Source organism: Eubalaena glacialis, chromosome X (assembly GCF_028564815.1).
Source record: "Eubalaena glacialis isolate mEubGla1 chromosome X, mEubGla1.1.hap2.+ XY, whole genome shotgun sequence".
Classification (NCBI taxonomy): domain Eukaryota; kingdom Metazoa; phylum Chordata; class Mammalia; order Artiodactyla; family Balaenidae; genus Eubalaena; species Eubalaena glacialis.
Genome location: NC_083736.1, coordinates 138239916 through 138384094, shown reverse-complemented (window position 1 = coordinate 138384094; position 144179 = coordinate 138239916). Strand labels below are relative to the sequence as shown.

Sequence of the window (144179 nt, the reverse complement as noted above, 5' to 3'; positions counted from 1 at the left end):
AAAATCCTCCCAAAATATTAGCAAATTAAATCCAAGACTGTATAGAAAGAATTATACACCACAATCAAGTGAAATTTATTCCATATATGGAAGACTGGTTTGACATTCAGAAATCAATGATATTGGGCTTCCCTGGTGGCGCAGTGGTTGAGAATCTGCCTGCTAATGCAGGGGACACGGGTTCAAGCCCTGGTCTGGGAAGATCCCACATGCCACGGAGCTACTAGGCCCGTGAGCCACAACTACTGAGCCTGCGTGTCTGGAGCCTGTGCTCCGCAACAAGAGAGGCCACAATAGTGAGAGGCCCACGCACCGTGATGAAGAGTGGCCCCCGCTTGCCACAACTAGAGAAAGCCCTCGCACAGAAACTAAGACCCAACACAGCCAAAAATAAATAAATTAATTAATTAATTTTAAAAAAAAAGAAAAACTCATAGCTAACATCTTAAAAAAAAACAATGATATTCATCATCAATAGGCTAAAGAAGAAAAATCATATGATTATATCAGTAAATTCAGAAAAAGCATTTGACAAAGTCCAGCACCCATTCATGATAAGAACTTTCAGCAAACTAGGAATAAAGGGGAATTTTCTCAACTTTATAAAGAACATCTTCAAAATCCTACAGCTCACATCACACTTAATGATGAGGAATTACATGCTTTACTCCCAAGATAGGGAACAAGATAAAGATGTTCCCTCTCATTACTCCTATTCAACATTGTAGTGGAAGTCATAGCTAATACAATAAGACAAGAAAGGGAGATAAAAGGTATACATATTGGGAAGAAATAAAACTGCCTTTGTTTGTACATGATGATGTGCCTTCCTATGTAGAAAAATTGATCCCCCCCCCAAAAAAAACCCACCTCCTGAAACTAATAAGTGATTATACCAAGGCTTCAGGATACAAGGTTAATAATATACAAAAGTCAACTGCTTTCTTATATGCCAGAAATGAACAATTGGAATTTGAAATTTAAAACACTACATCATCTACATTAGCATAAAAACAGAAATACTTAGGCATAAACCTTACACAATATGTACAATATCTATATAAGGACACAGAAAGACAAATACTGTATGATCTCACTTATATGTGGAATCGAAAAAAGTCAAATTCTTAGAAGCAGGCAGTAGAATGGTTGTTGCCACAGGCTGGGGGTGGGAGAAATGGGTAGATGTTGGTCAAAAGATACAAAGTTTCAGTTATGCAGGATGAATAAGTTCTAGACATCTAATGTACATTATTGTGCCTATAGTTAATAATACTGTATTGTATACTTGAAATTTGCTAAAAGAGTAGATCTTAAGTGTTCTTATCACATACACAAAAGAGGTAACTAGATGAGGTGATGAATATGATAATTGGCTTGATTATGGTAATCATTTCACAATGTATACATATATCAAAACCTCACACTGTATGTCTTAAATATATATAATTTTTATTTGTCAATTATACTTCAATAAAGCTGGGGGAAAAAGAAAAATACAAAATTCTGATGAAAGAAATTAAAAAGATCTAAATAAATGAAGAGATAGTCCACATTTATGGATAAGAAGACAATATTAGTAAGATGTCAATTCTTCCCACGTTGATTTATAGCTTCAATACAACCCTAGTCAAAAATCCCAGCAAGTTATTTTGTGGATTCTGACAAACTGATTCTAAAGTTTACACAGAACTTACACCTTTCACAAAAATTAACCCCAAATGGATCATAGTCCTAAATAAAAATGCAAAACTATATAAATTCTAGATGATAACATAGGAGAAAATCTTGGTGACCTTGGGGTTGATGATAACTTTTTAGATACAACACCAAAAGCATGATCCATGAAAGAAAAAAAATGTCAGACATCATTAAAATTAAAAACTTCTGCTCTGTGAAAGATACTGTTAAGAGAATAAAAAGACAAGCCACAGACTGGGAGAAAATATTTGCAAAACACATCATATGTTATAAAGGACTTGTACTCAAAATATATAAAGCAATCTTAAAACTCAACAATAAAGAAAAACTCAATTACAAAATAAGCAAAGGATCTGAACAGACCCCTTACCAAAGAAAATATACAGATGGCAAATAAGCATATGAAAAGATGCTCAACATCATATGTCCTTAGGGAATTGCAAATTAAAATGTCAATGAGATATCATTACATGCCTATTAGAATGACTGAAATCCAAAATTCTGACAATTCCAAAAGCAACAGGAACTCTCATTCATTGCTGCTGGGAATGCAAAATTGTACCACTACTTTGAGAGACAGTTTGGTGATTTCTTACAAAACTAAACATACTCTCACCATATGATCCAGCAGTTGCATCCTTGATATTTACCCAAATGAGTTGAAAACTTATATCCACATAAAAACCTTCACAAGAATGTTTATAGCAGCTTTATTCATAATTGCCAAAAATTGGAAGTAAACAAGATGTCTTTCAATAGGGGAATGGATAAATAAACCGTGGTACATCCAGACAATGGAGCAATGAAAGAAGTCAGTCTGAAAAAAGCTTCATACTGTATGATTTCAGCTATAAGACATTCTTGAAAAGGCGAAACTATGGCGATAGTAAAAAGATCAGTGGTTGCCAGGGGTTCAGGGGGAGAGCAGAGGGATGAATTGGGGATCACAGGGGCTTTCTTTAGGGCAGTGAAACTATTCTGTATGATACTGTAATGGTGGATACATGATATTATGCATTTGTCAAAATCCATAGAAGTATATAGCACAAAGAGTGAACATTAATGTAAACTATGGACTTTATTAATAATAATGTATCAGAATTTGTTCATCAATTATAACAAATGTACCACACTAATACAAAATATTAATAATAGGAGAAACTGTGTGTGTGTGTGTATTTGTGTGAAGCGGAAAATAAGAACCTTCTGTACTTTCTGTGCAGTTTCTCTGTAAATCTAAAACTGCTCTAAAAACTGAAGTCTAATAAAATATTTAAAAATTAAACTAAATTCATAAAATACTGCAAAAGCCCTATTTAGACATAAAGTCAAAATGTAAAAGTCAACTCAAAAGGCTTTAAAAAGAACACAATAAAGCAAAAAGAATAAAATATAAATATAAAAAGTAAAATAAATTACAAAACAGAAAAATAGTTGTTTTATAAATAATTCCAAGAAGGTGTTCTTAGAAAAAAGGCAATTAAATAGACAAACCTCAGGCAAATGTAATCAATAAAAAACAATTATTGATTGGAAGGGAGGACAATATAGTAGATGCAGAGGGGAAATTACAATATATAAAGTATGAATTTTTGAAAATCTCAAAGGGACAATATTTTGTAAAAATATAAATTACCTAAATTAAGTAAAGAAATACAAAAAGTGTAAAGACCAATAACCAAGAAAGGAAAAGGGGGCTCTGAACCCTACAAACTATGGATTCGTTTTAGAAAATATCAAAGGAGCAGTTAATTCAAAGTCTATGAAGACTATCCCAGAACACAGGAAAATATTGAAAGATATTTCATTCATTTTATGAAGCTAGCAAAACCCTGACATGAAACATTAAGAAATATACCACAAATAAAGCTACTGTAGATCAATTTTACTTATGAATCTATGTGTTAAAATTTTAAAAAAATAAAATACCAGCAAGTTAAATTGAACAGTATATTAAAAATAATAATATACTATAATCAAATAGATTTTATCAAAGGGGTGCAAGTACAGTTATGTTAGAAATATACTAACATGTAAAACGAGAAAAAAACCCCATAAAATTTGAATATAATAAGCACCATTAAAAACCTGACTAAGCAAATAACTTACTCAAAATTGGAAATAGGAATGGTAGGAGGGTGACTTGAGCACACAATCTGACTCCTCTTACCCTACCCCCCACTATTCATTCATTAACATGATCAATGGAACACTAAAGCTAGAAACTGGGAGAAAGTGACATTCATGTACCAGAAAATTTTTTAGTTTGTCAGATAAACTTAAGGTAAAACTAATATACTTGTGAGGTCTCATGTATAAAAGAACAGTTTCCTTTATAATTCTACCGATATAACAAAGTCTATATGGAAGAGCTTACTTCCAACTTCCTCTACTATATTGTCCTCCCTTCCAATCAATAATTGTTTTTTATTGATTACATTTGCCTGAGGTTTGTCTATTTAATTGCCTTTTTTCTAAGAACACCTTCTTGGAATTATTTATAAAACAACTATTTTTCTGTTTTGTAATTTATTTTACTTTTTATATTTATATTTTATTCTTTTTGCTTTATTGTGTTCTTTTTAAAGCCTTTTGAGTTGACTTTTACATTTTGACTTTATGTCTAAATAGGGCTTTTGCAGTATTTTATGAAACTGAAGCATGGGAGCACTTCTTCCTTTACCTCCCAATGAGAGCTTGGCTCCTAGCTATCACCTAACAATCACAGCAAACACTGGAAAGAAATTTTAAAGCACAGATCTCTGTGACTTCCATCAACTCTAACTCCACTTGACCATCTTCCAACCATTTCATCTTACTCCAGGCTTCTGGATCTCTGAACTGACAATATAAAATTCCTGTAACTCTAAAGATGTCCTCTGTTCCTCATTTGTGTTTAAAAGATTCTAAAGATTCTAAATTCATTTAACATATGAATAAACCTGTCTTATATCCCAATTCTATGCAAGAATAAGCCTACCTTAGTAAGGCGGAGAAAACAGAAATATAGGGACATATGAAAAGTTTTGACAGTTGAAAAGAAGGGGATCTTGTAAATAAACATATTTCTATGAAATAGATCACTGCAAAAAATAAAATAGAACATTTTAGAACAGGTTTTAAATAATATTATCAATGATATTCAAGAAAACATTACACCTATGGAACTAAATTAGAGAAGCCTGTTAATAGAGTGATCAGGAGAGAGGATATAATAGGAATGTACCAAAATGAAAACATTATGAAAGAAATATTAGAAGCCATTCCCGACTTGAATGAAACAAGACTTGCTGAAAATCTAAGGCACTCATTGATAACCAGGAGGAAAAAAACTACCCTAAGGGTAAAAAACATACCTGCTATTAGAAGAGGATCAAGGTAGAAAACTTCCTAGGTAATCTGCTTTAAGATAGTCAGAGACACTCCCTCTTGTGAGAGCACCGGAATCACAGCTAACTGCTGAAAAATCATTGAAAGGAAGACCCTGGAACTCACCAAAAAAGATACCCTACATCCAAAGACAAAGGAGAAGCCACAATGAGATGGTAGGAGGGGCGCAATCACAGTAAAATCAAATCCCATAACTGCTGGGTGGGTGACTCACAAAGTGGAGAACACTTACACCACAGAAGTCCACCCACTGGAGTGAAGGTTCTGAGCCCAACGTCAGGCTTCCCAACCTGGGGGTCCAGCAATGGGAGGAGGAATTCCGAGAGAATCAGACTTTGAAGGCTAGCAGGATTTGATTGCAGGACTTCAACAGGACTGGGGGAAACAGAGACTCCACTCTTGGAGGGCACACACAAAGCAGTGTGCGCATCAGGACCCAGGGGAAGGAGCAGTGACCCCATAGGAGACTGAACCAGACCTACCTGCTAGTGTTGGAGGGTCTCCTGCAGAGGCAAGGGGCGGCTGTGTCTCACCATGAGGACAAGGACACTGGCAGCAGAAGTTCTGGGAAGTACTCCTTGGCATGAGCCCTCCCAGAGTCCGCCATTAGCCCCACCAAAGAGCCCAGATAGGCTCCAGTGTTGGGTCACCTCAGGCCAAACAACCAACAGGGAGGGAACCCAGCCCCACCCATCAGCAGACAAGCAGATTAAAGTTGTACTGAGCTCTGCCCACCACAGCAACACCCAGCTCTACCCACCAGAAGTCCCTCCCATCAGGAAGCTTGCACAAGCCTCTTAGATAGCTTCATCCACTAGAGGGCAGACAGCAGAAGCAAGAAGAACTACAATCCTGCAGCCTGTGGAACAAAAACCACATTCACAGAAAGAGAGACAAGATGAAAAGGCAGAGGGCTATGTATCAGATGAAGGAACAAGATAAAACCCCAGAAAAACAACTCAATGAAGTGGAGATAGGCAACCTTCCAGGAAAAGAATTCAGAATAATGATAGTGAAGACGATCCAGGGCCTCGGAAGAACAATGGAGGCACAGACCGAGAAGATGCAAGAAATGTTTAACAAAAACCTAGAAGAATTAAAGAACAAACAAACAGAGATGAACAATACAATAACTGAAATGAAAAATACACTAGAAGGAATCAATAGCAGAATAACTGAGGCAGAAGAACGGATAAGTGACCTGGAAGACAGAATGGTGGAATTCACTGCTGCAGAACAGAAGAAAGAAGAAAGAATGAAAAGAAATGGAAACAGCTTAAGAGACCTCTGGGACAACATTAAACGCAACAACATTCACATTATAGGGGTCCCAGAAGGAGAAGAGAGAGAGAAAGGACCCAAGAAAATATTTGAAGAGATTATAGTCAAAAACTTCCCTAACATGGGAAAGGAAATAGCCACCCAAGTCCAGGAAGTGCAGCGAGTCCCATACAGGATAAACCTAAGGAGAAACAAGCCAAGACACATAGTAATCAAATTGGCAAAAATTAAAGACAAAGAAAAATTATTGAAAGCAGCAAGGGAAAAACGACAAATAACATACAAGGGAAAGCCCATAAGGTTAACAGCTGATTTCTCACCAGAAACTCTACAAGCCAGAAGGGAGTGGCATGACATATTTAAAGTGATGAAAAGGAAGAACCTACAACCAAGATTACTCTACCCAGCAAGGATCTCATTCAGATTTGATGGAGAAATCAAAAGCTTTACAGACAAGCAAAAGCTAACAGAATTCAGCACCACCAAACCAGCTCTACAACAAATGCTAAAGGAACTTCTCTAAGTGGGAAACACAAGAGAAGAAAAGGACCTACAAAAACAAACCCAAAACAATTAAGAAAATGGTCATAGGAACATACATATCGATAATTACCTTAAACGTGAATGGATTAAATGCTCCAACCAAAAGACACAGGCTCACTGAATGGATACAAACACAAGACCCATACATATGCTGTCTACAAGAGACCCACTTCAGACCTAGGGACACATACAGACTGAAAGTGAGGGGATGGAAAAAGATATTCCATGCAAATGGAAATCAAAAGAAAGCTGGAGTAGCAATACTCATATCGGATAGAATAGACTTTAAAATAAAGAATGTTACAAGAGACAAGGAAGGACACTACATAATGATCAAGGGATCAATCCAAGAAGAAGATATAACAATTATAAATATATATGCACCCAACATAGGAGCACCTCAATACATAAGGCAACTGCTAACAGCTATAAAAGAGGAAATCGACAGTAACACAATAATAGTGGGGGACTTTAACACCTCACTTACACCAATGGACAGGTCTTCCAAACAGAAAATTAATAAGGAAACACAAGCTTTAAATGACACAATAGACCAGATAGATTTAATTGATATTTATAGGACATTCCATCCAAAAACTGCAGATTACACTTTCTTCTCAAGTGCTCATGGAACATTCTCCACGATAGATCACATCGTGGGTCATAAATCAAGCCTCAGTAAATTTAAGAAAATTGAAATCATATCAAGCATCTTTTCTGACCACAACGCTATGAGATTAGAAATCAATTACAGGGAAGAAAACGTAAAAAACAAAAACACATGGAGGCTAAACAATATGTTACTAAATAACCAAGAGACCACTGAAGAAATCAAAGAAATCAAAAAATACCTAGAGACAAATGACAATGAAAATACGACGATCCAAAACCTATGGGATGCAGCAAAAGCAGTTCTAAGAGGGAAGTTTATAGCTATACAAGCCTACCTAAAGAAACAAGAAAAATCTCAAATAAACAATCTAACGTTACACCTAAAGGAACTAGAGAAAGAAGAACAAACAAAACCCAAAGTTAGCAGAAGGAAAGAAATCATAAAGATCAGAGCAGAAATAAATGAAATAGAAACAAAGAAAACAATAGCAAAGATCAATAAAACTAAAAGCTGGTTCTTTGAGAAGATAAACAAAATTGATAAACCATTAGCCAGACTCATCAAGAAAAAGAGGGAGAGGACTCAAATCAATAAAATTAGAAATGAAAAAGGAGAAGTTACAACAGACACCGCAGAAATACGAAGCATCCTAAGAGACTACTACAAGCAACTCTATGCCAATAAAATGGACAACCTGTAAGAAATGGACAAATTCGTAAAAAGGTATAACCTTCCAAAACTGAGCCAGGAAGAAATAGAAAATATGAACAGACCAATCACAAGTAATGAAATTGAAACTGTGATTAAAGATCTTCCAACAAACAAAAGTCCAGGACCAGGTGGCTTCACAGGTGAATTCCATCAAATATTTAGAGAAGAGCTAACACCCATCCTTCTCAAGCTCTTCCAAAAAATTGTAGAGGAAGGAACACTCCCAAACTCATTCTATGAGGCCACCATCATCCTGATACCAAAATGAGACGAAGATACTACAAAAAAAGAAAATTACAGACCAATATCACTGATGAATACAGATGCAAAAATACTCAACAAAATACTAGCCAACAGACTCCAACAACACATTAAAAGGATCATACACCGTGATCAAGTGGGATTTATCCCAGGGATGCAAGAATTCTTCAATATATGCAAATCAATCAATGTGATACACCATATTAACAAATTGAAGAATAAAAATCATATGATCATCTCAATAGATGTGGGGAAAGCTTTTGACAAAATTCAACACCCATTTATGATAAAATCTCTCCAGAAAGTGGTTATAGAGGGAACCTATCTCAACATAATAAAGGCCATATACGAAAAACTCACAGCAAACATCATTCTCAATGGTGAAAAACTGAAAGTATTTCCTCTAAGATCAGGAACAAGACAAGGATGTCCACTCAAGCCACTATTATTCAACATAGTTTTGGAAGTCTTAGCCATGGTAATCAGAGGAGAAAAAGAAATAAAAGGAATACAAATTGGAAAACAAGAAATAAAACTGTCACTGTTTGCAGATGACATGATACTATACATAGAGAATCCTAAAGATGCCACCAGAAAACTATTAGAGCTAATCAGTGAATTTGGTAAAGTTGCAGGATACAAATTAATGCACAGAAATCTCTTGCATTCCTATATACTAATGATGAAAAATCTGAAAGAGAAATAAGGAAACACTCCCATTTACCACTGCAACAAAAAGAATAAAATACCTAGGAATAAACCTACCTAGGGAGACAAAAGACCTGTATGCAGAAAACTATAAGACACTGATGAAAGAAATTAAAGATGATACAAACAGATGGAGAGATATAGAATGTTCTTGGATTGGAAGAATCAATATTGTGAAAATGACTATACTACCCAAAGCAATCTACAGATTCAATGCAATCCCTATCAAATTACCAATGACATTTTTTACAGAACTAGAAGAAAAATTCTTAAAATTTGTATGGAGACACAAAAGACCCCGAATAGCCAAAGCAGTCTTGAGGGAAAAAAACGGAGCTGGAGGAATCAGACTCCCTGACCTCAGACTATACTACAAAGCTACAGTAATCAAGATAATATGGTACTGGCACAAAAACAGAAATATAGATCAATGGAACCGAATAGAAAGCCCAGAGATAAACCCATGCACCTATGGTCAACTAATCTATGACAAAGGAGGCAAGGATATACAATGGAGAAAAGACAGTCTCTTCAATAAGTGGTGCTGGGAAACCTGGACAGCTACATGTAAAAGAATGAAAGTAGAACACTCCCTAACACCATACACAAAAATAATCTCAAAATGGATTAGAGACTTAAATGTAAGGCCAGACACTATAAAACTCTTAGAGGAAAACATAGGAAGAACACTCTTTGACATAAATCACAGCAAGATCTTTTTTGATCCACCTCTTAGAGTAATGGAAATAAAAACAAAAATAAACAAATGGGAACTAATGAAACTTAAAAGCTTTTCCAAAGCAAAGGAAACTACAAACAAGACAAAAAGACAATCCTCAGAATGGGAGAAAATATTTGCAAACGAATCAACGGACAAAGGATTAATCTCCAAAATATATAAACAGCTCATGCAGCTCAATATTAAAACAACAAACAACCCAATCCAAAAATGGGCAGAAGACCTAAACAGACATTTGTCCAAAGAAGACATACAGATAGCCAGGAAGCACATGAAAAGCTGCTCAACATCACTAATTATTAGAGAAATGCAAATCAAAACTACAATGAGGTATCACCTCACACCAGTTAGAATGGGCATCATCAGAAAATCTACAAACAAACGCTGGAGAGGGTGTGGAGAAAAGGGAACCCTCTTGCACTTTTGGTGGGAATGTAAATTGATACAGCCACTATGGAGAACAGTACAGAGGTTCCTCAAAAAAATAAAAATAGAATTACCCTATGACCTACCAATCCCATTACTGGGCATATACCCAGAGATAACCATAATTCCAAAAGACACATGCACCCCAATGTTCATTGCAGCAGTATTTACAATAGCCACGTCATGGAAGCAACCTAAATGCCCCTCGACAGACGAATGGATAACGAAGTTGTGGTACATATATACAATGGAATATTACTCAGCCATAAAAAGGAACAAAATTGGGTCATTTGTAGAGATGTGAATGGATCTAGAGACTGTCATACAGAGTAAAGTAAGTCAGAAAGAGAAAAACAAATATCGTATATTAACGCATATATGTGGAACCTAGAAAAATGGTACAGATGAACCGGTTTGCAGGGCAGAAATTGAGACACAGATGTAGAGAACAAACGTATGGACACCAAGGGGGGAAAGTGGCAGGGGGGTGGTGGTGTGATGAATTGGGAGATTGGGATTGACATATGTACACTAATATGCTTAAAATGGATAACTAATAAGAACCTGCTGTATAAAAAAATTAATAAAATAAAATTCAAAAATTAAAAAAAAAGATAGAGACAAAGGCAGAAAAAGGAAGTTTGAAAGCCTCACCAAACTAGATTAAAAGAAGATAGTGGAGACTTCAGATAATCAAAATAATTTCAGGTTTTTTTCAAATGTAAAAAGGAAGCCTGGCTGAAAGAATGTAAAAACAAGAGAAAATCTAAGAGGAAGATACATTCCTGTGCTTAATGATTATATGTAATCACATTAAGGTTACCAAATATTAATAACACATCCCACAGAGTTCATTGTGCATAATTTTTCAGAATGATACTGACTCATTGAAGGAACCAAATTCCAGATATAATGCATAAGAGTTCCATCCCTGTGTCTCCATCTATGGGAAAACATTCAGGGCAACTAAGTCAGGGACTAGGGGAGATGCACAGGTGGTTGGTCTGCAAAGAGTTAGCTACTGCATTCGTGGATAAAAAGTGACCCTGAACACTCACTTAATGGCAAGCACTTTAAGCTAAGGGAATGTAACTTTCAACAGTGTAGCAGTTTTCTTTACAAAGAAATTAATGGAAATACATTTCATGTTCCTGGGTCAGAGGACTAAATATTCCTAAGATGGCAATACTCCCCAAATTGATTTACAGATTTAACAAAATCCCCAACAAAACCCCAGCTGGACTTTTTTGCAGAAATTGATGAGCAATTCCTAAAATTCATATGGAAATGCAATAGCACAGAATAGCCAAAACAATCTTGAAAAGGAAAAACAAAATAGGAGTATCCAATCTTTCTGATTTCAAAACTTACTACAAAACTACAGTAATCAGGACAGTGTAGTGTTGGCATAAGGACAGACATATAGATCAATGGAATAGAATTGAGTGCCTAGAAATAAACTCTTACCTTTATGGTCAATGGCTTTCTACAAAAGTGTCAAGACAATTTAATTGGGGGGGGGGAAGAATAGTCTTTTCAACAAATGGTGCTGAGATAAGATGTCCACATGCAAATTAATGAATTTGTACCCCTACTTCACACCATACAAGAAAATCAATTCAAAATAGATAATAGACCTTGGTGTAAGAGCTCAGGCTATAAAAATCTTAGAAGAAAATATAGGAGTAACCTTTACTATCTTGGATCTGGCAATGGTTTCTTAGATGCATGACCAAAAACACGTGACAAAAGAAAAAATAGATAATTTGGAGTTAACGAAAATTAAAAATTTTTGTGCTGTCAGTGACACCATCAAGTAAGTGAAAAGACAACCCTAAGAATGAGAGAAAATTTTTGAAAATCCTGTACCTGACAAGGGACTTTTATCTATAATATAAAAAGAACTTTTACAACTGAATAATATAAAGACAAACATCCCAATTGAAAAACGGGAAAGGGATCTGAATAGATATTTCTCCAAAAGAATACAAGTGGATAATAAGCACACTAAAAGATGTTCGACATCATTATTCCTTAGGGAAATACAAAACAAAAGTACAGTTAGATACCATTTCATACCAACTAGAATGGCTATAATAAATACAGAAATACAGGCATTAATGAGAGTTGTCAAGGATATGGAGAAATTTCAACCCTTATACATTGCTGGTGGGATTGTAAAATGATGAAGCTCCTTTGGAAAACAGTTTAACTCTATATTAAACATAGAGTTAACATATTAACCAACAATTCTACTTCTAGGTATATGCTAAAGAGAAATAAAAACATATGTCTACACAAAAACTTGTACAAGAATGGCCATAGCAGAATTTTTCATAGTAGCCAAAAAGTGGAATCAACACAAAAGTATATTAACTAATATATAAATAAATAAGACATTGTGTATGCATACAATAGAATATTAGTTTGCAATAAAAGGTGAAGTACTGATACATGCAACATCATTGATGAACCCTGAAAACATTAGGCTGAGTTAAATAATCCATCCTCAAAAGAACACATATTGTATAATTCCATTTATATGAAATATCCTAAATAAGCAAATCTATAGACAGAGATTAGATTAGTAGTTGTCTAGGACTAGGACACAATGATGGAAAGGAAGGGGGGTGACTTCTAATGGGTACTGGGTTTCCTTTTAGGGTGTTGAAAATGTTTTATTTATTTTTCTTTTTATTGAAGTATAGTTGATTTAAAATATTGTGTTAGGTATACAGCAAAGTGATCTTATTACATATATTTTTTTCAGATTATTTTCCATTATAGGTTATTATAAGATATTGAATATTGTTCCCTGAGCTATACAGTAAGTCCTTGTTGCTTATCTATTTTATGCATAGTAAGATGTTACAGAAAAACCCGAACTAAGTTTTTGGCCAACCCAATAGTTTGTTAATCCCATACCCCTAATTTATCCCTCCTCACTCCCTTTCCCCTTTGGTAACTATAAGCTAGTTTCCTGTGTCTCTGAGTCTGTTTCTGTTTTGTACATAGATTCATTTGTATTATCTTTTAGATTCCAGATATGTGATATCATATAATATTTGTCTTACTCTGTCTTACTTCACTTAGTATGGTAATCTCTAAATCCATCCATCTTGCTGCAAATGACAATATTTCATTATTTTTTTATTTTTTGTGGCTGGGTAATAATATTCAATCTTATATATATATACACGCACATATATATACCACTTCTTCTTTATCCATTCATCTCTTGATGGACACTTAGGTTGCTTCCATATGTTGGCTATTCTAAATAGTGCTGCTATGAACATTGGGGTGCATGTATGTTTTCTTTTTTATTCTTTTTTTAAATTTAATTTTTATTGGAGTACAGTTCATTTACAATGTTGTATTAGTTTCAGGTGCACAGCAAAGTGAATCTGTTATATATATATATATCCACTCTTTTTTAGATTCTTTTCCCATATAGGCCATTACAGAGTATTGAGTAGAGTTCCCTGTGCTATACAGTAGGTCCTTATTAGTTATCTATTTTATATACAGTAGTGTGTATATGTCAGTTCCAATCTTCCAATTTATCCCTCCCCCTCTTACCCCCTCGTAATCATAAGTTTATTTTCTACTTCTGTAACTCTATTTCTGTTTTGTAGATAAGTTCATTTGTACCCTTTTTTTTAGATTCCACATATAAGCAATATCATATGCTATTTGTCTTTCTCATCTGACTTATTTCACTCAGTATGACAATCTCTAGGTCCATCCATGTTGCTGCAAATGGCATTATTTCATTTTATTGATGGCTGAGTAATAGGTGCATGTATCTTTTTGAATTAGAGTTTTTGTCTTTTCTGGATATATGCCTAGGAGTGGGATTGCTGGATCATATGGTAGCTCTATTTTTAGTTTGTTAAGGAAACTCCATACTGTTCTCCATAGTGGCTGCACCAATTTACATTCCCACCAACAGTGTAGGAGGATTCCCTTTTCGCCACACTCTCTCCAGCATTTATTATTTGTAGACTTTTTGATGATAGCCATTCTGACTGGTGTGAGGTGGTACATCATTGCAGTTTTGATTTGCATTTCTCTAATAAGTAGCAATGATGAGCATCTTTTCATGTTCCTGTTGGCCATCTGTATGTCTTCTTTGGAGAAATGTCTATTTGTCTTCTGTCCATTTTTTTTGATTGGGTTGTTTGTTTTTTTGATATTGAGTTGTATGAGCTGTACATTTTGGAAATTAACCCATTGTCAGTTGTATCATTGGTAAATATTTTCTCCCATTCAGTACAGTGTCTTTTCATTTTGCTTATGGTTTCCTTTGTTGTGCAAAGCTTTTAAGTTTGATTAGGGCCCATGTTTTATTTTTGCTTTTATTTCTTTTTCCTTTGGATACTGATCTGAGAAAATATTGCTACGATTTATGTCTGAAAATGTTTTGCCTATGTTCTCTTCCAGGAGTTTTATTGTTTCCTGTCTTATATATTTAGGTCTTTAAACCATTTTAAGTTTATTTTTGTGTGTGGTGTGAGGGAGTGTTCTAACTTCATTGATTTATGTGAGGCTGTCCAGCTTTCCCAACACCATTTGCTAAAGAGATTGTCTATTCTCCACTGTATATTCTCACCTACTTTGTCATAGATTAATTGACCGTACATGTGTGGGTTTATTTCTGGGCTCTTTATTCTGTTCCATTGATCCATATGTCTGTTTTTGTGCCAATAGCACACTGTTTTGATTACTGTAGGTTTGTAGTATTGTCTGAAATCTGGCAGGGTTATGCCTCCTGCTTTGTTCTTTTTCCTCAGGATTGCTTTGGCAATTCTGGGTCTTTTGTGGTTCCATATAAATTTTAGAATTATTTGTTCTAGTTCTGTGAAAAATGTCATGGGTAATTTGATAGGGATCACATTAAATCTGTAGATTGCTTTGGGTAGTATGCCCATTTTAACAATATTAATTCTTCCAATCCAAGAGTATGGGATATCTTTCCATTTCTTTGCATCATCTTTAATTTCCTTTATCAATGTTTTATAGTTTTCAGCATATAGGTCTTTCACCTCCTTGGTTAGCTTTATTCCTATGTATTTTGTTGAAAATGTTTTAAAATTAGATTGTGGTGATGGTTGCACAACTCTTGTATATACATTAAAATACATTGAATTGTATGCTCTACATGGGTGAATTTATGATATGAATTATATATCAATAAACCAGTTTTTAAAGTTAGCTAGGTATTACTCACAGAGGAAATTTCAACATATTCCAAAATACAGACTATATTTTTGGATAAAGGCAATAAAATTAGTACATAACAACAAAAGTGGAAACAACAACAATAAAACCTAAACCAAAGAAGAAAATGTAGAGAATCTAAAATGCAGTCTACAGTATCAAAATATATGTGCTACAGATAAAACTGAGCTCAGAGAAAAAATTAAATACTTTGTAATAAAGAGTCTGACTCCATTTTTTAATGTTTGGCTGATGTCAGATTTAAGCCTCACCCTTCCCACTTGTTCTTCTGCCCCACATCTAGACATGCTTATGAGAAAGCCTGGATGCTTTCTCCTTTGGTGCAGGTCAGAGATTCAAACCACACAATGCCCTACCCATGCACAGGAATCCTCACACTGGCTCCACTCCCTAAGCACCATAAACATCCAACCCAGTCTCTTTTCCTTGCTCTCTCAAGCCATCTTTGGACAAGTTTCAGAGGCTTGCCCTGGTTTTCCTAGAAAGCCTTGTATGTAAGGAATAAAACTTTTCATACCCTCTTGGTGTGTGTGTGTGGCATCATCAGTCTTGACATCCAAACCAATTTTGGATAGAGATGTATCTTGCTTCTCAATATGGCCACAACATACTTTCATTACTTAACATGGAAAACTTAAATTAACTAATAGTTAATTCAAAACCTTACAAATGAGATCACACATATGAAAAAAAAAATCTGTGGAAAGCATAAGAAAGGAGTTATAAGGATAAAAGAACAAATTAATGAATTAAGATTAATTAAATAAATCCAATAGTTTGTTACTTTTTAAAAAACAAAAACAATTGACAACCAATAAAAATCTTCACAAGAGGATCTCCAAATGACCAAGGAACATAAAATAGTGCTCAACTTCATTAATCAATAGGAAATGCAAATTGAAACCACTACGTGATACCATTACACATCCACAAGAATGGATAAAATGAAAATGACAGACAATACCATAGTTCAGCAAGGATATAGAACAAACTCTCATCATTGTTGGTGGGACTGTCAAATGGTAAACTACTTTGGAAAACTCAAGTATATATTATAGTTGAGCATATACATATCCTATGACCTAGCTATTCCAATCATAAGTGTATAGCCAACAGAAATGCATAACATGTTCACTAGAAGACATGTATATTCATAGCAGCACTGCCTATAATAGTCCCAATTTGAAAAAACCTAATGCCCACCAAAATGGATAAATACACTGCGGTATATTCACACAACGGGATACTATATAACAGCTATACAACTGCCTGAAACAATATGGATGAATACAAAAGAGATAATATTAATCAAAATAAGTCAGACATTAGATATTGTATAGTATATAATATCATTTATATAAAATTCAGAAACAGGAAAAACTAATCTATGCTGTTATAGAATCAGAGTAGTAATCGCTCTGGGAGTGGGGGCAGTGACTGGAAGGGACCTAAGGGAAGTTGCTGGGGAAGTGGTCATGTTCTGTTTCTTGATCTGAGTGCTGCTTACATAAATGAACAGTTTTGAAACATTGATTTAGCTAAATGTTTATGATATCAGAAAATTTTAAAAGGAAGGGAATGATAAGCATAAAATTTAGAATAATGGTTACTTCAGGTAAAGGGAGGCAAGATGGAGGGAGTACATAAATTATTGAAAATGCTTTAGTTTTTAGCTTGGGCAATGGCTCCATGGGAAGTCATTACATTATTCTAAAAAATAAATGTGCAGAGAACATAAATATGTATAACAATAAAACTGTCGAGTTATTTTAAAGATACAGTGAGTATAATACAAAAAGATATGTTTTGGGTAGGAATTATTTAGCAACACATGCATTATAATTTTTGGAAATTTCTTTTTATTTCTCTCTAATTTATTTTTAAATTCATGTACTATAAAGTTCATGCTTTGTGGTGTACTGTTCTATGGATTCTGACAAAAGCACAGTCAGCACTACCCTTAAATAAGATATGGAACAGCTCTATCACCCCCAAAATTTCCTTCTTCTGACCATTTATAGTCAACTTTGACCATTGGTAGCTAATTCAGGTTGGCTTCTTTGCCTTTTCAATATTCCTTCATCCCTTCTCCTTTTCTGAGCACTTTCTTATGTTTTGGCCTTACAAGATGCTCCAGTCTCATCTCACATTTCCCCTTTTCCAGCTAGGCAATCACCCAGTTCTTCAAGAAGCCCTTGTTCCTTTTATTGGAGAATGGTATTTAGAAACCAAGATCTGAATGCTAGGTGTGATCATTACTACTGGATGTTATCCATGTTGTTGCATGAATCAGTGGTTTGTTCCTTTTTATTGCTGAGTAGTTTTCCATTTTGTGGATGTACCATAGTTAGTCAATTCACTTGTTGAAGGACAGCTAAGTTATTTCCATTTTTGGTAATTATAAGTAAAACTAGTATAAATCTTCACATACAGGCTTTTGGGTGAATATAAATTTTCATTTCTCTTCAGTAAATATCTAGGGCTGGGATTACTGGGTCACCTTGTAGGCGTATGTTTAACATTATGAGAAACTGCCAGATTATTTTTCAAGGTGGCTGTACCAATTTGCATCTTTAGTAGCAATGTGTGAGCATTCCACCTCCTCTGCATCTTCATCAGAATTTGGTATTGCCAGGTTTTAAAATTTTTAGTTGTACTAGATGTGCTATGGTAGCTCATTGTGGTTTTAATTTGTATTTTCCAAATGATTAATGACATGTTTCTTTTCATATGCTAATTTGACATCTGTATATTGTCTTTGGTGAAGTGTCTGTTCAGTTATTTTAATCATTTTTAATTGGGTTGTTTGTTTTCTCACTGCTGAATTTTGAGAATTCTTTGTATATTCTGAATAGAAGTCCTTTGTCAGAAGTGTAATTTGCAAATATTTTCTGAATAGAAGTCCTTTGTCAGAAGTGTAACTTGCAAATATTTTCTCCTAGTCTGTAGCTTGGCCTTTCATTCTCTTAACAGTGTCCTTTGCAGTGCAAATGGTTGTTAAACAATAATGAAATCCATTAATTTATGTCTTCTTTGATTTCTTTTAGCAGTATTTTGTAGTTGTCAGCATACAGACACTGAATATAATTTATTAGACCTATACTTAAGTGTTTCATTTTTGTGCTATTGTAAGTGGTATTTTTAAAAATTTGAAACACATTGCATTGCTTGTCTATAGAAATATAATTGAATTTTGTATGCTGATTTTGTATCTTACAAACTTGCTAAACTCATATATTAGATCTAGGATATTTTTTGTAGATTCTTTGTAGGTTTTCTTCATAAAACAATTATGTCACCTGCAAGTATAGGTAGTTTTTTTTCTCTTTCAATCTCTATGCCTTTTATTTCTTGTTATCCTTTATTGCATTGACTTGGACTTCCAGTACTTTGTTGAAGAGGTGTTATGAGAGAAGATTTCCTTGCTTTGTTCTGCATCCTTCAAAGAAACTATTCAGCTTCTCACCGTTAAGTATGATGTTAGCTGTCAATTTTTTGTAGATTCCCCTTTACCATGTTAAGAAAGTTTCTTTCTAGCCCTAGTTTTCTGGGAGTTTAAAAAAAATCATGTATAGATGCTTTTTTGTCAAATGCTTTCTCTGTGTCTAAATGACCATAGTTTTTTTCTTATTTAGTCTCTTAATATGGTGAATCATGTTGATTGATTTTCAAATGTTGAAACAGCCTTTTATTACTAGAATAAACCATTCCCACTTTAATCATGATGTATTTTGCATTTTATATACTGCTAGATTTAATTTGCTAATATATTGTTGCATATTTTTGCATCTATGTTCATGAGAAATACTAGTTTCTCTTTCCTGTAATTTCTTTGATTTGGTATTAGAGTAATGCTTGCCTCATAAAATGAGTTTGGAAGTGTTCCTTCTTCTATATTCTTGAAGAGAATATTATTTCTTCCTTAAGTGTTTGGGAAAATGCATCAGTGAAACCATCTGGGCCTGAAGTGTTCTTTTTTGGCACATTTTAACTATGAATTAAAATTTTAAAATAGATATAGGATTGTTAAGGTTATCTATTTCTTCTTGGGTGTTTCTGTAGTTTGTGTCTTTCAAGAAATTTGTTCATTTTATCTAAGTTGTTTTATTTCTGAGCATAAGGTTTTTCATAGTATTCCTTTACCTTCTTAATGTCTGTGTGGCCTTTAATGATATTGGTAGTTTTATTGCTTTTTTCTTCTGGTCAGTCTGGCAGGAGGCTTATCAATTTTGTTGATCTTTTAAAAAGCAACTTTCGTTTCATTGATATTCTCTATTAATTTTCTTTTTTCAGTTTAATTGACCTCTGCTCTTATCTTTATGATTTCCTTCCCTATGCTTGCTTTGGGTTTATTTTGAACCTCTTAGCTGGAAGTTTAGATTATTTATATGAGACTTTTCTTCTTTTCTAATTTAAGAATTTAACAATATAAAGTTCCCTCTAAACACTGATTTAGCTGCATCCCACATATTTTCATCTGTTGTATTTTATCTTTATTCAGTTCAAAATATTTTTTTAAATTTATTTTTGGCTGTGCCACACAGCTGCCTTGGGATCTTAGTTCCCCAAGCAGGGATCAAACCCAGGCCCACAGCAGTGAAAGTGCCAAGTCCTAACCACTGGACCGCCAGGGAATTCCCCAGTTCAAAAATATTTTAAGTTATTGGTTCAGATTTCTTTGATCTATGGGTAACTTTGATGTATATTGTTAAATTTCCAAATATTTGGCAATTTTTCAGATATATTTCTGTTATTGATTTCTAGTTTAATTCCATTGTGATCTGAGAACATACTTTATATGATTGATACTCAAATTTGTTGAGGCTTGTTTTATGATCCAAAGTATGTTCTATAATGGTGAATCTTTCATGCACACTTGAAAAGAAATTATATTCTGCTTTTGTTAGGTGGAGTATTTGTAAATACAAACTAAGTCTTATTTGATAGTATTGTTCAGGTATTCTATATCGTTACTAATTTTCTGTTTATTTGTTCAACCAGCTGCAGAGAGAGAAGTTTTGAGGTCTCCAACTATATGCTATGGATACAGCAGAGAGCAAGACAAAAAAAGTCTCTGGTCTCTTAGACCTTACCTTATAATATGGGAACTATCCAACAAATTAGTAAACACATTCTAAAGCATTCTTTTTGACTTCTCTTGTTACCACATGCTCCTGGTTTTCCTTCTACATCTCTGGTTATTCTTTGCAGTCTCTTTTGCAATCTTTACTTTTTTCTGCCTGTCCCTCAAATGTTAGTGGTCCTCAAGGACCTAAGTCTTCTCCTAGTTAAAAAGAAATTATTGTCTAAGTAATATATGAACACATTCTCATTGTAACAACTATAAATATTACAGATAAAGTTAGTGTCCTCCTTCTCCCACTTCCCTGCAGTCCTTTAATCTTCTTATTCTCTAGTTCAGTGGTTCTCAAATCTTAGTGAACATCACAATCACCTGGAGGGCTTGTTAAAACACTGGTTTCTGAGCTCCATCACAATAGTTTCTGACTCATTAGGTCTGGGATGAGACCCAAGAACTTGCACTTCTAACATGTTCCTAGGCTATGCTGCTGCTGCTCCAGAGACAAGAGTTTTAGAGCCACTGCTTAATATATACTTCAGGATATTTCATCTCATAAATGGTTTCAATTACAATCTATAAGCCTCTGTTCTGAAGAACAAACAATAATTAAAACTTATGGGTAAGGATTCAGCAAGGGAAGAGAGACTAACTGGACCAACAAAAAGTACAGAGGGAAGGCAAGGCTTTCTAAGCACCCTAATGGAAGTTATTGAGTTCTCTGGGTATAGTATACATTTGTTAATTCTTTCTCCCATCGTCCATCACCTCTTCATCTGGTAGAACCACCGTGATTTTACTTTGGGAAGATCATCACTGATGATCAGCAATGTGCTTTGTTTATGTGTGGTGTGCTTTGGGTAAAGCTGACTCTATGTCTGGTTCCAAGAGCATACATGTAACACAGGCCTGGCCAATCACTCTCCTAGGCCACAATATATGATTTGGATATGGGCAGATGATTCAAGTAAAACATTTTGATACAATCAGAGATAATACCAGGAATCTTGTTCAAGCAATAAAGAGGTGTTCTCTATTCTGTTGGACTTAAGTCATGAAGTTGTAAACCAGGAATTATTGGTAACCATCTCGCCATAATGAGGGAAGAAACTATATGAAAATGCATGTAATACTGAGGAAAGCACAACTGAGAAATGGAGAGAGTTCATGCCTTGATGATATTATGAGGTCCTGGATTAGGTCATATTATCTAAAGCTAGACCTATCCCTGGACTATTCTGTTACATGAGCCAATAAACTACCCTTTTGATAAAGTCAATTTAGATTGAGTTTCTCACCAACTGCAAATGTAAGTCCTAACTGAAATACCAGTCAGTCTTATGGGTACAAAGAATTATTTCTGTTAGTATAGAGGTATCCTGAGGCCTGCAGCAGGTCAGCCTGGCCTACACTGAGAAGTGAAAGGCAAGTGGGTCAGAAACTCAGAGCCTAAGCCAGGCTGAACTTGGAACACTCCCTGATCAATTTATAAATGTTGTTCAATTGTAAATATATAATGGAAAAATACCATAACTTGAAGAACCCCAAACAGTACCATGATTTTCATTTTGGTATATCCTGGCCTCAACTCAATGCAACACAAAACTCAGAAGTGAACACTGTAGTACAAAAAAGGACTCAGAAGAAGCCTGGTTTAAGGAACAGGAAACATAAAACCTAAAGGTCAGGGGTGGGGAATCTTTCATTTTTTCCTCCTTTTATTCCATTCTCTTGTGCCCTAACCTCCAGGCAATCCTATGGCAGTGATATTGGCTGGCAATGGAGGCATGCGGGAGCCAAAACTCAGAGAGGGGAACATTTCCCTCCATTGGATGGAGTCGTCGCTCCAAGAGAGTAGGAACGTATCCCATTGCGTTTTTTCCTTTCTTTGTCTTCTTTCTGCTTGACTTTGGACATGGTACAATCACAGAAGTGGGCAGTTTTGGGTGGAAGAATAAAAAGAAGAGACTTGGGAGCTAAAAAATACTTTGGAGATAATTGAGAGAGAGGAACTTGGAAGAGTAATCCCCATAAAATTGTTTATGAACTCCGGAGCAACCCTGACCTGCTCATGAATGTATTTGATACTAATTAATACACCAAAGACTTTGAGAAGTGAGCTAACAGGTAGATCTTCACTCAGGTCTCAGGATGACCACTGGGTGGCGCATATGCTGGACAGATGCAATTAGTACTGCAAAAACAAAAATTGAACTGACTTTGGAACCCACAGCCCACTGAAGACTAAAACAAAAATATCAGCATTTTCCTAGGATGTAAACAAAACTGAGAATCTTATAATGTAATATTCAATATGCCCAGGATACAAACCAAAAAATATTTGGCATACAAATAAGCAGGAAAATCTCAACTTGCATGGGAAAAGACAATCAATAGATAGCAACAATGAGATGACAGAGATGTTGGAGTCATTTGATGAGGGCTTTAAAGCAGCTATTATAAAAAATCTCTGATGGACAATTGTGAACATTATTTAAACAAATATTAAAATAGAAAGCATCAGTAAAGAAATAAAAGATATAAAGAAGAACCAAATAGACATTTTAGAACTGAAACAATCAGTGAAAAAAAATTCATCTGATGGACTCAATGGTAGAATAGAGATAACAGAGGAAAGAACCAGTGAACTTAAAGATAGACCACTAGATATCATCCAATATGAACAGAGAGAAAAAAGATTGAAAAAAAAAGTGAACAGAGTCTTGGGAACCTGTGGGACAATAACAAAAATTCTAAAATTCATATCACTGGAATCCAAGAAGGAGAGGAGAAAGAGTGCTGAATTGAAAAAATATTTGAAGAAATAATGACTGAAAATATCCCAAGTTTGGGGAAAAACATAAATCTACAGATTCAAGAAGATGAGCCAACCCCATACAGGATATACACAAAGGAATCCATGCCCAGATACATCATAATCAAATGCTGAAAACTAAAGAGAAAGAAAAGGTCTTGAAAGCAGCCATAGACAAAAATATATTAGCAATAGGGGAAAAACAGATTTCACATCAAAAGCCACAGGATCCAAAAGGAAGTACACAATATTTTCCAAGTGCTGAAAGAAAAGAACTGTCAGCCTGGAATTGTAAATCCAGTGAAAATATCTTTACTAATGAAGGTGAAATAAATACATTCTCAGATGAATAAAAACTAAGAAAATTTGAAACCAGAAACCTGCTCTAAAAGAATTGCTAAAAAGTTCTTCAAACAGAAATGAAATGATACCAGAAGGAAAGTTACATCATCAGGAATAAAAAAAAGTCAACAGAAATGGTAAATATCTGGGTAAATATAGTAGACTTTTCTCCTCTTGAGTTCTTTATAACATGTTTGATGGTTGAAAGCAAAAAACATAATGATCTCTGATAGGGTTTTCAATGTAGGTAGATGTAATATATAAGACAACTATAGCATAACTATGTGGAAGGTAAAGGTATCTATATGGTGGTAAGGTGTCTACATTTAAGTTGAATTAGTAAGATACTGATCTGAAATAGATTTATTGATTCTAAATAGACTGTGAAAAGTATACATTTGGTAATCCCCAGAGCAACCACTAAAAATAATGTATAAAGAGAAATACTCAAAAGTACTATAAATGATTTATAATGGAATACTAGAAAATGTTCAAAAATAAACAAAAGAAACACAAAACAGTAGACTTGAATCCAAACATATCAATAATTACACTAAATGTAAATGAGCTAAACACACCAATTAAGAGACAGAGATGATCAGATTGGATAAAGGAAAACATGACCGAAATATATTCTGTACATAAGTATTAAACAACCTAAATGTTCTTCAATGGGTGAATGGATAAATTGTGATACATTCCATACAGTGAAATATTACTTAGTATAAAATAACAACTATTGATACACGCAAAAACTTGACTGATTCTCAAAGGCATTATACTAAGTGAAAGAAGTCAAAGATTACATACCAATTCCCATTATATGGCATTCTATAAAAGACAAAACTATAGGGAAGGATAACAGATAAATGGTTTCCAGGGGTTAGGGGTAGGGAGGAGGCTATGACTATAAAGATATAGTACAAACAAGATTTTTAGGATAATGGAACTATACTATATTCTAATTATAGTTACATGAATCTACGCATGTGTAAAACTTTACACCAAAAGGACAAAAAGTCGATTTTAGTGTATGATAATTTAAGAAATAAAACTTTAAAAGACAACCAATCACAATATGTGGACCTTATTTGGATCCTGATTTTTTTAAAATCTACATAAAATGTTTTTTACATTTATGAGACATTTGGAAATTTGAACACTCACTGTATATTTGATGAAATTAAGTAAACTGATTATTTTTAAATGTGGTTATGGTTTTTAAGTCTTTTGTAAATACATACATATCTTTTATACATATAAGTAAATTATGAAATTTTTACTGATAAAGTTGAAAAAAAAGTACTTAGGTGATGTGTCACCAGTAACGAGGTGTCGAGTCCCCTCCCCATCTCAGAACCCAGCGGAAAGCCTGCAGGGAACAACTCGGGAGTCATCCCCAGTGTTCAGCAGAAGCCCCCCTGCCCCTCAACGTGGGCCCCAGTGAACAAAGAATTCTAATTAGCGGGGATTGGCATTCCCAGCCGAAGCAACTGGGTGGTAGGGGGAAGGCTGTGCCGGATGCCAGGAGGCAGACCGAGGGCAGCTATAGGTGCCCTGCCAGAAAGAGACAGCAAACCCAGGCCACCGCCACCCCCACCCCGAGCCTCAGGCTGCAGGCCCAGGCGGCCGTGCCGGGGACCTCGTAGCGGGGCGAGGGAGAGTCCCACACTCACTGGCGAAGAGTTGCTGGATGCGAGGAAAGCCACCGCCAGGCCCACCAGGGAGGATGCTGGCTATGAGCCAGGTGAGGCCCACGGTGATGACCAGGGCCACGATGCGGAGGGGACCTAGAGGCATGACAGACACGGGCAAGGCCTCCTCAGGTGCCAGCGAGCTCCCGAACGGCCCCAGGGCCTCTCATGATCGGATCTCCCCAGGCACTTGGGAAGAAGTGACGGGAGAACAGGAAGGTGGGAGCTCCTGGCGGGTGAAGGAGGAAGCTGAGCTCCAACTCCAAGGCTCAGCTTGGCTCTCCCTGGCGGTGTGGAGGGGCCTCCTAACCTCCTGCTTCTGAGGCTACCAATGTCTTTGAGTCCCTGCCATCCTGCCCCCCTTTCTCCTGTGACGGTGACGGAGGCGGTTCCTACTCCTTTGCAAGGCCAGGCAGATCCTCCCTTCCCCTGCTGTGAGCTGGGCGCCGAGCTCTCCGCCCTGCTCGGCTTTCTTAGCGTAGCGGTCACTTTGTCTCCCTCTTTCCCCTCTATTTTCAACACCTCCCGTCCTCAGAAAACGCGGGAGGAGAGGCCTCCTTCAGAATCACATCCGCAGCCAGCGGCGGGGATCTGCGCCCTCCCTTCCTCTCCCTGCCGGCTCCTCCAAAGTCCTGTGCGCCGGCTCCTTCCATAGGCTTCCCTCCCCGTCTCGCAACCTGCCCCACTCTGCCCTTGCCTCCATTACCCCCGCAGGACGGCTTGTGGCCAAGGCCGCCTGGGGCCTTCTTGGTGCCAGCGCCCCGGGTTACCTATTGGCCCTAACGTCCCTTGACCCTCAGGTGGCCGCGCAGGCTGAAGCCCTCCCGCGGAATCCCCTCTCGGCTGGCTTCTGGGGCAGCACCCTTGAACCCCACCTGGATGCTCCTCATCCTTCTTGCTTAGATCGTCCTCCTTGACCCTCCCCTGAAAAGCTGGACTTTCCCCAGCTCCTGTCCCAGGCTGCCTTCTCACCTCCCTCTATGTATTCTTCCTGGATCATCTCATCCATTCCCATTGCCAAAATTACTATCTATATGCCAATGACTCAATCTATATCTCTAGCTCAGTCCTCCCTCCTGAGCCATATCTATATATCCAACTGCTACTTTACTATCTCTATTTGGATATTTCACAGATGTCTCAAACTAAATATTAAAATAGAACTCATCATGTCTCTTCTGCCAAAAATAAGCAAACTCCATTATTCCAGTATTTTGTATTTCAGCAAATAATCCTTCCATCCATGCAGTCAAGCAAGTCAAAATGACATTGGGGAATCCCCTATATCCTATATCCAATCTAGTACTAAGTTCTGTGGTATTTTAGTTCCCAAAAGGACCTCACATTTGAGTACTTTTCCCCATCTCCACAATTTACCGTTTCTACTCTAACTCAAGTCACTAACTCAAGTTTCTCACATGGTGATTTTAGTAGTCTCTAGACTGGTCCCCTTGTTCTCTTTCTTAACCCCTTATATACTAGTCTCCCTACTAGAGCCAGAATAGTCACTCTATAAAATACAAATTTGACTTTCCCTCCCTCCCCTACCACAGACATACACACACCAGTACAGCTTAAAACCTTTCAGTGACTCCCCAATGCCCTTAAAATAAAGTCCAATCTTTAACATAATTTATGAACCCTGCAAGTTCTGTCCCATATCTACCATTTTGTTCTCACTGTTTGGTACTCTTCCTTGGTTTCCACTTTCTAGCCACACTGCTTTTCTTTTAATTATTCTATAGTTCTAGAGACTAATGACTCTGAGCCTCTTCATATGCTGTTCCCATTGCCTTGAATGTCTTCCTGCTCCCTTTCTTCACGTACCATTTGCTTACCTTACTTTTAACTATCTTTTAGCTTTCAGTGTAAACGTCCCATTCATAGGAAAATCTTTGCTGATTATTCAACTCAAATAAAGTCAGCTATATATGCTCTTACAGTTCTCTGTAATTTTTCTTTATAAATGCTATACAGGCTACTATTATGTGATTATTTAATGACTATCCCCCTTCATATTTGAAAGCTCTACTAAGATAGGGACCATATCTATTGTTTGCTCATAATTAAAACTTTATTGCCTTATATGTGCCTGACACAGAGTACGAGCTTATTTCATTCATTTGTGTAATGAATCTATCCTCTCTCAATATTGTTTAGAGTGTGAAAGAACTCAGTACACTATGATTTCAGTTGAAAACACAATTTATCAAAATTAAACTTTGCTAAGAAAATAAAGGAAAATAAAACACATAATAATAAGTGACTTTATAGTTTATAAATTTCAAATCCTTTAAATAATATCCAGCCTAGACTGACTTGGTTTGTCCAGTTTGAAAGGCATCACACTTTCCTATTTCTTTCCCTTGCTTCAACAAAGTATTAAAAAACACCATCCAAAAGGCACTCTTTTCAATTATTAAACAGTATAATTATTCCTCCTCTCCCACTTTTGGTCCCTTATTTTTGCTCTAAGGGAAAGGGCTGATTTGGAAGCTCTGGCAAAGAAACACAGACTGTTAATTTGCTAAGTATTTGCTAAGGGGTTTCTCCAGCCAGAAAAATAGGGGACATTAGAATTGGATACTTTATAGATTAACATAACAGAATCACAAGTAGACAGGCCAGCATCTTACTCAGCAAGGTTTTTCCTGTCCCTTCTGAAGGATACTGGAATCATTCTATTGCAGTTGTCAAAGGTTTTTTTTTTTCTCTCCTGAAATAAGATTTATAGAAACTTTCTCCTAACTACATTTTAGAAGGCTGGAGGTAGAATGATTTTCTCCTAAATTCAGAGCACATACAATAAAGGTAAAGAGAGATGAAATTTTGTTACACTAGGGGAAGTCCCCTTTGATAACAAGCTCATTCAGTCTAGAAGTAGTAGTCCATTAGAGTCTGTAGGAATCCTCACATTTCACTCCAGGTCATCTCATTCAATGTGACAGTGCTGAGATATCCCTGGAAATATCCCTGGCTTGTTCAAAAAGCTTACAAGCTTGCATGAAAGGTGCCACAAGTATAAGGTTTTTCAAAAGAACAAGATCTTGTGTGTTGTCTTTCTGGTGGGAGTTTTCCAAAGTTACTGGGTTGACTAGTAGAAAATAGTCATTCAGTTGGCATTTCAGTCTGTTAATGGAAGTAATAAAAAAGTATTCCATCAGGAGATCCACAAGTTATTGGCCAGGAAACTAAACATTTTTGCTCTGATAAGACACTTATTGGAATGACTCCCCAGATACACAATGGAGCATGATGAAGTCCACAGAGGTTGCACATGCCTTCTAAGTTTGTAGGAGTTCTACTTTCTGATTATAAGGGCTTTAGGGGATTACAATACAGCTCCCCCTTTCTTTCCTGAGTTTGAAACCAATTGAAAGATAGAGAAGTCATGCACACGGAAATCAAAACATTAGCTTTATTACTGATAAAGCGAATACTGGAGAATGCGGCTTCCTTAATATTGTACCAAAGAATTAGCTTTACCCATCCATTCACAGGCAATACTATACAACCATAGGTAACGTTATGTGAAAGCCTGTCCATGTAAAATGTAAGGAATGAAGAAGCAGATCAAAAAGCATGCTTCCTGTGGTCAGCTGGCAACCAAGGGAACAGAAGGAGGAAGAAGCTCAGTTACACATGCTCAATTCATACTCCCAAGTTCATCAGTCAGGTGAATCATCAGAACTAGTAGATGAAGGAATAGACAGATTCCAGGAGAGTATAGGGAAAAAAATCTTTCCTCATGGAAACCATAGGAAAAGTTGGTCTCCACCTCCCAGAACATCAGTTTTTCACCTGCAAAATGTAACGTTCTAAAAGTCTATGCCTACAGGTAGGATAATTATATATTTCCAAACTTTGCCTTGTATTTTTATTGATGGGTATTCATTTTCAACTTGATGCTACTAGTAACCTTATGATACCTTTGCAAATGACTCTTTCTAATTTGTTGGTGTTTCTCACTGTGAACATGTTGTGAAAGATACAACTATACAATTCTATGATTCAATTAACATCTGTAATCACTTATTTGAATTAGCTAAAGCACAAATGAACAAAATAAAAGGAAAACACAGGGGTCCAAGATGTCTGTAGGGACAATGGATAACATAAAAGCAGTGAGCATCCACGACTACAGATTATCCTTTGAGCACCTCTCACATATGCTGATTAATGTAGGGAAAATGCTTGGGCCATATGTTATGTTAACATGTGATTTTAAAAAGAGATCAGAATTAGTTCCCTTTGGAAAGGGAAATTTTAAGCCCAATATAGGTGATGAAACAAAGGAAAGTATGTAGTTCATGCAATAGGTCAAAACTTCTGACCAGATGATTCATATTTATACTGTGAAAAGTTATGGATGAGATCCTTCTTGGTGATCTTTAAAGACTTATGGAGACCACCTAGAGGGGTGGGATAGGGAGGGTGGGAGGGAGGGAGATGCAAGAGGGAAGAGATATGGGAACATATGTATATGTATAACTGATTCACTTTGTTATAAAGCAGAAACTAACACACCATTGTAAAGCAATTATACTCCAATAAAGATGTTAAAAAAAAAAGACTTATGGAGAATGGAAGAACTCTAAAAGGTACTCAACATCACTAATCATCAGAGAAATGTAAATCTAAACTACAATTAGATCTCACCTCACACTTGTTAGGATAGATATTATCAAAAGATAACAAGTGCTTGGAGGATGTGGAAAAATTAGAACCCTTGTACACTGTTGATGGGAATGTAAAATGGTATAGCCACTATGGAAAACATATGGAGGGTCCTCAAAACTTAAAAATAAAACCACCATATGATCCAGCAATACAGCTGTGGGTATATATCCAAACGAATTGAAATCAGGACCTTGAAGATGTATCTGCACTCACATCTTCATTGCAGTATTATTCACAGTATCCAAGACATGGAAACAACCTAAATGTCCATTAGCAGATGAACAGACAGAGAAAATATAGTATATACATACATTGGAATATTATTCAGCTTTAAATAGAAGGAAATCCTGCCATATGTGACAACATGGATGTACCTGAAGGATATTATGCTAAGTGAAATAAGCCAGTCACAGAAGGAAAAATGCTGCATGATTCCACTTACATGAGGTATTTAAAATAGTCAAGCTCATAGAAGCAGAGAGTGGAATGGTGGTTGTCAGGGGCTGAAGGGAGGGGAAAATGAGGAGATGTTGTTCAATGGATATAAAGTTTCAGTTATACAAGATGAATAAGTTCTAGAGATCTACTGTACAACATAGTGCCTAGAGTTAACAGTACTGTATTGTACACTTCAAAATTTTGTTAAGAGTCTAGATCTCATGTTAAGTGTTCTTACCCCAATTTTTAAAAATGGGCAAAAGATATGAACAGACACCTCACCAAAGAAGATACACAGATGGCAAATGAGCATATGAAAAGATGCTCCTCATCACACATCATCAGGGAAATGCAAATTAAAACTACAGTAAGATACCACTACACACCTATTAGAATGATGAAAATCCAATGAAGATGAGGCACAACAGGAAATCTCATCCACTGCTGGTGGGAATGCAAAAAATGATGCAGCTACTTTGGAAGACAGTTTGTCAGGTTCTTACAAAATAAAAATACTCTTACCATATGATACAGCAATCATGCTCCTTGGTATTTCCCCAAAGGAGCTGAAAACTTAGGTCCACACAAAAACTGCACAAAAATGCTTATGGAAGCTTTATTCATAATTGCCAAAACTTGGAAGCAACCAAGATGACCTTGGTAAGCAAATGGAGAAATAAACTGTAGTCCATCCAGACAATGGAATAGTATTCACTGCTAACAAGAAATGATCTATCAAGCCACGAAAAGCCATGGAGGAACCTTGAATGCATATGACTAAGTGAAGGACGCCAACCTGAAAAGGCTGCAGACTGTATGATTCCAGCTATAAGACACTCTGGAAAAGACAAAACTATGGAGACAGTAAAAGGATCAGTGGTTGCCAGGGGTTTAGGAGGGGGAGGGAGGGATGAACATGCTGAGCACAGAGCATTCTTAGGGCAGTGAAACTACTCTGATGATGCTGTAATGGTGGATACATGACATCGTGCATGTGTCCAAACCCACAGGATGTACAACACAAGGGTGAACACTAATGTAAACTATGGACTTTAGTTCATAATAACATATCAATCTTGGCTCATCAATTGTAACAAATGTTCCACTCCGGTGAAGGGTGTTGATAATGGGGAGGCTATGTGGGGGGGCGGGCAGGGGCTATACAGGAAATCTCTGCATCTTCTGCTCAAGTTTGCTATGAAACTAAAAGAGCTCTTAAAAATATAAAGTCTATTAAAAATAGAGGCTGGAAAATATACTCCTTATTAATAAGAGGAAATTTCAGAACTTATAAAATGTGATCTCAATGTAAAGTTTAGTCAGGGCTTTAGAACTGATTACCAAAAGAAATTACTGATGAGAAGAAAAAAAAAGTGGTGATCACTAGGAACCAACATGTATTACCAACAGTTTTGATAGAATACTCAAATTTCCTACTGAAAATCCCATGCTGATTTTTGATAGAACAAAAGGCCCAAATTAAGTTACTATGAATACTCTATTTTGGTATATGGTACAGCTAGCAATATCTGTTGTGCCAAGGCAAGCAGCTTTCTTTTACCAAAGCATCATAATTTGCATAGTGTACACCCTTGGCCTAATGTTACATTAAGAAGCTCAATTAACAGAAAACAATATATAACAATATTGTCAGTAACTGGCATATACAGCTGGACAGCTACACTTTTCCCACATTGCCTAATTCATAGTCTTTTGTATGTCTTTTGTCTCACTCATAATGACCAAAGTTGTAGAAAATATTGCTGTTTGGGAACCACCATCTTTGCTGTGTGTCTCCTAATACCTTTTAAAATCTTGTCCCTCTCACCCTGGTGTGCCTCAACTGACTACTTTACTTGTTACTTTTGGAGTTACTGGCATAACTTTAAGCTATGTGCTAGTCATTCTCAATTACTCTGATACGTCTCCCCTCTCATTCCATGACACACACACCCCGCCTCATTTTCCTCTTCTCTTTCCATGCAGAAACATATTTCTTGTTTCCTTTGGAGCCTTTCTCCTCAAGCAAGCCAGAGACACATCCCCACAAAATCTTCCTGTGTACTTACTGGCAAGTGACAGCAAAGCTTGCAACTTACAATTTCATGCCTATTTACAGACATGGTGCACTTCTTTCTTACATTTACTAGGTTAGCATATAAGATGAATGCTGTATATGTGGTATATCTGGATTGAACAATGAAGGCATTTGACAAAGTTTCACATGATATACTTATGAAAAAAATAGAAAGGTAACAACACAATTAGATGAGCTCACAACTAATTGAACAATTACACCAAAACAGTTCTGCTTACTGGATTCATCATAAGATCCATGAGGATGGAAACTGTAGATGTTTTGTTCATCACGTAAAAGGTGCTCAAGAAATGTTAAGTAAAGGGATAAAAGGTATCAAATACAGGGAGAAATGTAGTCCTTGGCTTGTTCAAAATTTTTGCTGATGACCTGTATAGGGATGAAGAGAGCTGAAATGGGCCCAATATTTTTTTTAAAAAATGAAATGTGATAATGATCAATGCAAAAATCCTTCAAATACACAGGATGGATCAGATTTGACTTAAGAGCTTCATATGTGAAAAAAGACTTAGGGGATTTAGTTGACAGTACTTGGAAATCTTGGAACCTCCCAAGTGGTGTGTTGTTCTTGGCACATTGGTTCTCCACAAATAGACTATAGGCATGTAATAAGATACTAATTCCTTTAACTCTCAAGGTGATCAGAAATGGCTTTGGGTAGCTGGAACCTCCAGGCCAGTTGCTTCTAGCTGCAAGCAGCTTTGCCTGTTTGTCCCAGTGAGATATACAGATACTATCTTCTATTTGTATCATGATGTGAAAAAGATTAGGAACCACTGTACAAAATGAACTCCTTTCAACTATGATGACTGAATTGTCTAGGTTATTATTAGAGTTGAAATTAGTACAGCATTCTTTCTAAATTATAGCACCCATAATAGAGAGTAAAACAGCTATAGAATCTTGAAGCAAAATAAACATAACTACTGTGGAATTTGACTTAGAGAAAGATGATAAAGAAGACAAATGGGATAGGCTACTTTTCTAATGGTCTGGTACAAGGAGGAGAAATCCCATCCTTCATGCACGGATAGTAGAATTAACCAGAGGCAAATAGGGCTGACCTCTATTTAAGTGTATCTTGAATCAGTGCCTATCTCCAGAGGGTTAGTGTCTCTAAGTCCACAGTCTTCTGAAAAAGAGTATAGATACATTTTCACCAGCAAAAGACTAAATAGAAAAACTCCAAGCAGGAACTTCCCAAGTAAGGCAGATCTGGGTGAGATGCAATAGGAAGAGGGCTTGGAAAGGTGGGGGACAGTTTTAAGGCACTGGAGATTTGAGAGCCAGTAGTCAGGGAGGTTGGAAGGGCACCAAAGAAACCTTGGCTGATTTCACACTTTGGCAGCACTTCTGACAAACTTCGGCCAGAAACCTCTCCCACTGCAATGTCCCCTTTTGAGAATACCAGGCAGAATTTACTAAAACCAACAAATTCTTTTCACAGGAGCAATACCACCATCTTTTCAAATCTACTTCATATTTAGTGAGCAAAGAAGAAAACAGAGTTATATACATGTGGTAGTTTGAAAGCACATTATGCTCATAGCCATGTTTTGTGCTCATGACATGAGGTCCTTAAGGGCAGAAACTGTCTTGAACTTTCGTCTTTGCATTCTGGTATCTAACAGAGCACAGTATGGATAGATAGATAGATAGATGACTGTTAGATAGACAGACAGACAGATAGATAGATAGATAGATAGATAGATAGATAGATAGATAGATAGATCGATAGATAGATAGATAGATAGATAGATATTGATAGGCAGATGGATAGGAACACTATGGATATATGCTCAAAACAAATGTTTGAATGAAATTGTTGGATAATTGTTAAGACTTGGAATGACATCCATAAGAAAACGGAGAATGATTTGTCCTAGCCCTTGGCGTGCTCTTCCTGCTTCCTCACCAAGCTCAAATACCAACCCTCAAGATATCCCCATCCCCCTTCTCTTAATGTTCTCTCAGAACATTAAGAGAAGCAATAACCTTTCTGCAGAAGAAAACTGGCTCCTTGCCTCAGGGATCAGAATGACTCAGGGGAGAGCATGATTAACAAAAACGTTATCAGGCTAAAATATTACTGTTTAAATCATGAGCAGCCTAGAATAAAAACCATTTAAAATAAGTAACTGTCTTCCTCTTCCCAGCCCATCATTCCTCTATGTCTCCTAGTTCGACATTCCCAAGCCCCCAGCTTCCTCATTATCTCTAAAATAAAGTATCACACCCCAGCAGATTATCTCAGCACCTTCCAAAGCCTCAGAAGGTAGGAATACAGAGGTTCAGGAGATAGATGGAGGTAAATGGCATAGAGTGTGCCAAGTGTGTTATGTGAAAGGAAAAGTTTGCTATGAGTTCACTTCTGAGGATAAGGAAAGATCACGGACTAGTAATTGGTACAGCTTTCCTCAGGGAACTCTTGTTTGAGGATATCAGTGAATCTGACCCCTAAAGGGCTTTAAAAGGTCAGTATGGTAATATGGAAGGAACACTGCAAAAGAAAGGTTCCAGCTCTGATTCTGCCTTGTGTGACCTTGAACAAGTCCTTTTGCCAATCTGGGCCTAATTCGTGAAATAATACGTACTCTGCCTAACTCACAGGTCAAGTGCTTTCTACACTACACTATTGTACCTTCTTCACTAACTTGGTATGTATGAGAACTCAATTGACTGAGCATGCAAGCATAGGGTATCTACTTCTACACATTTGCATTCACACTGTGATGGAATTTACTGAGGAATGTCTAGGTATTGTCATCATAGATTTAGGTATTTTCTGTGGATTTTAATTTAGAAAAATTTTTGTAATGCTAAACATATTTAGCCATTAATTGAAACAGTACTGTGGTCTGTGTTGTGATTAGCAAATAATGTATCAGCATAGGGATTATAAATATGCTTCCAATTCATCTTTCTGGAGGGTGTGAGTTTAAGGTGAGTTTCTTAAGATACAGGTAACAATATGGGAGAATAATTTGACTTATACATATTCCACATCTTAAATAGTTCAATGTTTAGAATGTGGAGGGTGAGAGGTCCGGGGATAAATTTTAAAAGGCTTTGTGGAAGATGACTGAGGAATATAACAGTATAAGTGTTTAAAATGGGTAACATGATGTGAAGGACTAGAAGTATAAGGATAGAGGAAGGATGAGAAAAGAGGGCAAATTAGCTTAAAGGTAACTCTATAAAAGCCATTGATGATTATTTAGAGACACGTTAGAAATTATTCAGTGGGTACTTAAAGCCCAGAAAGAATCCCTTTATTATTTGTCTGATCTAGGTTGTTTATCTCCAAAAGCAAATCATTGGAATGGGGCCAGTGTTGCATTAGGGTTACTAATAGCTCACTGTCTATGATGGCCTACTTTTTGTATTTGAAAGACACTTAAAGAACAAATCCTCCATAAGTACCCCTGTGCCCTTGGACCTTTATAACATGGACAATCCTAAATCATGGAACATGGAAGAGGGCAAAAATAGAATATCCTAGAGCTGGTATATAAGATTGGCCTAAGCAAAAGAGAAAGAGGATCAGCAATAAAACAAAGAAGACACAGGGATAATATGGGCCCCAAAGAGAGGTAGTTACTCTGAAAGCCCCAGGATAGTGTTGACTTTCATGGTTTAAAGAAGAGACTGAAAACAAAGGACAGAGGAGAAATGTAATATAAGAATTGCCACAGGAACTTAAATTTTTTTATTAAGATATAACATACATGAAATACATAAAAAGCAATAATTTTAAGTGTACTACTAAATAAAATTACACATATGTATATATGCCTGTGTAACCCCTATAAAGATAAAGGTATAGAACACATCTAGCACTCAAGAAAGTTCCCTCTAGTCCTTTCTTTTTGTTTGTTTGTTTGTTTGTTTTATACTGCAGGTTCTTATTAGTCATCAATTTTATACACATCAGTGTACACATGTCAATCCCAATCCCCCAATTCAGCATACCACCATCCCCACCCCATCATGGTTTTCCCCCCTTGGTGTCCATACGTTTGTTCTCTACATCTGTGTCTCAACTTCTGCCCTGCAAACCGGTTCATCTGTACCATTTTTCTAGGTTCCACATACATGCGTTAATATACGATATTTGTTTTTCTCTTTCTGACTTACTTCACTCTGTATGACAGTCTCTAGATCCATCCACGTCTCAACAAATGACTCAATTTCATTCCTTTTTATGGCTGAGTAATATTCCATTGTATATATGTACCACATCTTCTTTATCCATTCGTCTGTCGATGGGCATTTAGGTTGCTTCCATGACCTGGCTATTGTAAATACTGCTGCAATGAACATTGGGGTGCATGTGTCTTTTGGAATTATGGTTATCTCTGGGTATATGCCCAGTAGTGGGATTGCTTGATCATATGGTAATTCTTAGTTTTTTAAGGAACCTCCATACTGTTCTCCATAGTGGCTGTATCAATTTACATTCCCACCAACAGTGCAAGAGGGTTGCCTTTTGTCCACACCCTCTCCAGCATTTGTTGTTTGTAGATTTTCTGATGATGCCCATTCTAACTGGTGTGAGGTGATACCTCATTGTAGTTTTGATTTGCATTTCTCTAATAATTAGTGATGTTGAGCAGCTTTTCATGTGCTTCTTTGCCATCTGTATGTCTTCTTTGGAGAAATGTCTATTTAGGTCTTCTGCCCATTTTTGGATTGGGTCATTTGTTTCTTTAATATTGAGCTGCATGAGCTGTTTATATATTTTGGAGATTAATCCTTTGTCCCTTGAATCATTTGCAAATATTTTCTCCCATTCTGAGCATTGTCTTTTCGTCTTGTTTATAGTTTCCTTTGCTGTGCAAAAGCTTTTAAGTTTCACTAGGTCCCATTTGTTTATTTTTGTTTTTATTTCCATTACTCTAGGAAGTGGGTCAAAAAAGATCTTGCTGTGATTTATGTCAAAGAGTGTTCTTCCTATGTTTTCCTCTAAGAGTTTTATAGTGTCCGGTCTTACATTTAGGTCTCTAATCCATTTTGAGTTTATTTTTGTGTATGGTGTTACGGAGTGTTCTAATTTCATTCTTTTACATGTAGCTGTCCAGTTTCCCAGCACCACTTATTGAAGAGACTGTCTTTTCTCGATTGTATATCGAACCTGGGCCCCCTGCATTGGGAGCACAGATTCTTACCCACTGGACCACCACCAGGGAAGTCCCAGAAATTAAATTCTTAAATGTCTGTGAATGGTGTGAGGTATTGATCTAAATTTATCTGTTTCCATAAGGAGAGCCCATTATCCTAATGCCATTTATTGAAAAGTCAATCATTTCACCCGCTGACTTACTGTTCTCTATGTGTCATATAATAAGATTACATTTATACTTGGTTCTGTTTATAAGTTCATTATTTTTCTCCATCTATTATTTGTCTATTCATGTGTGCCTTAATACTACACTATTTTGATTATTATGGATTTGTAATAAATTTTGCTATCTAATAGTACAAGTTCTTTATGCTTATTCTTCAAAATTTTCATGATCATTCTTATCTATTTTTCTTCTACATGAATTATAATATAAATTTTAGTATCAGCATGTCAAGTTCTGTAAGAATAAAATCCTATTGATATCTTGATTATATTTTCATTTAATGTGTAGAATAATTTGAAAAAAATAACTATGTTTATGACAATGAATCTTCCCCTCATGAATGTAGTATAACTCTATATTCACTTAGGTCTTTTAAAAGATTTTTAATTAAAGTTTTATAATTTTCTTCCTAAAAGTATTACACCTTTTATAGGATTTATTTTAATATACCTTGTAATTTTTGTTGCTATTATAAATAGTACCTTCGGGAAGGGGGGTTCTCAATTTTGGCATATGAATACATGTGTGTATGTGAGTGTGTTTTATGCACATAAAATATTTCACTTTACTTTTCGGTGTATCTTTTGCTATTTAAAAAGGTTTCATTTTTGTTCTAATGATATCTTTATTCCAGTGGTTTTCAAGCTGTAGCATATATCAGAATCCCCTGGAGAGCTGTTACAACACAAATTGCTGGGTCCCAACTCCAGAGTTCTGATTCAGCAGGTCTGGGGTAGGACATGAGAATTTGCATTTCTAACAACTTTCTAAATGATATGGATCTACTGGTCCAGTACCACACTTGAAGAACCATTATTTTATACTAATATCTTCATATAATACTTTTATCTTACTTTTAAAGATACTGTCTATTGATTCCCTTAATGAACCATAATAAAATTTGCTAGTACTCTCTTTTTGCCTCTCCCCTCCTTCTGACCCAGCTTCTAATTTAAGCCTATATCTTCTTACTCCTAGTTAATATCTATGAAGTTGTCCTCCTTCTATACCCATTTTTGTTATTTGTATTATACATATATTTCAGAGTATATCATATTTGCCTCTATTTTGTCATTCCATCTTCATCACTTATTCTTAGCTTTACAGGTAAATATAATTACTGCTCACCATCAAATATATGCCAAACTACTCCTATGATTTCTTGGTATCTAAAGCTTTTTTTCTATTAAATCTCTTAGAAAGTATCATGGGAATAATATTTCCTGAGTTATTGCATGCTCATTATAGCTTGTATTTATATCTGAAAGTTAACTTAGTCGGATATAAAATCTTTGGCTCACACCTTCCCATTGTTCAGCCATCTCATTTATAAAGAGTAGTTTTCCAACATCACAACTTTTGCAGATTTCTCTGAGCAGGTTTCTTCTGGAGCCCTTTTTCTGAAATAACTCTCTATATATTATAATAAGAGTGGATTACAGATGAAAAATCTGCAAGATGCAGACTCTACCTGATGAGTAGTTCTTAGGGCATACCAAAGACAAAATGAGACAAAAATCAAGAACACTAGAGAAATTTGAAGCCTTTGACATCTACAGCTACTGCAAATATTAAACACAGTCCAACTTCTAGCAAGATTAAAACAAAATCTCACACCAAAGGCCTATTTATCTCAGTACTATTACCCAATATGTCATGCCTGGCTTTCAACATAAAAATATAAGGCATGCTAAAAGGCAAGAATAAACAGAGCCTGAAGATACAAAATAAGCATCAGAGCCAGACTCAGATACAACAAAGATTTTAGAATTAAAAAACATGATTAATATGGTAAGGGCTCTAATGGGGAAAGTAGACAGTATTCAAGAACAGATAGATGGGTAATGGAAGCAGAGAGACAGAAACTCTACGAAAGAATCAAAAGGAAATGCTAGCATCACAGGCACTGTAACAGAAATGAAGAATATCTTTGATGGGCTCATCAGTAGACTGGACATGGCCAAGGAGAGAATCAGTGAATGTAAAGATAGGTCAAGAAAACCTCCCAAACTGAAATTCAAGGAGAAAAAAGAATTAATGAAAACTCAGAATAAAACATATATGAACTATGGGGCAATTTCAAGAGGTGTAACATGCACTTAATTGGTTAACAGAAAGAAACAAAGAAGCTGATAAAATATTTGAGGTAATGATGCCTGAGAATTTAAAAAACTTATTGACAAACTTCAAACCACAGATCCAGGAAGCTCAGAGAACATCAAGAATATATCATATTCAAGAAGCCAGAGAAGGGGGAAAACACCTTACCTTTAGAAGAACAAGAAGAAGAATTACAGAGGACTTCTCATCAGTCACCATGAAAGCAAAAAGAAAGTGGAGTAAAATATTTAAAGTATTGAAAGAAAAAAACCCACCACCTAGAATTCTATATCTAATGAAATTATCCTTCAAAGGTAAAGAAGAAATAAAGACTTTCTCAGAAAAACAAAAACTGAGGAAATTCATCACCAACAGATATGCCCTGCAATTAATATTAAAAGAAGTTCTTCAGGAAGAAGGAAAATAATATCTGTCAGGAACTTGAATCTCCATTCAGAAGAGAAGATCACCAGAAAAAGAGTAAAGGTAAAATTAATTTTTAAAGTTTTATTATTCTTAATTGTTCTAAAAGATAATTATTTTAAAGTAATAAAAGTAGCAATGTGTTGAGTGATTATAGCATATAAAAAGGCTTAATGATTGAAAGAAAAATCATAGGGGATTAGAGGAAGGAATTGGGAATACTCTGTTACAAGATGTATGCACTACATGTGAAGCAGTTTAGTGTTATTTAGAGGTGAACTCAGATTAGTTAAAAAATGTATATCACAAACTCTAGGGCAATCACTAAAGAAAACTTAAAAAGAAGAATAATTGAAATGTTAAGAAAGAAGATAAAATGAAATCATATAAAATAAAACCAGAGAAGGCAGAAAAAGAGGGGGAAAAAAACAAAAAATAAATGTAACAAATAGTAAAGTTACCAAAAATGGTAGATATTAGTCTGAAAGTATCAATAGTCACTTTCAATATAAATGGCCTAAATACACCAATTAAAAGAAATAGATTGTCAGTATGAATTTTACAAAAAGATCCCAACTATATGTTGTTGACAAGAAACTGATTTAAAATATATACACTCAAATAGGTTAAAAGTTAAGAAATGGAAAAAGAAATTCCATGCCAATTCTAAATTTAAAAAATTGGAGTGGCTATATTAATTTCAGACAAAGTGGACCTGAGAATAAGGAAGAATATCAGGGATAAAGAAGGACATTATATAATGATAAGAGGTCAATTCTCCATGGAGATATAACAGTCCTAAACATGTATGCAATTAACCAATAAAGCATCAGAATATTTGAAGTGTAGACTTCAAGTTAAAAATTGTTTCAAGACAAAGAAGGGGAATGATATCAGCAAGATGGCAGAATAGGAAGCCCTGGATCCTCCATTCTTCCCACAGAAACACCAATTCAACACAATACACAGAACAATTCCCTTTGTGAGAAATCCAGAAACTAGTTGAGAGGCCCCTGTGTCCCTGGTGATGTGAAACCAGCCACAATAAAGTCAGTAGGAATATTTGCAACACCCTCTCAACATAAGCACTACTAACACCACAGTGCCATATGATTGAAGGAACACCCCCAACTCCCAGCTTATGCCTGGGGATGAAATGACTAGGCCATATAACCAATATTCTGATTTTTCTGGGGGCTGACTGAGGCATTGGCTCTGTCTCACCTGTCTTAGAGTGCTGATGGGACCCAGAATACTCTAGTCACCTGGGACCCATTAAGAACAAAAACTGTGGTTTGAACTAGCAAGCTAGCATAAACCATAGCCCTACTCCCTAGCTCAGTGCAAAGTGAAAAATCTCCAGCTCCCAGCTTCTCCCTGTGGAGAAAAGTAAAGGACTGGACCATATATCCAACATTTTGATTTTTTTCTGGGGGCTGCATAAGGCACTGGTTTCTGTCTTGCCTGTCTAAGAGTGCTAATGGAACCTGTCATAGTCAAGATGCTTGGGGGCCACTGAGAACAAGAACAGCATTTTGAAATAGCATAAAAGTTTGAAAGGTCCCCAGAATCTCTGGCCAGGCATTTCTCCGATGAACATATACAAATGGCCAACAGGTATATGAAATGATGCTCAGCATCACTAATAATTAGGGAAATACAAATCCTACTTTCAATAATGGATAGAACAAATAGACAGGAGATCATTAAGGAAATAGAGGACTTGAACAACACTATAAACCAACAAGACTTAGACAATATAGGACACTTCATACGGCAAGAGTAGAATATACACTCTTTTGATGTACACATGAACATTATCCACAATAGACCATAGGTAAAGCCACAAAATAAGTCTCAATAAATTTTAAAAGGTTGAAATCTTACAAAGTATCTCCTCTGACCACAATGAAATGAAACTAGAAATTAATAACAGGAGGAAAATTGGAAAACTCACAAATATGTCAACATTATACAACACATTCTTAAACAACCAATGGGTCAAAGATGAAATCAAAAAAGAAATTAGAAAATACTTTGTGATGAATGAAAACAAAAATACAACATACCAAAACCTATAGGATGCAGCAAAAGCAGTGCCCAGGGAAACTTAAAGCTTTAAATGCCTACATTAAAAAAGAATAAAAATCTCAAATTAATTATTTTCACCTTAATGAGCTAGAAAAAGAAGAGCAAACTACACCTAAAGTTAGCATTAAAGAAGACCTAAATAAATGGAAAAACGCCTGTGTTCATGGATTGGAATACTTAGTATTGTTAAAATAGCAACACTCCACAAATCACTCTACAGATTCAATGCAACCTCCATCAATGTCCCAGCGGCCTTTTTTGAAGAAATGGAAATACAAACCCCAAAATTCATACAGAATTGTTACGGAATCTGAATATTCAAAACGATTTTGAAAATGAAGAACAAAATAAGAGTACTTATACTTCCTTATTTCAAAACTTACTTCAAAGCTACATGTCTTAGTTCTTCTGGGCTGCTATAACAAAATATAGACTGGGTGCCTTATGAACGATAAACATTTATTTCTCACAGTTCTTGAGGCTGGGAAGTCCAAGATCAATGCACTTCCTGGTTCATAGATGGCCATCTTTCCACTGTAGCCTCACAGATGCCCCACCTCCTAATACCATCATCTTGGGGGTTAGAATTTCAACATAGGAATTTTAGAGCAATACAAACATTCAGACCATAGCTCCATAGCAACCAAAACTTTGTGGTACTGGCATAAGCATACACAATGGAATCTATAAATCAATGAAATGGAATTGGGAGTTGAAGAATGAACTCAAACTTTCATGTGTAATAGATTTTCTATGAAGGTGTCAAGACCATTCAATGGGTTCTCAATTTTTATGAGGTTTGTTTCCAATTCTCTAGTTAGTGTACTACTTTCCCCTCATCTGGTACAATCATTGTAATGCCATCAATGTAGAAGACTAGCATAATATTTTATGGAACTCAAGATAGTCATCATATTTGTATATTATGGCACAGAGTAGTAGAGTTGATGTAGCCATGAGGCCAGATTATGAAGGTGTACTGTTGGCCCTTTCAGGTAAAACTAAACTGATTCTTGTGATCCTTGCAAACTTACAGAAAGAAAAAGCATTCTCCAGGTCAATAGCTTCATACCAGGGGTCAGGGGATGTATTGATTAGCTCTAGTAAATACAGGACATCTGGAAAGCAGCTGTCACCATCTGATGAAGTTTACAAGAGTCCACAGTCATTCTCCAAGATGCATCCTGTATCTGCACAGCCCAAACAGGGGAATTAAATGAGGATATGATAGGTATCAACACCTTCCTTCTTTTAAGTCTGTGATGGTGTCACTAATTTCTACAGTTTCCACAAGCATTAAGTTTTGCTTTTGGTTTACTATCTGTGTACAGACAGGAAGTTCCTGAGGCTTATACTTGGTTCCTCCTGCAATAATAGCTCTTATTTCATAGATCAGAGAGCAAATGTAGAGATTCTGCCACTGTCTGAATATGTCTACTCTCTATATATTCAAGAACTGGGGGAGGGGGTGGAATAAGCAGAGAGAGGGTTATCTTACATATTTAGCCACTGTTATTCAAACATAGGTCAAAATGCCACTTACCATTTTACCACCATAAGCCCACTTTTAGACTTATGGATCAGACTGATGATTTGGGTCTTCAGAAATTAACATTGACTCAGAGAGAGTGTCTAGTTTTCCCCCAAAAAAGCCTGAATATTTTTTTCCTCAGTGTTGTCACCATGGTGAATGGCTACAGGTCCCTTTGTAGAAGGTTTGGGAAAAATATTTACAGTATGTATTTATGGCAATGTTGAAGGGTCTTTCCTCAAGGGACCTAGCCTCTCCTTCAGTCACAGAGCTCTGTCTCTGTGAACTTCTTTGGTCTTGGAACTGGGTTCTTGGAAGTCATGAATTTCCATTTTAGTGATTCAAGTCAAGTTTCTATCAGATCTGGAGTTTTCTTGTTAGTTAGATCTAACTACTCAGTCAATCCATGAACTTGTGATTTAAATAAGTGTGTTTTTTTAAGCTTCTAAGTTTTAGGGTGGTTTGTTAAATAGCCCTAGGTGCCTAATATACCAGTGCTCCTCTTACTAATATATTTCTCAAAGCCTTAGAGAAGGGAATGTTCTCTGTGCCATCATGAGTTACAGAGCGTATATATGGGTGGTGGTAGTGGTAGTGGCAATGGTGAGTGTAGAAATTGCATTTCATAAATTCACTCCATCATTCCTATCCCCCTAAGCCTTTAGAGCCTTTCCTCTACATTATGTCATGGAAGTTCTAGCATCACAATCTCATTAAATGTAGGCCACCATTCAGTCCAAATTTTAGTCAACTAGTCAGTTAAGCTGTTAGAACTACTTCCTTCTGCAGAAGCAAATGCATTAAATCCAGAATCTTTGGTAAGTATACCTATATCAATGAATTTGGTCTGATATGGTGTTAGATTCCATCTTTCTTGGTAAAACACCCTTAGAATCCATTCCAGTACATATTCCCTCAGGTTTATGGCAATATAACAAATATAAAAAAATCTTTAAATTTTGATCAAATAGAAACTATTTCCTCTTGAGTCTGACTTTATACTTGCCCACCAGAAACATGGTGAGATCTTGATTCTAGTGATGAGTCTAGTGGCAAAAAACAGTAGGGGAGTAGATCTTGAGGAAAATATAGATCCTCTTGAAAAGCAACTTTGGAAAACAATTTGATAGTATCTACTAAAGCTGACCATATGCATATTCTATGACCCAGCAATTGTATTCCTAGGTATGTACCTAACAGAAATGCATGCACATGTGCTACAAAAGATATGTACCAGACATGTTCATAGTAGTACTACACATTACATCCCCAAACTGGAAATAACCTTAATGCTCATCAACAGTAGAATTGATGGATAAATTGTGGTATAGTTACACAATGAAATTCTATACAGTAATGAGGATGAATTAGCTGGTGCTATACACAACATTAAGGATGAATCTCATAAAGTTAATATTTAGGGATGAAGATAGAACTATAACTAAGTAACTAAATAAATAAATAAATAAGATTTCATTTATATAAATTTCAAAAACAGGCAAAACTAATTTATACTGATAAGTCAGAATATTGGTTATCCTGAAGAAAGCTCCTGGGGTCCTGGCAATGTTCTATTTATCATCAAAAAATCTAGAAACAATAAATGCTGGAGAGGGTGTGGAGAAAAGGGAACACTCTTGCACTGTTGGTGGGAATGTAAATTGATACAGCCACTATGGAGAACAGTATGGAGGTTCCTTAAAAAACTACAAATAGAACTACCATACGACCCAGCAATCCCACGACTGGGCATATACCCTGAGAAAACCATAATTCAAAAAGAGTCATGTACCACAATGTTCACTGCAGCTCTATTTACAATAGCCAGGACATGGAAGCAACCTAAGTGTCCATCATCGGATGAATGGATAAAGAAGATGTGGCACATATATACAATGGAATATTACTCAGCCATAAAAAGAAATGAAATGGAGGTATTTGTAGTGAGGTGGATGGAGTTAGAGTCTGTCATACAGAGTGAAGTAAGTCAGAAAGAGAAAAACAAATACAGTATGCTAACACATATATATGGAATCTAAGGGGAAAAAAAAAAAAGGTCATGAAGAACCTAGTGGCAAGACGGGAATAAAGACACAGACCTACTAGAGAATAGACTTGAGGATATGGGGAGGGGGAGGGGTAAGATGTGACAGGGTGAGAGAGTGGCATGGACATATATACACTACCAAATGTAAAATAGCTAGCTAGTGGGAAGCAGCCGCATAGCACAGGGAGATCAGCTCGGTGCTTTGTGACCACCTAGAGGGGTGGGATAGGGAGGGTGGGAGGGAGGGAGATGCAAGAGGGAAGAGATATGGGAACATATGTATATGTATAACTGATTCACTTTGTTATAAAGCAGAAACTAACACACCATTGTAAAGCAATTATACTCCAATAAACATGTAAAAAAAAAAATTTGTGGCTACACAGGTGTGTTCATTTTGTGCATATCACTGAGTTGTATACTTATAATATCTTTACTTTTCTGTATTTGTGTCACATTCAAATTTAAAAGGTTTTTAAGCAAATAAAAACCACAATGAGGTACCACCTCACATCAGTCAGAATGGCTATCATCAAAAAGTCTACAAATAAATGCTGGAGAAGGTGTGGAGAAAAGGGAACCCTTGTACACTATTGCTGGGAATGTAAATTGGTGCAACCACTGTGGAAAACAGTATGGAGGTTCTTCAAAAAATTAGGAATAGAACTACCATATGATCCAGCAATTCCACTTCTAGGTATGTATACAAAGAAAACAAAAACACTAATTTGAAAAGATATATACACCTCCATGTTCAATGCATCATTATTTACAATAGCCAAGACATGGAAACAACCTAAGTGTCCATTGACAGATGAATGGATAATGGTATACAATGGAATATTATTCAGCCATAAAAGAATGAAATCTTGCCATTTGTGACAACATGGATGGACCTTGAGGGCAGTATGCTAAGTGAAATAACTTAGACAGAGAAAGACAAATACCATATTATCTCACTTATATGTGGAATCTAAAACAAAAACAAAAACTGAGCTCAAATATACAGAGAACAGATTGGTGGTTGCCAGAGGTGCAGGGTGGGTTAAATGGGTGAAGGGGGTCAAAAGGTACAAATTTCTAGTTATAAAATAAATAAATCATGGGGATGTAATGTATAACATGGTGACTGTAGTTAATAATACTGTATCAAATATTTGAAAGTTGATAAGAGAGTAAATCTTAAAAGTTCTCATCACAAGAAAAATTTTTTAACTATGTGTGGTGATGGATGTTAACTAAACGTTATGATGATCATTTTGCAACATATACAAATATAGAATCATTACTGTATACACCTGAAACTAATATAATGTTATAAGCAAATTATACCTCAATAAAAAATAAATCAATTTTTTTAAAAAGAGTAAACCAAAAAAAAGAGTTAAAATATTTTTAAAAAGTCAGAGATGCCATTTCTGGCTTCTGATGAAAGATCTTTGGGGTAGAATGATCATGAAGCTTAAGCTCCCTAACAAATGTTAATGATATCTCATGTCACATTGGGATGAGAAAACTGAACTGAGGGAGCACTTGCTTATGTGATAATTTTTGGCTTAAAAACAGAACATTAAAAACAGACACAAAAGAACTAAGTTGAACCCCTACATTACACCATATACAAAAATTAACTCAAAATGGATAAAAGAACTAAATGTAAGAGCTGAAACTATAAAAATCTTAGAAGAAAACAGGTATAAATCTTCATGACTTTGGTTGAGGCAATGGTTTCTTAGATATGACACCAAAAGCACAAGTAGCAAAATAAAAAAGTAGATAAGCTGGACATCATCAAAATTAAACATGTTTGTGCTTCAAAGGATACCATCAAGACAGTGAAACTTTCCCTGTGTGTGCTCTCAGGCAACAGGAAACTGCCTACATGAACTCCAGGGGCAGGTGCAAGTTGCCACTGCCATCCTAGGCTCCAGAGGCAGGCCTGGGCTGCCGACACCAATAAGAGTCCTGCAAGCAGGTGCCAAGTGCTGCTCCTGTTGTCCCAGGAGTATGTGGGCTGCCTCTGCTGCTAAGAGACATGGGAGCAGGCGCCAATCGCTGCCCCTGCTGTCACAGGAGTGCGTGGGCTGCCACATCTGCTAAGAGACCTGGGGCCAGGTGCCAATCACTGCCCCCACCATCCCAGGAGCATGCACAGGCCGCCACACCTGCACACCCCATATCAAGGGGATAATGGCCAGCACAAGCTGAGAAAAGAGGCAGCAAGCATCCAAACTAAAAACAGACCCTCAATTCCTAACAAGATGGCAGAGTAGAAGGACTTGAGCTCACCCCCTCTCATGAAAACACCAAAATCACAACTAACTGCTGAACAACCATTGACAAAAAAGACTGGAACCTACCAAAAAAAGATATTTTTACATCCAAAGACAAAGAAGAAACCCCAATGAGATGGTAAGAGGGGAGTTTCTGCAATGTAATCGAATCCCATACCCACTGGGTGGGCAACCCACGAACTGGAAAATAATTATATCACAGAGGTTCTTCCACAGGAGTGAGAGTTCTGAGCTCCACATCAGGCTCCCAAGCCTGAGGGTCTGGCATCAGGAAGAGGGGCCCCCAGAGCATTTGGCTTTGAAGGCCAGTGGGGTCTGAGTGCAGGAGATCCACAGGACTGGGAGAAACAGAGACTTCACTCTTAGAGGGCACACAAAAGGTTTCACATGAACTGGTACCCAGCACAAAGCAGTGACTCCATAGGAGCCTGGGCTAGACCTACCAGCATGTCTTGGAGGGTTTCCTGAGGAGACAGGGGTCGGCTGTGGCTCACTGTGGGGGCAAAAACACTGGTGGCAGAGGCCTCATGGAATATTCATTGGCATGAGCACTCCTGGAGTTCGCCATTTTGGCACCGAGACCTGGCCTCACCCAACAGCCTGCAGGCTCCAGTGCTGGGATGCCTCAGGCCAAACAATCAGCAGGGTGGGAACACAGCCCCACCTATCAGCAGACAGGCTGCATAAAGTCATACTGAGCTCACAGCCACCTCTAAACACACCACCTGACACAGCCCTGCCCACCAGAGGGACAAGACCCAGCTCCACCCACCAGTGAGCAGGCACCAGTCCCTCCCACCAGGAAACCTGCACAAGCCCCTGGACCAACCTCACCCACCAGGGGCAGACACCAAAAGCAAGAGGCACTATGACCCTACAGCCAGTGGAAAAGGAGACCACAAACACAAAAAGTTAGACAAAATGAGAAGGCAGAGAAATATGGTCCAGACAAGGGAACAAGATAAAAAACCCAGAAGAACAATTAAGTGAAGTGGAGGTGGAGATAGGCAATCTACCTGAAAAAGAATTCAGAGTAATGATAGTAAAGATGATCCAAGATCTCAAAAAAGAGTGGAGGCACAGACCTAGAAGATACAAGAAATGATTAACAAAGAGCTAGAAGATGTAAAGAACAAACAGAGATGAACAATACAATAACTGAAATGAAGAATACACTGGAAGAAATCAACAGCAGAATAAATGAGCCAGAAGAATGAATAAGTGAGCTGGAAGACAGAGTGGTGGAAATCACTGCCAGGGAATAGAATAAAGAAAAAAGAATGAAAAGAAATAAGGACAGTCTCAGAGACCTATGGGACAACATTAAATGTACCAACATTCACATTATAAGGGTCCCAGAAGGATAAGAGAGAGAGAAAGGGGCTGAGAAGAGATTGTAGCTGAAAACATCCCTAACATGGGAAAGAAAACACTCACTCAAGTTCCAGAAGTGCAGAGAGTCCCATACAGGTTAAACCCAAGGAGGAACATGCCAAGACACATATTAATCAAATTGACAAAAATTAAAGACAAAGAGAAACTATTAAAAGGAACAAGGGAAAAGCAACATATATATACAAGGGAATCCCCATAAGGATATCAGCTGGTTTTTCAACAGAAACTCTGCAGGCCAGAAGAGAGTGGCATGATATATTTCAAGTGATGAAAGAGAAAAACCTACAAGCAAGAATACTCTACCCAGCAAGGCTCTCATTGAGATTTGATGGAGAAATCAAAAGCTTTACAGACAAGCAAAAGCTAAGAGAATACAGCACCATCAAATCCGCTTTACAACAAATGGTAAAGAAACTTCTTTAGGGGGAAAAGAAAAGGACAGAACTAGAAACAAGAAAATTACCAATGGGAAAGCTCACCAGTAAAGGCAAACATACAGTAAAGGTAGGAAATCATCCACACACAAATATGATATCAAAACAGGCAATCATGAGAAGAGGAGAGTACAAATGCAGGATATTGGAAATGCATTAGAAATTAAGAGACCAGCAACTGAAAACAATCTTGTATATATACGGACGGCTATATCAAAACCTCAGGGGAAGCACAAACCGAAGTCTACAATAGATACACACAAAAAAGAAAAGCAATCCAAACACAACACTAAATATAGATCAAAACACAAGGGAAGAAAATAAAAGAGGATGGGAAGAAAAAAGACCTACAAAAACAAATCCAAAGCAATTAACAAAATGACAGTAAGAACGTACATATCGATAATTACCTTAAATGTAAATGGATTAAATGCTCCAACCAAACTACATAGACGGGTTGAATGGATACAAAATAAGACCTGTATATATGCTGTCTACAAGAGATCCACTTCAGATCTAGGGAAACATACAGACTGAAAGCTAGGAGACGGAAAAAGGTATTCCATGCAAATGGAAATCAAAAGAAAGCAGGAATAGCAATACTCATATCAGACAAAATAGATGTTAAAATAAAGACTGTTACAAGAGACAAAGAAGGACATTACATAATGATCAAAGGATCAATCCAAGAAGACTATATAACAATTGTAAAACTATATTCACCTAACATAGGAGCACCTCAAAATATAAGGCAAATGCTAACAGCCATATAAAGATAAATCGACAGTAACACAATAATAGTGGGAAACTTTAACATCCCACTTACATCAATGGACAGATTATTCAGACAGAAGATAAATAAGGAAACACAGGCCTTAAATGACACATTAAAGCAGATTGACTTAACTGATGTTTATAGAACATTCCATCTGAAAGCAGCAGAATACACATTCTTCTCAAGTGCACATGGAACATTCTCCAGGATAGATCACATGCTGGGTCACAAAGCAAGCCTCAGTAAATTTAAGAAAATTGAAATCATACCAAGCATCTTTTCCAATCACAATGCTATGAGATTAGAAATCAATTACCAGAAAAAAAAGCTGTAAAAAACACAAACACGTGGAGGCTAAATAATATGTTACCAAATAACCAATGGATCACTGAAGAACTCAAAGAGAAAATAAAAAATTACCTAGAGACAAATGACAACAAAAACATGACAATCCAAAACCTATGGGATGCAGCAAAAGCAGTTCTAAGAGGGAAGTTTATAGAAATACAATCTTACCTCAGGAAACAAGAAAAATTTCAAATAAACAACCTAACCTTACACCTAAAGCAACTACAGAAAGAGGAACAAACAAACCCCAAAGTTAGTAGAAGGAAAGAAATCATAAAGATCAAAACAAAAAGAAGTAGAGACGACGAAAAAGATCAATGAAATTAAAGCTAGTTCTTTGAAAAGATAAACAAAATTGGTAAACCTCTAGCCAGACTCATCAAAAAAAAAAAAGGCAGAGGGTTCAAATCAATAAAATTAGAAATGAAAAAGGAGAAGTTACAACTGACACCACAGAAATACAAAGGATCATAAGAGACTACTACAAGACTACAAGCAACTATATGGTAATAAAATGGACAACCTGGAAGAACTGGACAAATTCTTAGAAAGGTACAATCTTCCAAGATTGAACCAGGAAGAAATAGAAAATATGAACAGACCAATCACAAGCACTGAAATTGAAACTGTGATTTTAAAACTTCCAAGAAACAAAAGTCCAGGACCAGATAGCTTCACAGGTGAATTCCATGAAACATTTAGAGAAGAGTGAAAACCTATCCTTCTGAAAATCTTCCAAAAAATTGCAGAGGAAGGAACACTCTCAAACTCATTCTATGAGGCCGCCATCACCTTGATACCAAAACCAGACAAAGATACCACAAAAAAAGAAAATTACAGGCTAACAACACTGATGAACATAGATGCAAAAATCCTCAAAAAAATACTAGGAAACCGAATCCAACAATACATTAAAAGGAGCATACACCATGATCAAGTGGGATTTATCCCATGGATGCAAGCATTCTTCAATATCTGCAAATCAAACAGTGTGATACACCACATGAACAAACTGAAGAATAAAAACCATATGATCAGTTCAATAGATGCAGAAAAAGCCTCTGACAAAGTTCAACACCAATTTATGATTAAAAACTCTCTAGGAAGTGGGCATAGTGGGAACCTACCTCAACATAATAAAGATCATATATGACAAACCTACAGCTAAAATCATACTCAATGGTGAAAAGCTGAAAGAATCTCCTCTAAGATCAGGAACAAGACTAGGATGTCCACTCTCACCACTTTTATTCAACATAGTTTTGGAAGTCCTAGCTATGGCAATCAGAGAAGAAAAAGAAATAAAAGGAATCCAAATTGGAAAAGAAGTTAAACTGTCACTGTTTGCAGATGACATGATACTATACATAGAAAATCCTAAAGATGCTACCAGAAAACTACTAGAGCTCATCAGTGAATCTGGTAAAGTTGCAGGTTACAAAATTAATGCACAGAAATCTGTTGCATTTCTATACACTAACAATGAAAGATCATAAAGAGAAATTAAAGTAACAATCCCATTTACCATCACATCAAAAAGAATAAAATACCTAGGAATAAACCTACCTAAGGAGGCAAAAGATCTTTACTCTGAAAACAATAAGATGCCAATGAAAGAAACTGAAGATGGCCCAAACAGATGGAAAGATATACTATGTTCTTGGATTGGAAGAATCAACATTGTCAAAATGACTATACTACCGAAGGGAATCTACAGATTCAATGCAATCCCTATCAAATTACTAATGGCATTTTTCACAGAACTATAACAAAAAATTTTAAAATTTGTATGGAAACACAAAAGACCCTGAATAGCCAAAGCAATCCTGAGAAAGAAAAATGGAGCTGGAGGAATCAGGCTCCCTGACTTCAGACTATACTACAAAGCTGCAGACATCAAAGCAGTATGGTACTGGCACAAAAACAGAAATATAGATCAATGGAACAGGATAGAAAGCCCAGAAACAAACCCACGCACCTATGGGCAATTAATGTATGACAAAAGAGGCAAGAATATACAATGGAGAAAAGACAGTCTCTTCAATAAGTGGTGCTGGGAAACCTGGACAGCTACATTTAAAAGAATGAAATTAGAACATTCTCTAACACCATACACAAAAATAAACTCAAAATGGATTAAACACCTAAATGTAAAACCTGATACTATAAAACTCTTAGAAGCAAACTGAGGCAGAACACTCTCTGACATAAATTGCAGCAATATCTTTTTGGATCCACCTTCTAGAGTAATGAAAATAAAAACAAAAATAAACAAATGGGACCTAATTACACTTAAAAGATTTTGCACAGCAAAGGAAACCATAAACAAAATGAAAAGACAACCCACAGAATGGGAGAAAATATTTGCAAACGAAGTGACTGACAAGGGATTAATCTCCAAAATATACAAACAGCTCATGCAGCTCTATATTAAAAAAAAACTCAATCAAAAAATGGGCAGAAGATCTAAATAGGCATTTCTCCAAAGACATACGGATGGCCAAAAAGCACATGAAAAGATGCTCAACATTGCTAACTATTAGAGAAATGCAAATCAAAACTACAGTGAGATATCACCTCACACAGGTCAGAATGGCCATCATCAAAAAGTCTACAAACAATAAATGCCAGAGAGGATGTGGAGAAAAGACAACCCTCCTACACTATTGGTGGGAGTATAAATTGGTACAACCACTATGGAGAACAGTACAGAGGTTCCTTAAAAAACTAAAAATAGAACTAGCATACAATCCAGAAATCTTACTCCTGGGCATATATCCAGAGAAAATCATAATTCAAAAAGATACATGCACCCCAATGTTCATTGTAGCACTATTTACAATAGCCAAGACTTGGAAGCAACCTAAATGTCCAACACCAGAGGAATAGATAAAGAAGATGTGGTACATATATACAATGGAATATTACTCAGCCATAAAAAAAGAATGAAATAATGCCATTTGCAGCAACATGGATGGACTTAGAAATTATCATACTAAGTGAAGTCTGACAGGGAAAGACAAATATCATACGATATCACTTATATGTGGAATCTTTAAAAACGTGATACAAATGAACTTATTTACAAAACAGAAACAGGCTCACAGACATAGAAAACAAACTTATGGTTACCAAAGGAGAAACGTGGAAGGGAGGGATAAATTAGGAGTTTGGGATTGACATGTATACACTTCTATATATAAAATAGATAATCAACAAGGGCCTACTGTATAGCACAGGGAACTCTACTCAGTATTCTGTAATACCTATATGGGAAAATAATCTGAAAAAGAATGGATATATATATATAACTGAATCACTTTTCTGTACACCTAAAATTAATACAACATTGTAAATCAACTATATTCCAATATAAAAGAAAACTTAAATTAAAAAAAGACAGTGAAAAGACTACTCACAGAATGGGAGAATATTTTTGCAAATCATATACCTTCTAAGGTCTCGTATCCAGAATGTGTAAAGTATTCTTACAACTCAATAATAAAATGACAAATAACCCAATTTCAAAATGGACAAAGGAGGTGAATAGAAATTTCTCAAGGATATACAAATGACCAATAAGCACATAAAATATCTCAAAATCAGTAGTCCATAGGGACCTGTAAACCCAAACCACAATATGATACCACTTAACACTAGGGTGGTTATAATTAAAGACAGACAAACAAACAACAATTTAAAAAAAAAACCCAAGCGTTGGCACAGATGCAGACAAATTGGAACCCTCATACACTGCTAGTGAGAATATAAAATGTTGCAGCTGTTGTGGAAAACAGTCTGGCAGTTACTCAAATGGTTAAACGGTGTTAACATATGACCCAGCCACTCCACTATTAGATAAATGAGAACATAACTCCACACAAAAACTTGTACACACATGTCCATAGCAGCATTATTCACAAAAGCCAAAAAGCGGACACAATAATAATGTCCATCAACTGATAAATGGATAAACAAAATGTAGTGTATTCATGCAATAGACTATTATTCAGTCATATAAAGAAATGAAGTGTTGACACATGCTACAACATGAATTGAACTTGAAAATATTAGGCTGAGTGAAAGAATCCAGTCACAAAGGAACACACATTGTATGATTCAATTTACGTGAAATGTTCAGAACAGGCAAATCTATACAGATAGAAAGCAAATTAGTGGTTGCCAGTGGCAGGGGCGGTGGAAGATCATGGCTAAGGGGTGCAGGGTTTCTTTGGAACGTGATGAAAATGTTCTAAACTTGATTGTGATGACGAATACACAATTCTGTGAATATAGTAAAAGTGACTGAATTGTACACTTTAAATGTGTGAATTGTATGGTATGTGAATTATATCTCAATAAATCTATTTAAAAACATGCCCATAAATAATCCGCAAAATTAAGACTCTGGGGAACTACAGATAAACACTCCTTCAACAAACAAATGGCAAGAAAAAGTAAAACAGAGAGATAAAGTAGAAATCTATATTCGAAGAGATTTAAAAAATAAACTTACCAGTTTCAATTTCTGGACCTTACTGGGGTCTGAGTCAAACAAACTGAAAAAGAGAAAACATTTACCACATGTATGAGACAGTTGGAAATTAGGATACCAACTGAATATTTGATGATATTAAGGAAATACTGTTTGGTGTGATAAAGGTATTATGGTTCTGTCAAATCTGTAAAGTCCTTTTATTTTATAAATACAAAGTGAAAGATTTACCAATGAAATGATAAAATATAAGGGACTTGCTTCAAAATAATCTAGATGAAACACAACTTGCCATGAATTGAATAGTTGAGGCTGGGTGATATGTATATGGGGATCATTATGCCATTCTCTACTTTGGTATAGATTTGAAATTTTCCATTAATAAAATTTTTTAAAAATAAAAAATGCCTCAAAGCTGGAGGGGGTGCCCCTATACTCTGGAGAGGCTATCACCCAGCCTGTACTTTGGGGGTGGCCTTTGGCTGCTGAGAGTTTGTAGTAAAAGTATGGGCAGAGTAGGGGCAGTCCAGGGGGTCTCTTGTACAGCTCTGCTGGAGAGGTCCCTCTATTAGATGTATAGCTGTTGTGGGGTACAATGGGGTATAGATGAGGAGCACCCTGAATGCCTTGGGAGGCTCTGTAGTCCCAGAGACCCTGAGTCTCTTGCCCAGGAGGTCAGTCATACTGAAGAATTTGGGCCCAGCACTACTGGTAGTACCCTGTGAAGCCCAAATAAATCTTTGACCATACTGGCAGGAAGGGACGTTGCCTGATATCATCCTGACTCCCTGAGTGGAGAGGACATCATTTGGGAACTCGGCCTCCAGACTCCCAAAGACACAATTTATGAGAAATAGTTGAACCACAGGGAATGTTTAATTTAAGGAAAAGGAGACTCATGGAAGTGGGGGAGTGGTAGAGTGGGTGCGAATAAGGGTTAGGGTGGACAATGCCAGGGGACCAGGATAAAAACTTAGATTTGTCAGACTCCAGAGCCCAGAGGATTTGCCTCACCAGCAGTAAGACTAGAAAGAAATAGGTAATAAGAGAAAAATTAATATGATGAGGTGACTAAAATATACTTTTTCATTGTTTTATGCATTTCTTGGTGTAAATCCAAAATGGATTTAAAGCCATTTATAATACAGGACATGCATGGAATATGTCTTCTAAAACAATGGTTTAAAACTATTTAGAATCACGTAAAGAGAATAAGTAAACTGACCATAATGATTGTGACAGAGTTTGATCAGAAAATTTAGTTGTTCTTTCATGCTCTCTCTGTGAGCAGCCATAATAGTTGCCAGATTGAGTTTCCAGCATAGAAGTGACTACAGTAATGCAGAAGTAGCAGTGGTATGAATAGTGGTTTCCTCACCACACCAGTTGTGCAGTGAATTTTTGGTTGTTGAACTTGGAAATTTAGCTCTATACCTGATTCTCCATGCCTCACAGCGATTCTTTCTTTCTAAATATCCTTTCTTCCAACTTAATTTTTATCAATTATAATTTATACACAGTTAAATATACAAATCTTAACTGTACAGGTCAGTGAGTTTTGACAAATGTATACACTGTGTTAACCAACATCCCAATCAAGATACAGAACATTACCATCACTCCAAAGGATTCCCTCATTCCTCTTTTCAGTAAACCCACATTCTCTCTGCCCCAGGCAATCATTATTCTGCTTTCAATCACCATACCTTAGTTCTGTATTTTCTAGAATTTCCTATAAATTGAGTCATAGTATGTATTCTTTTGTGTCTAGCTTCATTAGCTTAGCATAATGTTTCTTTTTAAAATACAAATAGTTGGCATTTAATTGATAGTTTTTTCTCAGTTTTGACAAATGTACCATGGCTTTGTAAGATGTTAACATGAGGGGAAGTTGGGTGGTGGTTATATGGGAAATTTCTGCACTCTGCAATTTTTCTGTAAATGTAAAATTGTTCCAAAATAAGTAGTTTATTTAAAAATAGAAGCAAGGTGTAATGTCTTGGAAATTGATCCATGTTTGTCACTTGTAATTCATTTCTTTTTTATGGTGAGTAGTATTCCATTTTATGGATGTACAGTTTGTTTATACATTTGCCTATTGATGGACATTTGGATTATTTACAGTTTGGAGTTATTACAAATAAAGCTGCTATAAACATTTGTGTACAAAATGCTGTATGAATTTGTATTCTCATTTCTCTCGGGTAAATAAGTAGAAGTGGGATTACTGAGTCATAGGGAAAGTGTATTTTTAACTTTAGAAGAGTCTACTAAATAATTTTCCAAAGCAATTGTGCCAGTTTATTTTGCCATCAACAAGGTATGAGAGTTCAAATTTTTCCACATTCTCACCAACATTTGATGGTATCATTCTTTTAAATTTTATATATTTGTATTGGTGTGAAGTGTTTTGTCTTTGTGATTTTGCCCCTTCATCTAAAGAGTAAATGATATTGAGCATATTTTCATGTGTTTATTGGTCATTCATGCATCTTCTTTTGTTAAGTACACATTGAAGTCTTTTGTCTATTTCTAATTGGGCTTGTTTGTGCTTTATCTTTCAAAGAGTTCCTTATGTATTCTAGATACCTAACCTTTGTAAGGTATATGTATTGTGACTATTTTCTCTTCCAGTCCATGGTTTACATTTTCATTTTTATGACAATGTCTTTGATTGCAGAAGTTTTTAATGTTGATGAAGTTCAATTTATCAATTTTCTTTTATGGTTAATGATTTTTTCTGTTTTATATCATCCTAACCCAAGATCATGAAGATATTGTCCCATGTTTTCTTCTTTCAGCTTCATAGTTTTAGCATTTATGTTTATGTCTATGATTCATCCTAAATTAAATTTTGTGTGTGGTATGAGGTAAAGTTTGAGCTTCATTTTCTTCAATATTCAATGGTTTATGAGACTTCCTTTCCTATTTAATGGCATTGGTGACTTTAGATAAAAGTAACTGAAGTAATCAAGGCAGTGTGGTATTGGCAGAAGGACAGACACCTAGATAAATGGAACTGAATTAAAAAGTCAAAAATAGGGCTTCCCTGGTGGTGCGATGGTTGAGAATCTGCCTGCCAATGCAGGGGACACGGGTTCAAGCCCTGGTCTGGGAAGATCCCATATGCCACGGAGCAACTAAGCCCGTGTACCACAACTACTGAGCCTGCACTCTAGAGCCCGCGAGCCACAACTACTGAGCCCACATGCCTAGAGCCCACACACCACAACAAGAGAAGCCACCGCAATGAGAAGCCCATGTACCACAACGAAGAGTAGCCCCCACTCGCTGCAACTAGACAAAGCCTGTGCACAGCAACAAAGACCCAACGCAGCCAAAAATAAATAAAGAAAAAAATTTATTTATTTTAAAAAAAGTCAAAAATAGACCCATGCAAATAAATATATCCAAATAATTTTTGACAAAGGTGCAAAATCAATTCAATGGAGTAAGGATAACCTTTCAAACAATTGTCCTGGAGCAACTGGACATCCAGAGGCAAAAATATAAACCTCAAGCTAAGTCTCACACTTTACAAAAGATCACTCAAAATGGATTGTGGACTTAAATACAGAGCACAAAACTATAAAACTTTTAGAAAAAACTGAGAAAGTTATTTGGGATATAGGTTTGGGCAGAGTCCTTAGACTCAACACCTAAAGCACAGCCAATAAAAGAAACATTGATAAATTGGACCTGATCAAAATTCAGAACTTTTACTGTGTGGAATACTTAGGAGGATGAAAAAAAGAGAAACAACAGAGAAAGAGAAAAAAACCACATATCCAACAAAGGATTAGTATCTTAAATACATAAAGAGCTCTCAAAACTCAACCATAAGAAATAATCCAAGCAAAAAATGGGCAAAATACATGAAGACACATTTCACTGAAGATGATATACAGATAGCTGATAAGCATATGAAAATTTGTTCACCATCATTAATCAGCAGGGAAATGCAAATTAAAACCACAATGAAATATTACTATAGACCTATCAGAACAGTTGAAATAAAAAATATTGACAACACAAAATGTTGGAAAGGTTGCATAGAAACTGGATCTCTCATACATTGCTGGTGGGAATGTAAAATGGCATAGCCACTCTGGAAAATTGTTTGGTAGTTTCTTAAAATATTAAACATGTAACTAGAATATAACCCAGTGATTGTATTCATAGGCATTTAGTCCAGAAAAGTTAAAACTTGCGTTCACACAGACACCTGTACATGAATGTTCATAGCAGCTTTATTCACAATACAAAAATACTGAAAACAGCCCAAATGTTCTTTGATGGGTGAATGATTGAACAAACCAAAAATAAATAAATAAATAACGATATATGTGTAGGTCTATTACTGGATTCTAATTTTTTCCACTGATTTATTTGTCATTTCTTACTCCAGTATCACACTGTTTTGATAAGTGTAGCTTTATAGTAAGTCTTGTAACCAAGAACAATAAGTTCTATGACCTTTTCACTCTTTTTAAAGATTTGCTGAAAGCCCCAAGACATATGTTTGCTCATTCCAACATCTGCACAGCTTTGCCTCCTGAGCTCAGTGAGACTGCCAAGCTCAGCTGGGAATCCCAGCTCTCCGTGTTGGGGTCAGGAAATTGTCAATAGGCAAAGAGCTCACGTGATTCTGAGGGCTTACATTGTGAGTTTCTCTTCTGTGGGTCACAGTCACTGTGCTGAGTATTGTTCAATAACTGTAAACAGCTTCCTTACATATCTTACGCAGTTTAACGATTTTTTGTAACAGCAGGAGTGCTAGTCTAGTGCCATTCACAGTATAGGTTTATTAAACGTTTTTCCTGCTTCAATCATCCAGACTCAGCTTTTGTTGCATGCAACTAAGAGCTGTGACTGATGCAAGCCACCACTTTATGCTATGCTCTAAATAGGTGCTTAGCATTCATTACGTGATTTAGTCTTCATTTAGAGGAATCCTTCCTTATAGAAAGCAAAGCAATGGGCAAGAGGCATTTCTAACGGTGGTATGAGGGGTAAAGGGAGAGAGGTTTCAGTGAGAGAAGCTTTCTAGATGGAGAAAGCATGTATAAATACACAGGAGACTGAGCATGATATGAAATAAAGTATGACACCTTTGGCATTTTCAAGGGATTAATTCTTAGACTCTCATAAATTCTCCTAATCCAATAAAAGCATTATAATGTAGAATTTCCTCAATAAAATGCAGTAAAATGCAATGGTTTATATAGTATACAACCTATAGGATGGTCTTAAGTGCCCCTCCCATCCCTATTAAGATGGGTACCTCTGGGATAACCAGCCATCCTTGTTTTAGCAAAGTCTCACATCCCAGGGACTCTCTCAGTCCTAGCCAAACTGGGATGATTGCTCACTCTTGAAAACTGTCCTTTAATATAATGTGACATCACTCACTTAGCTACAGTTGATTGGTTCTGCATAGGCACCAGACTTAAACTTGGCTGATGAATCCCTCCCTCAGATTTATGGATATGGGACCACAGTGTCTGTGGCAGCCCTGGAGGTGCCTTGCAGATTTTCTTTCAAGAAGAAACCTATTGTGAGGAATGTAGTCAGCCAACAGCCTCCAATTGTAACACTGTTAGGATATTTTTGCATCATTTGATCCAAGGCCATTCCCATCCCAGCATCTCCAGCCATTTTCTGAGCACAGGAGTGATACTAGGGCCATTTCTGTCCAATGCGGGATTCATCTAATCAGCAACCTTTGCTCTGGATTCCCCAGTTGGACTGGCTGTTACTTCCATAGAGTTGCACTGCAATCTGAGGCACTTCCTACCCATTCCTCCTTCATTTCCTATCCTTTAACAAGCGTCAGACCTGTGTTGTGGTCTGAAGTCTCTCCCTGCCCACTCCTGCTCCTCCTCTTTATCTTCCTAATCACTACCCACAATAAATCTCTAGATGCCAACTTGGCATCTGCTTTTCAGATGATCCAACCTGGCATAGTGTTCTCCAGTGGTTGAAGCTGTAAGATGAAAATTTAGGAAGGTGTCAGTAACCCTATTTCCTGTTGCATGGACCTGAGAAACAAAAGGAGCTTTGGAGGGAGGGGGAGAGAGGGAGAGAAAGGGAGAGAAAGAGAGAGGGAGAGAGAGGGAGAGAGCTCACAAATAAATGTATGAGGAAGAATAGAGATTAAAGAATGATAGAGTCTTGATGGCATTTGAATCCTTGGTTTTGACCATTCTCCTAGAATTTTGTGAGACACCCCATTACCTTTCCATAAATTTCTCTTTCACTTAAGTTAGTTTCAGGTAGGTTTTTGTCAATTTAAACTAATGAAATGCCTCTTCAGTGTAAACTTATTGTACAGGCTACTAAATTTGTGCTGAATCATATTTCTGTTGAGAGTCAGAAATGTCCATACCCTGTTCATATCCTCATATACAAAATTAATACACTTTTCAGGTTTTACCAAATTTTTATCCATCAGTAGATGAGGGAAATTTTGCATGGCCTAGACGATTTCTTCTGAAAACTTTTAGCATTCATTTGTTTCTGTATAGAGTGTATAGTAGAATTGTTGTCATAGACCAAAGCCTCAGCCAAATTCAACATTGCACTGTGTACAGAATATTTATTTTCTGGCTAAAGTCACTTTTAGTTACATAATAAAAGTTACTTTTATTATGAATGTTCATTTTCTTTCTTTCTTTTCTTTATTTTTTAACCTTTCAAAGATCACTAGTAGTTGGTTCTTGTAAAGACCATTTTGATGAATGAAAATTCAAAATTACAATACACACTTTGAATCACTTTTCAACAACTCTTAAGGTTATGAACAGGATTAGAAAGCATGAAAGCTTCACTAAGATGCTGATAAAACCAAGATGTAGATGTTGGCCAGAGATGGTGGCTCCCACATATCTTTCTTATACAATAGCCCATGCAAGAGATGGTGGTAATTTAGTCTAGAGCAGGGATTGTCAAATTAGAGCCCACAGGCCTAATTCTGCCTCCTGTCTATTTTCGTAAATAAAGTTTAATTAGAACATATCCACACTCATCATCTAAATATTGTCTGTGACTACTTTTGCTCAATGAAAATGGATTTGAATAGTGGCAGACAGACTGCATGTGCCCCACAAAGCCTAAAATATTTACTGCCCGACCTTTTTCTAAAAAAAATTGCCAACACTTGGCCTTAAGTATTAGCAGTACAAGTGGAGACAAATAAATGAGCAGATTATATTTTTGGAATCAGAGCAGGAACAAGCCTGGTGAGTTCTAGTAACATAAAGGAAGGCCAGAGTGGCTAAAACATAAAACCCAGATACTATCATTGGTTTTTTTCTTTTCCTATTTTGTAGCACATTTATACCTATTGCTTTTTACTCAGACATTAACTCATTCATTCAACAAATGTTCTTTAAGTTCCCACTCTGTCCTAGACACTATGTTAGCTTCTTCACACAAACACACAAATCATAATAAGGGAAACCAACAAGTAAGCAATTATAACAGAGGGGGAATGATTTAATTGATGCAAAGAGGAGGAAATAAACTTTTGTTTCACTACCTATTCAATATTTATCTGATATGCCATATCACCTTCCCCAAATTGTACCTGAACCACACCTTCCCTGGTCGGTCATGCCTCCCCTCCAGTCACTAAAATGCATCACCATCATAGCAGCTAATACTCATAGAGCATTTACTGTGTGTCAGATATGGCCAGGCACTTTACACATATTGTCTCATTTCATCACCACAAACCTGTAATATAGATACTATTATTATGCTCATTTGTGAATTAGGAAATTGAGGGTTAAAGAATTGAAGTCCTTTGCCCAAGATCTCATATGTGCTCCAGAAAAGAGCACTCATGTCAACTATTTTCTACTTCCTGTGCTCTGGCTTGCTGCTGATGCCTAATGTTAAGATCATTGCTGCTTGATGGTATCACCTACCAAAGGCACCACCACCACTGCCAATACCAACCAATGTCTGTGCCAAAGTCTTATGTCTAGAGCATTAATATTTGGGTCCAGGACATTGTTTCTTGAAGCTCTTAGTATTGTTTCTGATAGATGCCAAATATCTGAGAACAATGAACATATTTTGTAAAAGAGTTCTTTGTAGTTTTTACTTGTGCTTTTATTACAGTTCTTGCCCTCCGATCTGGAGCCAGATTACCTAGGTTTGAATCTCAGCCCTGACACTTAACTACTGTGTGATCCTGGTGAAATTGCTTAACTTCTCTGTGCCCCAGTTTCCTTATCCTTAAATCAGGGATAACAGTAATATTTATCTTAAGTGTTTGTTATAAAACACAGCTCAGCATTTGGCATATAGCGCAAATTTAATAAATGTTGGTTACTATTATTAAGGCAACTGGCTTCTTTTTCCGACTCTTAAACAGGCTTTATCTATCAACCTCTTGCCTCTTTCTGAGTACTTTCTATCTGTTGATTTCACCTTACCTTTATTGATCTTATCACTCTAATTGCTACGGTCATGTTCTTTCCTACTACAGGACCTTTGGTCATACTGTTCCCTCCATCTGGGATGTTCCTTTTCCTGTTGCTTGGCCAATTCCTGTTTGTTCTTAAACTCGATAAGGGCATGAACTCTTATCTGTTTTGTTTTGTTTTGCTTTGCTTTTTTTACCATTTTACACCCAGTGCTTAATGCTGCACCTGGGGTTCGGTAGACACTCATTAATGTTTGCTGCCTGAATGAGCACCAGTCTGAGTCTATCATCTCACTTTATTCAGTTATTCCTCTGTATATTAATTCACATCCTAGCTATAGCCTTTTTTCTTTCTACTCACTGGTTTACACAATTCTAAACAAATATTCACTAAACACAATATTTGTTAGGTCTGGGCTAGGGACTTGGAATATAAATTTGAAAAATATGAATTTTCTGCTCTCAAGAAGGTACGTACTCACTGGGGGACACAGGCATGCAAAGAGAGAAATTATAATCCAAAACGGTAAGTGGTATACTTGAGGCCTGTGCTGGATACATTGGCATATTGGACCCACGAAAAAGGATCAATTTTCCAAATAGACAAATAGGGGTAAAGCGTCTGGCAGCAAGAATTCCAGGGTAAAAGTATGAAGGGTTTTTTTTTCTTTTGTTGATGCTGACTTCTACAAATCTTTTCCTTTATTATTACCCTTTTGAGTAACAATTTTAATCTCCAGTAACTACAATACTGCTCACTTTCCCATTTTCAATGTCTATACATTACATCTGTTATGTGTTGTTGCTCTCAATTTCTTCCCTTTGCCCTGAATTTCCATTGCACATACTATTTCAGCGCATTTTTTGGTCCTTCTTTGTAATATGTACTGTTCTTCCATTTTTACGTGCATAAGATATGAATTCTTAACGGCTCGTTCCATTCTAGTGCTCAGTGTACTTAACACTGTACCTGGACCTTGGATTCAAGGTGCTCAAGTAAACTGGTGGGAGTCCAGCAGTGGAGTGGTATGCGATGTAAGTTCAAGAAAGTGGTGGAGGGATATTGGAAGAATTTAAGTTCCAGTGACCCTCGATAAACCACCATAAATAGGAGCGTACTGGGAGGAGTCCTGAAACGGCAAGCAAGGCGACCTAGGTTTTACACGCATAGTTTTCTAGGTCTATCTATCTTCCTGTCTGCGCCTGTGGTTCCAAATCTGCTAAATGAAGGCAATCAACCAGAGCGGCCCAGCTCAGCCCTGTTGCATCAGAGGCTCTAGCACGCCCCGAAGCCCGGTTGATCCCAGGCGCGCGAGGCCCCCACCCTGCATGGCCGGAAGGAGCGGGGCGGGGCCTCCAGGCTAGGCGCTGGGTCCGAGCGCGCTGGGGGAGGGGAGCGCGGAGCCGACAGTTTCAGGGCAAAAAGCGAAAGGCGGGCGCAGGGCTGCCTTCCGAGGCTCTCTTTGCTTGCAGTTCCTCCCGCTTTGCTGAACGGGGAGTCGCAACCTCCGGCACAGGTGGGTTCCGCCCTGTGGATCGGCGAAGGGGTGTTCTGGGTGGGCGCGATGAGTCGGTTTGCCCAGCCGCTGGCTTTCAGGCCTGGCGCAGTGAGAGGCGGCTGCTCGGCCTCGGGGCGTTGGTACTCACCTTTACCCCGGCAGAGGAGAAGGCCACTTGTGCCTTGCCGCAGGGCTCTCGTCACGGTTTGTGCCAGCTGCGCGAAACACAGCCCGCCCGGAGATCAGCGCGGGGTCAGATGGGCCTAGTGCTTGGGAAGAGCTGGAAGAGCTGGAGCAACCTTGCGCCGGGACTGACGCCCAGAGTACATTGTCTCCAACTCGATCGGACTTCCCCGCCCTGGGTCTGTCATTGACTGTGTCTAGCTTTCGGCGAGTCCCTACCCTCTCCCTGCTTTACTTTGCTGGGCAGTGCAGTGGAAGGTGGAACTCGGCTGTCTGCAAGATCTTGCAGCACTGACTTTCTCTCTTGGTAATGTTTTCTGCCCAGATTTTACCCTTTCTCTGCCCCTCCTGAGCAGGAAACCTAGCAAGAGTCAGGAGTGGCAGGGCAGGGCATTGGGGAAGCTAGGCAAGGCAGCTCTTTCTCTGTTCTGAAAACAACTCTGAAAAGCCTATTTAGGCTTACTTACTTTACTGACTGCCCTGAAAACTGGAAACATTCATTCAATGCCTTAGTTGAATGTTAACTCTGAAGAATGCTCTTCTGAATGCCTTACCATTAAAGATTTTAACCAGATGACAGATGATTGTCCAAAACCTTATGGGTTGAATGAGCATAGTACACTGCCTGGCAAAAGTCTAATCATAAAAGACTTGGTGACTTAACTATATACTCAAGCACTGAAAGACAAACTTGAGCTCCCATGTGTGGGAATACTTCCATATTCCCTTCCCATACAGCAGTCTTTTAGGGTTGCCTCTTAGCTTGGTATTGCCCTTTCAGGAAACACTGTAGTAAAAATTACACTTTATTTTACATTAACTTAACTATAAAGGCAAAGAATTAGAAACACTATTGAAGGACATTGTGCTGTCATTCTGATTCTTCCTCATTAAGGAACTGGTGATAATGATAACGGCAACCATATATTATGCAAAACACTGTAATCTTCACAACCATGAGAGGTAAATGTGCTTATGTATCACGATACTTAAAGAGGTTATACTTTATCTCATAACCAGTATGATGAAGGGAATTTTCAATTTGTCGGTTGAGTCTGGGGGCATCTTTTGCGTGTCCCACCTCATTCTCTATTTCTGGGAAGGGTGGATTGGGAGGGATCACTTCCTGGTTTTGGTATCTATATCAGGAACCGCAAGCGGTTCTGTATCTCTTCTTGTCGACCCTGGGAACAGCAGTAAAACATCCAAATTGATCACTCACTGTCTGCAGTGTTTCTGGCAGCTGTGTTTTCTGCCTGCCAGGATGGTGGGTGGGTGGAGCTGTGGGCCCTGGATTAATAAACCCCCTCGGATGGGAAATGTCTCTTTCTGCTTGGAGCCAAAGTGAACATAGACCCACCAGTTGGGCACCATTGTGACCCTCTTTCTACAACACCAAATGTCCCCCATGCTCATATGGGCTGTACGTGTACCTGCCATTGCCCACGTGTAAAGAATTTACAGGATGAGAGGCTTTGGGCAAAACCCGGTCTCTGCCACAGCTGCAGGGTTTAGGCAAGGAGTGGCCACCGGTATGAATGTGAGTGTTCTTCAAGGCGTGGGACCTGTTGATTTCCCAAATGGTCAATAGAGTGAGAGGGAAATTCTGATAGACATCTGCTGAGCTGACCTTGTGGGTGAGTATAGGGCTGGTTGTTTGGCAGGACCTGGTGGATGTGTTGGCCATATGTTTACTCTGTTTGTTCATTCTTCCACTCCAAAGACAATCAGTGAATGCTTACTCTGTGCCAGGGTGCTGCTCCACTCCCAGAGGTTAGCAGCACAGGAGGACAGTAGGTTTGAGAGGACAACAGGAGTTCAACTTGAAGCATGTGAAGTCTGAGGCGTCCTCACTCTTCCCCATTCCCAGTATCTAATCAGTACAAAATCTTGTCACTTCTGCATCCTGAATATTTTTTTAAACCCATCCACTTCTCTTTGCCCCCACTGCTACTCAGAATTTCAACCCAGCAACATTCTTTTTCTGTTAATTTTTTTAATTTTTATTGTAAAAGACCCAAATCCCTGCTTGACCCTCAGCCCTCATGGGAAAACCACCATAACCACGGCAACAACGACAACATCAACAACATACAACAGCCCAATGAGCTCTGTATGACCCCAATAAATTGTGTCAATTGACACAAACTTTATTTTCTCTACTTCCCAAAGTGTTTTTAAAATTTTGTATCGAGATATAATTTACACACCATAAATTTGACTCATTTTACGTGTACATTCAAGGATTTTTAGTAAACTTATCGAGTGGTGCAACCATCACTATAATCCAATATTAGATATTTCCATCACCTCAATGGCACCTCTCTCTTGCCCATGTGCACTTAGTCCCCATTACCACCCTAGCCCCTGGGAACCACTAATCTGCTTCTTGTCTCTATGGATTTGCCTAATCTGGACATTTCACATAAATGGAATCACGCAGTATGCAGTCTTTTGTGACTTGCTTCTTTTACTTAGTGTGACGTTTTCAAGTTTCATCCATGTTGTAATGTGAATCGGTACTTCATTACTTTTGGTGGCCGAATAATGGTATATAATATATGTATATACCACCTTTTGTTTATGGACATTTGGGTTATTTCCACCTTTTGGCTATTGTGAATAAGGCTGGTATGGACATTTACGCACAAGATTTTGGATGCACATATGTTTTCAATTCTCTTGGGTAGGTACCTAGGAGTGGAAGTGCTGGGTCATATAGTAACTGTATGTCTAATCTTTTGCCAAAGTATTTTCCAAAGGGGCTGCACCATTTTATATTGATTACATTTACATGCACCACCAGCAGTGTATAAAAGTTCTAATTTCTCCACATCCTCACCAATGTTTGTTATTTTTCCTTTTAAAAAATTTCTGGCTGCCCTTGTGGGTGTGAAGTAATATCTCATTTTGAATTTGATTTGCATTTCCCTAATCGTAATGATATTGAACATCTTTTCACCTGTTTCTTGTCCATTTGTATATGTTCTTTGGAGAAAAGTCTATTAAATATTTTGCCCATTTTTCAATAAGGTTTTTTCCCTTCCTATTATTGAGATGTAAGAATTCTTTATATTTTTAAGATACAAATCCTTTATCAGGTATATGATTTGAAAATATTTTTTCCAGTCTGTGACTTATCTTTTCATTTTTTAATTGTGTCTTTTGAAAGACAAAGGTTTTGAATTTTTATTAAGTTCAATTTATCATTTTTCTTTTGTAAATTCTACTTTTTGGTTAAGAACACTTTGCTTAATCCAAGGTCATGAAGATTTTCTCCTATATTTTCTTCTGCAAGTTTTATAGTTTTATCTTCCATTTATGTCCAATCCATTTTGACTTTGTTTTTTTTAATTGAAGTATAATTGACCTACAACACTATGTTACTTCCAGGTGTACAATATGGTGATTTGATAATTCTATACATTACAAAACGATCACCATGATGAATCTAGTTACCACCTATCACCACACAAAGATATTATAATGTTATTTACTATATTCCCTATGTGTACATTAAATCCACACAATTCATTTATTTTGTAACTAGAAGTTTGTACCTCTTAATCTCTCTTACCTGTTTCTCTCATCCGCCCTTACCTCTCTCCCCTCTGGCGACCACCAGTTTGTTCTCTGTGTCTATGAGCCTGTTTCTGTTTTGTTAGGTTTATTCATTTGTTTTGTTTTTTAGATTCCACATATAACTGAAATCACATGGTATTTCTCTTTCTCTGGTTGACTTATTTGACTCAACATAATAACCTCTAGGTCCATCCATGTTGTTGAAAAAGGCAAGATTTCATTCTTTTTTTATGCCTGAACATTATTCCCATGTGTGTGTGTGTGTGTGTGTGTATACCACATCTCTTTATGCATTCATCTATCAATGAGCACTTAGGTTGCTTCCATATCTTGGCTATTGTAAGCAATGCTGCATTGAACACAGGGGTGCACATATCTTTTCAAATTAGTACTTTCACTTTTTAGGGTATATACCCAGAAGTGAAATTGCTAGATCATATGGTAGTTCTATTTTTAATTTTTAAAGGAACCTCCGTACTGTTTTCCAGAGTGACTGTACCAATTTACATTCCCACCAACAGTGCACAAGTGTTCCCTTTTCTCCACATCCTAACCAACACTTGTTATTTGTTGTGTTTTTAGTAATAGCCATTATGACAAATGTGAGGTGGTATCTCTTTGTGGTTTTGATTTGCATTTACCCTCCTCCACAGGGATTAGACCTACATCATGGCCCAACAGCTGTCCCAGTCTTTTCAGACTCTGTCTCCATTTTCTCTCACATATGTTTCCCCTGATAAACCACTTGTACATCTCTTCCTGTCATGGCATCTCCTTCTCAGAGCACCCGAACTAATTCAGTTGTCAGCATTACAAATTGGGAGATTTCTTATGTAATGTGCATTTCTGGCTCCTCTCAAATCTGGCAACATTCGGACTGTCTGGCAGTAATTAGCTAGAGCTGAGTAGTGGCTAGGATTTTTGGACAGATCAAGCATTCTTCAGTTCACTGCTCTTACCACAATCCCCTATTGTCTCTTATACTTTACCTATTTATGTTACTTGCCTAGCCCCTGTGGGCATTTAATTTTGAGGCCCTGATGTAAAGGAGCTTTCTTTTAACTCATGTAATCCAATATATTATTGCACTAGTTAAACACAGACACAGGTATGACAGATAATCTCAGCTTAGAGCTTTCGTATTGGCCTACTTTACATCAGATATCTTCATGAATAATTCCCTTTTTCTTCAAATATCATTTTGCTCAATAAAGTCTACCCTGATCACTCTGTTTAAATGTCCTACTACCTCCAGCACATCCCTTTATCCTGCCAGATAGCTCTTATTGCCTTCTAATATACTATATAATTTACTCATTTATTATGTTTATCTTTGTCTACCTCCTTCCACTAGAGGATAAGCTCCATGAAAGCAGGCATTTTTGTCGTCTGTTTTGTTCACTGATAAATTCCAAGTGCCTAAAATAGTTCCTGGCACATAGTTGACACCCAATAAATATTTGTTAAATGAATTGTGCAGGAAGAACGAGAGGGAGAATATGGTAGGCAAAGGAAACAACATATGTGAAGGCCCTGAGGCAGTGGGCAAGATAGATGGAGCCAATTATGTGAAGCCATTGTAAAGAGATGAGTCAATCCTTTTGTCTGCCCTCAAGGAGCTTTCAGCAAATGGGAAGAGAAAAATAATTAAACAGGCAATTATTATATGTGTTGTAAGTGCACTAATAAGGGTATGCACAAAGAGCTGTGAAAACACTGGGTAGGCAGCTACTAACTCTTCCTAGGGGAGTTAGGAAGATTTTACAAAGGTGACATTTGAGCTAGGTCTCAGGCAGGAGAGTGACATGATGAAAGTGTTTTAAGAAGATTAATCTGGCAATAGTATGGAAAGTGGATTGGAATATGGATGGAATGGAGGCAAGGAAACCATCTAGTCTATGGCAGTAGTCCAGGTATGAGGTGATGAAGGCATCTATAGGAATGGAAAGAGAAGGACAAATCTGAGAGACATTTGGAAGGAAAAATTGACAGGAGCTAAATGGACTCTTGGCTTTAAGCCTTTTAGGGGGTAATGCTTCTTCCTTAGTAATAACCATGAAAAGATTCAGATTGACCTATTATGTAATTGCTTATTCTGACTAGAATTTCTAGCTATGGCTGTTCTCCAAAAGTTTCTGTTATTATGATTGATACTTGTTGGACTTTAATTTACATTAAGATGGCTTTAGACTCTAAAGGTTGGGAAGCTCTCAAAAACATCATTTTGACTATGAAACAGCAAATTATTCTATTAAAGGAGAAATGAGGGAAGCTATGGGGTTGCAAGGGAAGTTTTACAATGACCTAATAGTTGCTATTTTTTTAAGAATAATATATAAAAGATGGAAAAGAAGGATGAATATAACAGGTGGCACTTGCCTAAAGGATTAGTATTTGGAAGGTTAAGGCCCCAAATTACCGCAGGCTTGTATAAATACATATTTGCAAAGACAACAAGAACAATTTTAACTACGTTCTCAGAAAGAAAAAGTACATGTGTCCTGGGATGGATAAGTTATAACTTGATATTGTTAAACTATCCTCAATGAGCAAAAGAATTAAGGAGAATAAGGACAGGTGCTTTAACACTGGACTTATATAAGTATACTACCACTTCTAACAAAGGAAAAGGAGGAAGAGTTTTCAATCTACTAATCAATAAGCTAAATATGTCCTGGGTTAGCTTCTAGAACAGATTTTCAAGTAAGTGAGTACTTAGAAAATTACACAGTGTTATCAACAAACAAAGACGTTCCACTCAAATCTAATTTTTATTTCTGATTATTAGAGGTGTTTATGGAAATATGACAGCTATAACATGTACATTGAATGAATGAATGAATGAAACTGCAGCAAGATTTTAACAAGTCTTTTATGACACCCTTGTGAACAAGAATTATGAATCCATGTTGATGGGTTATATAATTAATACAATTATGTATTAATTAATTTAATTACCATACTAAAAGAGTGCTGATAGCAGACCATAAGCAAAGGAAGAGTTTTAGATGGCCTGTTGCAAACCCTACCTTTGGCTTGACATCATCAATATTTTTATTACTTACTTAACTGAAGATTTAGAGCAGACATCTTACCAGATTTAAAGAGGCTATGAAGCTGGAAGAAAAGTAATTCAATCCAATGTCCACAAACATTTATGAAATTCTCCTAAGTACTAGGAACCATGCTAGATGTTGTTAGGGTACAAAAATGAATGACTCAGAGGTCTTCACATTGAGATGTGTCCAAGTATTACTGGTGGGAAAGACATAAAAACATATAATTTCAACAAAATATATTGAGAAGGAAAACAGAGGCATAAACAGACTATAATGAGAGAACAAAAGAAAGCTACTAGTTCATTCTGTGACTTTAAGGAAGAATTCTTAGATGAGATGATACCTCCATTGATTCTTGAAAGACGTATAAAAGACAGAGTAGGAACGGCTTCCAGTTTGAGGGAACAAAAAGCATGAACATGAGTTTCTCAGAATTAGGAAAGTATAGTGGGTCTGGGAAACTATAAACAATGAAGTACAAGGATGTAAATAACAGGAAGTGAGGCTGAGAGGTAGCTCAGGATCAGGTAATGGGAGGCATTACATAACATGATAAGTAAATTGGACTTTACCCTGAAGGCCCTAGGGATCCATTCAAAAGGAATGACATACTAATATATATATTTTAATTCACCATTCCTACAGTGTGCAAAATGATTTGAAGGGAGGGCAGATGTGTGTATGGATAGATCAGTTGGGAGGCTTTTGCAGCCTTTGAGTGAGAAATAATGGTGGGCCTGGACTGGGATGATAGCAAATAGAGATATAATGCAGTGGGTCAGCACTTATAACAATGCCTGGCACCTAGTACATGTAAATACCTGATATATTTGTAATAGGAGTCCTAGGAGAGGAGAGAGAGAATGGTACAGAAACAATATTTGAAGAGATGATAACTAAGAGTTTTCCAAAAGTAACAAAGTATTGTGTTATTTTGCTGCATACCAAGTTACCACAAACTTAGTACTTAAACAAACATCCATTTATTATCTCATAGTTCTGTATGTCAGAAGACCAGGCATGGCATTACTGGGTTCTCTGGTCAGTGTATTAAAGGCTGAAATTGGGGTGTTGGGTAGGCTGTATTCTTTTCTGGAGGCTTTGGCTAAGAATCCACATCCACCCTCATTCAGATTGTTGGCTGAATTCAATTCCATGTGGCTGTAGGACTGAGGTTGCTGTTTCCTTGCTGCATATCAGCCACATAGTCCTCTCTATCTTCAAAGCCAATAGAGAATCTCTTTGACAGCAGATTCCTCTGCTGCTTCAAGTCTCTTTCACCAGAAAGATCCCTGTCCCTTTTAAGGGATTGCTGGATTAGGTCAGACCAACCAAAGATCATCTCCCTTTCTTAATGTCAGTTGTGCCATATACATAACCTAATCATGCATGAAGTCACAGATTTAAAAAGTGCTATAACTCAGAGCAGAATAAATAAAGAAAACCTCATCTAGATGTATTTTAATAAAGACTGCTAAAAAATAAAGAAAAAGAAACAATCTTAAAAGCAGTTAGAGAAAAAAGATGTATTACCTTACAAGGAGTAGCAATTAGATTGGCTTTAACTTCTCAACAGAAACAATGTGAACATAATGGAACAATATCTTCAAAATGCTGGAGAAACTAACTGCCAATCGAAAATTCTATATCCAATGAAAATAGCCTTCGAAATGAAAGTAAGACGGATGTTTTTAGATGGTCCCAACTTACGGAACCTTCCACCAAACACCAAAGGAAATATTTAGGATCTTTAGGCCGAAGTAAAATGATCCCAAATGAACGCTTGGAGATACAAAGTAAAATGATCCCAAATGAAAGCTTGGAGATATAAAATGGATGCAATGGAGAGGTTAAATATGGGGGTAGATCTGAATGTCCCTGTGGGATGTATGTGTGTGTGTTTGTGTGTGTGTATAATTAAAATACACAACAGCAGTTGAAGAAGGAAGATAGAGTTAATATAAATTCTTTAATTTGCATTATAATTTTAAAAAATCAAAGATACGTGTTATAATCCCTAGAATAACTGCTTTTAAAAAAACAGTAAAAGAATGTATAACTAACAAGTAAACAAAGGAGGAAATGGAATGATACAAATTACCTAATCAGTGCAAAACAAAGCAAGAGAGAAAGGTAACAAAACAGGCAAGACAAATAGAAAGCAAATATTTGACTGCACACATTAATTAAATGACAAATCATGAGGTTAAAAAACAAAATCTAACTACATATGTGCTGTTTATAAGAGACAAAAGGGTGGAATAAATATACACCACAAACACTACCCCCCAAAAAAAACCTGATTTAGATATAATAATATAAAACAAGACTTTATGGCAGGTTTCTTTACTAGACATAAGAGATATTTTGTGATAAGAGAGGCCATCCACCAAGAAGATAAAATTATTGTTCTAATGTGTATGCAACCCAAATATACAAAGCAAAAATTGACAGATGTCCAGTAAATAAATTCAGTCGTAATCAGAGATCTTAATACATATCCCTCAATAACTAACAGATCATAAGACAAATAAAACCAATAAGTATATAGAACAGTTGAACAATAATATTAACAAACAACCTAATTGACAGACATATACAGATGACCTTATGCAACAACTACAGAATATATCGTCTTTTCTGCACACAGAAAAATAGATGATATGCTAGGCCATACAGCAACAAATTACAGTTGCACTGAGGGGTTTTTTTGCCACAATGAAATAAAGTTAGAAAACAATAATAAAAATAAAAATAGAAAATCCCTCTAAAATACGTTTACTTTTAAATAACCTGTAGGTCGAATTTTAAAAATCACAATGGAAATTAGAAAATATTTTAATTGGCTGAAAAATGAAAATATTGCATATCAAAACTCATGGTGGGGGAGGGGTGAATAGTCAGAGCACAGAGCATTTTTAAGACAATGAAAATACTCTGTGTGTTATTATAAAGGATACATGTCATTATACATTTGCCCAAACCCATAGAATGTAGAACACCCAGCGTGAACCCTAATATAAATTATGGACTTTGGGTGATAATGATGTGTTTATGTAGGTTCATCACTTGTAACAAATGTATCACTCTGTGGTGGAGGATATTGATAATGGTGGGGATTATGCATGTGTAGGGGCAGGAGGTGTATGAGAAATCTCTCTATCTTTCCCTCAATTTTGCTGTGAACCTAAACCTGCTCTAAAAAAAATCTTGCTTAAAAAAATGTACAGTGGGCAAAAGATCTTTGAACAGACACTTGACCAAAGAAGATATATAGGTGGCAATTAAGAATATGAAAATATGCACAGCATCACTCATAATTAGGGAGATGCAAATTAAAACAACAATGAGATATTACTGCACACCTATTAAAATGGCTAAATCCAAAAAACTGACAATACCAAGTTCTAGCAAGGATGCAGAAGAATGGGAGCTCTCATTCATTGCTGGTGGAATGCAAAATAGCACAGCTACTTTGGATGACAGTTTCAGAGATTCTAGTAATGTTAAGTAAAACATCAGTAGCACTCTTTGGCATTTACCCAAGTGATCCGAAAACTATGTTCACCAAAAAAAAAAAAAAAAATGTATTTCTGTATGTATGTGTGGCAGTTGTGGAGATTTCAGCTGTATGTGATCTTGAGGTTGGTTCTCCAAACTGTTGATTGTTGATGAGTTTCCTTGAAGGAATGGGAATGGCAAATAATGAGGGAAGGAGGCTTTGACTTTTTATTTTATATATTTCTCAGTTGTTTAGATTTTTTTTTCTTTTTACAGTGAGGAAGTGGTTTTTTCTTCTAGTTTTATTGAGATATAATTGACATACAGCACTGTATAAGTTTAAGGTGTACAACATGATGATTTGACTTACATCATGAAATGATTACCACAATAAGTTTAGTGAACATCCACCATCTCAATAGATACAAAATTAAAGAAAAGGAAAAAAATTTTTTTCCTTGTGATGAGAACTCTTAGGATTTACTCTCTTAACAACTTTAGTGTATAACATTCAATGGTGTTAATTATATTTATCATGTTGTACATTACATCCCTAGTACTTATTTATCTTATAACTGGAAGTTTGTACCTTTTGATCTTGTTCATCCAATTCCCTCTCCCTCCACTCCCCGCCTCTGGTCTGATCTCTTTTTCTATGAATTTGTTTGTTTGTTTGTTTTTGAAGTATAATTGACCTACAACACTATGTTAGTTCCTGTTACACAGCATAGTGATTTGATATTTCTATACATTTTAAAATGATCACCCAGATAACTCTACTTACCATCTGTCACCATACAAAGATATTACATAGCTATAACTATATTCCCCACACTGTACATTTCATACCAGTGACTCATTTATTTTGCAACTGGAAATTTGTACCTCTTAATCTCCCTAATCTTAATCTCCCTAATCTATTTCTTTCCTCCCCCCACTGCTCTCCCTTCTGGCAAACACCTGTTTGTTTTCTGTATCTATGACTCTGTTTCTGTTTTATTATCTTTGTTAATTTGTTTTGGTTTTTAGATTCCACATATAAGTGAGATCATATAGAATTTGTCTTTCTCTGTCTTATGTATCTTACTTAGCATAATACCCTCTAGGTCTATCCATGTTTTCACAAATGGCAAGATTTCATTCTTTTTTATGGCTGACTAATATTCCAGTCTGTCTGTGTGTGTGTGTGGGTGTAACATCTTCTTTTTCCACTCATATATTGATGGGATCTAGGTTGCTTCCATATCATGGCTACTGTAAATAATGCTGCAATGAACATAGGGGTGCATATATCTTTTCAATTTAGTGTTTTCATTTTCTTCATATAAATACCCAGGAGTGGAACTGCTGGATCATATGGTAGATCAGTTTTTTATTTTTTGAGGAAACTTTATACTGTTTTCTATGGTGGTTGCACCAATTTACGTTCCCACCAACAGTGCACAAGGGTTCCTTTTTCTCCACATCCTCACCAACACTTGTTATTTGTTAGCTTTTTGATAATAGCCATACTGACAGGTGTGAAGTAGTATTTCATTGTGGTTTTGATTTGCATTTACTTGATGATTAGTGATATTGAGCATCTTTTCATGTGCCTGTTGGTCATCTGTATGTCTTCTTTGGGAAAATGTCTATTCAGGTTGTCTGCCCATTTTTAATTGGGTTATTTGCTTTTTTTAATATTGAATTGTGTGAATTATTTGTATATTTTGGATATTAACCAATCAGCTATATCATTTACAAAGATCTTCTCCCATTCAAAAGGCAAATTTTTCATTTTGCTGATAGCTTCCTTTGCTGTACAAAAGCTTTTTAGTTTGATGTAATCCCATTTGTTTATTTTTGCTTTTGTTTCCCTTGCCTAGGGAGACATATCCAAAAAACTATTACTAAGACATATGTAAAAGCGCATACTGCCAATGTTTTCTTCTAGAAGTTTTCTGGTTTCAGGTCTTACATTTAAGTCTTTAATCCATTTTGAGTTTATTTTTGTGAATGGTGTGAGAAAGTAGTCCACTTTTGATTCTTTTGCATGTAGCTGTCCAGGTTTTCCAACATCACTTATTGAAGAGGCTGTCTTTTACCCATTGTATATTCTTGCCTACTTTGTTGTAGATTACTTGCCCATATAAGTGTGGGTTTATTTCTGAGTTCTCTATTCTGTTGCATTGATCTATGTGTCTGTTTTTGTGTCAGTACCATACTGTTTTGATTACCATAGTATTATAGTATAGTTTGAAATCAGGGGCATGATACCTCCAGCTTTATTCTTCTTTCTCAAGATTGTTTTGGCTATTTGGGTTTTTTTGTGTTTCCATAAAATTTTATAATTACTTATTCTAGTTCTGTGAAAAATACCACTGATGTTTTGATAGGGATTGCATTGAGTCGCTAGATTGCCTTAGATAGTATGGTCATTTAAACAATATTAATGCTTCCAATCCAAGAACACAGTATATCTTTCCATCTATTTGTGTCGTCTTCAGTTTCTTTCATTGGTTTCTCAGTTTTCTGAGTACATGTCTTTTACTTTTTGGTTACATTTATTCCTAGGTATTTTATTCTTTTTGATGTGATTGTGAATGGGATTGCTTTCTTAATTTCTCTTTCTGATAGTTCATTGTTAGTGTATAGAAGTGCAACAGATTTCTGTATATTAATTTCATATCCTGCAACTTTACCAAATTAATTGATGAGTTCTAGTAGTTGTTTGGTGTCATCTTTAGGATCTTCACGTATAATATCATGACATCTGCACACAGTGACAGTTTTACTTCATTCTTTCCAATTTGGATTCCATTATTTTATTTTCTTGTCTGATTGGTCTGGCTAGAACTTCCAATACTATATTGAGTAGAAGTGATGAGAGTGGGCATCCTTGTCTTATTCCTGATTTTAGAGGAAATGGTTTCAGCTTTTCACCGTTGAGTATGATGTTAGCTGTGGGCTTGTCATATATGGCCTTTATTATGTTGAGGTATGTTCCCTCTATACCCACTTTGTTGAGAGTTTTTATCGTAAATGGATGTTGAATTTTGTCAAAAGCTTTTTCTTCATCTACTGAAATGATCATATGATTTTTTTCTCTTCAGTTTGTTAATGTGGTGTATCACACTGATTAATTTGCGGATATTGAACCATCTTTGTATCCCTGGAATGAATCCCATTTGGTCATGGTGTATGATCCTTTTAATGTATTTTTGAATTTGGTTTGCTAATATTTTGTTGAGGAATTTGCATATATGTTCAACAGTGATATTGGCCTGTAATTTTCTCTTTTTTTTGATATCTTTGGTTTGGTATCAGGGTGATGCTGGCCTGGTAGAATGAGTTTGGAAGCTATTCCTTCCTCTGCAGTTTTGGGGAATAATTCGAGAAAGATAGGTGTTAACTCTTTAAATGTTTGGTTGAATTTACCTGCGAAGGTATCTGATCCTAGACCTTTGTTTGTTGGGAGTTGTTTTCATTCCTGATTTAATGTCATTACTGGTCATTGGTCTGTTGTTCATATTTTCTGTTTCTTCCTGATTCAGTCTTCAGATATTGTACATTTCTAGGAATTTTTCCATTTCTTCTCTGTTGTCCATTTTATTGGTGTATAACTTTCTGTGGTAATCTCTTATGATCCTTTCTATTTCTCTGGTGTTGGTTCTAACTTGTATTTTATTACTGATTTTACTTTTTTGGGCCTTCTTTTCTTCTTGATGAGTCTGGCTAAAGGTTTATCGATTTTGTTTATCTTTTTAAGAACCAGCTCCTAGTTTCGTTGATCTTTTCTATTGTAGTTTAGTCTCTATTTCATTCATTTTCTTTTCTGATCTTTATGACTTCTTTTCTACCAACTTTGGGTTTTGTTTGTTCTCCTTTTTCTTGTTCCGTTACATGTAAGATTAGGTTGTTTGAGATTTTTCCTGTTTCCTGAGGTAGGTTTGAATCACTATAAACGTCCCTCTTAGAAATTTTTTTGCTGCATCCCATAGATTTTGGATCACTGTATTTTCATTTTCATATTCATATTTTTTGATGTCCTCTTTGATTTCTTCAGTGACCCTTGGTTGTTTACTACAATGTTGTTTATTCTCCATGTGTTTGTGTTTTTTACAGCTTTGTTTCTTGTAGTTGATTGCTAGTCTCATAGCATTGTGTTTGCAAAAGATGCTCAATGTGATTTCCATCTTCCTAAATTTACTGAGATTTATTCTGTGGCTTAGCATGTGATCTATCCTGGAGAATATTCCATGTTACTTGAAAAGAATGTGTATTCTGGGGCTTTTGGATGGAATGTTCTATATATACTATTAAGGCCATCTGGTCTAATGTGTCATTTAAGGCCAGTGTTTCTTACTGATTATCTGTCTAGATGATCTGTCTATTGCTGTAAGTAGGGTGTTAAAGTCCCCTACTATTATTGTGTTACTGTCAGTTTCTCCCTTTATGTTTGTTAATATTGCTTTATGTATTTAGGTGCTCCTATGTTGGGTGCATTTATATTTAAAATTGTAATATCTTTTTGTTGGATCGATCCCTTTATCATTATGTAATGTCCATCTTTATCTCTTGTTACAGTCTTTATTTTAAAGTCTATTTTGTCTGATATAAAAATCGCTACCCCAGCTTTCTTTTCATTTCTGTTTACACGAAATACCTTTTTTCCATCCCCTTACTTTCAGTCTGTATGTGTCTTTAGATCTGAAGCTAGTATCTTGTAAGCAGCATAAATAGGGGTCTTGTTTTTGTATCCATCCAGCCACTCTGTCTTTTGATTGGAACGTTTAGTTCATTTACCTTTAAAGTAATTATTGTTGGGACTTCCCTGGTGCTCCAGTGGTTAAGACTCTGTGCTTCCAATGCAGGGGGTGCAGGTTCAATCCCTGGTCAGGGAACTAAGATCCCACATGCTGTGTGGCCAAAAAATAAAAATAAATAAATACATAAATACATAAATAAATACTTAATTATTGTTAGGTATGTACTTATTGCTATTTTGTTAATTGTTTTGGGATTGTCTCTGTAGTTTTTTAAATTGTTGTTCTTTTCTTCTTTTGCTCTCTCCCCTTGTGATTTGATGACTATCTTTAGCATTATATTTGGATTCCTTTCTCTTCTTTCTCTGTGTGTGTGTATCTATTATAGTTTTTTGATGTGTATTTACCATGGGATTTATAGATAGCAAATTATATATGTATATATATATATATATATATATATATACACACATATATGTAATTATTGTAAGTTACTGATCTCTTTAGTTTGAATGCATTTTAACAACCCTGCATTTTTACCCTCCTCCCCCAGTGTTTACTATTTGACATCTTATTTTGCATCTTTCTGTTTTATGTATCCCTTAACTACTCATTGTGGTTATAGATGATTTTACTACTCTAGTCTTTTAACCTTCCTACTAGCTTAATAAGTGGTTAATTTTTCTACCATGACTATATATTTGCCTTTACCAATGAGATTTTTCCTTTCATAATTTTCATATTTCTGGTGGTGGCCTTTTCTTTCCCACTTAGAGAAGTACCTTTAACATTTCTTGTAAAGCTGTTTTGATGGTGCTGAACCCTCTTAGCTTTTGCTTGTCTGTAAAACTTGATCTCGCCATCAAAACTGAATGAGAGCCTTGCTGCGTAGAGTATTCTTGGCTGAAGTTTTTTCCCTCTCATCACTTTAAATATATTGTGCCACTTCCTTCTAGCCTGCAGAGTTTCTGCTGAAAAGTCAGTTGATAACTTTATGGGAATTCCCTTGTATGTAACTTGTTGCTTTACCCTTGCTGCTTTTAATATTCCCACTTTATCTTTAATTTTTGCCATTTTAATTACAGTGTGTCTTGGTGTGTTCCTTTTTGGGTTGATCCTGTTTGTGACTCTCTGTGCTTCCTGGACATGGATGTCTGTTTCCTTTCCCAGGTTAGGGAAGTTTTAAGCTATTATGTCTTCCAATATGTTTTCTGCCCCTTTCTCTCTTCTCCTTTTGGGACCCCTGTAATGCAAATGTTAGTACACTTGATGTTGTTCCAGAGGTCTCTTAAACTGTCTTCATTTTTTAAAATTCTTTTTTCCTTTTTCAGCTTAAGTAATTTCCACTACTCTGTTTTCCAGTTAGCTGATCTGATCCTCTGTATCATGTAATCTATTGTCGATTCCTTCTAGTGTGCTTTTTAATATCAGTTATTGCATTCTTCACCTTTGCTTGGTTCCTCTTTATATTGTCTAACTCTTTGTTAAAATTCTCACTGTGTTTGTCCAATCTTCTCCCAAGTTCTTTGAGCATCTTTATGATCATGACCTGAACTCTTTATTGGGTAGATTGCTTATCTCCACTTAGTTCTTCTTCTGGGATTTTATCTTGTTCCTTCATTTGGAACATATTCCTCTATTGCCTCATTTTGCCTAATTTGCTATTTTTATTTCTATGTATATGGTAGGTTGTTACATTTCCCAACTTTGGAGAAGTGGCTTTTTTTATGAGGCATCCTATGTGTCTGAGCAGTGCACTCCCCTCAGGTCACCAGAGTTATATGCCCTGGGGGTGCCCCTTGTGTGGGCTGTGTGGGCCCTTCTGTTGTGGGGGGCTGACTACTATGAGTGGTCTGGTAGGTATGGCAGGCCCTGTCTGGCTGATTATCAGGCTCTGCCTTGTACAGAGGCTGCTGGCCACTGGAGGTTTGGGCTGGGTCTCAAGAGGGATGGCTGCAGAGCCCCAGGAAATCCCAGGGCTAGTGCTGGCCCATGGGTGGGCAGAGCCCAGTCAGTGTGGCTTGTTGCAGGGCCAGTTGTCCCAGATCAAGCATCAGCCTGCCAGTGCATGGGGCCAGTTCCTGATATGGCTGACTGTGGCATCTTATATTACAAAGCTGGTGTCAGCCCACTGTTGAGTGGGTCTGGATCCTGGGGCAGCTAGCTAAGGGGCCCACGGTGTCTTAAAGCTGGTGTCAGCCTCCTGATGGGCAGGATTGTGGCCCAGGGAGGTCCTGGAGCTGGTGTTAGCCTGTTGGTTAGTGGGGTTGTGGCCCTGGTGATCTTGGGCCTAGTGTTGCCTCACTGGTGGGCAGAGTCAGGACCTGGAGTCTAGTACTAGTGCTAACAGGCTGGGGGTGGGTCCAGGTCCTGGTGCTAATAATCTAGAGGGAGGATTCCACAATGTTCCTTGCCAGCACCAGTGTCCTCATGGTAGAATGAGCTCCCCAAATGGCTGCCACCAGTGTCTGTGTCCCCAGGGTGAGCTGCAGTGGCCTTCTGCCTCTCCAGGAAGCTCTCCAAGATCAGCAGTGGGTCTGACCCAGGCTCCTTTCAAATTACTGCCTCTGCCCTGGGTCCTGGAGTGTGTGAGATTTTGTGTGTGCCCTTTAATGATGGAGTCTCTATTTCCTACAGCCCTCTGACTCTCCCAAAAGTAAGCCCCAGTTGCCTTCAAAGCCAAACGTTCTGGGGACTTGTCTTCCTGGTGCAGGACCACCAGGATAGGGAGCCTAATGTGGGGGCTCAGACCCCTCACTCCTTGGGTAGAACCTGTGCAATTGTAATTATCCTCCCACTTGTGGGTCACCCACCCAGGAGTATGGGTCTTGACTATACTGCATCTCAACTTTTCCTACCCATCTCATTGTGGTTTCTCCTTTATATCTTTAGTTGTGGAATGTCTTTTCTGCTAGTGTTTAGGTCATTCTCATAGATAGCTGCTCTGTACATAGTCGTAATTTTGGTGTGCCCCTGGGAGGAGATGAGTTCAGGGTCCTTCTACTCCAGCATCTTCTACAATGAGCAAATTTTATTTTGTAAGTAAATAGAAAACAATGAAGCACTTCTACGAAGAACACTGATCATATGGAGTCCTCCCAGTTTTCCCAGGCATAGTTAACCACTTTCTCCTTTGCACTTTTTCACTGTACTCTGTGTTTAAAACTACTATAGATAGTAGTAGTTGTCTTTCTTCCATACTAGATGATTATGAGATTCTTGAATGGTGGCTGGGATTGATTATATTTGTATTCCTAGTACTTAAGAAAGTACCCTATTTACACATGCTTAGTAATATTTGTCAAGTGAAATAATGAAGAAATGAATGAATGCACTTGCTTAAGAGTGTTTTTTGTGGGGAGTAAGCCATTGTAAATGGAGAAGAGTATTTGATTAAGAATTAAGTATTAGACTAAGGGTTGGAAATTTTTTTCTCTGAAGGGTCAGATAGCAAATATTTTAGACTTTGCAGGCCACATATGGTCTTGGTCCAATGTTATTGTTTTTATTTACAGTCCTTTAAAATGTAAAACCTGTATGTGGCCATATGAAAATAGGCATGGGCCATAGTTTGCCAGCCTCTGTCTTAGACTTTAACTCTCAATTTCCTGACCTATTTCAGAACCCTCCCTAATTCATCAGCAAATTCTATTATGTCTCTAGCTATGGCCTTTGTGTATGAAACCAATCAGTCCCTTTATTAGCTTACACCACACACTTAACATGTATATATCCACTCAAAATAAGCATTTTTAGCGGGTTTAGTGACCTTAAGGGGTTATTGAGAAGGTTCATGTCAAGCACCATACAGCTTCTCTGCAGTGGCATGGGTTTCTCCATCTTTTCCCGCAGGATGAATTAATTCCTTTTACGATCTTATGCAAATGAAGTTATTTTATTAATATTTCTGAAACCATGACACTTAGGGTGTCACCAACTCCAAGCAAGTTTATCAAGGTACTTTTGCCAATAGATATAGTTTATCCCTAATAATAACCACAGTAATAATGATGATTAGAATGATAGCATATCATATATAGGACATATATAGGACTTACTATGTGACAACAAAGTTCTAAGTACTTTAGTCCTCACACTAAACCCATGGGATAAGTATTATTGTCATCCTCGTTTTACAAAACAGGAAACAGAGACACTGAGAGTTTAAGAAACTTGCCCACAATCACACATAATCAGTGGAAAAGAAAGTTTCAAGGATTCAGGATGAGGATGATAATAGTGTCACAGTGGAGAGTCCCAGAATGATAAGCCCTAAAAAGCAATCCTTCCATATGTGGTTGGAAGGTTAAAATTAGTGATTTTCTAAAGAACCACTTCAGTTAGATAGCGGGGTGGAAGCAAGATTGCAATGCATAATATGAGTGGCTGGTGAGAAGATAGAAGTAATGGTTATCAACCACTTATGCTTAGCTGTTCAGAATTTCTCCTTTAATGCTGTGGTTGAGATAATAAAATCTGTTCTTTTACATAGTTAGATATGTAGTGTCATTCCTACAGCCTTATAAACATTGTTTTATATTGTTACTAACACTCTCATGTCAAATTTTCTAGGATGTGGTGCCGCAGGTTGTCCCATCTACAAAGCAGGCTCCAGGACCTGCTGAGGGGACGAGTCACATGTTGGGCCCTTCAGCAGCCCAACTCCAAAAGCTTATTTCCATTAGCCATCCATTGGCACCATACAGCCTCCAAGTCTCTGAATTGTGTTTGGCAGCAACATGAAGATCATTTTGGTAAGATGTGTAGAGGCAGATACTTTATTTTTAATTGTGACAAAAAAACCAAAATTTAATACCATAACCATTTTAAGTGTACACTTCAGTAGTGCAAAGTATATTTACATTATTGTGCAATGACAGATACTTTTCATGTGGACTGAAAGTACTTTCTGTGGAGTTGCGAAGACTTCTAACCATTTATTTCCAGGATTATTTTACAGGTTGCAAGAAAGACAAAACTAATATAGGGTAATAGGAAAATCTCATCCCAGCTAGGGAAAAGGAGGTCTGCTATGCCCCAGCCCCACTCTATCTCCCTGCCTCATCTAAGAAAAAATAAAGAAGAAAAAAAGCCTCAGTATACAGGGGAGAGAGTTTCAAAGACATAGACTGGAAATTCTATAGCCAGGGAAAGTATTGGGTGGCATAGGGGAAAAAAGCTTTACCCCTGTGTATTAGTTTCCTAGCACTGCTGTGACAAATTACCATAAACTAATTGGCATAAACAACAAAAATTTATTCTTTCACAGTTCTAGAAGCAGGAAGTCTGAAATAAGATGTTGGCAGGGCCATGTCCTCTCTGAAGACTCTAGGAGAGAACTCTTCCTTCCCTCTTCTGGTTGCCAACAATCCTTGGTGTTCTTTGGCAATATCACTCCACTCTCTGCCTCCATCATCTTCCCTGTGTCTCTTCTGTATCTTCAAATTTCTCTCTCCTTATAAGGGGACCATGTGTTGGATTTAGGGCCCACGCTAATCCAGTATGACCTCATCTTATCTTGATTATCTTCCAAGACCCTATTTCCAAATAACGTCTCATTCACATGTACTAGAAGTTAAGACTTCAACATATCTATTTGGGGAATGCAGTTCAACTCACAACACCCTGGAAAGGGACAAAAACAACCGTGAAGGCCACACTCCCAAAACATAGACCCACTATGCACTCCAAAGACTTAGACTTAATCCAAAGATTAGAGAATTCCCCTCCCCCCCACTACAACCAACTAATAAGCCTCCAGTTAAAATAGCAGTGGATTACAGCTGCAAAAGACAGACTGTCTCTGAGGTGAAGCACAAAGAGAAGGGCCAAGGCCAAGAGGGGGAATAAAAACAAGATCACTAGAGAAATTTAAAGCCTCTGGTACTCATAGAGACAGTAAATGTCAAACATAGCCCAACTCTTGGCCAGATTGATATAGTCACCCATAAATTCCTATTTACCTCAGTATCTACTGCTCTATACATGTCTGGCTGTCAACTACAAGAACAAAATTACAAAACATGCTAAAAGGCAAGAAATAACACAAGTTGAAGAGATAAAACACCATCAGAACTAGACTCACATATGACACAGGTGTTGAAATTTTCAGTCAGGAAATTTAAAATAACTATGGTTAATATCTTAAGGATTCTAATGGAAAAGGTAGACAAAATGAAAGACCAGATAGATAATGTCAGCAAGGTGATGGAAAATATAAGAAAGAATCAAAAGGAAATCAAAAGCACAGTAACAGAAATGAGGAATGACTTTGATGGGCTCATAAGATACAACAAGGGATAGAATCAGTGAATATAAAGATAGGTCAATAGAAATTACCCAGACTGAAATGCACAGAGAAAATGAGAGTGGAAACAAACAAACAAACAAAGAGTATTCAGGAAATGTGGAACAATATCAAAAGTTGTAACATATACATGAATGGAATACCAGAAAGAAAAGAAAGAAAGAACTAAGCAGAAGAAATTTTTGAAGAAATAATTTTTGAAAGCTTTCCAAAATAAGTGTCAGACACCAAACCACATATCCAAGAAGCTTAGAGAAGCTTAGCATCCATTTTTAAAGCCCCCCCCACACACACACACAAAACCCCACACTTAGGCAAAAGAGCGAAAACAAAGAGCAAATCTTGAAGGCAGTCAGAGGGGAGAAAAACACTTCACTTACACAGAAACAGAAGAATTACAGCAGAGTTCTCATGAGAAACTATACAAGCAAGAACACAATGGAATGACAATTTTAAAGTATTAAAAGGAGAAAAAAACTGCCAACCTGGAAGTCTATATCCAGCAATCCTTCAAAAGTGAGAGAGAAATAGACTTTCTCATATAACTTCTCAAAATACTGTAAAGGAATTTCTTCTGGCAGAAGAAAAATGATATAGGTCACAAACTTGGATCTACATAAAAAAATGAAGAGTGTTAGAAATGAGTGAAGATAAACTTTTCTCCTTAATTGCACTAAATTTTAATTATTTAAATAGTAATGGCAGTGTATTTGGTGTTCATAGCACATATAAAAGTGAAACAAATGACAACAATGTGACAGAGGATAGGAGGGAGAAATTAGGAATATTCTATTATAAGGTAAGTCAAAAGAACTGACAATACCAAGTTCTACCAAGGATGAATAGGAATCAGAGCTCTTTTTCATTGCTGTTGGCATGCAAAATAGTACAGCCACTTTGGATGACACTTTTAGAGTTATCTAAAGGTGTTCTTAGATTATTTAAAATGTACATTGTAAACATTAGGAAAACTACTAAAAAAGTTTTAAAAAATAGTATGAATAATAAGTCAAGAAATGAGATAAAATGGAATCATAAAAAACACCCAAGGAAAATCAGAGAAGGCAGAAAAAGAGGAAAAAAGAAAGGAAACAAGGAGTAAATACAACAAATAGAAAACAGCAAGAAGGTAGATTTAGAGTCAACTACATCAATAATCTCTTCAAATATAAATTGCCTAACCACACCAGTCAAAATACAAAGATTGTCAAAATGGATCAAAAAAATATTCTACTATATGTTGTCTACAAGAAACACACTTTAAATATAAAGGCTCAGGATAAAAGTTAAGGGATGATGTGGGGACAAGGGATATATGGAGCTGTCTGTACCTTTGTCTCAGTTTTGCTGTGAACCTAAAACTGCTCTAAAAAATAGTCTACTTAAATTTTTTTAAAATTTAAAGTTAAGGGATGGAAATAGAAACACCATGCAATGCTAATCAAAACAACAGTAACTATGTTAATTTCAGACAAAACAGTCTTCAGAACATGGAAGATTATCATGGATAAAGAGGCACATAACATAGTGATAAAGGGGTCAGTTCTCCAAGAGAACATGTAACAATCCTAAAAATGTAGCACCTAACAATAAACCATCAAAATGCATGAAGCAAAAACTGACAGAGATAAAAGTAGAAATAAACAAATCCACAATTTCAGTTGGTTTTAATACCTCTCTCAGTAATCAATAGATTAAGCAGGCACCATCAACCAACTTGACCCAATTGATATTTATAGAACAATCCATCCAACAACAGTAAAGTACACATTGTTCTGAAGTTTAAATGAAACATTCATCAAGGTAGACCACATGCTGGGCCATAAAACAAAGCTCAAAAATTTTAAAGACTCTAAAAACATATAGAGTATGTACATTGACCATAACAGAAAAAACTAGAAGTCTATGACAGAAAAGTCCCAAATATTTGGAAATTAAGCTATACACTACCAAAAAATGTATAAGTAAAATAATTCTCAAGGAAAGTTAAAAATATTTTGAACTAAATGAAAATGAATATACAACTTATCAAAATTTGTGGTAAGCAACGAAAGCAGTGGTTGGAGGGGGATGTATGGCAATAAATACATACACACACACACACACACACAATCTGTGTGCAGACAACTACAAAACACTGATAAAAAAAATGAAAGAACATAAATAATTGGAAAGACATTCCATGCTTATAGATTAGAAGACCCGATATTTTTAAGATGTGAATTCTCAGTATGATCTATAGATTCAGTGCAATCCCACTCAAAAAATCCCAGCAGACGTTTTTATAGATATTGACAAACTGATTCTAAAATGTATGTGGAAAGACAAAGGTATCAGAATAACCAATACACTTCTGGAAAAAAATTAAGTCAAAGGGCTTAAGTTAACCTTAGTACAGTTGACACAAACAACACAGGGGTTAGGGTGCCAACTTTTTGAGCAGTCAAAAATCTGAGTGTAATTTACAGTCAGCCCTCTATATATATGCAGTTCCTTCATATATGTGGTTTTACATCCACAGATCAATTTAACTGCAAATCAGGTAGTACTATAGTATTTACTATTGAAAAAAATCTGCTTATAAGTGGACCCAAACAGTTCAAACCCATGTTGTTCAAGGATCAGCTACAATCAAGGCAGTGTGGTGTTGTCAAATGGATAGATACATAGAACAGTGGAACAAAATTGAGAGCCCAGAAATAGACCCACACAGATATGGTAAACTGATTTTTGATAAAAGTGCAAAGTCAATTCAATGGAGAAAGGATTGTTTTTTTCAACAGGTGGTGTTAGAACAGTTGGACATCCCTATGCAAAAGAGCAAAACAAAACAAAACGTTCACACCTGCCTCATACTTTGTGTAAAAAATAGCTCAAAGTTGATCATAAGCCTAAATGTAAAATGCAAAACTATATAACTTGTATGAGAAAATGTTTGTTACCTTGGATTAAGCAAAAATTCTTAGATGCAACTTCAAAAGCTTAATCCATAAAGGAAAAAAATGGTAAATTGGACAATATCAAAATTCAAAACATTTTCTCTGTGAAAGACACTGTTAAAAGAATGAAAAGAAAAGCCACACAGACGTGGAGAAAATATTTGCAAACCACATGCTTGAGAAAAGATTTGTATGCAGATTTTAGAAAAACCTCTTAAAACTTAACAATAAGAAAACAAATAACCCAATTTTTAAAAGGGTAGAAAGATCTGAACAGACAGTTCACCAGAGGACAAAAGTATGGCAAATAAGCATATGAAAACATGCTCAACATGATTTCATTAGGTAAATGCAAATTAAAGCCACAATGAGATGCCACTATACACCTACTAGAATGACTAAAATCCAAAAAAAACCTGGCAGTACTTAATGCTGACAAGAATGCAGAGCAAGAGGAACTTGTATTCATTGCTGGTAATAATACAAAAATAGTATAGCCACTCTGGAAGAAAATTTGGTAGTTTCTTGTAAAGTTAAACATGGACTTGTCAACAGTTGCACTCCTAGGTATTTACCCAACTGATTCGTAAACTTATGTCCACAGCAAAAACCCACACATGAAAAACCACTTTATTCATAATTGTCAAAAGTGGGAAGCTATCAAAATATCCTTCAATAGGTTAATTAATAAACCATAGTACATCCATACAATGGAATACTATTCAGCAATCAAAAGGAATGACATGACATTCTGTTGGAGGCAAAACTATAGGGACGGAAAACAAATCAGTGGTTGCTAGGGGTCTGGAGAGTGTGGTTACCCATAAGTATAGGGGAAATGCTAGAATGAATCATGTGGTACTGGATTATAGTTGAAGACATCAGTATAAACTCATGTTTAGCCTAATATAGATACAGATGGATAGATGCAGAAATAATTACAGTTGACCCTTGAACAATGCAGGAGTTATGGGTGCCAACCTTCTGTGCAGTCAAAAATCCACATATAACTTGTAGATTGCCCTCTGTATACACAGTTCTGAGTCCAAGCTCGCTCTGCTCGCTGCACAACAGGCCAATAAATCAGGAGACGAGGTGTTGAGGCAAGGAACAGTGACTTATTTGGAAACCCGGGCCTCTGAGAAGATGGTGGACTAATGTCCTAGAGTACCATCTTTTCGGGGTCTGGATGTCAGTTTCTTTTATAGAAAAGAGATGGGGAGGAGATGAGGAAGTAAAGTAAAAAGGCCACAAGTCTTGCAAAACATCTCCTGGTTTGGCCAGCCTCGGGGAGGGGATGTGTTAATTTCTTCTTTCTTGCAGCCATTCACTGGTGGGCAGGGTCAGGATGTTTCCCTGTGAGCTGAACAAAGGCGCTTTAGTTTAACATTCAGGCAGAGGGGCAGGGTTCCCCGAGGCAGGCCATTATGTATGCCAATAGCTATAGACAACATCCTTTTAGTGATTATAGTAACAAAAAGCAATGGAGAGCAAAGGTTAAAATAAAAGAAACAGATCCAACGTGGAGTCTGATTTTGCTCTTCCCTGCTACAGTTGCTCTGTATCCACATTTCCGCATTCTCGGATTCAACCAACCACGGACTGTGTAGTACCGTAGTATGTACTATTGAAAACAATTCTGTATATAAGTGGACCTGTGCAGTTCAAACCCATGTTGTTAAAGGGTCGGCTGTATAGATAATGTTTTTACACATAGATTAGTATATTTCCTAGCTCTAGCCACTGAGAGGTCCTGGAAACAATGACACCACAGTGGCAATGAGCACACCCAGATCTTGGTTTCTAATACCATGCTCCAAGAAAAGGAACCAAGGGCTCCTTAGAAAAATGGACTATTCTAGAGCTGGGTCAGAGAAAATACAAGATGAGCCTGGAGAATCTTTAAGTCCCAGAAAGTAAGGAAGTGCTCAAAAAAATGATGAGGCAATGTTAAAGGGACACAGGAGCTAACTAAAAGAGCTTCTAATGGCCAATGCTGAAACAATTTGAGCAAGAAAATAAATAATGTAATATTGGATTATAACCAAAAGTATAAAATAAATATCCACGAATCCATGCTGATATAAATAAATGAATAAATGGGGAGAGTACATATAAATGTCCCATACAAAAGAATTCCAAATAATTTATGTAAATATTCCTCCTCCCCCAACTATGGAGGTGGATCTTAAGTCCCCAGTCCTAGAATGCAGGCTGCACTTAGTGATTTGCTGGCAAAGAATAGAATATGGAAGGAGGGTGGGGTAACTTAAGTAGAGAAATGTAGCAAACACTACCTTTGATAGCATGTACCAGTGATATGATGTGGTGAGAAGGGCACCTCACTTCTGTGGCTATCTTCCCAAAAACTTATAACCCCACTTTAACCATGATAAAAGCATCAGATAAACCCAAATTGTGGGACATTCTAACAAAATGCCTGACCAGTACCTCTCAAAACTGTCAAGGTCATCAAAAACAAGGAAAGTCACAGCCCAGAGGAGCCTAAGGAGACATGATGACTAAATGTAATGTGGGTCTTGGATGGGATCCTGGGACAGAAAAAAGACATTAGGGGAAAACTAATAAGATTCAAATAAATTATGGGATTTAATTAATAAATAATGTATCAATATTCATTCATCAATTGTGACGGATTTACCATACTAATGTATGATATTAGTAATAAGGGAAACTGGGCAAGGGCTATATGGGAACTCTTTGTATTTGCAACTTTTCTATAAAATTAAAATCATTCTAAAATTTAAAACAAATTTATTAACAGAGAGGTAGTGGAAACCTCAAGCCATAAGTTTCACTATGAAAGGGAATATGAGGTGGAGTGGTAGTGGAGGGGGATATTGTTTTAAGATGGAAGACATTGCAACATGTTCGCTGATGAGAATGATCCAGTAGGAGGGGAAAATTTGATGATGCAAAAGAGGGGGATAGAAAAATTTCAGAAGTGTAGTACCTGAGTAGGAAAGAGATAGGATCTGATTCATAAATGAGAGTGTTGGCCTTGATTAAGTGCACAGATATTTCAACCATAATAACAAGAAGGAAGGCAGAATATATGGGCACAGATGCATGTAAGTGGGTGGATGTGGAACATGGGTTTGTGGAGATTGTCTTCTAATTGCTTCCATATTCTCTTTGAAGGAGTAAGCAAGGTAATCAGTTGAAAGTGGGAAGGGAGAGGTGGTGTTGGCAGTTTGAGGAGAGAAGAGACTATGTATAATAGTGTTCTTGGAGAGTGAGTAAGTGATTTTACTAAGAAATTATGCAAGGACTGTTTGGCAGCGTTGAGTACTCATTTGATATTTTTGGTGATGATTTTAAAATGAAAGTAACCAATACAGTTTAAATTTTTTTCTCTAACAATGTTTAGCTGCTTGGCTGCAGGCACAGAGGAGGTGTGGACCTGAGTGTATCCGGGTCAGAGCTTTGTCAGGGAAGCATGGCAGAGGGAGATAGGGGGGCAAGGGAGTTAAGGGTGTTTGCAAGGAATTAATTAAAATGACGGATCATGGGAGGTGGGCCCTGTAAGGAGGGAATCGAAGACATTAAAGGAGGCAAGATGATGGATAACAAAAAGGAGCTTATGGTCAATGGATTGGAGCTTTTTGTGTAGTTGAAGGATTATTACAGTGAAGAGTGCCTGAATAATTGAGCTGGAAAAGGAACAACAGGTAGTCAGAGTATAGGGTGTTTGAAATGAAAATTATGAAGGTATTACAATTAATAATGATGAAGCTGCCAAGAATGATGACAGGGGAAGGGATGATGGGGTGACAGTAAAAGACAGTAAACTGATCTTCATTTATTTAAAAATAAAGCGACTCAGGAGATACATGATTAGAGTAATGAAGAAGTTTAGAGTTATATAGGATAGCATGAGCTTCAAAGCAGCAATGAGGCAACTATCCTACCAGGATTACTACAGCCTTGCCTTGCTCCCCTGATGGTCCAGAAACTACAGCAGTTTTTCCAAAGTTCAATCTGATTTTAGTACTCTGATTTTAAAAATCGCTTTATAGAGAGGCCCACTGTTAGAGATGATGATTGCCTGAAGGTGGCAGGAGAAAAGAGTGGAAATGGAGAGGTCAGGTGGATTTCAGAGTGATATAGGAGGCGGAAGTAACAAACCTTGGTGATTGATTAAATGTAGGTTACAAGAGAAATGAGTTGAGTCCTAAGTTTCTCTTCTGTATTGACATTTTGCCAAGACCTAATTAATAAACATTTGTTCAGTGTCAACTTTATACAGAACTGAGAACTTCTAGAGAACCAAAGATGGAAGACATAGTCCCTACCTTAATGTAAACATAAAACATAAAATGAGTAAATAAATATAAGAAGCATAAATAGCTTATGCCATATGCAAATGCAAATTAAATTGGTACATACCAACTACTTAATTTCAAAGAAAATGTAGGGTTAGTCAAGGAAGCTTCCTTGAATTAAATTAATTTTTAGCTAGATTTTGAAAGAAAAGATGGTCATTTAATTAGAGGAGCCTGTAATTTTAAGGAGAAAAATGGCAAGAGCAGAGGTAATAATGAATTCCAGCCATGGAAAGGACAGTAAGCATACCAACTTGACTAAAATGAAGGGGATTTTTTGGAGCTTTTTAAGATATGAGTCCATCCCCATAGTACAAATTATTCCACTAGTGTACAGTATGTGCCTGGCAACTTCTCACCCATCTAATAGGGCAGGAGAAGATCATTCATAGTTTTGACGACAGGATCATTCTCATTTCTGAATGAGCAAGTACCGGGAGCCAGGCGTTGTGATAAATGCGAAGCATGCAGTGATGGAGAAGACACATTCCCTATCCTCAAGGTACCATCTTATGGCAAAAACAAACACACAGACAGTTATAAAACAGTGTGATAAATGCTTTTAGACAGCATATGGAGTGCTATAAGAACAAAGAGGAGAGTTACCTAACCCAAACTAAAGAGTTATAAATGACTGCCTACAGGATTTGAGCAGAGTCATGAATATTTAAATATGAATTAGGCAAGGGAAAAAGGGTGAGAAGGTAAGGATGAATGTTCTGGTCAGAGGGAACTGCATGTGCAAGAGCTTGAAGGTTATAGTTTGTCAAAACCCTGGATTACCTCAGTGTAATGACCAATCTGAATGAGGGTTGGTGGTACTTAATCACTTTTATCACTCTAAGGGAGTGGTTCTCAATATTTTTAGTTTATGAATCTCATAGAAATTCTGTTGCAAGCTATGGATCCTCTCCATAGAAAAACACAGAACTACACACACACATACACACACACACACACACACACACACACACACAGTTTTACATATCATTCTATGGATCCTAGGTCAAGAACTCCAACTTCAGATCACCACCAAATAATAGCCCCATTCCACAGTATCAGCAGTTGTTATATCAGAGACTCTTTCAATTAACTTCAGTGTCTGGATTTTCAAGCATTCAGCACCAACTTTTGACTCATAACTAGAAGATGTTATAGGTACATGGAGGTGATGCCCCAGTGGTCCACTCCGCTTCTCTCCCAAGGCTGTTAGAAGGGAAAGGCATTTCCTCCCAGGTAATAAGCTACCTACTAGCAGCATGCCTGACTTAAACAATAGGATTTCTTGTAATACTCTTCTCAGACAGTTTGTATGGACTGCATGGGTCACTCTTTTCTGTTTCTATATGTATCTCAGGGTTTTTTGTTGAAAATCTGGACATTTTAGGTAATACAGAAACTGATTTCTGACCTCACAGGGGGATTGTTGCTGTGTGTGTGTTTTGTTTATTTGTTATTGACTTCTCTGGAGTAATTCGTTTTTATTTATTTTTAACTGTGGCTTCTGGGTATCACAGTGGGGTCAGCATAACTCAGTGGTCCTCAACTGGGGGGATTTTGCCACCACAGGAGACACTTGACAATGTCTGGGAACATTTTTAGTTGTCACAACTGACGAGGAGGATGCTTCTAGCATCTAGTGGGTGGAGACTAGGGATGCTGTTAAGCATCCTACAATGCACAAGACAGTGCCCTGCAACAAAAAATTATCTAGCCCTAGATGTCCATAGTACCAAGGTTTGAGAAACCCTGGTATAGTTTAGTGGCCAGCTAACAATTGGTCAGAGGTTAAGCTAAAAACCTTAAGCCAGTAAGGCTTCCACCTTTTGCCAATGGATGTGTGTGTGGATTGGGGCACACAAAGTTTAGGCTGTTTATAAGTCTGCCCAGGCTTTCAGTTTCTGCCATTCTTCACATGTCTCCATTGTGCCTCACATTCCTCCAGGGACATGTAGATAACTAGGGACCTTTCCAATCTCTCCTTATTGTGCACACAGCCCTGCATGTGTGCACAACCTTACCAAACACAGGGGATGTGAGGGGGCTTTCCAAGGCCCACTATAGCTGTCTCATTCCCTTGATCCCCCTGATAGATTTCTGGCTGTTCTGCAGATCTATTGCTTGTCCCAACCAGTATGCCTTCCTTGATTGTTTTCAACACCCAGGGGCATGGAGTTTTAACGTGCTCTGCTCCAAATCAATTTAGTCCCCTTCAGCAGCAAAGCTGCTGGCTTTCTTGGCTTGCCTGCCCTGGTAGAACTATTGCTGATGGAGCTGGTGGGGGTGGGGTAGGGAGTGGAAGCACCCCAAGCTAAAACACACAGATTCCCACTGTTCTTACCCAAGGTTCAATAGTTTTTCTTGACTAAATGCTTCTTAATTTGTTGTAAGCCTTTGGTCAATTTCCAGGTCCTAAAGTGGTTGTTATTGGTAATTTTGTCTAGTTTTATCATTGTTATTGGGGGAGAGGATTTTCCAAGCTCCTTACTCTGCCTTTCCTGAAGTCTCACCTTCAGAGATTCTCAAGACTACACTTTGGGAAACACTAGCATAGGACTTTGGGGTTGGACAACTTGAGTTCACGTCCTAGGTTCACCACCTAATGATTATATGATCTTACAAAGTTATTTAACATCTCTGAGCTTTAGTTTCCTGTACTTAAAGTGAGAATGATAACACTGTACAAAGTTAATTTGAGGAGTACAGATATACTGCATTTTTTAACTGTTTATTAGGATCTCATTGTAGATACACCACAGTTTATTCAGCTATTCCTCGACTTCCCCCACTGACAGACATTTAGTCTTATTTTCTAATTATTTTGCTATTATAAACAAAACTATTATGAATATCCTTGTGCATACCTCTTCATATGTGACGGTTTCTATAAGGTAAGTACTGAGAGGTAAATTTCTGGGTCAAGCAATAAATATACATATCTTTTATTATTTTCATAGAAACTTCCAGATTGCCATTCAGTGTGTCTTCACCAATTTATACTCACATTACCAATGTTTGAGAGTATGCATTTCTCCACATCTTTTGAAAACACATGTTTTAATCAAACTTTAAAATTTTTGTCACTCTGATGGATAAAAAATGATATCTTAATACCCATTTCTCTGATTACTACTAAGGTTAGAAGAGTTCATGTGTTTACTGGTCATTTCTGGTGACTTTCCTATTGATATCCTTTGGTCATTTTTCTATTGAGTTTTTATCTTAATGATCACAAGGATTTATTCTATATCCTGGGTATTAACCCTTTTATGTTAAAAAGATCTTTCCTGTTACTTGTCTTTTAACTTTGTTTTTTTACATTGTTTGCAAAACAGAAGGTTTTTATTTTCATATACACAAATTATCTTTTATGCTTTTTGTGTCATATTAAAAAGGCTTTTCCTACCTCAGAGTTGTCAATATATAATAGTTTTATTTTTTATATTTTACTCTATCAGTAGTTTACTGTTGAGGCTGACGTGACTCTAGAATCAATTTTTCAAGATTCATTTTTCCAAAACTAGTTATTGAGTAATCTACCTTTTCACCACTATTACAAAATACCACCTTTAACATATACCATATTTTCATGTACAGTTGAGTCTGTTTTGAGACTCTATTCTGTCCCCTTGATCTGTTAGTCCATTCTGCATGAATATCATACTTTTTAAATGACTATAGCTTTATAATACATTTTTATATCTAGTAAGACTTCCCCTCCATGCCTTTCTTTTTCTTTCTCAAAATTGTTACTTTATTAATTCTGAGTATGATTCTTGGAATTAGCCTGTCCAGTACATGAAAATTTTCACTGGGATTTGGATTGGAAGTACATGGAGTTCTGTGTATTAATTTGTGGGAGAATTCCTATCTTTTCATTATTGAATCTGCCCATCTGTGCGCATATTTCTCCATTCAAGTTTCCTTCAAGTCTTTCAGGATAGTTTTATAGATTTCTCCATAGTAGTCTTCCACATTTTCATTTTTTTCCCAGACACTTTATAGTTTTTGTTCCTCTTATAAATTTGAACTCCTTTTTATTTACCTTGTCTAAATGAATAACCTGATGTATAAGAAAGTTTGATTTTTTGCTAACTTTTTATTTTGATACATCTTCAAACTAACAGAAAAGTTGCAAGAATGGTACAAGGACCTCCTTTATGTCCTCTATCCATGTCTTCTTTTTATATACTTGAATGGCTTCATTTTCCAAATTTAGAACTCTGATCTGTTTTGAGTTTATCATGGACACCCAGTGACAATATGAGGTATGGACTCAATTTTATCTTTTTGCAAATGATTATCAGTTGTCCCAACACCGTTTATTTAAAAATTCATATTTTCCACAGTGATTACACCTGCCAGTTTTTACATACCAAATTTCTATATGCATTCATGTATATTTTTGGACTTTTTATACTCTTCTGTTGTTTTATCTGCCTTTTCCTATACCAACATCACACTGTTTTAATCATTAGAAGTTCTATACTATGTTTTAATATCTAGTAGGGGGCTAGTGTCCCCCTCATTGCTCTTGCTTATTTCTTGGTAGAAGACTTTTTGAAGGAAGTTCTCTGGGTCCTGATTTTTTAGTTTTTCTAAATAAATATTTATTTTTACAAAATAAATAATGTAAAATAATATAATAATATAAAAGAGTGTGATCTTTTCCTTAGAACTGCAATATGCTAACACCGTGATGCGCTTCGATTATGTCTGGCTTCGAGACCACTGCCGCTCAGCATCTTGCTACAACTCTAAGACTCACCAGCGCAGCCTAGACACTGCCAGTGTGGATTTATGTATCCAGCCAAAGACCATTCGTCTGGATGAGACCACACTCTTTTTCACTTGTGAGTGGACAGGAGACTTGGTCTTCTTTGGGGTACTCTTTTAAAGAACAATTGTTTTACAAAAAATGGTTTGCCCCTTTCCAAAACAGGGTATTCTTTTAGTTACTCTTTGTTTTTCCTTTCTTTGGAAGCATTTATTTTTGAACCTTTTATTTTTCTTCTTAAATAAAATTGCTCTAATCTACAGCTGACATCATTCTTAACCAGTAAATTATTGGCAGTATTTATAATTATTATTTTTAATGCCTTTTATTTTTCCCTTAAAAGGGCCAGATGGTCATGTGACTAGATATGATTTGGATTGGCTGGTGAAAAACAGCTATGAAGGGCAGAAACAAAAGGTCATCCAGCCTAGAATCTTATGGAATGCTGAAATCTACCAGCAAGCCCAAGTTCCATCTGTAGATTTCCAGAGCTTCTTAGAAACCAAGGAGGGACTGAAGAACTTTCTACAAAACTTTCTGCTCTATGGAATTGCTTTTGTAGAAAATGTCCCTCCTACTCAGGAACACACAGAGAAGTTGGCAGAAAGGATCAGCTTGATCAGGTAAGTCATTAGTTTCCTGATACCTGCAGAAATTAATTTCCAGTGACAGGTATGGTCACCCTCGTTTTTCCAGAATATTTTGTGGCCTGAATAACGGGATTCCCATTTATAGTGCTTTATTTGAAGCCCAGATTTCTAATCTCTAAAGACACTTACATGTTAAATATGGTGAAGACTTCAAAGTCATGGTATTTTTTTCGAGCCCAGTGATGCTCAAAGTAGGAGTTAGTCATTGTACACTAGAAAGAGCACTAACTGTGAGTAAAGAAAACCAGATAGTAGTCTGAGTTCTACCATCAAGCAGTTGGGTAAACATAGACAACTGCATAACACACACACCCCTACCCTCAATCCCCACCCCCGCCGCCCCAGTAACCTCTATTTTCCTATCTGATCAGTAACAGGATTGAATAAGATGGTGTCTAAAGATCATCTGCTTTTGACCTTCTATTATTCCTAAGGCTTAATTCAGAGCCTGGTTGTTAATACTACTGCCTTATACTGTATAGCATTTAACCAGCATATTCAAATCCGTTATTTTCATTGGTCATTATAGTAATCCTGATAAGTGTGTATTTTATCTCCTGTTCTACTGATGAGGCTCTTGAGGCTCAAATGTATTAAGTGGCTTGCCCAGGACTGCTCTGCTTGTAAGCAGTAGAACTGGGATTCAGATAGCTCAGGTTTCCTGATCCTAAATACAATGTTCTTTCCATTGCATTTCTAGGTAGTATATAGATTTATCTTCTGTAGTATTAAATGTGATGTAAACCAACTTTGTTTTAATTAGTACTTTCCTTTTATTTCATAAGAGCCAGATATAGCTCATTGTGTAGCAGACAGTATGCTGGGTCATTTGCCCTATCCTAGTAGAGCATAATTAACATTTGTGAACCATTCAGTTTCAAACACAGTTTGAGAACTTTCAAGTAAAAAAGCTGTGCTAGTAGGCAATAAATTGACAGGGCTTTAGAGGTTATAGTTCAAAAGGAAGGCCATTTCCTGTTTGGATTTTGAGGGTTCAGAGAATAAGATGAACTCTGAAAGCTAAAGAATTAAAGTGACCTTTAGTCAGATCTGAGCCTACTAGGAAAATAACTATGAAATCAAAACCCATGATGTTATTGTATCTCTCCTCAAGGAGAGATACAATAACAGTGATACAGCAACTCTCACTAAATACTTGCTAATATAAACTATCCTTTCTCTTTTTCTTATTCCTCCATGTCTAAAAGATGGGTGAAGATCTACATTAATCACTTCTAAAAGCAGCTACCCAAAAACATCTTTTTCTATGTGAGGAAGGTGAGTGCAGGACAGAAGTTTGAGTGTGAAAGCTATTAAAAGTAGATACATAAACAGAGTGGGGTGATTCCCTAAGCTTTCAAACTATATTATCCTTTCACCCTTTTCCCCCCAGCTTCCTAGAATATTACTCAGTGGAGGAATTGTTTAGACTGGTGATGTGTTAAACTGTCATATTTACCTTATAGATGGAAATCTGGAGCCAAACAATCTATTGTTATTTGTGAATAATTAAAGAAAGTATTGGAAGGAGTTTTGAATGATAAGAATGAAAGGTTTCCTATACTTCATTTGACAGAGAAACCATCTATGGGAGGATGTGGTATTTCACTTCAGACTTCTCCAGGGGTGACACTGCATACACCAAGCTAGCTCTGGATCGGCACACTGACACTACCTATTTTCAAGAGCCCTGTGGGTAGGTGGATTAGAATTTTCCAAAGTGGGATCATTACGTGTGATGGTCTTGAATAGTTTCTTAATCATTCTCTGTTTTATTTGAACCAAGATCATATCTGCTGCTGCTTATTTGTATGACTGTTTCTTTTCTCCTTAGAAACATGATCATTTTTAAACACCCTAGCTCAGTCTTCTTTAGACTTATAGGAATAAAATTTTTGAAATGATTGAAAATCTACCTTACTACATAAATGGATGTAAATTTTGTTTAATTTACATTTTTTCTCAAAGTAATTACAAATAACTTACCAAAAATGTATTGATTAACCATTAGTTTGGGAATTTGTACAGTTTTTCATATTTAGTTGTTATATTGCAAAGGGTTCAATCTTCCAAACACAGCTACTTTGGGTATGGTAGTAAGAGGAATTTAAATCCAATTTACAAGAAGTTGGAGAGGAGGAATGAATGAAAAATAACCTTCTCACATGGACTCAGAAGCTATTGAGTCAAAGATAACGTATACCATACTTTTTTCCAGCTTTATTGAGATATAATTGACATATGACATTGTGTAACTATAAGGTGTACAATGTGTTGATTTGATATGGTCATATACTGTAATATTATTACCAGTAGCTAACAGAGAGTAGATCTTAAATCTTCTCACCACAGAAAAGAAATAGTAATTATTTGACATGATGCATTGATTTCCTTTAAGGGTTTGGAGCCTAAGAATATTTGGTTCAGAGGAGGAAGAATAAAGCATCTTTTTGACATCCTGCTCAATGTTATCGATATACAAAAAGCCCTGCATCCTCATTCTACAGGATACAGAAGGAAGAATATGAGGAAATGGGATGAGGAACAGTTGGACAGGGGTTGAGGTTCAAATATTGACTAGCTCTTTTCTCTCTGACCACTACCAGAGATACACAGTTGTCTGTGCCTTTAATTTAACCCTTTCTAATCAATGGCAAGGACCAAGTACATTAGCAGTCTAATGAGAACGGTTAAGAGTTCAGGCTATGGCATCAACCAGACCTGGATTTGTATCCCACCTGGAACATAGGTTAGCTTTGTGATCTTGGAAAATAACTTAACCTCTCTATGCCTCAGTTTCTTCATCTGTAGAATGGGACTAGTAATAAAACCTGTCCATTTGTATTGCTTAGGGATTAAGTTACATGATGTATTTAAAGCACTTGGCATACTTCCTAGAACATAATAAATGTTCAGTAAATACTAGCTATTATTATTATCATTTTAGCCATTGTCATCATCATCATCATCATTGTTATATGCCTTATGCTTTCTAAAGCTACCTTTGCTCAGGATCTCATCCTTTCCAACCTCCGTGGGGATTTCTCTCTCCTGTATCTTGAGCCTTCCATACATATTGACTCCTTCCTATCAGCTTCTCATTTCTTGAATCTCTACTTTTGTACACTTCCTTTGCTCTATCTCCTTCTAGTTACAGCCCCGCCTTACTCCTCACCTTCACAGCTAAACTTATTAAAATAATTGTCTACATTCAGTGTCTTTTCATTCTCACTTCTCATTCACTCTTCAAACCTGTAGTCAGCTAGTTTATCCACCCCCCTCCCAATTAAAATTAATCTCTCCAAAGTCACCAGCAACTAACTTATTGCCATACCCAGTGTGTACCTTTCAGTCTTCATCTTATTTGACCCCTGGGGCCATTAACCACTACCTCTTCTTAAATATCCTTTCTTTTCTAGTTTTCCTTCTATATCTATAGCCATTTTTCCTCAGTCTCCTGTGCCAGCTTATTTTCCTTTGTCCATGTCGTAAATATTGTTGTTTCTCAAGGTTTTCTCCTTCTCCCTCTTTTCTTACTTGAAATGATCTCTCCAAATGACTTCTTCCATGCTCTTGGCTTTAGCTATCACCTACAGACAACTACAAAATCTACCTCTCTTCTAAGGTAAACATCTTCAACTGGCTGCTAAGTAATCCTAACCTAGAAATTTCACAGAAAGGTCAACATAGCCAGAACTGACCTTTCTCATTTTAATTATATTTACCCTAGGTTCTCCTTGATTTTATTCCTTCTCTCTTTATTTATGTTTATTACTTATTTTACTTTGTTGTTTACTTTTCCTTATTTTTGCTTTTTTCCTAAATTACTATTAATTTTATTTTCCCCTTGTTAATTTGAAATTTTTACTTTAGTTTTCCAGTCCATTAATAGTTGCATTTCCTTTTCCTGTTAAATTTTCAGCCATATATAACTCAACTATTTCAACATGTCCTTAAACTGAACTACTTCCTCAAGCCCTCTCACCCCCTTATTATCATCCAATTATGCATCTGCCTGCGTTCTCTTGACAGATGGCATTATTATTTGTCAGGTTGTCCAGGTGAAAAACCTGCAGTCATTCTAGATATTTGCCTGTTCTTCGTCCTCCGTCATGTTGCTTAGGTGTGTCCTCTTTTCTATAAAACCCTTCTCTAAGCTCAAGCCCTCAGTATTTTTCTCTGCTATTTCAGTTATCCAAGTTGTTTTCCATGTTTTTTGTCATCTTGCTTCCCACCAGTTCATCTCCCATCTCAGTTTAAACTCCTTGTTGTTTTACGTTGATATCTTTGGTCATACTTTTTTTTTTTTTTTTGCCTGGAATGCCCTCTCCTCACCTCAATCTCATTTCAGCCCAACTCTTGCTCATTCTTTAAGACTAAGCAAAACCATTCTCATCCACCTCCAAAAACATTTCTCTATACAACACACCACTACAATAATTTCCTCTGTTTATGGCCCCACTGTATCTTGTATACAACTTTATTATAGTGCCTGTTGGTACTTACTTGCTTCATCTCTTCTTAGTAGACTGGCCTTCTTTAAAACAGAGACTATACCTTATTCAGGACAGTATTCCCTGGGTCTGTCACATATAGCCATCAATACATGTTAAATATGCTTAGGAGGAACCTGTAGTGGCATTAATATTTCAAAGCACAAAAAAGTACAGCTGGCTATGAAGGGAAGACAATTGGGAAATGAGATTTATTTCTTAGTGAAAAGAAAATGATACAAGTGGAGTCAATAATCATTTCATATATTTTTTTCTAAAATTTTGATATATTCTCTTTTCTCCACTGAACAGAATAATTTAATTTTTCCCCCTCTTTAGCATTCAAGTGTTTCACTGTCTTAAGCATGAAGGAACAGGTGGCAGGACACTGCTAGTAGATGGATTCTATGCAGCAGAACAGGTACTTCAGAAGGCACCTGAGGAATTTGAACTCCTCAGCAAAGTGCCATTGAAGCATGAATATATTGAAAATGTTGGAGAATGTCACAACCACATGATTGGGGTAGGGCCAGTCTTAAATATCTACCCGTGGAATAAAGAGCTCTATATGATCAGGTGAGTACCAAAGAACTATCTCTAAGTGTAATGTATTTGTCAGATATTAGTCTTCTAATGTAATGAAAATTCCTAATATCCTATGTCTGTCACATTTTAATATTGCTATTGTATAGCTTTCTATTAGTACAATTTCCATTCTTATTATCATTCCCATGGAATAATAAACAGGCCAACAGACAAGGAATGCTAGATTGGAGGGGGCAGATATTTCACATAGCATTTAAAAATGAAAACATTTTAAAACAAAAAACAGTTATTAAATTGTGCTCAGTCACCAAATAGCTAGGGTACCCAAAGGCATGATAACAACAACATTTGACTGTTGCCCAGATTTATGCAAATCTCCTGACCTGTGTATATCCAATAGTCTACTAGGTATTGCCACCTAGTATCTTGTAGGATCATAAAGCACAGTTTATTCAAAACTGAACTCATCATCTCCACTCATTTCAAGCCTTCTCCTTCACACCGAATTGTGAGGATAAAAATAAATTGTTGCCCCTGTCTTTGCCCCTGGATTGTAGTAGGAGCTACGTAAATACTAAATCACTTCCCTGGGATAAGGTCCACTGGAAAACTCTCCCTCAGTCATTCTTATATCTCAATTGCCTAGAACAATGAGTAGGTGCTCAATATTTTCCCCAACATATTATTACGAACATTTTTCTTAATACAGAAAAGTTGAAAAGCATTTACAAGAAAACTCATATACCTACCACCTAGATTCTACCATTGAAATATTACTATACTTACTTTATTACCTATCTATCATCTTTCTATCCCTCTGTTTATCTATCAATTAATCTTATTTTTGATACATTGGAAAGTACATTGCAGATATGAGTATATGTCCCCCTAATATACTTCAACATTTATAACCTTAAGTCTAAAGTTCAATATTTGTTTACAGATCTTTAATTTTGATATAAAATATACATACAGTGATGTTATAAATATTGAATATACACTTGCTGAGTTTTGAAAAATGCATACACCTATGTAACCCAAACCCCTATCAAGATATCGAATATTACCATCACTACAGAAAGTAACTTTATTCCCCTTCTCAGTCCAACCCTGCACATACACTGAGAGGAAAACCCTGTTTTGATTTTTTACCACCATAGATTAGTTTTGCCTGTTCTAGAAATTCATATCATGGAACAAATCCATTCTTTTATGAATAAACACCTGGGCTGTTTCCTGTTGGGGTTATTATGAATAAAGCTTCCATGAATGTTCATGTAAAAGTATCTTTGTAGATATGTGTTTTCATTTCACTCAGATAAATACCTAAGAATGGAACTGCTGGATCATAGAGTAGATGACTTTTTAGTTTCATTAGCAACTGCCAGAACTTTTACTAAAGTACTTGTTCCATTTTACATGGACATCAACAGTGTATGAAAGTTGTACCCACTCCACATCCTTGTTAATACTTGGTGGTGTCAGTCTTATTAATTTTAGCCATTATACTGGGTATCTCCTTGGGGTTCTAATTTGCATTTTTTGGTGACTGATGATGTTGAATATCTTTCCATGTGCATGTTGACCATTCATATATTTTCTTTTGCTAAGTATCTAGTTAGATCTTTTGCCCATTTTTTCACTGGATTGTCTTTTCATTATTGAGTTGTAGGAGTTCTTTATATACCCTGGTTACCAGTTCTTACCTGATATGTTTTAGGAATATTTTCTTCTAGTCTGTGGCTTACCTATTTATTTTTTTAACCGTGATGTTTGATAAGCAGAAAATTTTAATTTTAATGAAATGTAGTTGATCAGTTTTTTCCTTAATGATCATTGAATCTGTGACCTGCATAAGAAATCATTGACTACCCCCATGACATAATGATATTCTCCTATGTTTTCTAAAGGTGTTATGGTTTTATCTTTTACATCTAAGTCAGTTATCTATCTCAAACTAATTTTTTACATGTTGTGAGGTAAAGGTAGAAGTTCCTGTTTTATACACATGGATACTCAGGTGTTATAGCACCACTTGTTGAAAAGACCTTCCTTTCCCCCATTGCATTACCTTTGCAACTCTGTCAAAAATCAAATGACCATATAAGTGTGAGTTTGTTTCTGGACCCTCTGTTTGGTTCCATTATCTATTTGTGGATCTTTATGACAGCTCCACACAGTCTTGGCTACTGCAGGTTTATAGTAATTCTTGAAGTCAGGTAATATGTTTGTCAACTTTGTTATTTTTCAAGATTATTTTGGATATTCTAGGTCAGGGGTCTACACACTTTTCTGTAAAGGGCCAAATAGTAAATATTTTAGGCCTTGTAGGCCGTATGGTCTCTATTGCAACTGCTCAATACTGTGTGGAAGCACAACAGCAGCCATAGACAATACGTAAATGAATGGGTGTAGCTGTGTTCCAATAAAACATTATTTACAAAAACAGGCAGGAGGCTGGGTTTGGCCCACAGACCATAGTTTGCCAGCCTTAGTTCTAGGTTCTTTATATTTTCATATAAATTTTAAAATCAGCTTTTCAATGTTTAGGAAAAAGCCTGTTAGGATTATGATTGAGATTGCTTTGAATCTATAGATCATTTTGGTGACAACTGACAAACTAACAGCTTTGAGTCTTCCAATCCATGAACCTGATCTTTCTATATATTCAGTCTTATTTAATTTCTCTCATCAGTGTTTTATATTATTGAAGATAGAGATCTTGTATATCTTTTGTTTATTTTATTTCTAAGTATATTTATGTTTTGATGGTATTATAAAATAAAATTTTAATATTTTCCAATTGTTTGCTGCCATTATATAAAAACAATTTATTTCTCTTTAAATTAGCATTTTATTCTATAGCCCTGCTAAAGTCATTCATTAGTCCTGAGAAGTTTTTATTTTTTAGGTTTCTTGGAATTTTCTATATAGACAATCATGTTGTAGGGACAGTTTTATTCTTTCCTTTCCAATCTATATGCTTATTTATTTGTTTTTATTATATTATTGCATTGGCTAGCACTCCACTATTATGTTAAATAAGAGTGGCAAGAACAGACATCTTTAGGATGAAAGTGTTCACTATTTTGCCATGTATGACATTAGCTGTAAGGGTTTAGTGATGTCTTTTATCAGATTAAGGAATTTCCCTTCCAAGTTTGCTGAGAGTTTTTTTTTAACCATAAATGGGTATTACATTTTGATAAATGTTTTATCTTCATTGAAATAATCATACTATTTTTCTTCTTTATTCTGTTAATATGGCAAATTACATTAATTTATTTTCAAATGTTAAACCAACCTTGCACTCCTAAGATAAACTGTACTTGATCATAATTTACGACTATACACACACACACACATATATATGTATATGTGTGTGTGTGCATGTGTATGGACCCAGTCAAGAGATAGATACTACATGGTAGGTTAAACGGAAAGTTTAATATAAAGAATTAGGAACTAGGATAAAAGAGTGACTATGAGACATGAGGAAATTAATGTATATAATATTCTTTCAGAGCAGCTACAGTGTCATTGCATTTTAAACACAATGCTTTGCCATCTAATTTGATAACAAAATAATCCATACTCCTCTGTGCCTTAAACACGTGACACTTAAGTCCACTTTTCTCTTTCGTTGTTCCAACATTATGGGTATGCACTGGTAATAAAAAAAATTTTTAATATTATGGAATGACAGTATGTAACATTCAAAATGCTGGTAGTAATAACTGTATCACCACAATTTGTAATGTGCTGAGCAGTGGTGCAAAATGATGAGAGCACCACATATGTCTCTGTTGCTACTACTCAACTCTGCCACTGTAGTATGGAAGCCACCATAGACATATAAGTGAATACATGTGGCCATGTTCCAATAAAACTCTGTTTCTGGACACTGAAAGTTGAAATTCGTATAGTTTTCATGCATCACAAAATTTAAAAAAAAGATATGAGGAAATTCATTATAGTACCCTAGGGCTGAGGCAGAGTATCCAAGGAAGAATAAACATGGAAGAGGTTCAGACCCGGAAGAAAGAGTGGTTCAGCCACCTGATATCAGAGAAGTTTGCTGATTTAGCCAGGCAGGAGCTGGTCTAGAGTTGCTGAGCAAACAATAGGCCACCCTTCCAGAGTACAGGCAGGCAGGGGAGCAGGCAATCAGCAACTGGTGGTGTGAGTGTGCAACGGAAGCCTAGGTGCCAGTGAAAGCATGCAATCTAGGTGCTCCTAAGTCTTCCTGCTTTCACTGGCACTCAGACTTACTTTCAGTGTGTGATCCCACAGAACACAGGAGGCCTCCTGCAGGTCATTCAGGGGCTCTGGTTTACTATGTTGAGAGGGCTGTGGAAAGGTTGTCACCAGGATGAGGCTGCAAGGTGGCATAGGGACCGTGTCCTGGGCCCTGAGGGCTGGTGCCACCTGATGCCCTCACACCCACACAGCAGAGACCTGGCTAGGGCCAGAAATAGCAAGAGAACGTCTTTCTCCTGCAGTGTCCCTCCAAAGCCAGCTACTGAGAAAGTTTAATGTTGTACTCGCTATAAAGGAAAAATGCTAAAAGGAATTCTTAAATCAAGAACATGTATTGTATGTAAGGATGCATTCAGAACTGAGAAGCAATAAATTGGTAGCTGATACATATACATAGCTGGTTTCAGCTTAATAATATCATGTTGAGAAGTTTTGCATCTAGGTTCAAGAGGGATATTGGTCGACAGTTTTCTTGTTTTGTAATGACTTTGTAAAACTCTGGTTTACCAAAGAGTTTGTGTGGTATTAGTGCTATTTCCACCTTAAATGTTTGTTAGAATTTACTAGGGAAACTGTCTGGGAATGGAGTTTATTTTATGAGAAAGTTTTAGATATTAAATTCAATTTTTTATGTATATATAGAGCTAGTAAGATTTTTGTTTCCTCTACTGGTTCTTTCAAGAAATCTGTACATTTTATCTAAGTTGTCAATTTATTTTTATCTAAGTTGTCAGTTTTCAATTTTTTTATCTAAGTTGTCATAAAGTCATTCATAATATTCTCTTATTCTTTTCATATAATGTCTATCGTCTCTGTAATGATGATTCTTGGTATCAGTAATTTTAGCTCTCTTTTTTTCTTGTTTAGTCTAGCTAAACGTTTACCAATTTTGTTTGTCCTTTCCAAGAGCCACCGTATTGCTTTGTTAATTCTCCCTATCGTTTGTTTCTATTTTATTGATTTATGTTATCTTCATTATTCCTTTATTTTTACATACTTTTGGTTTAATTTATTCTCATTTTTCTAGTCCCCCAAGGTAGAACCTTAGATCATTGATATTATACATTTAGTCTTTTTTAATATAATCATTAAAAACTATGTTTGTACCTCTAAGCCTTTTTACCTGCATCCTACAGATATTGATGTTTTATTTTCATGATAATTAAGTACAAAATATTTTCTGATTTTGCTTATGTGTTCTTTCTTTAACCATGTTATTTTGTATTCTGTGTCCTCTCTGATTTTTTTGACTAATTATTCCGTCAGCCACTGAGAAAACAACATTAAAATATCCAAATAATATGGTGATTTTGTCTATTTCTCCCTTTAATTCCATCAGTTCTTGCTTCATGTTTTTTGAGTATCTGTTATTAAGCACATACTCATTTATGATTTTTATGTCTTTCTGATGAAACAACCTTTTGTCATAAAATGTCCCTCTTTAACTTTGTTTTGAAGTCTATTTTATCTGAAATTAATATAGCCACTCCAACCTTCTTATACTTACACTTTGCATGCTATTTAATTTTCTATCTTCTTTTTCTAACTTATCTATGTTTTTGTATTTAAATAAATGGCATATACGTACTTCAGTCTTGCTTTTTTATCCAGTCTGACAATCTCTTTTAATTGGGATATTAAGTGCATTAACATTTTTTAAACCTTTAAAACATTTTAAAAGTTATTTGTATACCATAAAATTAATAGGTTTTAAGTATATAATTCAGTGATTGTTATTGTATTTACAAAGTCATGTAACCATCATCACAATCCAGTTTTTGACATTTCTGTCAACCCAAAATGTTCCCTCCTGCCCATTAAGCAGTGACTCTCCCATTCCCTCACCCCCACCCCATCCCATCACAGCCCCTGGCAATCACTTATCAACTTTCTGTCTGTATGGATTTGCCTATTCTGGACATTTTCTGTAAATGGAATCATACAATACATAGTCTTTTGTGTCAGCTCTCTTTCACTCACTTAGCATAATGATTTCAAAGTTCATCCATGCTGTAATATGTATCTGTTTAATTGCTGAATAGTATTCCTTTATATATATCACATTTTGTTTATATATTCAACAGTAATGAACATTTGGATTATTTCTAGTTTGGGGCTATTCCAGATAATGTTGCTATGAACATTTGCATACAAGTCTTTATGTAGACATGTTTTTTTCATTTCTCTTGGGTAGATTTCTAAGAATGTAATTGCTGGTTCATATGGTAACTCTGCATTTATCCCTTTGAGGAACTGCTAAACTGTTTTCCACACTGGATGTACCAGTTAACATCCCTGCCAGTAATGTATGAGGCCTTCAGTTTCTCTACATCCTCACCAGCATTTGTTATTATCTGTCTTTGATTATAGCCATCCTAGTGGGTATGAAGTAGTATCTCACTGTGGTTTTGATTTGCATTTCCCTGATGATTAACGATGTTGAACATCTTTTCATTTGTTCTTTCATTTTGCTTCTTGGCCATTTGTACATCTTCTTTAGTCAAATCTTCTGTCGATTTTTAAATTGTATCATTTGTCTTTTTTTTTCTTCCAGTTTCATTGAAATGTAATTGACATACAGTGCTGTATAAGTTTAAGGTGTGCAACATAATGATTTGACTTACATACATCATGAAATGATTATCACAGTAAGTTTAGTGAACATCCATCATCTCATATAGATACAACATTAAAGAAATAAAAAAATATTTTTTTCCTTGTGATGAGAACTCAGGATTTACTCTCTTAACAATTTTAATGTATAACATACAACAGTGTTAATTATATTTGTCATGTTGTACATTACATCCCTAGTAATTTTTTATCTTACAGTTGGAAGTTTATACCTTTTGATCATCTTCATCCAATTCCCCCTCCCCCCTCCACCCTCTGCCTCTGGTAACCACAAATCTGATCTCTTTTTCTGAGAGTTTGTTTGTTTGTTTGTTTTTGAAGTATAATTGACCTACAACACTATGTTAGTTCCTGGTGCACAACATAGTGATTCGATATTTCTATACATTTCATACCGATCACCATGATAAGTCTACTTACCATCTGTCACCATACAAAGTTATTACATAATTATTCATTATACTCCCCACACTGTACATTTCATACCCATGACTCATTTGTTTTGTAACTGGAAGTTTGTACTTCTTAATGCCCCTCAGCTATTTCTCTCATCCCCCTTCCCCTCTCCCATCTGGCAACCACCTGTTTGTTCTCTGTATCTTTGACTCTGTTTCTCTTTTGTTTTGCTTGTTCATTTGTTTTATTTTTAAATTCCACATATAAGTGCTATCATATGGTATTTGTCTTTCTCTGTCTGACTTATTTCACTTAGGACAATGCCCTCTAGGTCCATCCATGTTGTCACAAATGGCAAGATTTTCATTCTTTTTTATGGCTGAGGAATATTCCAGTGTATGTGTGTGTGTGTGTGTGTCACATCTTCTTTATCCACTCACCTATTGATGGGGCCTAAGTTGCTTTCATATCATGGCTACTGTAAACAATGCTGCAGTGAACATAGGGGTGCACATATCTTTTCAATTTAGTGTTTTTGTTTTCTTCATATACATACCCAGGAGTAGAATTGCTGGATCATATGGTAGTTCTATTTTTAATTTTTTGAGGAAATTTTCTACTGTTTTCCATAGTGACTGCACCAATTTACATTCCCACCAACAGTGCACGAGGGTTCCCTTTTTTCCACATTCTCTCCAACACTTGTTATCTGTTATCTTTTTGATAATAGCCATTCTGATAAGTGTGAAGTGATCTCTGTGTTTCTATACACTAACAATGAACAATCAAAAAGAGAAATTAAGAAAGCAATCCCATTTATAATTGCATCATAAAGAATAAAATACCTAACAATAAATCTAATCAAGGAGGTAAAAGACATGTACCCAGAAAACTACAAGACACTGATGAAAGAATTTGAAGATAATACAAATTGATGCAAAGGTATACCATGCTCATGGCTTAGAAGAATTAATATTGTTAAAATGTCCATACTACCCAAGGCAATCTAAAGATTCAACGCAATCCCTATCAAAATACCAATGACATTTTTCACAGAACTAGAACTATAATTATACAATTTGTATGGAAACACAAAAGACCCTGAACAGCCAAAACAATTTTGAGAAAGAACAACAAAGCTGGAGGTGTCACGCTCCTTGATTTTAAACTGTACTACAAAGCTACAATAATCAAAACAGTATGGTACTGTCATGAAAACAGACAAATAGACCCATGGAACATAATAGAGAGCCCAGAAATAAACCCATGCACTTATGGTCAATTAATCTATGACAAAGGATGCAGAATATGCAATGGGGAAAAGACAGCCTTTTCAATAAATGATGTTGGGAAAACTGGACAGCTACATGCAAAAGAATCAAACTGGACTACTCTTTCACACCATATATAAAAATAAATTCAAAATGGAGTAAAGACTTAAATATAAGACCTGAAACCACAAAACTTCTAGGAGAAAACATAGGGAGTATGCTCTTTGACATTGGTCTTAGCAATTTTTTTCAATATATCTTCCTCAGGGAAGGGAAACAAAAGCAAAAATAAACAAATTGGACTACATCAAACTACAAAGCTTTTGCATAGCAAAGGAAGCTGTCAATAAAATGAAAAGGCAGCCTACTGAACGGGAGAAGGTATTTGCAAATGATACATCTGTTAAGAGTTAATATCCAAAATATATAAATAGCTCATACGACTTAACATCAAAAAACAACTCAATTTAAAAATGAGCAGAGTACCTGAGTAGACATTTTTCCAAAGAAGACATACAGATGGCCAGCAGGCACAGGAAATGCTGTTCAACATCACTAATCATCAGGGAAATGCAAATCATTTGAATTCTTGTTGGTAAGTTTTATGAGTTCTTTAAATATTCTGGATACAAGTTCCTTATTGGATATGTCATTTACAATTATTTTTCTCCCAGCGTGTGGCTTGTCTTTTTACACCCCTGTGTTCTTTTGTTGTGCTAGAGTTTTAAATTTTGATGATATCCAAATTATCTATTTTTTCGTTGCTTGTGTTTTTCTGTCTTGTATCTAAGAAGGCTTTGCCTAAACTAACATCATGAAGATTTACTCCTGTGATCTATTCAAAGAGTTTCATAGTTTTAGCTCTTACATTTATCTCTCTGATCCAGTTTTCAGTTAATTTTTGTTTATGGTGTGAATTAAGGGTCCAACGTTGTTCTTTTCCTTGTGGGTGTTCAGTTGTCCCAACACTGTTGTTGAAGAGATTATATCCTTTCCCCTTGAAAGGTCTTTGCACCCTTATTGATAATCAACCAAATATATTATATATATTATTTTTAATCTTTTGTTTTCTTTTTGCCTGATCGTTTTTTTTTCTGTTCCTCCTTACCTACCTTCTTATGGATTATTTTAATACATGTTTTGAATTATACTTTAATTTATGCACCATGTAAACATTTTTTCTGGGAGCTTTCAAGATTTTATGTTTGATTTGCAGCAATTTGTCTGTGATATTCCTAGGTGTGGTTCTCTTTATTTTCTTCCAAATGGGAATTCTCTGAGCATCTTGAATCTATAAATTTATGTCTTTCACCAAATTTTGGTCATTATTTCTTAAAAAATTTTTTCTGCCCCCTTTTCTCTCTTCTTTTCTGGAACTCCAGTTACACACATGTCAGACCTTTTGATATTGTCCCACAGGTCCCTGATGTTTTGTTCATTTTCTTTTCAAAAATTTTTAAAATCTTTTCTTCAGATAGATCAAATGAAATTAGCCAGTTTTCAAATTCACAGACTCTTATCTGTCAGCATCATTCTGTTGTTAAGTCCATGTAGTAAATGTTTTAATTCAGATGTTGTATTATTCAGTTCTAAAATTTACATGTGGTTCTTTTTTATAGTTTCTTTTTTCTTTGCGGACAGTTTCTATCCCTTCATTACAAGCATATTTTTCTTTACCTCATTGCATGTAGTGATAATAGCTGCTTTAAAAATGTTGTCTGATAATTCCAACATCTGAGATATATAAGGGCTGACGTTTTTTGATTGTCTTTTTCCTTTGATAATAGTTCACATTTTCCTGGTCCTTGTTACATTGAATAATATTGAATTGAATTCTGAAGAATGTGAATATTATGTTATTCGGACTCTAGATTATATTTCTCTAAAGAATGTTGATTTGGGTTTTTTTTTAGTAGGCAATCAATTTAATTGTGCTCAGATTTCAAACTCCGTTCTTTGATAGTTCAAACTTCAGTTATTTTAGCTCTAGATGTAATACTGGGAGTTTCTCTTGCACATGTGAAATTCAGGGGTAATCCACATATTTGGGTAGCGCTTATAAAGTTTTGTGCTCCTCTTCTCTGATTCTCTCCTTTCCAGGTTTTCCTCTTCACCTTCTGGTGGCAGTGGATTCCCCAAACTCTGTCGTTTGGTTCTTCAGGACAGAAAGACTGAGAGATTTCTTTTGGGGTTTTAACTGCCCTGTATGGTGAAGGCTGTAGCATACCCTCAGGCTAGATGCCATGAAAATGGGAAACTCACCCAGTACAGTTTCTTTCTTTCCTCCCCTCCAATATCTGCCTCTACAGTACCTTTGGATAGTTGGTTTTTGTATTTTGTCCAGAGTTTTAAATTGTCACCTATGAGAGGAACAGGTTGATGTAATAGGAGTTTACTTAGCCATTATCAGAAGCAGAACACAGTGCTCAATATTTTTTAATAAAATAAAAATATAGCATGCTTAGGCATTCTCTGGCAGTTCAGTGGTTAGGACTCCACGCTTTCACTGCCACGGCCTGGGTTCAATCCCTTGTTGGGGAACTAAGATCCTGCAAGCTGCGTGGCATGGCTATATATATATGGCATGCTCTGTATATAAGTAAGCTTTTTCTATAAATGAGACATTATAATAGGTGCAATACCTATTCACATTTTAAACCTTATTAAAACATTTTAGAGCAAGGGGTATTAAAATGCAAATATTTTGGTACAACTACTTACCTATCCTTCAGCCGTTATTATTCAAAGCTTAGTCTAACCCTGTCCTCCAAGTCTGAGTATAACTTACTGTGAAGACTTTCATGGTTTCTAGGGCTTATTTTTGTGGCTTGAGATAGTTAACTAGTGTTTATTTTAGCTAACATTATTGACCACCTATGTGTCAAGCACGGTGTTAGTTCATAATATATAATACTTCATATAATCCTGATAACCATATAAGGAAGTTATTATTATTCTCAGTTTTCTGATGGGGAAATTGAGGCTCAAGGTGATCAAATGTTTCTCTAAGGTCACACATCTGAACTGGGATTGTAACAGTGATCTGTCAGAGTACAGTGCCCATCAAATGCATCTTCCATTCAATCACTGAGCTCTCTGTACTTGGAAAATCTTTAATTTTCTGTCAACTAATAAGAGGAATAGTTTCATTAGGACTCCCTAGATATTCTTGTCAGATAAGTATCTGCTTTATTTGCTTTCCTCTACTTCCAGGGCTTTCTTGCATCATATCAGAAAAAAAAAAAAACAGAAAAATTATGCAATAATATAATGACATCACTTTGTGCAAAAGTCCAGAAGTCATCTTATTCTAAATATTAAAAAGTTGCAAATCCATTTTACTAATCTGTAATAAACTTTTCCTGCTGCTTCTTGCTATCAGCCTTAGAAAACAACATCATCTAATATAATATAAATAGTGAATACTAGATCTCATGTGACCTTGGACAAATCTTATCTTTATGTTCCTTATCTATAAAGTAAGATAATAATTAATAGCTGTGCTACTTACCTCACAGGGTTATCAGATAGAGGGTCAATGAGATTGTGTATATGAAAACACTTATAAACTTCAAATCTCTATTTGAAGTCAAGAGATCACAATTATGATGTGTAAAAAGTTGACCTTATGAACCAGCATACACAGGAATTAGATCATTGTTCTGCTCTCTGGTACAAACAATGAGTTAAAATATTATGGAGACCTGATTTCAAAACCACTCTGCTATTTATAAACTCTGTGGCAGGTTTAACCTAAGTTTCAGTTGCTGCACATGTGAAAGGAGGCTAATACCACCTTCCCTTCTGGGGTGATGAAAGGATTAAATGAAATAATATTTGACCAAGTGCCTAACACAGCACTGAAGGCTTCTGGAAGTGACAGTGAGTGTCAAGACCCTGGTGAAAACTATGCTTCCTCACCCATTTTTCCCTATGCGCATGGCTCCTTGAAGCCTGGGATGAAGGACTATTATAGGCATTCTTTCATTTGATTTTCACAATAGCTCTATGAGGTCAGCTAAGCAGATGTTGTTATGCTCATTTTTATATGTGAGAAAACTAAGAGTATTGGCTCTGATTGTGCCATGTACTATCTAACACTAATGGATACTGTATGATGTCCAAAAAAGGTACCATTAAATGTTTTTTTCTCTTTTAAAAGAATAGCTTTGGCAGTATCTATTAAAGCTGAGCATATACATACCCTATAACCCAGCAATTCCATTCTTAAATTTATATCAAACATAGATGAATATATATATATTCACCAAAAGACAAGTAATAGAATGTTCATATCAGCACTATTTGTTTTCTTTTTCCAGTTTTATTGAACTATAATTGACATATAGCATTGGTATTAGATTAAGGTATACAACATAATGTGTTGATTGATATATGTACATGTTGTGACACGATTACCACAATAGTTAACATCTATTACCCTTAGTTACAGTTTTTTTATTTCTTGTGATGAGAACTTTTAAGATCTACTCTATTAGCAACTTTCAAATATACAATGCAGTATTATTAACTAATTAGTCACCATAGTGTACATTAGGCCTTATCTTTTAACTGGGAGTTTGTACCTTTTGAGCACCTTCACCCATTTCACCCACCCCCCAACCCCACCTCTGTCAACCACCAATCTGTTCTCAGTTTCTATGAGTTCAGTTTTTTTATTCCACATATAAGTGGAATCATACAGTATTTGTCTTTCTCTGTCTGACTTATTTCACTTAGCGTAATACCCTCAAGGTCCATCCATGTTGTCACAAATGGCAATATTTCATTCTTTTTATGGCTGAGTAATATTCCAGTGTGTGTGTGTGTGTGTGTGTGTGTGTGTGTGTGTGTGTATTACCACATCTTCTTTATCCATTCATCTGTCATGGTTACATAGGTTATTTCCATGTCTTGGCTATCGGAAATAGTGCTACAGTTAACATGAGGGTACAGATATCTCTTTGAGATAGTGATTTCACTTCCTTCAGATATGTGACCAAAAGTGGAATTTCTGGATCACATGGTAGTTCTATTCTTCAGTTTTTGAGGGACCTCCATACTGTTTTCGATAGTAGCTACACCAATTTACATTCCCACCAACAGTGTACAAGGGTTTCCTTTCTTCCACATCCTCACCAACAATTGTTATCTCTTGTCTTTTTGATAATAGCCATTCTGATAGGTGTGAGGATATATCTCATTGTGGTTATGATTTGCATTTCTCTGATGATTACTGATGTTGAGCACATTTTCATGTACCTGTTGTCCGTTTATATGTCTTTGGAAAAAATGTCTATTCAAGTCCTCTTCCCACTTTTTAATTCAAGTCCTCTTCCCACTTTTTAAGGGTTTTTTTTTTTTGCCATTGAGTTGCATGAGTTCTATATATATTTTGCATATTAACCCCTTATCAGATATATGATTTGCAAATATTTTCTCCTATTCTGTAAGTGGCCTTTTCATTTTGTTGATGATTTCCTTTGCTGTGGGGAAGCTTTTTAGTTTGAGGTAGTCTCATTTCTTTATTTTTTATTTTGTCACCTTTGCTTTATTTGTCAAAACAAAAAAATCATCACCAAAACCAATGTGAAGGAGCATACACCCTATATTTTCTTCTAGGAGTTTTATGGTGTCAGGTCTTACATTCAAGTCTTTAATCCATTCTGAATTGATATTTATGTATGGCATAAGATAGGAGACCAGTGCAGTTGTTTTGCATGTGGCTGTCCAGTTTTCTCAACACCATTTATTAAAGAAACTTCTTTCCCCATTGAGGATTCTTGCTTCCCTTGTCAAATATTAGTTGACCATATATATGCATGGGCTTATTTCTGGACTCTCAATTCTGTTCCATTGGTCTATGTGTGTGGTTTTATGTGAGTACCATACTGTTTTGATATGATTGCTTTGTAATATAGTTTGAAATCAGAAAGTTTGATGCCTCCAGCTTTGTTCCTCTTTCTCAAGATGTTTTTGCTATTCTGGGTCTTTTGTAGTTCCACACAAATTTTAAAATTGCTTTTTCTATTTTTCTGGAAAATGCCATTGGAATCCTGATAGGGATTACATTGGATCTGTAGATTGCTTTGGGTATTATGAACATGTTAACAATATTATTCCATAAGCATGGAATATCTTTCCATTTATTTGTGTCATCTTCAATTTCTTTCATCAATGTCTTATAGGTTTCAGTGTACAGATCTTTCACCTCCTTGGTTAGATTTATTCCTAGGTATTTTATTGTTTTTGATACAATTGTAAATGAGATTGTTATCTTAATTTCCCTTTCTGATAGTTTGTTGTTAGGGCATAGAAATGAAACTGATTTCTGCATGTTGATTTTATATTTTGCAGTTTAATTTGTTTATTAATTCTAACAGTTTTTTGGTGTAGTCTTTAGGGTTTCTATATATAATATCACATAGTCTGCAAATATAGACAGCTTTACTTCTTCCTTTTCAATTTGCATTCCTTTTATTTCTTTTTCTTGTCTGATTTCTGTGCCTAGGACTTCCAGTACTATGTTAAATGAAAGTGGTGAGAGTGGGCATCCTTGTCTTGTTCCCGATCTTAGAGGAAATGCTTTCAGCTTTTCAGAGTTGAGTATGATGTTGGCTGTAGGTTTGTCATATATGGCCTTTATTATGTCTAGGTATGTTCCCTCTATACTCACTTTGTTAAGAGTTATTGTCATGAATGGATGTTGGATTTTGTCAAATGATTTTTCTGCATTTATCGAGATGATCATGATTTTTAGCCTTCATTTTGTTAATATGATATATCATATTAATTTATAGATGTTGAACCATTCTTGCATCCCTGGAATGAATCCCACTTGATCATGGTGTATGATCCTTTTAATGGACTGTTGAATTTGCTTTGCTAATCTATTTTGAAGATATTTGCTTCTATATTCATCCATGATATTGGCCTATAGTTTTCTTTTCTTGTAGCGTCCTTATCGGTTTTGGTATCAGGGTAATGATGGCTTCATTAAATGAGTTTGGAAGTGTTCCTCCTCTTCAAATTTTTGGAAGATTTTGAGAAGGACTGGTATTAATTTGTCTGTAAATATTTGGTGGAATTCACCAGTGAAGCCATCAGGTCATAGACTTTTCTTTGTTGGGAGGTTTTTGATTACTGATTTAATCTCCTTACTAGTAATTGGTCTGTTCAGATTTTCTATTTCTTCATGATTCAGTCTTGGTTGGTTGTATGTTTCTAGGAATTTTTATCCATTTCTTCTAGGTTGCCCAAGTTGTTGATGTATAATTATTCATAGTAGTCTCTTATTGTCATTTGTATTTCTGTGCTATCAGTTGTAATATCTCCCCTTTCATTTATAATTTTATTTGAGTCCTCTCTTTTCTTGGTAAATCTAGTTATAGGTCTTGTCTATTTTGTTTATCTTCTTAAAAACAACAGCTTTTAGTTTCATTGATCTTTTCTGTTGTCTTATTCATCTCTATTTCATTTATTTCTGCTCTCATCTTTGTTATTTTCTTCCTTCTACTAACTTTGGGCTTTATTCCATGAGATGTAACATTACATTGTTTATTTGAGATCTTTCTTATTTCTTAATGTAGGTGTTTATTGCCATGAACTTCCCTCTTAGAGCTGCTTTTGCTGCATCCCATAAGTTTTGGTGTGTTATATTTCCATTTTCATTTCTCTTAAGATATTTTTTATTTCTCCTTTGATGTCTTCTTTGACCCATTGGTTGTTCAGTAACATGTTGTTTAATCTTCACATATTTGTGAACTTTCCAGTTTTCTCCAAGTAATTGATTTCTAGATTCATACCATTGTAATTGGGAAAAGTAGTTTGATATAATTTCTATCCTCTTAAATTTGTTGAGACCTGTTTTGTGGCCTAGCATGTGATCTGTCATGGAGGATATTCCATGTGCACTTGGAAAAAATGTGTATTATGCTGCTTTTGGATGGAATGTTCTATATACATACATACATATATATATATATATATATATATATATATATATATATATACACATATATCTATTAAGTCCATTTGGTCTAATGTATCATTTAAGGCCACTGTTTCCTTACTGATTTTCTGTCTGGATGATCTGTCCATTGAAGTAAGTATGGTGATGATAAACTTCCCTAATGTTATTGTGTTATTGTCAATTTCTCCCTTTATGTCTGTTAATGTTTGCTTTATGTATTTAGGTGCTATTAAATTCAGTGCATAAATATTTACAAATCTTATATCCTCTTTTTGGATTGACCTCATTATCATTAAATTATAATCTTCTTTGTGTCTAATTACAGTCTTTGGCTTAAAGTCTATTTTGTCTGATATAAGTTTAGCTACCTTTGCTTTCTTTTGGTTTCCATTTGCATGGAACATCTTTTTCCATCCCTTTACTTTCAGTCTGTGTATGTCCTTGAAGCTGAAGTGAGTCTCTTGTAGGCAACATATAGATGGGTCTTATTTTTCAATCCATTCCAGCCACTCTATGTCTTTTGATTGGAAAATTTAGTCCATTTCATTTAAAATAATTAGTGATAGGGACTTCCCTGGTGGTCCACTGGTAAAGAATCCACCTTCCAATGCAGGGGACACCGGTTCGATCCCTGGTCAGGGAACTAAGATCCCACATGCCAGGGGGCAAGTAAACGCCCACATGCCACAACTACAGAGTCCACACGCTCTGGAGCCCATGCGCCACAACTAGAGAGAGAAAACCCACACGCCACAACTAGAGAGAAGCCCACACACTGCAGCAAAAGATCCCGTGTGCCACAACAAAGATCCTGCATGCCGCAACTAAGACCCAACACAGCCAAAAATAAAATAAATAAATAAATAAGTAAATATAAATAATAAAAAATAAAATAGTCATAGATACGGTCTTATTATTGCCATTTTGTTATTTGTTTTCTGGCTATTTTGTAATTCCTTTGTTCCTTTCTTCTTCTCTTTGTCTCTTCCTCTGTGGTTTGATGATTTTCTGTAGGTGTTATGCTTAGATTTCTTTTCCCTTGTCTCATGTATCTATTATAGGTTTTCCTTTGTGGTTACCATGAGGTTTATCTAAAACATCTTATATTTATAACAGTCTATTTTAAGCTAACACTTAAGTTCAAACACATACTAAAGCTCTGTATTTTTACTTTCTCCCCTGTGTTTTATGTTTTTGACATCACAGTTTACATCTTTTTACCTTGTGTAACCATTAACAAATTATTGTAGTTATAGTCATTTTTACTACTTTTGTCTTTTAACCTTCATACTGAATTTATAAGTGATTACCCACCACCATTACAACATTAGAGTATTCTGAATTTAATTATGTATTTACCTTTACCAGTGAGATTTATACTTTAATATGTTTTGTTGTTCCTAATTAGCACCTTTTCTTTTCAGCTTATATTGTAGAAGTCCCTTTAACATTTTTTGTAAGGCCAGTCTAGTAGTGATGAACTCCTTTAACTTTTGCATGTCTGGAAAACTCTTTATCTCTCCTTCAATTCTGGATGACAGTTTTGCTGGGTAGAGTATTCTTGATTGGAGAATTTTTTTTTTCAGCACTTTGAATATGTCATGTCACTCCCTTCTGGCCTGAAAAGTTTCTGCTGAAAAATCTGCTGATAGTTTTATGGGGGTTCCCTTGTATGTAACAAGTTGTTTTTCTCTTACTTCTTTTAAGATTCTCTCCTTGTCTTTAACTTTTGGCATTTTAATTATATTGTGTCTCAGTGCGGGTCTCTGGATTTATCTTCTTGGGAATCCCTGGGATTCCTAGATTTGGATGTCTGTTTCTTTCTCTAGATTAGGAAAGATTTCAGCCATTATTATTATTTTTTTTAAATAAGCTTTCTGACCCTTTCTCTCTTCTCATTCTGGGACCCCTGTAATGCAAATATTGGTCTGCTTGACTGAGTCCCATAATTCCCTAAAGCTATCTTCACTCTTTTTCATTCTTTTTTTTTTCTCCTCTGATTGGATAATTCCAATTTTCTGTCTTGGAGTTCACTGTTCCTTTCTTCCACTTTATCTATTCTGCTATTGAATCCATTTATTGACCTTTTCAGTTCAGTTACTATATTTTTCAACTCTGTGCTTTCTTTTTTGTTGTTGTTGTTGAGAAAGTCACAGTTTAATAGGCAGCATATTTGTAATACTACATACAGTATGTCTGTTTTGTAAACATTGACATCCTACACTAAATGAAATATGTAAGTATATCAAATTTTGTTATTAAAATCAGAATCTGTTAAAGGTCACTTAACACTCAGCTATTAACTGTGAACCCAAATGGCCCAGGGTTCAACTCTGTGCTTTCTGTTTGGTACATTTTTTTAAAATATTTTCTGTCTTTTTGTTTAAATTCTCACTTTGTCATGCATTGTTCTCTTAACCTGGTGTGAATCTTTTGACCATTATTTTGAACTCTTTATCAGGTAAATCATTTAATCTCAGTTTCATTAAGGTCTGTTTCTGGAGTTTTATCTGTTCTTTTGTTTATAACATATTCCTCTGTTTCTTCATTTTCCTTGATTCTCTGTGGTTTTTCACACTTCTCTCAATTTTGACAGAGTGGTCTCATGTAGGAGATGAACCTTATTGTTCAGCCCAGCTCTACCTCTTGATTGTCTCTCAAACCTTTGTGATTGTCTAAGGTGCCTTCTTTGTTCTTAGTGGCTCCCAGTAGTCGAGGGTATGTCAAGACCTGTCAGTGTCCCAAAGGGAAGGATCTCAGTCAGCACCAGATGCAGGCTGATTGGAAGCCTCAGACAGCAGTTTTTAAAGTATGCAAGTAGACCTCTTTCAGGGAAAGACTGGGAGCTGAGGGCTTCTGCTTGGCCTCTTTGCACTAAGCCGTGAAGAGATAGCCAGTTAAGAAGTGTTTCTTTGTTTGCTACAGTCCTGTGGATTCTGTAACTCAAACCCCACTGACTACCAGAGCCATGTGATCAAGGGGGGTGTCCCCTGTGCAGCAGTCACAAAAACCAGGTTACCAAACATGTATACAAGCTCATTCCAGGGAGACACTGGTGACCTGGAGTGGGCCAGAGGAAGAATGTGAAGATGGTGCCCACTGGCCTTTCCCATCTCCAGGGAGGGTCACAGTCTGTCCATAGATGTGTGCTAAATTAGAAGCCTGACCCTCAGGCAGCAGCTTTTAAGGTATGCAAATAGACCTCTTTTAGGGAAAGTTTGGGATATGAGTGTTTATGTCTGCTGTCTCTGTGGTAGGCCTGGGGGGGATAGCCACAATAAGTCCTCACAAACCTATTAAGAAGTGTTTCTTTGTTTGGTATAGTCTGTTGGGTCTCATGATTGCAAGCCCCATTGTCTTTCAAAGCTATGTGTTTTGGGGGCCCATCCCTCAGGTGGAAGTCTTAAAAGTTGGGACACTAGATGTTGGGTTCAAACCCTTCAGTCCTCAAGGAGAAGCTGGGAGTTGTGAGTTTCTACATGATTATATGTTTATATGTCACTGAATCAGGGGTAGGGTCATGGCAAGATTGTCTCAGCCTTTCTTATACATTCTCATTCACCCAATGTGTAGGAGTCGCTCAGTTAGTTTCTAGATTTCTTCATAGGGAATTGTTCCCTGGGTAACTGTAGATTTGCTGTGTCCATGGGAGGAGGTGAGTTCAGGAGCCTCCTATATTTCCATCATGGACCAGAACCTCCAGCACTATTTGTAATAGTTACAAACCAGAAATGACTCAAATGTCCATCAACAGAATGGATGAATAAATTGTGGTGGTATAGTCCCACAATAAAATTCTATTCAACATGAAGAATGAATGAACTATTGCCATATAGCACAATGATGATAAATCTCCTAAATATAATGTTAAATGAAAGAAGCCAGGCACAAAAGAGTACATACTGTAGTATTCCATTTATATAAAGTTTTATAAATAAGCAAAACTAATCTTTGCTGAAAGAAGTCATGATGGTAGTTATCCTTGGGTGAGGGGAGAGACAATATGGGAAAGGGGGACAGGGAATGTTCTGGGGTTCAGGTAATTATCTATGCATTGACCTGGGTGCTAGTGAAATGGATGTGTTCACATCATGAAAATTCATCAAGCTTATGATTTGTGTACTTTTCTGTATATATAGTGTACTTCAGTAAAAAAAATTAATTTGCCTTAGGTAAAAAAGAAATCCAATATCTTAGCAAAGCTTTTTCAGTGGCTTCCCACAGTACTTAGAATAAAATCCAAAGTCCTTACCATAGCCTACAGAGCTATACATGATCTGGCCCATGGCTACCCTCCTCCACTTCACTTCTTACCATTATTCCCCTTGGTTACTCAGCTCCAGCCACATGGCCTTCTCACTTGTCTGCAAACATAAAACTACTTTCCACCCTAAGACTTTGTACTTGCTGTTCTCTGCCTGGAACACGCTTCTCTCAGCTTGTCATATTGCTGGTTTCTTATCATACAAGTACCAGCTCAAATGTCACTTCTTTAAAAAAAAAAAAAGTCCTTCTCTCAACAATCCTTCTGAAATAGACTTCCCAATATTTTTTTTTATCATTTAACACTATTTTTTTCTACATAACGTCTGTAACTAGTTATGTATTTGTTACTTGTTCATCATCTATCTTTCTCAATAGAATGTAAAATCCCCAAAGGCTGGGATCATGTCTGCTGTGTTCACCATTATATCTTTAATGACTGACACACCACCTAGCACATAGCAAGTGCTCATGTAAATGTTAGGGTTGAATGAATGAATCAATGAAGATTCCTGGGTAAACTCTCTACTAGGCTGTAGCTAGGATTTCTCCCACAAAGGAAAACACCTGAAAAGTTGTAAGTCATCCTATTAAAAAGAAAGCTTTGTTAGTACAAACTCTTGCCAACATAAGCTTGGTGAGGAGAAAGCTCAGATCTTTCCCCAGTGTTTCTATGAAATTTGGCCAAGGGAATGTTCTTTAGATAAAACATAATATTCTAAGATGGTAGAAACCAGCTAAAACTTTCTTCTATCCCCTGTCCTCAGATTTTCCAAAAGAAAACAAAATATGGTCAACAGGCAGTGGAGCTCTTCTCTAAAATCCTATAGTCATGAGAGAACATTATTATTGTTACCTCATCATGGGACAAGTAATAAGTATAGGGAAAGCTTATATAAAATTGCTTAATAAGCAACAGATGTCTTTAACATGTGTTTGAGGAGATCTTTCTTTCTCACAATTTCACCTTAGGTACAACAACTATGACCGGGCTGTCATCAATACCGTACCTTATGATGTTGTCCATCGTTGGTATACAGCACACCGGACTCTAACAATAGAGTTGAGGAAACCTGAGAATGAGTTTTGGGTCAAACTAAAGCCTGGCAGGGTGGGTGCCAAACTCAAAAGATGTCAAGTAAGCTTGTTATACTGAAGCAGTGAAGAATGAGTACTTATTGAATATGTGAGTCAAAATGTCTCAAAGGAAAAAGAGAAAAGAGTCCTGGGTGTTGGCCCTGGTCCTACCACTCACTCACTAAATGACCTAGAAGCAGGCTCTCCCCAGTGACTCAGTGACTCTATTTGTATGATGAGGGGGTTGAACTAGATAGTCCCTAAGGGCTAAGGGTCCTTCTGGCTTTATGATTCCTTTTTGTTTTGCTCTTGATATTTCCTCTGGATAAAGAATATCTCTAGCTTAGCATAAGACATAATGAAATAGTTTAACTCTTTGAGAACATATATAATAACAATTAAAGAGAAAGAAAAAAAAGAAACCAATGATCTGGTTTGCTTTGTTTTGATAAGAGAATAATTACTCAAGAAATACAAGCTCCTCAAAGTTCAGGGCCTGTAACCTGCTGTTACCTTTGTTACTTCCATTTAGCCTACTACAGAGCTATGTACATCCTAGTTTCCAAATGTTTGTTTACTCTCAAAAGAAAAACACCTCATTGAATGTAACCAGAGAACAACCTAAAGCATTTATTTTAAATGATCTCTTCTGATTTAGGGTTCCTTTGGTCTGCCCTTGTTCTGAGTGTTTTTTCTCTCTTTTTTTCCCATTCACAGGTCCTATTTATAGACAACTGGCGCGTCCTACATGGCAGGGAATCCTTCACTGGCTACCGCCAACTCTGTGGCTGCTATTTAACAAGGGATGATGTATTAAACACTGCTCGTCTCTTGGGTCTTCAGGCTTAAAATTGACAGCATTGGTATTATGAACACACCTGACAACCTGGCTACCAGAGTTCATATCAGCAGAATAATATTGTGTCAATACCGACTTCAAATTGTCTCCTTACCTCATCACACAAAACAAAAGCCTCCCCTTTCTCTAATAGGGAAAACCTTGGAGAGAGGCTTCTGAGATAGCCAATGTCAGCCATCTAGTATGGTAGCTTTCTTCCCCAAGTTATAACATGGACTCATTTGGTTTTTGGACCTTTTGATGTAATTGTGGTCAATCTGCTTCAGAAATATAATCACCACATTGATAGAGAAACAATAATAGTCACTAGGTAAAAATTTGTTTCAACAGGATCTGTTGAAACGCATTCTAGGAATAACAAAGTCTTAATAGAGCAGAGATTTGCAACATTTTTGGTCTTAAGACACCTAATCACTCTTAAAAGTTATTGAGGACCCCAAAGAATGCTTGGATGTGGGTCGTATCTATTGCTACTAATTGTATTAGATATTAAAACTTAGAAATGTTTAAAATTTAAGAACAAAAAAGCACACATCCATCAGCTATCAGAGAGATGACATCATCACATGTCATGTATCCTCTGGAAAAGTCTTCTGTACATTCATCAGATAATTCGAGTGAAAAAGGCAATATCATCTTAATGTTGTTATTAAAAATTGTTTTTAATACACAAACCCACTAAATGGATCTCATGGACTGCTCCAGGTGTCTTTAGACCACACTTTGAGAACCAGTGTGCTAGAGGATACCTTGGGACAGTCCTTTACATAGGCCTATGGATTAAAGAGTTTAACTGGAACCCTAAATTTTTCTCCATGGTGTCCTAGAACTACAGATATTGTAGGAATTGCTTCATATCACAAGCTCAGTGATAAGGTAGGAACTGAATACAGAGTGTTTTATCTTGTGAGAAGAGTTATCTCTATCTAAGTCATCTCTTGAGGAGTAAAACTAAGAAGTCACAATAGCTCCTGTGAAACAAACCCATCAGTTTGGTAATTCTGTGAGGGATAATTGCAGAAAGTTTTTAGACGTTTCTGAGGCTCCATATAGTAATTCACACACACATGCACACGCGTGTGTGCATACACACAAAACACAACAGAGGGTACAGAGGGTTAGTCTCTAAGATTGTTCAGGGAATTCATCACAATCGATAATGTGCCTCCAAAGAACTGGAGATTACTATTCAAACTTGCTTTTTGGCTTTTGATGGAATTTAGGATACAATCTGTTTTCCTCCATTTCTGCTAATCTTTTTTTTCCTTTTTTTTCCCTATCTTAAAATATTATACATGTTAATTGCCAAGATTTGACTGGGTTAAGTATAATACCTTGTTTCTTTTATTTTTTTAATGGCTTTCCTTTATATGTGGAGAGGGAGAGAGGGAAAGAGAGACAGAAATAGAGAGAGACAGAGAGATAGGTGTGAGGTTTATTTTCCCTTGGCTTTCATTGAAAGCGAAGCTGTAAAATAACCACATTGACTGCTATAAAATGATGAAAGACAGTCCAGGCTAGGATGTGCACAAGAGGAAAAAAGCATTATTAGTGAGGCTAGGAGTCACAAAGAAAAGTCAGTATTCTGACAGAGAATAGAGCGTAATCTGATGTTTTCAGGAAGTTCCTAGTTCACATTTAATAGTTTATACATTATTTTATTGACCCATCCAGTGCTCCAAAATATGTTCTCAAATATTTCTGCATTTTAATTGTACTATATAGGAATCTTTAGGGGTCTTCCATGAAATGTGTTTTCCTCTTAGGTCAAAGGATTGATAATAAGTTCACGTCTTAAAGAGTATACCCTTTAGCAATTAGAATAGAAGTAACAACATTTTAACATACCGCCTTTTCTCTGTACTATTATGTACTCTTAAAATATGTTACCATTCATTAGTCTTCATCAGGATATTTACCTTTTTTGAAGTTTTGCCTAAATTAGCCTTGAAAATTACACTATAACTGAGGTCAGCATTGCTTTATGACAAGGAAAGAACATATTCATGGCCCTGGAGTGATAAGGACACAGATCAATCTTCTCCCTTACTGAAGGACTCCCTTTACCTTCTGTCTTCCCTGGGACCTTGATTCATTAATTATTTCATCCTCATGTTCCTAAATTTTCAATCAGTACTTTTCTACAGTGTACTCTCCTCAGAGGAAGAAAGAGAAAAAGGAATTATTTGAGTGTTGATCATGGTCATTGACAACTTTCTATGTGAGAGATTTCTTTTTCACATCTCTTTCTGGTGTCCCTGAAAATGTAAGCATGGGTGTGTGTCAACCAAGCTCACTGTAGAGTCACTTTTACCTTTTGCTATAGTGGGATGGGATCAGTAGAGAGTCAAGAGCACAGCACCTAATATGGTGTTATAGCTCCTAACATAATCATTTCATAATATGGATTTGTTGTAATGAGAATAAATTAATGAATTCTTTTCAAACAAACTCACCAGAAAATATCACATTCTCTGTGTGTCTTTTTGTGTTTGGCAGTTAACTGGCGCTGAATTTTGTTCACCTCCATCTAGAGAGACCAAGCATTCAAGTGTGCGCAAACTGAGAGGGGTTTCCTGGGCTGCAGAACTTATAGTTTTAAAACTGGGAAAGTCCCACGCAAATCATGACTGTTGGTCCTACCTTCTTGCTGCTAGCTGCATTTTGCTTTTCAGTTTTCTCTTCTTCAGTTTAAAATGAAGGCCTTGGACTAAGTAGCATCTAAAGGCTGTGCCATTCTGTAATTTTGTTTGGCCTCTCATCGCTTAAGTTTTCTTATATGGGTACAGTAAGGAAAATACCTACCTTACAGGGTTTTGTGACAAATTTCTGATTATTAACTAAGATGTTTGCGGCACATAATAATGACCAATAATAACAGCTAACTCTTACATAGTGCTTGCTATGTGCCAGACACAGTTCTAAGTGCTTTTAATCCCCACAGCAACCCTATCCCCATTTTAGAAATAAACAAATACAGGCAATGAGAGATTAAGTGGCTTACCCAAGATCACATAGCTAAATAAGTGTCAGAGTTTGGATTAGAACCTTCACAGTCTGGCCACAGAGACAATGCTTTAAAGTAATTTGCCATATTGCTCAATAAATGTTAATTCCTACCCCCCTTTCCCATACACAGTCTAGCTGACCAATCATAGATAATAATCATCTCCACTTTCACAGTCTTTCCCAAAAAATCTTAAAAGAACCATGAGCATATCTACATTTGTTTTGCAAATAGTCTGCAAACATCCACAAACACCCCCCCAACTTTCTAAAAACTGTTCTTCACTTTATCTAATTTTACCTCTTTCAAAGGTGGAACCTTGATGATAGAAGGAAATCAGTCAACCTATTCAGCATATTTCCTTCTTACCACAATCTTGCAAAATACCAGTCAGTTGTTAAGATCAAAAGCACCTTACAGGACCTATTCACATCACTGCCGCAGGAAGCTCTTGGGCATATTGGAGATCCACTCACAGAGCCAGCTGATGGCTTGGCTCCGCTCCTAGTTGTAAGGTCAGCCTGTGTCCGTGTCCTCACCTCTTCAAGATTGCAGCTCACCAGAGCCAAAGATGCTGGGAGATTTGGTAGTAGCTCTTTTTTTCCTGATTTACATTCAGGGGTTGGTGGGTTTGTGGGTAATTCCATCCTGGTTCTTAAGCTTAACTTTTAGACACCATTGTTTGCTTCCAGTGCAGCAAAAGCCTGCTGCTTCAGCACAGAGACGATTATCCTTTTTGTGTGTATGTTGACCATTCCTTTTTTATTTTATATTTTGCCATCATTTCTGTGTGTTTGGAGCACAAGGCGAGCCACAGCATGAACTCACTGTAACATCTTGAATGGAAATCTTTTCCATATTGATATTCTTCTTTCCTGATTCCCTAAATTGAGTTTGCAAAATATGACTGCACACTTTCTTGGTGGATCACACTCATCGCTATCATGTCTGTTTTTGTGTCAGACTATGAAACAGTATAAAGTCTTAGCTTGATTAACGGAATCCAAGCTTCCTTTCTCAAAAACACTAATCAAACATCTCTTAGAATTGTGATACATTGTCTTAAGCCATGTAGGTGTGTATTATATTGATTAATAGTGGTGTTCTAACTTACTTCCTATGTGGGTGGATAAGCATGGTAATTTATCGTGTGCACAAGTGAAGATCACAAGGGTCAATGCTATGCAAACCTGTGAAGTCAGTGAAGGCTTTTCTCTATTAGCCCCATCATTACCTATGGTCTACCCTTCGCCCCATTGATGGTGGTTAACTCCCTCCAATTCAGGTACTCAGTGTCCTCTCACCTTCTGCTTTCTAGCTCCCTCTCTCATACCTTGACTGAGGCAGCATAGTGTTGTAGGAAGAGCATGGCCTTGAACCAACCTTGGCTTGAATTCCACCTCGGTCTCTTACTAGCCTGGTGAATTTTGGGAAGCCACTTTCTCTCCTTGAGCCTCTGTTTCTTAACCTGCAAAGTGGGGTAAAAAATGACATCTATCTGATAAACCTGTGGTAAAGAATGAAATGAGGTCATATGTATAAAGTGTCTACCATAGTGAGCAGCACATAATAAACACTCAGTACTTAGTAGTTTATCATTGTCACCAATATCATTATTTGAACAAATAGCAGAGACCAGGGTTAGCCTGTGTGTTTGATAGAAATCAGCATTCTACTTAGAGAGAAAGAGCAAAGTTATGGGAGTCAGAGCTGGAAAAGTATTTGGAATGCTAAGGGTCAGAGAGAGTAGACAGGTCGTGAATTGCAGAAGTACTGGCAAGGCATCTGAACATCAAGCATGGCCTTTATGGATAGGAAGTTGGTTTGGGGTAGGTGGTCTGAGGGCTGAGAGCTGAAAGAGCAGAAAGGTCATAGAAGAGATCGGAGAGCCTGATGAGAAAAGCTGAGTCTGGAGTGTTTTAGGGAGAGAGGCTTGATAACAAAGATGTGTAGGGTGAATGAGGCAGGCAGGGAGACATCCATGCCTGCAATGATACTTCCACATCTAACTTCACCTTCCAAAACCCCACTGAAACTACTATAAAACAATATTTGAAAAGATTAGAGGAGCAGGAAAAGAGACAACTAAGAAGTCCACAAACTAGGAATTCTAAGCCCTTAGTGGGAAAAGCCAGAAAACAACCTGATGTACTAACCCCACTTCACTCCTCACAAGAATCTTCAAAGGTTGCAACAGGTAACTCTGGAAGGGGAGGTGAAGGGGGAGTGGGTACCAAACTAATGAGGGTTTTTGAAAAGTAAGAAGTAGATTCTTTTCAAAATCCCTTTCTGTAGTTGATGCCTGCCTGCACTGAGTGTCTGGCCCTTCCCTGCCCTGACAGAAGTCTGAAGTGTTATTCTCTGGAGAGGGTAAAGCAGAGACAATCTGGATTGGGAGTTCCCAAACATAGCCAACAGTTGGAGTCTCATATTGAAAACAGAGGGCTTAAGTGGAGGTATGCACCCTGAAAGCTATAAACCCCCAGTCTTCTCCAACTCTGACCCTAAAATTCTGGCAGCTGGAGGAGTATTCTGTGGGCCATCTGACCAATGAAAGAGAAAAATATCTAAGGATATTGATACTGAAGTGTCCCCAAAAAGGGCCCAGCTGGATTACTCCACAGTGAAGCACATAGTTTGACATTGTGAGGAAGATGAGGAGGAGGAGACCCATCCAGTTGAGGATATTTATTTTCAGAAAGGGAGAGTGGACCTGAGCATGTTTCTTACTGAAAGGAAAGGAGCTAGTCAGAGAAGAGGGAGAGATTAGAGGATTCTGGAAAAAGAAATGAAAGGAATCCAAATCGGAAAAGAAGTAAAAGTGTCACTGTTGGCAGATGACATGATACTATACATAGAGAATCCTAAAGATGCCACCAGAAAACTACTAGAGCTAATCAATGAATTTGGTAAAGTAGCAGGATACAAAATCAATGTACACAGTCTTCAAAATCCAAAGAGACACACCAATTATTGTGCCTCTTTCTTAATCATAAGTAGTGTGAGGTGCAGCAACTTGCTCTCACTTAAGAAGTAATATCCTGACTTTCCATAGAACTTCCACAGAGTCTAATCTCCCTCCTTATGGCAGACCTTATATATATATATATATATATATCTCACAACTCACAACAAAGAACAAGGGATCTGGCATTGCCCTGAGGGATGGACAGTAAAATTAATACTCCTTGTAAATGCAAACTTATTCTGATTTTGCTTATCGTGGGGAACTGGAGAAAAGAAACTTTGTGGGTTGTCGATTTGCTCCAGAACTCACAACGCATCTGAAATCTCAGCTGCAATTGATATTGCCACCGAATTAAATCTGTGATGATCTGCTGTCATTTTCCATGACCCATCCGTCTTTTGTAGGAGTGAAACAAATGAGTTAAGTTGGGATATAATAGAAATCCCACCATTTGGTATATAATAGAAAGCTTCTGTGATGATGGAGAGGTTTCTTATTTGTGCTGTCCTATATGGTAGCCCTTAGTCACATGTGGCTTTTGAGCACTTGAAATGTGGCTAGTGGAACTGAGAAACTGATTTTTCAATTTCATTCAATTTGCATTTAAATGTAAAAAGCCACATGTGGCCAAATAGCTACCCTATTTGACAGCACATCTCTAGACACATAAGAAGCCTAGTGACTTCACCATCTTTCTAATCACTGCACAGGTAGTAAATGCTACTTGACATCCCAATGTCTTGACTTCCTAATGAACATCATCCTACCACAACTGATAACAATTTGCATCATCATGATTACCCAAGTGGACATATTCCCCAAACATAAGATTAAGTGAACACTGCAACCTGCACAAAGATATGTACAATATATTACCAGTTACATGAAGTTTTTTAAAAGGCAGAACAGCACTCTGATATTTTTATGCAATCCATGAATATGTAACAAAAGAATAAAAATATGTGTGTGGATGATAAATTACAAATTCAGGTGATGATGACCTCTGGGGGATAAGGACTGGAGGAATAAAGGGCAATGAGATCAAGGAAGAATACACAGGGGCTTCAACTATCGTTGTGATGCTTTAGAGCTAAAACTTGGTGGTAAGTAGATTGTTATTTTTTATATTATCATCTACACTCTTGTATGTCTGAAATATTTTTTAAAAAGAAAGCATGCAGAAATAAACACACACTTCTTGCAATTATTGTGAGCTGGACTTAAAAAGAAATTGTGCTTCACACTTTTCAGACATGAGTGAAAAAGACAATAAATAAAGATATAGAAAGAATTCAGGCTTATAGGAGGGAAGGTGAGAAGCATATTTGGGGTAGATTCCCTTAGATTTTTAGTATGCATTGTTAAGATGTGGAGAAGTGAGCATTCATACACCCTTTGGTGTGTGTCTATCTTATGGGAGTAAATTTTGTGGGCAATTTGTCAATATCAATACAAGTTTACAGATTAAAATGTATTTATATATATTTTAGCTAAACATTTCTAAAAGGTTTAAAAATATTCTTTCTAACATGTTCCTGCCTTCACTCTTGTCCTTGTTCCTAATTGAATCTCCATAATGAACCCAGAGTGGCCCTTAAAAACTGCACACTATTCTACACATTATCTTATATATAATTATTTGCAGTTCCCCCAACGTGCCATGCCTGCCCCTGCATCTGTGCCTTTTCACATGCTTTTTCCTTTTCCTTGAATGCCATGTTCCCACCATCTAGTGTGCCTAGCAAACTTTTAGTCATCCTACAAGATTCAATCGTAGCCTCACCTCTTTTTACCCTGTATGTTTAGTTATTAATATTCTTTATTATTTTGCCTTTTCCCTGACCTCAGCCCTTTGCACATTAGCACCTTATGCTTCCCCCATATTCTGTTTAAGAGCCAGTTTCCCCTGACTAATTTGTGAACTCCTTGAGAGCAGGGGCTGTCTTATTCATTTCTATATCCCCAATACCCAGCATTTGGAGATGTTAAATGAATGAATTATTTAAAAAGGACATTTAATGGGTAGTATTTAACACCTGACAATCCACAAATGAATAATCCACTGTACCACATAAGGTTAGTATTTTTGCTGGTTTGCCTTTGAATATAGATAGGTTCTAAAGTGCCAACAATTGGAACATAGTAACTCCTGCCACCCTAAATTACATTTTATATAACACCTTTACATACAATAATCCATTTGATTTTCTAAACAATCACAATTTTAAGTATATTTTATAGATCATAAAATGGAGAAATTGAGTGACCTCTTGAAGTTCATGTGTCCTGTTACTACTCCTCGTCAAGTGCTTGTTCCACCTCATCTCTGAGCCTTTATAAAATCCTAAATATATGCTTAAAAGTATCTTTTCATCAGGTGAACTCATTGATATAGGTAGTATCCTAGGCTTATATGTTGTAATTTCTTTCCCTATCTACCAAAAATTCCAGGGCTTACTCCCCTGCTTATTAACAAACTTTCACACTAATGACCTCATTTCTATTTTCCTTTTTGTAGACCTTTCTAAAAAATTTAGTATGGTCATGTAGCTTATGGGGCCTTACTGTAACCTGAAAGCTCATGGTCTCAATCAGACCTTTGAAAACTGATATATTAACAATAATACTTTTCCATCCCTATTACCCAGTATTTTGTGGCATTTCTGTATTTAAAACATACGATCATCTGTCTTTACACTTGGTACTCAGGTAAATAGCATATTCTGGGTCATTTTATTTTGTGGCAGATTTGACTTTGTAAATGGCATAGGGACTAGGTTCTTTGGCTATCCAGATTTCATCTCTTTCTTGGTTTCTTTCCTTAGCTGCACGCTCTAAAACTGCAGTCAGTTCAGGGCAAAACAGGCTATTTGAGGCTGGATAGGTGTGAGTAAAATGATGGAAAGAGGAGCCAGAAGAACTGTCATCGTTGTGGTTATCTTCTTCTTCTTCCTCTTGGTCCTGTAGCTTTCTCTTGCCCAACTTGGAATTTATACACCAGAAAACTTCTTTCAAGTCCTGGATAAAGGTCACTTTGGGAGTAAAGATGCATAATAGAAAGATAAGACCTCCGGAGACACCACACAGGAAATACAGGCCCATTTTCTCAGGGATGCCTGTGAGGAAAACAATAAACCAGTGACCCATAAGGATCATGGGCATTGTTCAAGGAGACGAGTATTTATTGATCTCATTGCTTAGCCAAGGTAGATCCTTCTGAGAATACTCTATAATGGGGCAGATATGAGAAATACTAAAACAAACAAAGAATAAATGACAAATGACAAACCAGTTCTTTAGTCTCTTGATGGTTTTGTATTCCTGAATGCTATAGATTAAATTGTGTAGCTACCCCCAAATTCATGTTTTGAAGCCCCTAACCTCAATGTGATGGTATTTGGAGATGAAACATTTGGAAAATAAGTTTAGATAAGGTCATGATGGGATTAGTGCCCTTATAACAAGAGACAACATAAGGATCTCTCTCTCTCTGTCTGTCTCTGTCTCTCTGTCTCTCTCTCTCTCTGTCCCTCCCTCTCTCTCTCTTTCCCATTTAAGGACATCTAATGAGAAGGCAGATGTCTACAGTATAGGAAGAGAGTTCCCACCAGAAACCGACCATGCTGGCACCTTGATCTGAAACTTCTAAGTCTCCAGATCTGTGAGAAAATTAATTTCTGTTGTTTAAACCAACTAGTCTATGGTATTTTCTTATGGAAGCCTGAGCAGACTAAGACATTGAATAAGAATTGGACTGGGCCTTCGTGTTTATTTAATCTTTATAAATGTGGAGCCCAAGCATGATTTAGTGGGGTTTTTTCCTAATGTCTCAAACAAAAGACAGTAGTTGGATACGCATTTTTCATTTGCCAAAGTTCAAAGTACAGAGAATAAAATGGTACACTTCCTAGTCCTACCTTCAAAGAAGGTGCTTATTTCACACCAGTTCCATATTAAATGCAACACAGTGCACCAGAGAGACACATATTTCTCCCCTTGCTATCAATTCAGAAAGAAGAATTTATCTTTTTGTGACCTTTACCTATAATTAGCTGTCTTTTTGGATATCTAAAAATTATTTATTATGACAGGGGAAACTGCTACTGAGAGTTTACTTGGAAAAAAGCAGATAACATTATATATACAGTATTATCTTTTTTCTTTTGTTTTTTTTAAAAGGACTTTATTTTTTAGAGCAGTTTTATGTTCACAATATTATGATCTTTTCATGAAATGACCAGATAGCCTTTCTTTCCCACTGAGAGATGCATTAACTTTTTATCTTTGTCTTTTTTTATTATAAACATGAGATATATTATGATAAAACTTAGAAAATACAGAAAATGGAAAAAACCACTGGCAATATCATCACTTAGGAATGCTGACTGTTAACTTTTTGATGTAGATCTTTCAGGTATTTTTCTAAATTTGTTTTAATGACTTTATATTCTATAGGATCTATCCGTGTTATGGAAAAACCCAAACGAACTTTTTGGCCAACTCAGTAACATTTTTCATTTGTGTAATACATTTGTTACAATTGATGAATCAATAGTGATATATTATTATTAACTAAAGTCTACAGTTTATATTAGGATTCACTCTTTATGTTGTACAGTTCTATGGATTTTGATAAATGCATAATGTTATGTGTCTACCATTACACTGCCCCACCTATTCATCCCTATCTCCACTCTCAAAAAAGAAACTCCCTCATCTTCCTTAATCTGAACTAATCCATACCTATACCTATTTTATCATTCCTATTTCAACTTGCTTTCTTTAGAGAATCTGTCCCTCCTATTTCAATTGGCCTATCCTTAATTTCACTGATTCTTTCTTCTGCCATCTCAAATATGCTGTGAGCTCTCTAGTGAACTTTTCATTTTAGTTATACTTTTCAGCTCCAGAATTTATATCAAGTTTAATTTTTATAATTTCTCTTTATTGAAATTCTCTATTTGGTGAGACATCATTTTCATACTTTCCTTTAGTTCTTTGAAATTATGCAGTCTGAGAAACAGAAAGAAAAAGTAATGAAGATAAATTAACATAGCCTCAGAGACCTGTGGGACACCATTAGACATACCAACATATGCATAATAGGAGTCCCAGAAAGAGAGGAGAGAGTTGAATAGGCAGAAAGAGTAGTTGAAGAAATAATGACAGAAAACTCCCCAAATTTGATGAATAACATAACACTACACATCCAAGAAACCCACCAAACTCTAAGTTAGAAAACTCAGAGATTCATACCTAGACATATCATAACAGAACTGTTGAAAGTTTAAGATGAAAAGAATTTTGAAACCTGCAAAAGAGAAGTGACTCATAACGTACATAGGATCCTCAATAATTTTAACAGCTGATTTCCCATCATAAACCATTGAGGCTAGAAGGCAGTGGGATGACGTATTTAAAGCGCTAGAAGAAAAAGACTTTTAACAATGAGTTCTATGTCCAGAAAAAAATGTCTTTCAAAAATGAAGGAGAAATTTTAAACTCTGAACCAAATAATTTGGTACCTATTAAATCCTTTCATGGTGTATAAAATAAAAAATGGTGCAGGGAAAAGAAATTAAGGTTGTAGTTCTCCTACAGAAATCTGGAAGATTTAATTTAATTAAGTGGAGAGAGAACATGTTTTTAAAATATTGTGGGTACACAGAATGGGAGAAAATATTTGCAAATGAAGTGACTGACAAGGGATTAATATCCAAAATACACAAACAGCTCATGCAGCTCAGTATCAAAAAACAAACAACCCAATGAAAAAATGGGTAGAAGATCTATATAGACATTTCTCCAAAGAAGACATACAGATGGTCAAAAAGCACATGAAAAGATGTTCAACACCACTAACTATCAGAGAAATGCAAATTAAAACTGCAATGAAGTATCACCTCACAGCGGTCAGAATGACCATCATCAAAGTTTACAAACAACAAATGCTGGAGAGGGTGTGGAGAAAAGGGAACCCTCCTACACTATTGGTGGGAATGTAAATTGGTACAGCCACTATGGAGAACAGCATGGAGGTTCCTTAAAAAACTCAAAATAGAACTACCATATGATCTAGCAATCCCACTCCTGGGCATATAATCTGTAGAAAACCATAATCTGAAAGGATACATGCACCCCAATGTTCATTGCGGCACTATTTACAATAGCCAAGACATGGAAGCAACCTAAATGTCCAACACCAGAGGAATGGATAAAGATGATGTGGTACATATATACAATGGAATATTACTCAGCCATAAAAAAAGAATGAAATAATGCCATTTGCAGCAACATGGATAGACCTAGAGATTATCATACTAAGTGAAATGTCAGACAAAGGCAAATATCATATGATATCACATGTGGAATCTAATTTTTTTAAAAATGAAACAAATGAACTTATTTACAAAATGGAAATAGACTTACAGATATGGAAAACAAACTTATGGTTACCAAAGGGGAAATGTGGGTGGAGGAGGGATAAATTAGGAGTTTGGGATAAACATACACACACTACTATATATAAGATAGATAATCAACAAGGACCTACTGTATAGCACATGGAACCCTACTCAATATTCTGGGATAACCTATATGAGAAAAAAATCTAAAAAAGAATGAATATATGTATACGTATAACTGAATCACTTTGCTGTATACCTGAAACTAACACAAGATTGTAAATCAACTATACTCCAATAAAATTAACATTAAAAAAATATTGTGGGTACAGCTATTGGTACATGGATCTGACTGAAACAAAATAGCTAAAAAGTTGAATAAATTTTAGAAAATGTACTGCTAAAATAAAATAAGTCTGAATTAATGGAAAATATGATGGTTGTGGATTTTAAAATAACCCTTTCATGGTTAAGAAGTATTCCCAGAGAGCTTCTCAGCCCCTAACTACAGCCTCATATTTCAATACTACCTTCAAATATTACCAAAAAGAATAAAAGAAAAAGAAAGATTTTTCTAAAGGAAAATGCCAAGATTCATAAATAAGGACACAGTGGGAGAATTACTCCCAAGGAACAGAACAAAGGCCTAATCAAACAATACTTTGCATCTCCGGTCACTTTTAGTTCAGGTGTTTCTGGATCAAGAGGAGTCATATCTGGACTTAATGTAGAGACTACCACATACCACCTAGAGATCCCAAACTTTGAGCTCAATACAGTCAGTGATTGGGACTTTCTGAGTGATTTATTGTTTGATAGATAATAGGTATTGTATTGTCCATACTGAATATTTGGTGACCAGAAGGGTAACTCATGCTAGATGGTTTTATTGTTCACCCGTGGTGTAAGTGCCTGACTATTAGCTTTTGATTTCTTATGTTCAAAGACATCCATCGCAAACAAATACATTGCCAGCTACTAGGTAAAGAGTCAGGGCACCCCCAACCCCAAGTTTCCTTTTGTTTAGAAAGCTCTGGCTTTTCCCTTCCTGCACTTTAATTCCTATTCTTATGTTTTAAATTCACCAATAAAGAGTGAACCTGTGAAACTCTAGGTACCCTACCTTCAATCCCAATAAAGGCAGAACCCCACATCCTCTCTCTCACCCTCTACCTGGGACCTCACTGTGTGGCCCCAGGCATGCTGTGTACCCTCCAGGACCTATAAATAATAAAACTTGCTTTGATTTTTTTCAACGTTCCCTGATGTTTGTTGTTGAGGTGTGTTTTGCAATCATAATAACCACAAGGGCTGTTCCAGCCACAACATTGGCTCTGAAAGGGGAAATGTCTTTAGGAGCTCATGAGTATTACGGGTCCAAGTGAGTGCCTCTAGATATTTCTAGCTGATGACATCACCATCAATAGTCTGAGACCAGCACAAAACATCACCAGATATTCCAGTTTTTTACCATGAAGTGCTGCTTCCCATAGAAGCATTATACATCCCTTTCCTATTGAACCCAGAATGGCCATGTGACTTGCTTTGATCAATGAAATGTTCAACAAATATTTATTACCCACCTCTGATTGCTAGGTACTTTACTGCTGGTGACACAATAAAGATGAATGAAGTCTTTGCCCTCAGAAAGCATAGTCTCCTCAGTAGATGGACATATGAAACTCAGCCTTCTTGCCACCCCATCCCCGAAGATTCTCAGTAAGATGTGTAAAAGAAACACAAATATGTTTCCAAAAAAAAGCTCTGAAAAGTTAATCTTTAACAAAGTCCTACAGAAGCTTGAAAAGGAGTTTTAAAGAAACGTTGCTATGGTCTACATATACCCTTTCAAGATTTTAAGAAATGAAAGTAAAGAACTTTATCTCTTTTAAAAATATATTCAGCTATTGAACTGTGCTTCTTAGACATGACACTGTTCACAGACTAAAACACATCAGCTTTATGTGTTACACACCACACAGAACAAAATTTGTTTTAAATCCACTTATGTATCTCTCAGTCTAAAGCTCTAATCATTTCAACAGCTGCTCCCTCAAGTAGCCTTATGCCTTATCTTAGAAGGTGATTGTGATGAAAACTTTACCTTAAATTTTTTGCCACTGAGCACAAAAAATTAGAATACACTATAAAAAGGGATACTAGAATAGGAATTTTCCTGCCACAGAATTGCTGTTGAGAACAATAGGTCCAAGTACCTCCACATTAAAGAGAGGTAGTTGACCATTCATCTGAGCAGGACTTATAAAGGGCTGACTCCGAAACAGTTTTGTGACTTCTAGTTCGTAATCATCCATCTCCAGGCTATATAAAAGAATGAGAGAGTGCTTGTGGAAAGAGGGTGGTAGCACAAATTTCTTTGAAGAACCTTCCATCAGGTGATAGTGTGTGGAGTGCTGTTTCCCCTCCCTGGTTAAGTGCTTTTCATACACTATCTTTTTTCACATGAGGACATTTTTACCCTCATAAAGTATGGATGTGTCACCTCCAACCCCACATCATCCCTGCTGGATGTGCTGAGATTAAAAAGTTTACAGGTCTACCTTGTACTACTACTGAAGTAAAACATGTAAGAGAATTTTGGAGCAAGCTTTATCTGTATCCCCTGGAGTTTGAAGGACACAGAACTTGGTAACGGGCTCTTTTTTAAAAAGTCCAGAAACAAGAGGCTAGCTGGAGTTGTTTGAAATAACAAAGCAGAGGTACAGTTGGTGAGGAGCAGCCTTCACTGCCCAAGTTTTGGTTGAAAGATAAAGTGTATTGCTTCCCTTGGGCCAGAATGGACATCAGAGAATGTGACTAGGACATAAACAGATGGAGAGGTATACCATGTTCTTGGATTGGAAGAATCAATATTGTGAAAATGACTATACTACCCAAGGCAATCTACAGATTCAATGCAATCCTTATCAAATTACCAATGGCATTTTTCACAGAACTAGAACAAAAAATTTTACAAGTTGTATGGAAACACAAAAGACCCCAAATAACCAAAGCAATATTGAGAAAGAAAAACGGAGCTGGAGGAATCAGGTTCCCTGACTTCAGACTATACTACGAAGCTACAGTAATCAAGACAGTATGGTACTGGCACAAAAACAGAAATATAGATCAATGGAACAAGATAGAAAGCCCAGAGATAAACCCACGCACATATGATCACCTAATCTATGACAAAGGAGGCAAGGATATACAATGGAGAAAAGACAGGCTCTTCCATAAGTGGTGCTGGGAAAACTGGACAGCTACATGTAAAAGAATGAAATTAGAACACTACCTAACACCATACACAAAAATAAACTCAAAATGGATTAAAGACCTAAATGTAAGGCCAGACACTATAAAACTCTTAGAGGAAAACATAGGCAGAACACTCTTTGACATAAATCACAGCAAGATCTTTTTTGACCCACCTCCTACAGTAATGAGAATAAAAAGAAAAATAAACAAATGGGACTAATGAAACTTAAAAGCTGTGTAGGTTCATGAGAGGTAAGACAAAGAGTGCATCATTATGTCCGGAAAGAGTGCAGTATTGAACGTCCCAAAAGGATCCCCAAAGGGCAACAACCAACATTAGGGCACCTGCCACCTACAGGACACTAATACCATATTACAACAGCACTATTCAGTTAAAACCATTTTGTCTCCTTACTTCTCTCTCGTACTCCAACCTACTCCTAATTCCTGAAGGATCCAGAAGCAGTATAGTGATTTGGAGCATAAGGAATTATCAGGAACACTATATAAAATAACATTGTTTAATATATTTTATGTAAATAAGAGACTGAAAATATGCATATAGAGCAAAAACCATAAAAATGACCCAGTAGATTTGAAGAAGAACCAAAAGGAATTCTGTAAATAAAAATATAATAATTTTAATTAAAATTAATCTGATAGGTTTAATGGCAGATCAGATACAGCTGAATTTAGAGCACTGG

General features: G+C 36.5%; 1 protein-coding gene across 3 annotated transcripts; it reads left to right on the top strand.

Moving 5' to 3' along the window:
• Positions 1-65857: 65857 nt before the first annotated feature.
• On the top strand, positions 65858-130273 carry TMLHE (trimethyllysine hydroxylase, epsilon). Of its 3 annotated transcripts, XM_061177990.1 has the most exons (8): positions 65919-65996; positions 85621-85802; positions 99317-99493; positions 99761-100040; positions 101644-101763; positions 104900-105136; positions 126875-127013; positions 127697-130273. In XM_061177990.1, the coding sequence occupies exons 2-8, from the start codon at positions 85622-85624 to the stop codon at positions 127826-127828; spliced, it is 1266 nt and encodes a 421-aa protein (XP_061033973.1). In that variant the 5' UTR covers positions 65919-65996; position 85621; the 3' UTR covers positions 127829-130273. The 3 variants fall into 3 exon arrangements, with proteins under 3 accessions (XP_061033975.1, XP_061033973.1, XP_061033974.1); XM_061177992.1 differs by lacking the exon at positions 85621-85802 and having other exon boundaries at positions 65858-65996; XM_061177991.1 differs by lacking the exon at positions 104900-105136.
• The last annotated feature ends 13906 nt before the right edge of the window (positions 130274-144179 follow it).

What these genes read in the sequence shown, in the direction of transcription:
- TMLHE (XM_061177990.1), top strand. Translation starts at nt 85,622, where the DNA reads ATGTGGTGCCGCAGGTTGTCCCATCTACAAAGCAGGCTCCAGGACCTG. An exon ending in GAAAGGATCAGCTTGATCAG is followed by an intron (nt 100,041 to 101,643) that starts GTAAGTCATTAG and finishes TTCATTTGACAG; the next exon opens with AGAAACCATCTATGGGAGGA. An exon ending in AAAGAGCTCTATATGATCAG is followed by an intron (nt 105,137 to 126,874) that starts GTGAGTACCAAA and finishes ATTTCACCTTAG; the next exon opens with GTACAACAACTATGACCGGG.